This window comes from Dama dama, chromosome 26 (genome assembly GCF_033118175.1).
Source record: "Dama dama isolate Ldn47 chromosome 26, ASM3311817v1, whole genome shotgun sequence".
NCBI classification, from domain to species: domain Eukaryota; kingdom Metazoa; phylum Chordata; class Mammalia; order Artiodactyla; family Cervidae; genus Dama; species Dama dama.
The window spans coordinates 20,537,152-20,661,523 of NC_083706.1; the positions used below are offsets into that span (position 1 = coordinate 20,537,152).

The 124,372-nt window shown below is 39.3% G+C and overlaps 1 protein-coding gene across 4 annotated transcripts; it reads left to right on the forward strand.

Annotated features, from left to right (window-relative positions):
• The first annotated feature begins 10,520 nt into the window (after positions 1 to 10,520).
• CEP162 (centrosomal protein 162) lies at positions 10,521 to 115,837 on the forward strand. Of its 4 annotated transcripts, XM_061130496.1 has the most exons (28): positions 10,522 to 10,782; positions 12,637 to 12,752; positions 21,161 to 21,272; positions 25,025 to 25,171; positions 25,499 to 25,679; positions 29,488 to 29,555; positions 38,920 to 39,032; positions 39,930 to 39,960; positions 42,945 to 43,061; positions 52,631 to 52,822; positions 53,376 to 53,457; positions 60,143 to 60,425; positions 61,273 to 61,528; positions 64,739 to 64,872; positions 65,135 to 65,362; positions 65,901 to 66,041; positions 68,952 to 69,064; positions 70,935 to 71,040; positions 76,075 to 76,201; positions 77,384 to 77,547; positions 78,807 to 78,911; positions 81,683 to 81,895; positions 83,004 to 83,436; positions 83,527 to 83,644; positions 87,487 to 87,628; positions 88,721 to 88,819; positions 101,079 to 101,213; positions 114,294 to 115,837. In XM_061130496.1, the coding sequence occupies exons 2-28, from the start codon at positions 12,696 to 12,698 to the stop codon at positions 114,495 to 114,497; spliced, it is 4,101 nt and encodes a 1,366-aa protein (XP_060986479.1). In that variant the 5' UTR covers positions 10,522 to 10,782; positions 12,637 to 12,695; the 3' UTR covers positions 114,498 to 115,837. The 4 variants fall into 4 exon arrangements, with proteins under 4 accessions (XP_060986477.1, XP_060986479.1, XP_060986475.1 ...); XM_061130494.1 differs by having other exon boundaries at positions 10,521 to 10,782; positions 42,948 to 43,061; positions 83,004 to 83,644; XM_061130492.1 differs by having other exon boundaries at positions 10,523 to 10,782; positions 83,004 to 83,644.
• Positions 115,838 to 124,372: the final 8,535 nt, after the last annotated feature.

The following is a 124,372-nucleotide window of genomic DNA, read 5'->3' on the forward strand; positions in this document are numbered from 1 at the left end:
CTCAATATCGTTGATTACTGAATATGGAATAATGCAGATGGTAGGTTATTCAGCATTTGTCTACCTTTGCCTTTCACCATGAGAACCAATTCATTGCTCATAAAAGCTCCTGCAGAGAGCAAACAAGTGAGGGCATGGAGTTGAAATTCATTTTGGAACTTGTTAGAGGCACTGGTGAAAGGCCTGGTGGAACTGTAGAAACAGTCTCTTTATATGTTTTTTTCTTTCACAGAAACCTTGTTTTCCATCAATGAGATTTATTTGGTGACTAGAAAGTGGTTCAAGTGTTTTGACTTTCAGGATAAAGGAGTTCTTCAAAGAAGGACTTCAAGAAAAAAATCAAAATTTTCCCCCACTTAAAAAATTTTTCCAATTTCATATCAAATATTAAGTTATAGTTTTCCTCTTAAGATTTATTACATAACCAAACCAAAAAAAAAAAAAAACCACTAGATTAAATATTTTTAAACTAACAGAACACATCAGTATTCACACAAGTAGCAGAATCTATATTCATGCTAAAATTCAGTTCAGTTCAGTCGCTCAGTCATGTCTGACTCTCTGTGACCCCATGGACTGAGGAATGCCAGGCCTCCCTGTCCATCACCAACTCCCAGAGTTGACTTAAACTCATGCCCATTGAGTCGGTGATGCTATCCAACCATCTCATCCTCTGTCATCCCCTTCTCCTCCTGCCTTCAATCTTTCCCAGCATCAGGATCTTTTCCAATGGGTCAGCTATTTGCATCAGGTGGCCAAAGTACTGGCGTTTCAGCTTCAACATCAGTCCTTCCAAGGAATATTCAGGTCTGATTTCCTTCAGGATTGACCGGTTGGATCTTCTTACAGTCCAAGGGACTCTCAAGAGTCTTCTCCAACACCACAGTTCAAAAGCATCAGTTCTTCGGCACTCAGCTTTCTTTATAGTCCAACTCTCACATCCATACGTGACTACTGGAAAAACCATAGCCTTGACTAGACAGACCTTTGTTGGCAAAGTAATGTCTCTGCTTTTTAATATGCTATCTAGGTTGGTCATAACTTTTCTTTCAAGGAGTAAGCGTCTTTTAATTTCATGGCTGCAGTCACCATCTGCAGTGATTTTGGAGCCCAAAAAATAAAGTGTGCCACTGTTTCCACTGTTTCTTCATCTATCTATCATGAAGTGATGGGACTGGATGTCATGATCTTAGTTTTCTGAATGTTGAGCTTTAAGCCAAGTTTTTCACTCTCCTCTTTCACTTTCTTCAAGAGGCTTTTCAGTTCTTCCTCGCTTTCTGCCATAAGGGTGGTGTCATCTGCATATCTGATGCAGATATTTCTCCTGACAATCTTGACTCCAGCTTGTGCTTCATTCAGCCCAGTGTTTCTCATGATGTACTCCATATAAGTTAAATAAGCAGGGTGACAATATATAGCCTTGACATACTCCTTTTCCTATTTGGAACTAGTCTGTTGTTCTATGTCCAGTTCTAACTGTTGCTTCCTGACCTGCATACAGATTTCTCAGGAGGCAGGTCAGGTGGTCTGGTATTCCCATCTCTTTCAGAATTTTCCACAGTTTATTATGATCCACACAGTCAAAGGCTTTGGCATAGTCAATAAAGCAGAAATAGATGTTTTCCTGGAACTCTCTTGCTTTTTCGATGATCCAGCAGATGTTGGCAATATGATCTCTGGTTCCTCTGCCTTTTCTAAAATGAGCTTGAACATCTGGAAGTTCATGGCTCACGTACTCCTGAAGCCTGGCTTGGAGAATTTTGAGCAATACTTTACTAGCGTGTGAGATGAGTGCAATTGTGTGGTAGCCTGAGCATTCTTTGGCATTGCCTTTCTTTGAGATTGGAATGAAAACTGACCTTTTCCAGTCCTGTGGTCACTGCTGAGTTTTCCAAATTTGCTGGCATATTGAGTGTGGCACTTTCACAGCATCATCTTTTAGGATTTGAAATAGCTCAACTGGAATTCCATCACCTCCACTAGCTTTGTTCGTAGTGATGCTTCCTAAGGCCCACTTGACTTCACATTCCACAATGTCTGGCTCTAGGTGAGGGATCACACCACTGTGATTATCTGGGTCATGAAGATCTTTTTTGTATAGTTCTTCTATGTATTCTTACCACCTCTTCTTAATATCTTCTGCTTCTATTAGGTCCATACCATTTCTGTCCTTTATTGAGCCCATCTTTGCATGGAATGTTCCCTTGGTATATCTAATTTTCTTGAAGAGATCTCTAGTCTTTCCCATTCTTTGTTTCCCTCTATTTCTTTGCACTGATCACTGAGGAAAGCTTTCTTATCTCACCTTGCTATGCTTTGGAACTCTGCATGTTAAATGTTAAAATTGAAGGGCCCTAAATTTAATAAAGAATCAAGAAAATATGAGCAACAAAAAAAATCTAAAAAAAAAACTTTTTAAAATAGAAAAAATGACCTTAAAACAATTACTTTTATCAAGAACGGAGCATGAATTAAAATAACAAAATCTGTGAAAACTTCTGATGTTTCAGATTCTAATCTACTTCCCTCAAACACCACACACCCATGAACATTGTATGCAAAAAGAATGATTCCAGATAGAAGCAGTATGGAGGTTTCCAGAATTGAGCCACTGGAAGACAAGTGATGAAACCCAGTAAGACAGAACTGACTCAAAAAAGAGGACAGAAACAAGGGGAGGAACAATTGCATGGACATCACTGAAGTCTAAGTTCTGGCTGTTAAAACTACTAATCCATAAAAATTTATTTCTCTGTGAGCCACAGACTTCTGTTTTTATTACTTATTAGACTTTTTAATTGTTGCTAGGCCTCTGGGACTCCAAAAGACAAAAGAAAAATGTCTTTTATACACTATATTGGAAAACTAGAACCAATACTGTGTGCTTAGTCGCTCAGTCATGTCCAACTCTTTGTGACCCCATGGACTGTAGCCTGCTAGGCTCCTCTGTCCATGGGGATTTTCCAGGCAAGAATACTGGAGTGGGTTGCCATGGCCTCCTCCAGGCAATCTTCCCAACTCAGAGATCAAACCCAGGTCTCCCGCATTGTAGGCCAATTCTTTACCATCTGAGCCACCAGGGAAGCCCAAACCAACAATAATAGTGATAATAATAGATAATAAATCACTGTTTACCACATACACCATAGGATGTGCTTCACGAAAAACAACAGGACTGCTAACATACATTGAGCATTATGACATACAATCACTGATGAGAATTTTTACATGCTTTAACTCATGTATTTCTCACAACACTATGGTGTAGACTATGTGTACATGCATTGTTGTGCAACCAATAGAGCTTTTTTCAAATCCTGAAAAATTGAAATCCCATTACCCATTCAATAATCCACAGGCCCACCATTTTACATTCTGTCAGCATGCATCCGTCTATGCTAGATACCTCACAGTTTTTGTCTTTTTGTGATTCATTTCATATGTCACAGAATTTTTTGAAATATACAAAAACTATGCTCATGTGAAAATGTTAACGATCATTTTATAAGGAGGCTTTTTATTATGACTACTCACCAAAAAGAGCAATGACAACTGATAACTTGTGTTTTTACGACACCAGTGAAAATTATTTTAACTTACTGACTTTTTGTATGTCTAATAATTTGCCTAGGGCAATAAAGGCTTTAAATTAACAAATGCTACCTATGACACACATATCGATAGTAGATACTTAAAATTTACTATCAATAAGATATTTGATACATTGTGCATTGTTAGTGTGAAATGAAAATATCTCCTGCATATCAATATACAAGAAATGTCACAGCCATCAGCGATTTCTGGCCTCCAAACGTGAATGAGGGCTCCCACAAGTGCAACCCAGAGGATGCTGCCACACTCGTGGTGACTGCTGAAGAGTTGGAATGGAAGAAGCAAGGTGATCAAGGAAACAGGGCTGGCCCTGGAGAGCCAAGGTGTGTAAGAAGGGAATGAACTCAGTGAGCCCAGAGGCTTGCATCTTCCCACACACAGAATGCTAAATTCCTTAACTTGATACCAGGTCTTTGATGTTGAAGCTGCCGGCTCTTTATGTTGCAAACTTAGTTTCTCAAATGCAAAGTTCATGAGACACACTTTCCTTTGTTTTATGAAGTAGATGCTATGTGCACTAACAAATGTACTTCTAAACATGTCTAAGCTTTAATTTTATTTTCCTCCTTTTTCATAAGTGAGATACTTCTTTTGTCAATTATAGACCCCAGAAACCTAGCTGAAATTAAACATTGTATATTCCCAAGACAAGGAGTCATCAACATTTGCATTAAAATTTTGCATTATTTGATGCAAAATTTAAATTTTCTTAAACTAAAACTTGATAGCACCAGAGGCAAATAAGAGCCTCATGCTCTTGTAACCTATCAGAAAATTTTATTGTTAAGAATTATTTTTCTTTCTGTACAAATAACATTAAGTAGATAGTGGTTTTTCTTTTGTAAAAAGCCTTCTAAGAATGTTACAGTCCTGATTTCAAACAAGATTTTTTTCAGCAAAGCTCAAATTTTCTGTTCAACATTGTTCTTTCATGACCTCTGATGGTGAAAACGTAAACTGACATTACAAATACTAACAGAAAAAATGCCACAAATTCCATTTATCTTGTTAGTGAACCTCCTTTCCTTTCTTTTCACATTTATTTACCTTAAAAATGTAATGGTATCAATTATTCAATAATCTAGAAAGTGTTGCACAAGTTCATACCACTTCAAAGCATAAGAAACCCCTCTTATTCAGTCTATAAATCTCTAAAATGTATGTGTGTATTTTATAAAGCAGAGTGAACATTTTAATGATGCAACAACTTACTACTGTGACAACTAGCTCTCAAATGGAAATGGAATAAAGTTAGGATAAGCTGAAACAATTATTTTAATTTTCAAAGCCATTACTCTTCCTAAATCTGTCTATACATGAATAAGGCAGCATGATTGCATATTAAGACCTGAATTATTTGGATTTGTTTATTTATTACTTCAACTTAGTAAGATTACTGTCTCAACCTGAGTTACTCCTGAAAAGGTACTTTATCTGGGAATATGACCCCAGAGGGCTTCCTCGGTGGGGCTAGTGATAAAGTACCAGCCTGCCAATGCAGACGACTAAAAGACATGGGTTTGATCCCTGGGTTGGGCAGATTCCCTGAAAGAAGGCATGGCAACCCACTTTAGTATTATTGCTTGGAGAATCCCACGTACAGAGGACCCTGGCAGGCTACAGTCCATGGGGTCACAAAGAGTCGGACAAACTGAAGCAACTTACATGCATGCACATGATCCCAGAGCCCAGGAATAATGAATTAGGGAGTAAAAACAGGCGGGAAGGAAGAGCTGAAAAAAGGATGCATTATCAAAATGACTGTGGCCAACCTATGCTGGATTCCACAGGCCTTCTAAGAGACTGCAATGAAACCCATAAAATAAATAGAAGGGGGATTTCCTGGATGCCTAGTGGTTAGGACCTGCACTTCCACTGCCAGGGGCAGAGTTTGACCCATTAGGGGAACTAATCCTGCATGCCTCATGGATCAGCTGGAAAAAAACAAAAAATACAAAAAGAGAGAATGATTTTTCAATGGGCTTTCATCTCTCATAGGGCTTCCCTGGTGGCTCAGATGGTAAAGAATCTGCCTGCAATGCAGGAGACCTGGGTTCAATCCCTGGGTCAGGAAGAACCCCTGGAGAAGGGAATGGCAACCCACTGCAGTAGTCTTGCCTGGAGAATCCCATGGACAGAGAAAAGCCTGTCAGGCTACAGACCATGGGGTTGCAAAGGGTCGGACATGACTGAGCAACTAACACTTTCACACTTTCATCCCTCATAGATTTAGTGGCCCTTAGACTTTGATTACCATATACCACTTGTATGTTGAACATATGTGGCAGTTCAGTGGGCATTCCACACCCGTACTTCTCACCAGAAAATGTTCAGGAAAGGAAGCAAGAGGCTCACACCTTGGCCAGAGGTGAGGCACTTTCCAGTGGCACCGTCATGAAGCTGGTCAAAGTCAATGAGAACTGGCTGTAGAAACAGTGACTTCAGTAGAATGCAGCGCCAAGTGAATTTTAGGTGATGTACAAAGTGGTCGCTGATGGACTAGAACCTCTGCAACACACAGATTCACTTTTTCTCTCTATTGACTCCAAATCTATCACCAAGTCTCCTGCCAGAGACTAGCCAGCCACAATTTCTGAAAGAGGGTTTGTGGAACTAGCTACAGTCCCTGCTGCCGCAGTTGGTCCCCAAAGCTTGAGAGTCAATATCTCTCTTCTTTACCACTGATTCTAAATTTCTCTCAGCATGGCCAGTATCTCAGCTGACCTAAGGTCGCTTGCCTGGAGTGATCCAGACCTGCTTCCTCTAGGTTTGATTTGCTTTGCCTTCATCAGGGCTTCCCTGGGGGCTCAGATGGTAAAGAATCTGCCTGAATACAGGAGACCAGGTTTCGATCCCTGGGTGGGGAAGTTCCTCTGGAGAAGGGAATGGCAAACCACTCCAGTATTCTTGCCTGGATAATTCCATGTACAGAGAAGCCTGGCGGGCTACAGTCCATAGGGTCATAAAGAATAAGACACAACTGAGCAACTAACAGTTTCACTTCACTTTCACTTTTCCTCAGGGCATAGTTGCTGTAAGTGCAATTCATCATGATCACCTGTCACAAAATATGAGGAGATGCATTAGTCAAGCTGTTGGATATTTTTCCCTGCCTCCATCAAATGGCAGTGATTCAAACTCTTTGTGTTAATAAGGGTAGGTTACCCTTGCAAACAGGCTTCCCAGGTGGCACTAGTGGTAAAGAATTTGCCTGCTAATGTAGGAGATGCAAAAGATGCGGGTTTGATCCCTGGGTTGGGAAGATCCCCTGGAGAAGGAAATGGCAATCCATTAGAGTATTCTTGCCTGGAGAATCCCATGGACAGAGAAGCCTGGCGGGCTACAGTCCATGAAGTCGCAAAAAGTCGGACACTGAGCAAAAAATTCTCTTTTGCTTGATGATCCAGGAGTGAGGAGCCAAATTACTCAAATGAGGAGCCCAGAGTGATCAGGTGATAATTTCTGTGGAACTCTTTTACTTTGACCTCTGGTGGCCCTGATAAATAGTCATAAGGCCATTTGTGGAAGTGTAGTGAGAATGCTTATAACCAATCTTATTACATTACACATACTTTCTCAAGGGCACTCACCCTCCCTTTGAACCCTTGGTAACTAGATCTATTAAAATTAAATATATCCAGAAATAGGGTGAAGGATCTGGATTTTCCATTGTGATAGCTGACGTCAGTGTTCTGTTCACAAGATCTCTTTGTTACATACTCACACACACACACACACACACACAAACATACACACACATATCAAGTAATCACTTAATCAGCAGTCCACTTAATCTCAACCCTCAAAACACCATGATTTATTAGCTATCGGCACAGATTTCTGCAGGTCAAGGCAACCTCATTGGTACGGCAGAATTCTGCCCATTTCAGTAATTACAGCCATCTTGCCTTTGATAGTTTTGTATTGCTGCTGCCACTGAGAAATCTCATAACCCCACTGACGATGGGGAAACTAGCTCTACAGCAGCATCTCCTGTTAGAAACTCTGACCTGTGGAGGACAGAAATCACCAAGTTCTTTTACACCAATGAATTTCTTCTTGCCTTACTGAAGGGAATGTCCTATTGAGTCCTCCTAAGGAGCAAAGTCAGGTGCTAGGCTCTAGATATCACATAACAAAACTACCCTAACATTCTCATCTCTGTGAGCCTCCTGACATCTTCAATAATACTCTGCCAGAGCAATTTCAGCATCTCTACTTCATCTGCCTATTGGCCATTATCACAATCAGGCTTCAGGAAAACATCTTAGCAGCAAATGACCAGCACCAGCTGTTCTCACTTGCACGTTGAACTCCAAGGCATGAGTGAGTGTTCCCAAGTCCATAAATCCTTATGCAGCCTTATTTTATCCTCCTTATCAGTTCAACACTCCAAAGATCCTCTCCTTCATGTGTTCCCCTGGTTCCTTTCTAGTATGTATAATGTGGGACCTGCACTTTCTGAAAACCATTTTCTCCCAGAGCAAGGATTATATTTCCATGCCCAGATTTTGAGGCTTGACCTGAGTCACTGGCACAGAGATGGTGAACGGTGGCAGGGCTGGATCCTGAAGAGGACAAGTGTCATGTTGTGAGTTGCCTTTCTCACATGAGGGCTCTAACTCAAGATAGCCAATGAGACTGTGCCTTCATTCTCTATTGCACTTGTGCTGAAGAAAATGAGGATCTCCTCAAATGCCCATAGAGGTCCTTGCCATTTATGATGCGCTTTGAATTGATTTTGGCTGACCTGAACCAGTTATTTTCTTTATTTCAAAGAATTCAAAGAAATCAATAAAAATCCAGCCATCCTTATAATTCCCACTGCCACCATACCATTCAAGTATAACAGTAAGTATATGAGTCAACTCTCATTTTCCACCTGTACCTCTCCCCAACCAACCTCATATGAGAAACGCAGAGCTGTGTTTCAATGGTTATCACCAAACCATTTCCCATTAGCAGTGGAATCTTCAGTGCCATCTGACTGCTGACTTACCCAGCTCCTGAATACCATCCTAATGATCCCCTTTCCAGGGTTAATCGTGATCTATCCATCTTTCCTAATGTTTGCCTGAAAGCAGAACATGAGACACAGCTTTGCACGAGAGTCATCTATTAATATTCAGAAATGGGTTGCCAAGTAACAGTAGCCATGAACAAAAAGTGACACAGAGAAGGATCGAACGCCAATACAAGAGTGTGCTAATAAGTTGGTCTCTGTGGTGAACAACTGGCTCTGGATCACAGAGGACACTCTGGTCAGCCTTACGAAATGAGTATCAATTCTGTCCAGGGTCAATAAGGAAAATCACTTGTTCATCAGCTCCAATCCCCATTGATCAAGCTTAGACCTATAGAGATTAATTTCTGCACACTTCCAAGCTTCAAGTATTGAGTGCTGAGTGGATTCCCTCAAGAGCCAGAGGAGCCCCATGGATCAGAAAGCCAGAGGTCCACACCGCAGGCTCCAGGCAGGCACACAGATGAATTATACCTGTGTGTAGCTAGTGAAAGCCTGACTGGAAGTGGTCCCAGCAGCTGCAGCTAGAGTAAAAAAATGAGGCCAAGAAGATCTGAGGCTAATAGGTATCTGCGAATGATTGTGAAGGAGGCCTAATTTGCAAAATGCTTCCTAATAAGGATGGGTGATGGGGAAGACGTGTAAATCCATGGCTGATTCATATCAATGTATGACAAAACCCACTGAAATGTTGTGAAGTGATTGGCCTCCAACTAATTAAAAAATAAATAAATAAATAAAATATGTAAAAAAAAAAAAAAAAGGATGGGTGAGAAAGGTTCCTAGAAGAAATGAAGGCTAAATTGAAACCTAAACCCCTAAAGGATGAGTAGAGGGCAGCAAGAATTGATAAAGAGGAAACAGGTCATTTTCACAGAGAAAATAGCTTTCTCCATCTCTCAAGGATTGAGGGAGCTTCTAATGTCTTCTAACCACACCCTACTTCTCCTACAAGTTGTGCTTGCAAAGAACTGCAATTGTCCAGTCATAGTCTGTCTGCTCCACTAGATCAAAGACTCCACCAGGGCAGGGATTATGACTGTCTTCACCCACTCAGCACTTGTTAGAAACAAAAATATGGACTTAATTGAATTGTCTTTTAGACTGTAAAGCGGTGAAGTAACCCATGTGCAGCTCCTAGCAACTTAAGTGGTCAATAAAACAACAGCTTCTTAAAATCTCTATCATAATATTATTCAAATCTTTATAATAGGGCACAGTTCCTGGCATGCACACATTTGTATTACAATAAACAATTGTTGAAAGAAAAGTTCAGGCAGGACATGATGAAGTCTTTAGGTCTGCCAGCATCAATGATTTCGATTGATGCTGATTTTTCTTTTTATACCCTAAATACTGTCCTCTGAAACTCCAACGTGCTTTGCTTCTATTTTTTTAGAGGAAGAAATAGAAAAAATAAAGTAAAATTCAGGAAAATAATTGTAAGGTGCCGCAATAGAACAGAGGCAAAGAAATAGTGGGAAACCACAGAGATGCTCTGATAGACTAATAGGTAGGGCTTGGGGGTGTGTCTGTGTATTTTCAATTTCTTGTCCACTAGATGGTGGAACAGAGTCCCTGTCCTGAAAACAGAGCTCTTTCCTGAAAACAGAGTTTCATTCACAACGCGCACGCAGGGCGTTGCACATGAAGGAAATCACTCAATATTTTTCAAGGTTTCCTCTTGGAAGGCAGAAGGCTGAAATAACACGGGAAGAGAACGTTTGGAAGAGATGACAAGCGGCGAGAAACGCTGAAATACTAGGACCGGGGGAGCTAAACTACATTTCCCAGGAAGCCACGGGCGGGCCCGCCACACCGCTCACTTCTGTTCCCGCGCTCACGACCTTGTCGTACATCCACCACCCCCAAGGAGCACACGGAAGGCCGCAGAGTCTCCAATGATGCAGCAGCAGCGGCTCCCACCCGCCAGATCGTCCTGCTGAACCACGACCACTCTAACCTGCGCTCGCGGAGGCGAGAAGACGCAAGCTGCAGTCCCTCCACGCCCGCAAGCCACGTGACCAGCTTGCATCACGTGACTCCGGAGGCTGGCGGCTGAAGTCCGTTACCCTGGCAACTGGCTGCGCCCCCCTCCCCCTCCACCCCTTGGACCTTCCGGGAAAGCGCGGAATTCGGAAGCGAAGGTAGGTGAGGCGTGGATACCTGCTTCCCGCCGGGTTCAGCAGCGTCCAGATTGTGCTCAGACCTGCTTCTTGGGGCCTTGAGTTTCGGGTCAGTCCCCACCTCCGTCCTGACTCCTGCGAGCGCTTTTGTCTTCTCGCGGACGCCAAAGGCGCGTTTCCTGGGGCCGGGTACTCTTAGGGCGGGATCCGCCTTTTGACCTAGAATTTGGGGCCAAGACCTTAACCGCCGCCACCCTGAACTGAACCGAAATGCAGAAGAGGAGGAGGAGGTGTTACCGCGCAGGTTGGCCAAAGTGTTGTCCAAGTCTCCACACCTCCCGCCTCTACAAAAGGAAGCTGGGGTCGGAGCTGCTTCAAAGGAGTTAGAGTCCATAAGTTGGCGCAGACGCGCCGTTGGATTCATGAGGGGAGACTGGAGAGAGTTTAGCGTTGCACGTCACCATTGCATAGTTTTTGTTGACCTTCCCTCCCTCCGAAGGATGCTTAATTTGTTCTGATTTGTATACTCCGCTTTGTTTTAGGTAGATTCTGAGTCTTAATAACTCAGTCCAAAAATTTGCATCTGGAAGCGTCCCCAGTATCAGGAACAGTGTATTTTGCAAAACTTTTAAATATGGATTGATAATTACCTGAATGATAAAATTGCACGATCTCTGCCTTTTCCTTTGCAGAAGGAAAACAGTCTTTTGAATATGCTAGTTTTTAAGTTTTCTTGCGAAGCCCTGGTTTAAGAGTTGTTAATACACACACACACACGCATAGATTTAGGAAATATTGTGGAGACCACTTTCTAATAATTGGATATTAAGAATGAAAATGCAATTCTGAACTCAAGTATAATGCACACTGTAAAAGCTGCTTGTTAAATCAGTTTTATTAATGAATTAGGACTCTCTCACTCGGTTTACTGGTCAGTGATTGTACGTACATGCGAAATCTTAAGAAGTGCCTGCGCAGGAGCGGGATCACTGGGTCATATGGTAGTTGTACGGAAGGAGCAAACCAGCCAAAGTGGCGGCGGTCAGGCGCTCTCGCCGCAGGGCCTCTGACTCTCACCCCACGGTGTGTAAATACATGGTCCTGTGAGAGCTGAGGTCACTTATGGCAGTGGGCACGCATGTAACCTGTAGAAGCCCCACCTGAGAAGCCCTTGCCTCTGCATTGTGGCCGGGGGATGGCTGTGTCTGCGGGCTCAACCACGGCAGAATACCCTGCATCTGCTGTGCCAGTCAGGAGAGACTAAATATGTCTGTAGTTCCTCGGGTTCTCGAGTTTTCTTCCAGCTGATGGCTGGCGACTTGCCTGCCCTGGGTTCAGCAAAGGGAACAGTGAGATATAGCAAGACAGTAGCTAGATTTTTGGTTCCTTATAAAGAACCTCCATACTGTGCTCCGTAGTGGCCACACCGGTTTATGTTACCACCAGTAATGTAAGAGGGTTCTCGATTCTTCACATCTTCTCTAGCATTTAGTGTTCAGAGACTTTCTGATGATGGCCTTTCTGACTAGAGTGAGGTGATATCTCATTATAGTTTTAATTTGCATTTCTCTAATAATTAGTGACGTTGAGCGCCTTTTCATGGGCTTCTTGGCCATCTGTATGTCTTTGGAGAAATGCCTATTTAGGCCTTCTGCCCATCTTTTAAAAATTTTTTTCCTTTTTGTGTTGAACTGTAAGTGAACACCTGAAACTAACACTGTTTTCTGTACCTCTGAAACTAGCATAACATTGTAAATTAACTATGTTTCAATACAATTTTTTTTTTTAAAGAAATGTCTGAAGTTCAAGCCTGCCTGTTTTTTTGACATGATTACTGATTTCCTTAAAGGATGTTTATTATCTCTTGCTATTTAGTGTTTCCAATGTTGTAAATACTTCAGAATGTTTATTTTGGAAAGTGAAAAGTATTGATAATGGCCCGCTATTCCAAAGAAGAGCTGGATGAAGAGTTTGAACAGTTCATGAAAGAAGTAAGTTTCTATTTTTAGAAGCTATATTGTAAATATATATATATTTATAAGTATATGTAAATATAAATACAGCTTTCTCACCAGAAACGCATTTCTTCAATTCTCCGTTTCACCTGTAAGATACAGTCAGTCGGTCATCAGGCTCTGTCACCTGTCTCCAGAGTATATCTATCATCCCTCTAGTTCTCTCCCTTTTCACTGCAGCCATCCTAATCCAGGGCGCCATTATCTCATTAGGCTACTGCAACAGCTCCTACTTCCTGTCCCAGCGTTCCTTCACCACACTGCAGCCAGCATGGTCTGTGACATAAATCAGACTCTGTTCCTCCAATGTAAAACACTATTCCTTCCCATCACGTAGAGAATAAAATCCAGACTGCTTCCCGGGGCTTACAAAGCTCTAGTGCTTTTGGGTATGTCCACCTCACTGAACTTTACACCGTTCCTTCCCATTTTCCAGTCATGCCTTTCTCCTCCAGATATGCCAACTCAATTCATGTTAGGAGCTTTGCACTACCAGCTGTTCCCTCTGCCAATACTAGAAGCTTCCCTGGTGACTGAGACGATAAAGAATTTGCCTGCCATGCAGGAGACGTGGGTTCAGTCCCTGGGTGGGGAAGATCCCCTAGAGAAGGGAACGGCAACCCGCTCCAGTATTCTTGCCTGGAGAATCCCGTGGACAGAGTATCCTGGCATGCTGTATAGTCCATGGGATCACAAGGAGTCGGACATGACTGACTCACTTTCCATGCCAACAATGCTGTCTCTTCCTCCGTTCTTTACCTGGGTGGTGAAGATCTCTTCTTAAAAATCCTACCTGAGAGGTATTTTTCCTATTGACCCAGTAAAAGAAAAAGTAGCCATCAGGTTCCTTCTTAGTATACCATGTACTTAATTATCCATGTTGCACTTAAAACCATTCATTATTTTACTTCTTTAGCTCTGTTTTCTGACTCCCTTAAGAATGGTCTATGACATAATGGCTGTATTTTTTTAATTGAAGTATAGTTGATGTACAACATTATATTAGTTCAAATAGGGATTCTATTTTCATAGATTATATTCCATTTAGAGTTATAAAATACTGGCTATATTCCCTGTGCTGTATGATATATCCTTGTATTTTGTTTTGAACACAGTAGTTTGTACCTTTTAATCCCTACCCCAACCCCTATTTTGCCCCTCCTCCTTTCTCTCTTCCCACTGGTAACACTAGTTTATTCTCTATATCTGAGAGTCTGGTTTCTGCTTTGTTATATTCTTTCATTTTACTTTTTTTTTAGTTTCCACATGGTAGTGATAGCAGTACTTGTTAATTCTGACTTATTCCACTAAGTATAATACCCTCCAGGTCCACTCATCTTGTTTCAAATGACAAAATTTTATTCTTTTTATGGTTGAGTAATATTCCACCATCAGTTCAGTTCAGTCGCTCAGTCGTGTCTGACTCTTTGTGACCCCATGAACCACAGCATGCCAGGCCTCCCTGTCCATCACCAACTCCCGGAGTCCACCCAAACCCATGTCCATTGAGTCGGTGATGCCATCCACCCATCTCATCCTCTGTCGTCCCTTTCTCCTCCTGCCCTCAATCTTTCCCAGCATCAGGGTCTTTTCAAATGAGTCAGCTCTTCGCATCAGGTGGCCAAAGTATTGGAGTTTCAGCTTCAGCATCAGTCCTTCCAATGAACACCCAGGACTGATCTCCTTTATGATGGACATATATATGTATATAGCACACCTTCTTTATCCATTCGTCTTTTGATTAATACTTAGGTTGCTTCCATATCTTTGGTAGTGTAAATAATGCTGCTATGAAAAATTGGGATCCGTTTATCTTTTGAATGAGTGTTTTTGTCGTAGGAGATATATCCAGGAGTGGAATCACTATATCATATACTTCTGTTTTTAGTCTTTTGAGGACCCTGCATACTGTTTCCATGGTGCCTGCACCAGTGTACATTCCCACTAAGAGTATATGTGGATTCTCCTTGCTCTACACCCTCACCAGCATGTGCTATTTGTAGCTATTCTGATAGGCTTCACAAGTGGCTCAGTGATAAAGAATCCACCTGGCAATGCAGGAAACCTGGGTTTGTTTCCTAAGTCAGGAAGATTCCCCTGGAGGAGGAAATGGCAACCCACTCCAGTATTCTTGCCTGGAGAATCCCTTGGACAGAGGAGCCTGACAGGCTCCAGGGGTTGCAAAGAGTCAGACACCTGAGCATGCACAGAGCTGTTCTGACAGGTGTGAGGTGACAGCTCTTGAGAGTTTTGATTTGCGTTTCCCTGATTAGCAACGTTGAGCATCTTTTCATGTGCCTGTTAGCCATGGGTATATCTTGTGCCCGTTTTTTAATCAGATTGAGGGGGGTGCTGCTCTATTTTTGATATTGAGTTACATGAGCTATTGATATATTTTGAATATTTCCCCTTTATTGAGCATATGACATGTGATTGTTTTTTCCTATCCTGTAGGTTCTTTTCATTTTGTCAATGGTTTCCTTTACTGTGCAAAAGCTTTCAAGTTTGATTAGGTCACATTTGTTTATTTTTGCTTCTGATTCCTTTGCCTTAGGAGATAGACCCCCAAAAAATAACTGCTATGATTTATAACAAAGTGTTCTGTCTATGTTTTCTTCTAGGAGCTTTATGGTTTCAGGTTTTACGCTAGGTCTTTAATCCATTTTGAGTTTTTTTGTATATGATGTGAGAACTATTGTTTTACATGGAGCTATTCATTGTTTTACATGGAGCTATTCAGTTTTTCCAGCACCACCTACTTCAGTAAGAGACTTTTTTCCATTGTACATTCTTTTTTCCTTTGTTGTAGATTCATTGACCATAAATGCATGGGTTTATTTCTGGGCTCTCTATTCTGTTCTATTGATGGATGTGTCATTTTTGTGCCAATACCACAGTGTTGTGATTACCGGAGCTTTCTAGTATAGTCTGAGGTCAGAGAGCTTAATACCTCCAGCTTCATTCTTTTTTCTCAAGATTACTTTGGCTATTCAGGGCCTTTAATTGTCCAATATAAATTTTAGGATTATTCTAGTTCTGTGAAAAATGTCATGCATGTTTTGATAGGCATACGTTAAGTCTGTAGCTTGCTTTGGGTGGTATGTACATTTAATAATAATCTTCCAGTCCATGAACATGAGCTAGCTTGCCATTTCATTGTATCACAGTCAGTTTCCTTTATCAGTATTTTATAGTTTTCAGACTGTAGCTTTCATGGACTTGCCAGGTGGCTCAGTAGTAAAGAACCCACCTCTAATGTAAGAGACAGGGGTTTGATCCCTGGTTCAGGAAGATGCCCTGGAGAAGAAAATGGCAACCCCCTTGAGTATTCTCGCCTGGGAAATTCCATAGACAGAGGAGCCCGGTGGGTTACAGTCCAGGGAATGGAGTCAGACACAACTTAGCGACTAAACCACAGGCACGTTTTTCACCTTCTTGGTTAAGTTTACTCCTATGTATTTTTTTCTTTTTGATGTGATTTTTAACACACATAGGGACTATTTTTGTCCATTTATATCTGTTAGCATTTGCTTTATATATTTGTTGTAGTTATGTCATGTCTGACTCTTTTATGACCCTGTGGCCTGTAACGCGCCAGGCTCCTCTGTCCATGGGATTTCCCAGGCAAGAATACTGGAGTGGGTTACCATTTCCCTCTCCAGGGGATCTTCCTGACCAAGGGATCAAACCCAAGTCTCTTGCATTACAGGGGGGTTCTTTACTACTGAGCCACTATATTAGGTGCATATATTTTAATGAACGTTGTATCCTCTTCTTGTGTTGATCCCTTTATCATTATACAATGCCCTGGGTCTTTGTTACAGACTTTGTTATAAAGTCTATTTTGTCTGATATGAGTAATGCTACCCCTGCTTTCTCGTTGTTTCCATTTGTGTGAAATAACTTCTTGCAAGTTCTCACTTTGTTTTTGTGTGTCTTTATTTCTGAAGTGAGTCTCTTCTAAGCAACCTATAGATGGCTTATTTTGGTTGATGTTGTCCAATCAGCCACCCTCTGTCTTTTGGAGCATTTAGTCCATTGACATTTCAAGCAACGGATTTGTTCTTGTTGCCATTTTATTGCTCATTTTGGGTTTTGTACTACTACGTTTTTTTCTCCTTTATGTCTCTTCCTTGTGGTTTGATGATTTTCTTTAGTGATATGCTTGTGTTCCTTTCTCTGTAGTGTTTGTGTGTCCATTGTAAGTTCAAACACATTCTAAAAGACCTGTATTTTTTCCTCCCCTCTCCAGTATTTTGTGTTTTTGTGTTTTGTGCCATATTTTATCCCTTACCTGTTTATTGTAGTTATGCTGATGATACAGTTTTTCTTTTCAGTCTTTGTGATAATTTATAAGTGGTTGGTTCACAGCCTTTACTATGTATTTGTCTTAATTAGATTTTTCATTTCCTATACGTGCTTGCTTCTTATAGCATTTTCTTTTCCACTGAGAGAAGACTCTTCAACATTTCTTTTAGGATCAGTTTAGTATTGATGAACTCTTCTAGTCTTTGCTTGTCTGAGAAGTTCTTCATCTGTTCTTTAGTTCCAAATGATAATCCTGCTGGATAGAGTATCCTAGGTTTTAGTTTTTTCCTTTTTAGCATTTTAAATATATCATGTCTTTCTCTTCTGGCCTGCAGAGGTTCTGCAGAAAAATCATCTGATCGCTGGGTGAGGGGAGGAGTGGTGGTTTGCTTGTATCTGAGCCTTTGTTGTTCTGTTGTTGCCTTTTAGAATAATCTCTTCCACTTCTAACATTTTAATAACTCTTCAGTTACGATATGTCTTGGTGAGGGTCTATCTGGATTCATTTTGTTCAGGACTCTCCACACCTCCTGTACCTGGATATCTGTTTACTTCTTCAGGTTCAGGAAATTTTCAGCCATAATTTCATCAAATAGATTTTCAACTTCTTTATCTCTGACTTCTTCACCTGGGACCCCTATAATATGAATATTGGTATACCTGATGATGTCTCAGGTCCCTTAAATTGTTTTCATTTTTTAAATTTGCTTTTCTTTTTCCTGTTTGATTATTCTGTCCTCTAAATTCTGCTGTTAATTCATTCTAGTGTGTTTTTCATTATAGTTGCATTCTTCAGATCTTATTGGTTCTTTTATATTTTCTACTTTTTTGTCAAAATTCTCACTGTGTTCCTCTATTCTTTCTTCTAATTTAATTAACATTCTTATTACTAATGCTTTGAACTCTTATCTGGTAAATTGTTTATCTCTGTTTGATTAGTTTTTGTTCTTTGGTTTGAAGCAAATGCCTCTGTGTTCTCATTCTGCGTAACCTCCATCTCTCTGAGATTAGGTGAAGCAGTCACCTGTCCCCGTCTTGAAGGGGTGTCCCTTTGTGGGAGCGTCCCCTATACAGTCTGTGTGCCCTGTGGCCTTGATGGGAGGGCTGGGTCTGACATACGCAGGAGTCCTGTCTTTCTCCAGGGTGTGCTGACAGCCATCATTTTTGTAGGCAATGGGACTAGAGATGAGGGTGTTCCAGCCAGAGCCAGCTGTCCGCCAGGGCTGCTTCTCTGCCCAGTGACAGACACCACCCTGTGAGGGTGGGAGCAGGTCCCGAGTTGCTGGGGCAGAAACCCTGGGGGTCGGGTCCCAGCCGGCTCTGTCCCCTGCGTGTACACTTGCCTCTCCAGCGTTGGCGTCTTTCCCCAGAGAGGAGCAGAACTGGAGCAGGTGGGGCTGGACTAGCGCGCTGGCTGGTTCCAGAGTGGTTACAGGACGGCAGCCAGCCTTCCTGCAGTGTCAGTCGGCTTCCTCCACCTTGTTCGGGAGTGAGCAAGTGTGTGCACACTCCTCACGAGCAGAGTTTGGGTTTCTCACAGCCGTGCCTTCACTGGCTCTCTAACCAGCCAAGGAGACTCATGTTCCCAGTGTCAGAGCCCAGGGCTGCTTCCCCAAACGTGTAGTTCTAGGCACTTACTCCCCAGGGTGGGTCTCTGAGCCTTCTAATCCGCTTCCTTTTCTGTATCCCTTCCCTGGAGAACAGGTCCTGACCTGATCTCTTTTCTTCTCTTCCTACCCAGGTTCACATGGCTCTTCTTATAGCTCCTGCCACTTAACACTTTCAGGGCTCATCCACGTTGTCATATCCGTTAGTGCCTCGTTTATAGCTGAATAATACTGCATTGTGTGGATTGACCGCATTTTGTTTACCTACTTATCAACTGATGACATTTGAGTTCTTTATACTTTTTGGCAATTATCAATAATGCTGCTATGACAGTTGTGTATAACTTTTGTGGGTATGTGTTTTCATTTCTCTTGTGTATATACCAGAGGGTGGGAAATGCCGGGTCATGTGGTTTAACCTCAACATTTAACCTTGTGAGGGACTGCGACTGTTTTTTCTAGGTGGCTGCACCATTTTATCTCTCATCAGCACCTTATTAGTAGTTTTAGGCTTCCAGTTTCTCCATATCCTCCTCATCACTGTCGTTAACTGGGGAACCAGCTTCTTTGTTTTGTTTTTTATGATCGTAACCAGAAAGCAATGTGGAAGATTGTCGAAAGTGGGAACACCTTCTGTGGATTAGACAGTGCCTGCCTGGGCATTCTTCATTTCTTTTATGATCTTTGCCACAACCCTGCAAGGTCGGTGGTACCTGGCCCGTTTTCTAGATGTATAAACAAAACTTACTTATTTTGAAGTTAAAATTTGAACTCAGATCTCTCTGGTTCCAAAAACCTGCAGTCTTTTCATGCTCTTCCATAGCCATGAATTTAGGAGGAAAAGACTGAATCTGAGGCAGGTTATCAGAGTTGGGTAAACAGGGAGAGACAGAAAGAAATGGAACATTTCAGGGTGACAGTGAAGTTTTAAGGGTGAGTGGAAAGTGATTCAGTGAAAATTCAGATGGAGTAAAGAATATTCTTTCTTTCCCTCTCCCCCCTCTTCCTCCCTGGTGTTCAGGAAAGAATGAGTTCTTTTTGAACATTTTTAAATGGTGTTCTTACAAGTCTTTGGAGTAGAGTTGTTTGCTTGGCAGGTGGAAATGTGTGTGTAATCATCTCAAAAGATTAGAAAGTCCTTGCATTGCCCTAGTTGGGGGACCATACAGTGTCTTTGAAAGTGGACAGGTGTCAGTCAGGGAAAGCCAGTTTTGAACCCCAGCTCTGTTATCACTTACTGACAGTAGCAACCTGGGAAAGTTGCGTAACTTCTCTGCGTTTACTTCCCTGTCAGCACATCTCTGCTGGATTGTTTGAAGAGTGAGGTAGCCTGGTTATAGGTCCTGACATAGAGCAGGCCAGTCATTAATAAATGTTAGTTTCTTCTCCAGGAAAAGTGTGTTAAAAGTGAGGGTAAAAAGGACCCAGAGCTGAGTTCTGGGTAAGTTTTGTATTAACAAAAAGAGCAGAAGAGCCGAGAGCTAGCAGAGTTGGTTAGGAAAGGTCACAGAGATGAGGTGTAGCCTGGAGGAGATGGTCTGTGAACGCGAAGAGGGTTCCAGGAAGTTGTGGGCACTGTGTCAAGTCCTGTGGTCTGTCAGGGAGACAGCTGACGGCGGCTCTTTATCTGTGGATTTTGGAGGCCTTTTGTGACTGAGGAGAGTTGTTTTGGATGGGTACCAGATTTTAAGGAGTTTAGCAATGACCTTGAGAAGTTAGAATATATATTAAAAAAAAAGTGATGGGTAGAGTGAAAGGGAGATGTAGGACTAAGGACCTCTGCTTCTTTCTTTTGTTTGTTTTGTTTGCTTTTTAATTTGTTGTTTAGTCTGACTCTTTTGTGATCCCATGTACTGTAGCCTGCCAGGCTCCTTTGTCCAGGGAATTTTCCAGGCTTGAATAAAGTGGGTTGCCATTTCCTTCTTCAGGGGATCTTCCCGATCCAAGGATCAAACCCGCGTCTCTTGCATTGGCAGGGGGATTCTTTACTGCCGAACCACCTGGGAAGCCCTTTTCTAATTAGAGGAGACTTGAGTGTTCATTCTTTTATCCTACGATTATGCCAGGTGCTGTGCTTGGCCCCGGGGATGCAGCAGTGAGCAGGTTTAGTGACCTGAGGGAAGGAGGGATGGGAAGTTGGGGAGGGAGTGAGATGGGGATGCAGTAGGATCACCTGGTAGAGTGGAGGGAGTGAGAAGAAGGGTGGTTTTGACCGTAGGGTCTTCATTTTCTCAAATGTAGGGTCTCATTTACTCTCAGCCAGTAAGGGAGGTAGATTGGATTTAGAGTAGGAGTTTATGATTGTAGTAAGATTTGCACCTAAAGGGTAGAAAAGGAGAAATAAAATTTTTTCACTAAAGTTTATTAATCATTGTGACAAGCACTAATTGTCAAGATCTAAGAGAAACATTTTCAGTGATAAATCTGGGATTCTTGAATATAAAATTCAGTAGCTTATATCTGATTTAGCTTTCAGATGATTCTTTTGAAAATTCAAATAAAACACCTAGACAACCTAAAGAAGCAAAGAAGAAAGACACAGTGCCATGGTGGATAACTGAAGATGAATTTGAAAGTGGTGGTAAATACTGCTCATTTTAAATTGTTTGACCACAAGGGGGCAGACAAGACTTTTGATTCTGGATTTTCTTACTGTGCTGTTTAAGTTGGCCAAAAAGTTCATTTGGTTTTTTAAGTAAAACTGAAAGACACATTTTTCATTTTCAACAAGAACTTTATTGAACAACATATTCACCATTTTTTTCCTCTACCTTCTGCCATTTTTCAGAAAACTTTGTAATTCCATCTTCCCCAGACTATCTTTTTGAGCAAAGAATTGTTCCAGGTGCCTTTTACAGCCTTCCAGGGAATTGAAATTTTTTCCATTAAGAGAATTTTGTAAAGACCAAAGTAAATGGGCATCCATTTACTTTGTGTACAGTGTCTGGTAAATACAGCGGATGAATCAAAACTTCCCAGCTAAGCTGTAACAGTTTTTGCCTGGTCATTGAAGAAACTTGTATTATCTTGATGGAAGATCGTGTGGTTTATATTGACTAATTCTGGACGCTTTTTGTCAAGTGCTACCTTTAGTTAGTCTAACTGGGAGCAGTACTTGTTGGAATTAATTGTTTGTTTTTCCAGAAGGAGCTCATAATAGAGGGCTTCCTTCCATCCCTACCATATATACAACATCACCTTCTTTGGATGAAGACCAGTCTTGTGTGGTTGGTGGTAGTTCATTTCACTTGCCCTACAATCTCTTTGGTTCTGCATTATTGCACAGTATCTGCTTTTCATCACCCATCACAATTTATTTTAAAAAGCACCGTTTTTGTTATGTTTCAGTAGAGAATTGCATGTGGAAATACAGTCAAGAAAGTTTTTTTTGCTTAACTTACGTGGCACCCAAAGTGATTAATGTAACCAAACTGGTGCAAAGGATTTTCAGTGCTTGACTTAGATATTTTAGGTATGTCAGCTGTCTCCCGCATGGTATAACATTTATTCTCAATTAATTTCTCAATTTGATCACTGTCAACTTCAGCTGGGCTCCCTGACCATGTAGCATCGTCAAGCGAGAAAACTCCTGCACAGAACTTCACAGACCACTTTTGACAAGTTTGATCAGTCACAACACCTTCCCCATTCACTGCACAAATCTTTATGTTTCAGTAGCATTTTTACCTTTCTTGAAATAATAAAGTATGATACACCGAATATGTTGCTTTTTCTTCCATCTTCAGTATTAAAATGGATATGCAGCAATTCACCAATTTTGGTAAGGTTTTTTTTTTTAAATGCACCCTGGCATGCCAGCTGTCACAATATAATCTAACAAAATTTTTTCTGATGACGTTAAAGACAACTAAGCGCTACTAGAGCCATTTTTTGGAAAAAGTCAAATGAACCTTTTGGCCAACTCAATATATAAGGAAAATAATACTAATAGTGAATTTTAAGCTTGCATTGATTCTCATATAACTTTATATTTGTTATATAATTGAGAATCTGTATTTCTGCATTTTCAGGTTATTTTACATTCAAATAGTTCATGATTACTTAGTTTTAGATGGTGAATAATATAGGTATATTTATATGTTATGTTTAATGGTAAATTGATTTAAGGTAATTTAATAAGATACTCTGACAATGTGTTAATGTCATTGGATTTGGAAGATTTTAATAGACCTGTTGATTTTGGTATCACTGTCTGTTAATAACAGTAAAAAAAAAAAAAAAACCAAATACCATTGTCTTAATGGTAAATAACTCATTGATCCTGTCTACCACATGCATATACCTCTCCCAGAACCTTTCCTAGTCACATTTTTACAATGGAAAAATTACTCTCTTGGCCTGTTTCCTTCATTATAGCTAGTATATGTGATACTGCTGAATTCATAAGGATCCCCAGGCTACCTCTGTTAAGTACCTGTGATAACAGAATCTGTGGATCTTTAAGCACTATTTTATGAACTGATAGGATTTCTATAGTTCTTCTTTTTCCTTGTATTCCTTGACCCTCAACAGTAAATAATAAATGTATTTAATAAGGAAATGTTACAATTTAATAGTCATTTCCCTGTTCTTTTTAACACTTTACAGTAAGGAATTGCCTTATTGAAAAATTCAGTGTATTTTTTCATAAATCTATAAATTATGCACAGTGCTAAAGTTTATATCTGAAGAATTTTTTGTTTTAGAATCTTTCCCCGTATTGGTGCTTGAAGAGGATATTATATGATTAAGTACTATTGAAATAGTTGACAAAAATTTGAGACTAATTTGCTTTAAAATTAGCTTTAAAATCTCTCTCCTAGAAAGTAGTGAATTAGAGTTGGGGTGTGCAAACTTATGCAAATTCACCCTAAAGGGAAAGAATGAGTCCTAGACCAACACTTAGTGTTACCTGATTAAAGAGACTAAATTTTTTTTAAAAGAATGTATCAGTCAGTGGATTTGATTAGTAAGGGATGCAGAGGATACTTAGGAAGGAAACTCTGACAATGTCCATTTAAACACAAGGGAGAAGGTTTCTCTACCCAAGACCATAACCTGGTCCCTCATTAATTCACACGCATTTACTGAGATCGTATTGCCTTCCGAGTATTTGGCACTAGTATACAAAGACAAAATATGATTCCTGCCAGCAAGAATGTAGAAGCTTCTAAGGGAGAACTGAACCACCCCTCTTGAGAGGAATGCATTTCTTAAAGAGACACCATTAAACATCAACATTGAACCAATTCTACCTTATAATTTTTCTTTTTCTTTAAATTGCCATTAAGACAAAATGTTCTGCAGAGAAAGTGAAACTATCTATCTACTGGTTATACTCTTCATTATAAATAGCTGAATCAGATCTTGGTTTTGGTTGTATTAGTCTCTTGTGAGGTGGGTTAGTGTGGGTCACATCCCTGAGTCCAGCTTCAGAGCCCGGCTGAGACCCCTGGACAGATGCCTCGACAGCACTCCAACCTTGGCATGCATATTTTCATGTGAAATCTGATTTTCTCTGTGTTTAAGCTGTTATTAGACCCATTAAAACCATTATTCACACAGAGCCATAAAATTTGATTCTGAACCCTTTCCAGTAGGACACTAAGTAGGAAATTGAAGTCAGAATTTGTTAACTTATTTTGATAAGGCTTTCTTCTAAGCAAAAGTGGTATTTTTCTAATCTCAATCTTTATATCATACATTATAGTTATTTTTTCCATATATCAGTTTTTTACAACAATTATGTACTGCTGGGATAAAGAAAATTTGATATTGTATAACTTTTACAGTGTTTTCTAATGCTTTTAGAATGACGAGCAAAATCCTTTCCCCAGCCTATGAAGATGAGCATGGTCTGACCATTGACTCCTGCCTTAGGGTTACTTCTTCCAGACTACCCTAACTGACCTTTTTGTATTCTTGCGTGTGGCCTGCCCTCCCATTTTTGACCCTTGGACCTCCTTGTTCCCCAGCCTGGAGTTGTCTCCCTTCCTTCCTTCACGTAAGGCAGGAGATATCTTTCAAGTGGCATGGTTTATGTATTAAGTACTTGTGCTTCAGAATAATTAATTTTTAAAGTCTTGATGCAAATTTTTAAAATATTCCATTGGGTAAGATTCACACAATCAAATAGAATTTTAATTTTCCTTTTGTGAATTTTTCGTCTGGTGAATTTTTATTTCATGTAGCAGATTTAGCTACTGTCTCCTAGTATAACTCATATAATAGCATAACAAATCTAAGCTAATTTAACAGTATTACTATGTTGACATAGTGGTCAAAACAATTCTCTTTAATGTAAATATCCAACTATATTGAATCCCATCCCAGGACCGTTTGGGACAAATGTAAGCTATTTGAAAACAAAGAAGACTTCTCATCCTGTTATGGAAACAGAAGAGGAGTCTGCTGAAAGGATTCAGTTTCTTAAGAGCAGTGGAACCTCTATCTTGAGTATTGACAGCTTAGAAGCCAATGGTAAGAATTGTGGGAGATATAAGTTGACAGATTATGATGCTTATAATCAGAATTTTTAGAAAAATTAACTGTTAGCTCTCTTGGAGCCTCCTTAACTGAAGTGTATAGACAGATTTAATATCTTCCCCGAAGGTTTAGAACTACACCTCTGGAGAATCCACATAACCTTATATATTATGAACACAAATCTATGTTTGGTGGTAAGAGAGTAGGTAAAATGTTATAGTTTTTTTTAAGTTTTGCTATATAATTTCAATAAATGCAACATTAAAATTAATTTCTTCAAATTGTATTTGTTAATGAAATATATTTGTGCTTTCTATTTAGAGATAGTTTCTGAGCTTAATCATAGTGTTCTCGGATTGGGACTGGACATGTTAGAAGAACAAGAGGAAAAAGAACAATTTTTTGCCAGGCTTGAGAAAGGCTTAACATCGTCCGTTGATTATTCAAGGTTAAATAAGGAATTGGATTCTAATGACTCCGTACATTTTAAAGCTTTACACAGGTAATGTAAATACAATATAAACAAATCATTAAATAATTTTTGTGTCTTTCTATATTTTTATAAAGCTAGTATATGCGTATAATTAAAGGGGTAAATATAACAGGCAAAATTTAAATCTTATTTTTAATTCTATTTTCTGTTCATTATTTTGATCAGGGTGTGTGTGTTTATGAGTGTGTAGAACATGATTGGTATGTATATCAACTGGAATACATTTGTATTTGAGTCTCTAGATATCTAGAATTTCATGCATGATATACTTTTGAGGTGACCAACATATTGCTAAGTAGACCTGACCAGGAAGGTAATTTATTAAGTCATCTTCTACAGATAAAGTGAGTCCAGGTAGCTATTAGAAGCTCAGGGGACAGACTTCCTTGGTGGTCCAGTAGTTAAGACTCCATGCTTCCAACTGCAGGGGACACAGGTTTGACCCCTGGTTGGGAAGCTAAGATCCTGCATGCTGTGTGGTGCAGCCAAAACTTTTAAAAATACAATAAGATAGGAACAAACAGGGAAAGAGGAACCAGGGAGCAAAGGCAGATCTGGTTTGTGTCCTACCTTTGTGTATGGTTCACCGTAAAGATTATTAGGAAGCCTCATTTATCCTGGAAATTCTACTAGATTACTGAGCTGGTGCCTCGTGCATGCCATAGGCCTTTGGCATTCTCGAGATTTGTGTGACCTGATATCTTTAATATCCTCAGCTTTAAGTGTTCCATTTAATTTTGAAAATTATAAATGGAAGTCAGATTACAAGTTTAAGATTTTAAGAACACCAAACTACAATTAAATTAGGGTTGGGAAACGCATACCCTCTGGTCATCAGAGTGCCTGGTCTCCTCGGGATGCTTGGTTTCTTACAGATAGTGGACAAAGCTGTGACTGTCGTGAACTACGTAGAGTCTGAGATTTTTACCCTACGTGCAAACCAGACTGTGGTTTATGGATGCTGACAATTGACAAGGGTTCTTGGGTCAGAAACAAAATGACTGTCTCTTGACAAAAGCAGGACCCAAGTGCCATGTTGATTTTCCTCAGTTTCGCTTGTCCCACAAGGTTCATGGGGTCCTTGATGGCTGTCCACCCATGTAGTGGGTTGCTTTACAGGACAGGGTCACTGAGCTTGGGGACTCGATTGCTTTTTTCATAGGTAGAAACAAGCCTGCTTTGAGGGCAGAAGCATTGCCTGTCTTTCAGAGTTGATCACTGCAACTCTTGAGAAATGACCTAGGAAGGAGGGTCTGTGCCTTATGTTCTTGGCTTACCCAGCAAGAACTTGCAGGGACCCTAATGGCCCATGGTGATTGCCTGTCTTAACAGTGACAGCACAGAATAAGCATACACAGGTTTGCTGGCCACAAGTTTTTGTCCCTTTGGAGTATTTCTTAATGTTTCCTTGTTTTTAACAATTTTCCTAGAGATCTCTTCAAGTAAATTAGAGATACTAAGGGAACATTTCATGCAAAGATGGGCTCAATAAAGGACAGAAATGGTCTGGACCTAACAGAAGCAGAAGATACTAAGAAGATTTGGCAAGAATACACAGAAGAACTATACAAAAAAATCTTCACGACCCAGATAATCATGATGGTGTGATATCTCACCTAGAGCCAGAATCCTGGAATGCAAAGTCATGTGGGCCTTAGGAAGCATCACTACGAACACAGCTAGTGAAAGTGATGGAATTCCAGTTGAGCTATTTCAAATCCTAAAAGATGATGCTGTGAACGTGCTGCACTCAATATGCCAGTAAATTTGGAAAATGCAGCAGTGGCCATAGAACTGGAAAGGTCAGTTTTCATTCCAGTCCCAAAGAAAGGCAATGCCAAAGATGCTCAAACTATTGCACAGTTGCACTCATCTCACACGCTAGCAAAGTAATGCTCAAAATTCTCCAAACCAGGCTTCAGCAATATGTGAACCGTGAACTTCCAGATGTTCAAGTTAGATTTAGAAAAGGCAGAGGAACCAGAGATCAAATTGCCAACATCTGCTGGATCACCAAAAAAGCAAGAGAGTTCCAGAAAAACATCTATTTCTGCTTTATTGACTGTGCCAAGGCCTTTGACTGTGTGGATCACAACAAACTGTGGAAAATTCTAAAAGAGATGGGAATACCAGACCACCTGACCTGTCTCCTGAGAAATCTGTATGTAGGTCAGGAAGCAACAGTTAGAACTGGACATGGAACAACAGACTGGTTTCAAATAGGAAAAGGAGTACATCGAGGCTGTATATTGTCACCCTGCTTATTTAGCTTATATGCAGAGTACATCATGAGAAACGCTGGGCTGGATGAATCACAAGCTGGAATCAAGATTTCTGGGAGAAATATCAATAACCTCAGATATGCAGATGACACCACCCTTACGGGCAGAAGGTGAAGAAGAACTAAAGAGCCTCTTGATGAAAGTGAAAGAGGAGAGTGATAAAGTTGGCTTAAAGCTCAACATTCAGAAAACTAAGATCAAGGCATCCGGTCCCATCACTTCATGGCAAATAGATGGGGAAACAGTGGCAGACTTCACTTTCTGGGACTCCAAAATGATGCAGATGGTGACTGCAGCCATGAAATTAAAAGGTAGTTGCTCCTTGAAAGAAAAGTTATGACAATCTAGACAGCATATTAAAAACCAAAGACATTACTTTGCCAACAAAGGTCTGTCTAGTCAAGGCTATGGTTTTTCCAGTACACATGTATGAATGTGAGAGTTGGACTATAAAGAAAGCTGAGCGCCGAAGAATCGACGCTTTTGAGCTGTGGTGTTGGAGAAGACTCTTGAGAGTCCCTTGGACTGCAAGGAGATCCAACCAGTCCATCCTAAAGGAAATCCGTCCTGAATATTCACTGGAAGGATTGATGTTGAAGCTGAAACTCCAATACTTTGGCCACCTGATGTGAAGAGCTGACTCATTTGAAAAGACCCTGATGCTGGGAAAGATTGAAGGTGGGAGGAGAAGGGTACGACAGAGGATGAGATGGTTGGATGGCATCACCGACTCAATGGACATGAGTTTGAGTAAACTCCAGGAGTTGGTGATGGACAGGGAGGCCTGGCATGCTGCAGTCCATAGGGTCGGACACTATTGAGCAACTGAACTGAACAATGTTCCTAATTGTGATGCTTCTACTGGAGAACAGCCTAGTTAGAGTACAGTGTAGTATTGAATATATGGTGTTTGCTGCTACTGTTATTAGAGTTTATAGTTTCTTGGGCCTCCTAATGATCTCACTCAAGACTTGGTTGGGGGACTGAAAAAGGTAGAACTGATTCTTTGGTTTGAAAAAAGCACAGTATATGAACTAATATATCCAATACAGTTAAAACACCTTGCTGAGTGTTTATTGGTTTAAGGCTCTCATTCAGCTTCCGTTTTGGGATGAAATTGCTTATTAGCATGGAAATGCTGACTCTGGGAGTTTTTTTTTCTGGCTTCCTCGTATACTTGACTGGTTCTTGCAGCTTGTGGGGCATACCTAATCTGTAGTGTAGAAAGGCTGTCTGGGCCCTGAGAAATATAAGGCACACGTTTATGTATAAAATTGTATATATTTGTGTATTAAGTTAAGAAATATGGCATTTTCTGCCCCTCCTCCCTTATATTTCTTTGGTGGCTACAGTTAGTTTCAGGCTTGGAAGATCCTTCATTTTTAAAACATTGCCTTCATAGTTTCCAGATTTTTAGCTTTTGCTAGAACAAGAGTACATAAGAAGAAATACATGATGTTAAGATTTTTAAAAAAATATTCACAAACGATTTCATGGAAATATATTATTAATGTGTGATATTAAATATTTTCTAGTAATCAAGCTAATATGGAGCTGACTGAAGATAAACATGAGAATGAATCAAAACATGAAGAACTAGCAGGTAATTTCATTGATTTTAAAATTTATACTATTTGAACAGATAATATAACATTTAATAAAGACATTGATAAGAGCAGGCTTCCCTTGTGGCTCAGCTGGTAAAGAATCAGCCTGCAAAGCAGGAGACCTGGGTTCGATCCCTGGGTCGGGAAGATCCCCTGTGATGGAAATGACAACCTACTCCAGTATTCTTGCCTGGAGAATTCCATGGAAGAGGAGCCTTGTGGGCTACAGTCCATGGGGTCGCAAAGAGTCAGAGACAACTGAGCAACTTTCATTTTCACTTGATAATACAATTTTATTTTTAATTATTTTTCTCTTGGAAAGAGCTTGAACAGGTAGAGTGAGTTGCTTGTGTCACAAACGGAGCTACTGAGAAATTGTTATAAGAGCAGGACTGTTTTGTTTGTTGGGAGTGGATTGTGGACCTATTGGGAAGACGGAAAAAGGAATTTTTGTCTTAGGACCTGGGGAATATATACAGCCAAGACAAATACCGCCAAGGCATGGTTAGGGAGATACATCTTTTTCTGCCTTTTGACTTTAAATGTGTCTGTGTTATAATATTTTAAACGGTTTTCTTTTGGTAGTGTATAGCTGAGTTTTGGTTTTATTACCAGTCAGTCTCAGACTTTTAGTTGAAATGTTTCTGCCCTTTGCAGAAAGATATTCATTGGTGTGGTTATTTACTATTGTGCCATTTGTTCCTTTCAATCTTTTTGTTGTTGTTGCTTTTGTGCTACGTTTTATTGATTTGAGTATTTGTAGCATTCCATCTTAACCTTTCTTGTGGCTTGTTAGTTGCACCTCTTAACTGTGTTTTTTACAGTTGCCTTATGATTCACCTGTGCTTGTGCGTCTTTACTTCATTAGAGCCTACTTTGAAATAACCTTACGCCACTTTACATGAATTTTAACAGGAGTAAACTTCCCCCAACCTTTTGGCCGTTTTTGGCATACATTTTTCTTCTACATCACTTAAAAACCCCACAGTACAGCAGTATTAGTTGTTGAGGCAGTCTGAGCGCAGGTTGGAAAAGAATTTCCAGACATAGAGCATTTCAGAAGGGAGTGAATTTATTAAGAGCAAAGCAGAAATAAAGTGGGTACAGCAAGCACAGTGGGCTGACAGATGGGACAGTCGACAGTTTTTCTGGGTTAATAGCCAATTTTTATAGCCTTAAGACAAAATTCTTGCTGGATGGTTGGCGTTAGGTGATGGGTTGGGGTGCTATAGGCTGCTGACTGGAATGGGCATCTTTGCCTAATTGGGAATGAGGAAGCTTGATAGTGATTATCAGGGTCCTCTTGGCAAGGTTACAAAGGGGCTCAGTCAGCTTTGGAGGTGTCCTTCTGTGATGCAAGGCTTCGAACCTGTGGCCTTGGGGAAGGACTCAACATTATTGTTGCTTTGAACAGACTATTATAAATCTTATACATAATATAAAAGTCTATATTTATACTCACATAGTTACCATTCTCAGTGAATTTTTTTACTTTTTATTTTGAAATGAATCTTTAAAATTTATTTTTAAATTAAGTTACAATTAACATATATAACTTATTAGCTTCAGGTGTATATCATAATGATTCAATATCTGTATACATTGTGAAATGTTCACCATAATAAGTCTAGTTAGCATCTGTCACCTTCAGTTCAGTCGCTCAGTTGTGTCTGGCTCTTTGCGACCCCATGGACTAGAGTAGGTCAGGCTTCCCTGTCCATCACCAACTCCTGGAGCTTGCTCAAACTCATGTCCATTGAGTTGGTGATGCCATCCAACCATCTTATCCTCTGTCATCCCCTTCTCCCGCCTTCAATCTTCCCCAGCAACAGGGTCTTTTCCAGTGAGTCAGTTCTTCGAATCAGGTGACCAAAGTATTGGAGTTGCAGCTTCAGCATCAGTCCTTCCAATGAACACCTAGGACTGATCTCCTTTAGGATGGACTGGTTGGATCTCCTTGCAGTCCAAGGGACTCTCAAGAGTCTTCTCCAACACCACAGTTCAAAAGCATCAGTTCTTCGGCAGTCAGCTTTCTTTATAGTCCAACTCTCACATCCATACATGACTACTGGAAAAATTAAAGCTTTGACGAGACAGACCTCTGTTGGCAAAGTAATGTCTGTACTTTTTAATATGCTGTCTAGGTTTGTCATAACTTTTCTTCCAAGGAGCAAGCATCTTTTAATTTAATGGCTGCAGTTACCATCTGCAGTGATTTTGGAACCCAAAAAAATAAAGTCTGTCACTGTTTCCATTGTTTCCTCATCTATTTGCCATGAAGTGATGGGACAGGATGCCATGATCTTTGTTTTCTGAATGTTGGGTTTTAAGTCAACTTTTTCACTCTCCTCTTTCACTTTCATCAAGAAGTTCTTTAGTTTTTCTTTGCTTTGTATCATAAGGGTAGTGTCATCTGCATATCTGAAGTTATTTCTCCCGGCAGTCTTAATTACAGCTTGTGCTTTATCCAGCCCAGCATTTCTCATGATGTACTCTGCATATAAGTTAAATAAGCAGGGTGACAACATACAGCCTTGATATACTCCTTTCCCGATTTAGAACCAGTCTGTTGTTCCGTGTCCACTTCTAACTGTTGCTTCTTGACCTGCATTCAGATTTCTCAGGAGACAGGTCAGGTGGTCTGGTATTCCCATCTCTTTTAGAATTTTCCACAGTTTGTTGTGATCTACACAGTCAAAGGCTTTGGCATAGTCAACAAAGCAGAAATAGATGTTTTTCTGGAACTCTCTTGCTTTTTTGATGATCCAGCAGATGTTGGCAATTTGATCTCTGGTTCCTCTGCCTTTTCTAAATCCAGCTTGAACATCTGGAAGTTCATGGTTCATGTATTGCTGAAGCCTGGCTTGGAGAATTTTGAGCATTACTTTGCTAGCGTTTGAGATGAGTGCAATTGTGCAGTAGTTTGAGCATTTTTTGGCATTGCCTTTTTTGGGACTGGAATGAAAATGGACCTTTTCCAGTCCTGTGGCCACTGCTGTGTTTTCCAAATTTACTGGCATATTGAGTGCAGCACGTTCACAGCATCATCTTTTAGGATTTGAAATAGCTCAACTGGAATTCCATCCCCTCCACTAACTTTGTTCGTAGTAAGGGTTCCTCAGGCCCACTTGACTTTGCATTCTAGGATGTCTGGCTCTAGGTGAGTGATCACACCACTGTGATTATCTGGGTCATGAAGATCTTTTTTGTATAGTTCTTCTGTGTATTCTTGCCAATTCTTATTAATGTCTTCTTCTTCTGTTAGGTCCATACCATTTCTGTCCTATATTGTGCCTATCTTTGCATGAAATGCTCCCTTGGTATTTCTAATTTTCTTGAAGAGCTGTCTGGTCTTTCCCATTCTATTGTTTTTCCCTATTTCTTTGTGTTGATCACTGTGAAAGGCTTTCTTAGCTCTCTATGCTGTTCTTTGGAACTGTGCATTCAAATGGGTATATTTTTCCTTTTCTCCTTTTCCTTTAGCTTCTCTTCTTTTCACAGCTATTTATAAGACCTCATCAGACAACCATTTTGCCTTTTTGCATTTCTTTTTCTTGGGGATGGTCTTGATCACTGCCTCCTGTACAATGTCATGAACCTCCATCCATAGCTCTTCATGTACTCTATCAGATCTAATCCCTTGAATCTTTTGTCACTTCCACTGTATAATTGTAAAGGATTTGATTTAAATCATACCTGAATCATCTCGTGGTTTTCCTTACTTTCTTCAATTTAAGTCTGAATTTGGCAATAAGGAGTTCATGATCTGAGCCACAGCCTGCTCCCGGTCTTGTTTTTGCTGACTGTATAGAGCTTCTTCATCTTTGGCTGCAAAGAATATAATCAATCTGATTTCGGTATTGACCCTCTGGTGATGTCCATGTGTAGAGTCTTCTCTTGTGCTGTTGGAAGAGGGTGTTTGCTGTGACCAGTGCGTTCTCTCGGCAAAACTCTATTAGCCTTTGTCACCTTCTATCACCTTACATAATTGCAAAAAACTATTTTTTCTTGTGATGAGAATGTTTAAAATGTGTTCTCTTAGCAGCTTTCAAATAGTTGGGATCTACTATTATTTTTAGTTTCTGTCTAGTAGTATTTTTCTTCAGCATGTAAAACCTCCCTGTCTTTTCTTATAGTGCAGGTCTACTGGGAATAAATTCTCTCAAGTATTGTTTGTCTGAAAGTATATTTTGCCTTTGTTTTTGAAGAACTTTTGCTTGATATAAAATTGTAGGTAATTTATTTTCATTGAGCACTTTAATGATTTCCTTCTATTGTCCTCTGACATTTCTCATGAGAAGTCCAGTAATAACTTACTGTGATTTTGTGTATACAGTGTCTTTTCCCTCTGTTTGAAAATTTTTCTCTTTAGGCCAGTTTTGTGGCCATTTGGTTAGTATGATCTTCGTATGCTTTTCTTACGTTTATCCTGTTTGCAGCTGGTTGAGCATCAGTTGATCTGTTAATTTATGGTTTCCATCAAAATAAATGTTTTCTGCCATTAATTCTTGAAAATCATGCCTGACTTCCCTTGCTTTCTGATCCTAATTCCAAGTATGTTAGAAAGTTAAATTTTGTCCCATAGGTCAAAAGACTGTCATTTTTTAAAGCTTTTTTCCTCTCAGCTTTAGTTTTATTGTTATGTTTTCAAGTTCATTAATCTTTTTTCTTCTTAAATCTCGTTATTTTTTTTTAACTCTAGAAGTTTCTTTTGCATCTTTTTTTTTTTTTCATTTCTTTTAGTATATTTCCTCATGTTCTTTGTTTTCAAGTCCTCAACACTGAGTGTATTCTGCAATCCCAGTATTTGTTTATTTCTGGGTCTCTTCTAGTTGTGGTGACTTTCTCCTCCTCGTACTTCTAGTAAATTTTTAATGGAGTGTTGAATATTTTGTAGATTTTTACATTGTTAAAATGAATTTTTAATTTTGTTTTCTTCTCTTCAACAGTGTTGAGCTTTGTTCTGGCTGAAAGGTTGATCTTTTCAAGGCTTTTCTTCTGCTTTGTTAGGGGAAGTCCTGAGTAGCCTTACTTTAGCAGAGTTTGACACTGCTACTGAGACATAGCCCTCTTGATATTTTCACTGGATGCTCCTACTGAACAACAAGGATTTTTTACACTCAAGCTTGTTAGAGCTTCAAAACCACTTTTCCCTGTGCAAAATATGGAAATTTTCCAACTTCCAACATCCCACTTGTTCTTTGGTCAAACTAGACTTAAATGATTCATTATGCAGCAGAGACTCAAGGGGGCTCCCTGCAGATTTCTAGCGCTTTGTTTCTGAAAGTTGCTCAGTGAAGTCCAACTCTTTGCAACCCCATGGACTATAGAGTCAATGGAATTCTCCAGGCCAGAATACTGGAGTAGCCATTCCCTTCTCCAGGGGATCTTTGCAACCTGGGGATCAAACTCAGGTCTCCTGCATTGCTGGCAGACTTTACCAGCTCAGCTTCATCCCTTTATCACTTGCCTGCAGCCTACCTTGTCTTTTCAGTACTCTCATCTCTGTTTTCTTAACACGGTAAGACTGTCCTGATCGCCCTGATCCTGCTTAGCCCTCCAGGATGTATGTTCAGTTCAGTTCAGTCACTCAGTCGTGCCCGACTCTTTACGACCCCACGAGTTGCAACACGCCAGGCCTCCCTGTCCAACACCAACTCCCAGAGTCTACCTTCCTTCCAAGGAGTAAGCGTCTTTTAATTTCATGGCCGCAGTCACCATCTGCAGTGATTTTGGAGCCCCAAAAAATAAAGTCTCTCACTGTTTCCACTGTTTCCCCATCTACTTGCCATGAAATGATGGGACCAGATGCCATGATCTTAGTTTTCTAAATGTTGAGCTTTATGTACCTTCTAGTAAATGTAGACTTAGCTCATTTGTTTATCTTTCTTAAGAATCATATTTTTGCACTGCTGATTGTCCAGTATCTGAAAATATTTATTTCATATACTTTATGCATTTTATGCATTATTTTGGAGTAGGAGATAACAACCCTCTCTGGTATTCTTGCCTAGAAAATTACTCAGATAGAAGAGCCCTGGTGGGTTACAGTCCATGGTGCTGCAAAGAGTTGGACACAACTGAGTCTGCATGTACTCATCATTTACAAAGTTCTTGATATCCCACACAGTATGGCTGAAAACCCTCTAAATTCCATCATACTTAAAATTTATCAGCCAAGTATTCTAACAGAGAAGGAAAAATATCTCCAAAATGTATCTTTTAGATCTTTTACATCAAGAATTGTTTGCTTGTTTTCTGTTTATGCAAATTATATTTTGAAAGTTATAGATGCGGAGTATAATAGTAGAAATCCCTAATGTTGAATGCGCAATGTCTTCCAGTCAAACAGATCAGAAGTGTAAAATTGTTGTTCACTCAGTCGTGTCCGACTCTTTGAGACCCCATGGGGTCTTCCCTGTACTTCAGCATCTCCCAGAACTTGCTCAAACTCGTGTCCATTGTGTTGGTGATGCCATGCAATCATCTCGTCCTCTGTTGTCCCCTTCTCCTGCCTTCAGTCTTTCCCAGCTTCAGGGTCTTTTCTCACGAGTTGGCTCTTCACATCAGGTGGCCAAAGTATTGGAGTTTCAGCTTCAGCATCAGTCCTTCCAATGAATATTCAGGACTGATTTCCTTTAGGATGGACCGGTTTCATTTCCATGCAGTACAAGGGCCTCTCAAGAGTCTTCTCCAACACCACAGTTCAAAAGCATCAGTTCTTTGATGCTCAGCCTTGTTTATGGTCCAACTCTCACATCCATACATGACTGCTGGAAAAACCAGAGCTTTGACTATACGGACCTTTGTTGGCAATGTAATGTCTGTACTTTTTAATATGCTGTCAAGGTTTGTCATAGATTTTCTTCCAAGGAGCAAGCGTCTTTTAATTTTATGGCTGCAGTCACCACTTGCAGTGATTTTGGAGCCCAAGAAAATAAAAATTATTTTCATTGTTTTCCAAACAATGTGAAAGAGCTGGTGGAATTTATTATCTCTGATATTTCTCATATGAGAACCACCTTCTCAATTGTGTTTTAGTCTTTCATTTTTATATAAACTTAATTTCCCTTGGTGTTTCTTTCAGAAATTGCTGATTCACTGTTTTCCTCTCTTTTATTTCTTGTCTCTTATTTCTCTCTGTGTCTACCAGTGGCATTTCCTTCTTGCTTCAAACCTAGTTTATTTGTGACACAATTCCTGAGATTGGTCTTTTACATGTTAGTAATAATTGCCTACAGACTATTCCGTTACTAAGTGCCAAGAAAATGTAGTTCTGAAAATTGCATATTAGATTAGTACATTTCTTAAATACTATTTGGCTTTATTAACTTTTAATTCAGATTAAGTATAACACAAGCTATAATACTAACAAAGATAAATTATTACTGCTCAACATAATGGCTAAGACTAACATACAGTGCATATTGTATAAGAGTAACTGGTAATCTTCTCATCAATTCTCTGAAATAAATACTCTTATTGTTCCTACTTTATAGCTGGGAAACATGAGGCAATGAGTTTGTGACTTGCTTTTGGTTCTACAGCTGAAAAATACTAGAATCAGAAGTTGAATCCAAGTCTTCTGGTTCTGGGTCACGCTACAAGCACTGTGCCACAGTATCTGAACTGTTTCTTATGATGAAGTATAATGAAAGTATCTGAACTTTCTGATAATGCTTCTTTGAGGTGACACAAACACCACGTCCTCTTCCACTGATGTTAGAAAGTTCCTGAATCCCAGGTAGTTATTTAAGTCTATGTCATGCTCCCCATAGGGCTTCCCTGTAGCTCAGTGGTGAAGAAGCTGCCTGCAATGCAGGAAACCTGGGCTCAGTCCCTGGATCAGGAAGATCCTCTGGAGAAGGGAAGGGCAGTCCACTCCAGTGTTCTTGCTTGGTGAATCCCATAGACAGAGAGGCCTGCAGGGCTACAGTTCATAGGGTGGCAGAGTTGGACACGACTGAGCGACTGACACTTACTTACTTACTTACTTACGCTTATACCCTCCCACATGTCTTCCCTCCTTGTTCATCATCTTTACTTAAGCACGACTAATTCCTGAGATACTTAAAAATCAGTGATTCCCACTAGAATATGAGAATGTTAATCATCTGATACTGGTTCTAGCATCTAGAATTTAATACAAGGTAATTTTTCTGTAACTGTTATGTGATTATGTCTACTGATACTATAAAATTCCAGGCAGAGTTCTTTTTCAGATAGAAGAAAAATAGAGGTGAGCTTCTCAGCCTCAGAATACAGATACTGTTGTAATTAACCAGCCAATCTAGTTTATCTACCTAAGTCACAATACCCATGTTCTTCCACCCTTGTATACCTGTGAACTGAAATGGAGATATGTCTATAGGTAGGTCTCACTTGGAACATCTCTGTTTAGCTTACCTATTTTCAGACTTCCATTGTTAATCTCCATTCAAAGAGAAGACTGAAAGACGGTCATTCCAGAAGCAGACTCTCAAACCTCATGCAGCCTTTCACCCATCAGGCCATCCTGTCTCTGAATGTGATCTAATTTTTTAAATACAAATAAGATTATGAATGATCAGTTCTCTTCTGAAAAGGCCATTCTTGTTCTGCAGCCCACAAATCTCACTCAGTCCTTCAACTGGAGGGCTATAGACAACCAATTAAAAATTGATGATGAGATCCTGGCCAGACAGTTTCTGCCCATCTTCACCATAAGAAGCCTGATAGCATCATGTTAACTGGACAGAGCTTGCCTTCTGCTGCAGAGTCATTGAGATAATAATTTGGGAGACTTTAGCTGAGAGATGTCTAGGATTGGGAAACAGTGAAGGTCATTAAGGCTAGTATTTTCCTAAGGGAGGTGTCAAAGATAGAGTTTTCATAAGTTTTCATACCCTTTCATACTGCTTAAGGGTAACAGTAGAAATAACTGTAAAGACTAAAAAAATCAACTTAAATAAAATCCAGCCTTTGTTTAAGCATGTCTAGATTTTTCAAAAGTGCTACCTTTTAGAAGTAAGAAATTTGAGATTTTTATCTTTAAAAATCAAGTAACTGCAGTTTGTTTTAAAAGTATATAATATTTTGAACACCTCTGGAAAATTTTAGTTGGAAAATAATTCAAAGTATTAATAATATAAAACTGATAACTACTTGAAAGTACCAAAAAAAAAAGCCTACCCAAGTCTTAATAATTGAATTCTCATCAATCTTTTGCTCAAAATAGTGTGTTCTTAAAGATATCTTTATGTTAACATTTAAGTAACTACTCTTATGCAGACTTCTTTTGGAAATCAATAGTCTTTCCCTGGGAATTTGACTTTTTTGACTATATTATTCTTGTGGTTTTTTAAAAACTATTTTCTTCAGAAAATTATAGTGATGATTTTGAAGATGAGGATATTGATGCACCTTTGACTCCTAAAGGAGAGACTAATCCCAAAGAAAATTCCAAATCAGAAAAAACAAATGTACCTAAACAGGTATGTATCAATTATATGTTTGACAGTTTGGAAACTTATTTCATTACCTTAGCTGACTACTGACTATTGCTCTAAAAAGAGCTTGAAATACAGAGTTCTTTATATTCTTGCTATTGTTGTAAAGTTATGTCTCTTAATACTCAGACACTTTGTTAACTCAGGATGTCAGTTTTAATCTTAATGAAATACATAGCAGTTGATGGTTTTCTGAAAGATTCCTTTTGGGAAATTTCTTTAAGCTTTGAAAATTGAAAATTTCATTAAAATCTCAAATCCTAATTTTTAAACAGGTATATTAAACTGTACTTTTCTTTGCTTGGTCTTGTCCTTGTGAGACAGTCCCTCCCTAGTATTTATGCCCATAGTGATGTTACTGACTGAAACTTAATGGGCTAAGTTTGTTAATAGTATTGTTAATTGTCAATTAAATTATTCAGTTCACATTCAGGGATGTTGTACTCTTAATTCTGTCCTTTCTCAGTTTTTACCAAGACATGCCAGACAGAACTTATCCTTGAAGCTACCTAATAGTAGACAATTGCTGTTTGTCATAAACTAGTGATGTTATCTTGGAGTTCAATTTAAAGAGGGTGATTTCTGAGCAAGATAGATGAACAGATGACATCAGGTACTTTAAACAAGGTGCATAAAGGCCTAAATTAATTGCTGGTGACCACCAAGGTTCAGAAGAGACTTGCAGAAGTTCTCTCACTGCTCCACCGTCTAGTCCTACAGAATGGTCAGTGAATGAGCATGGTGAGAGAAATCCAGGAAGCGTGTTTCTTGGTCTTTTCACAATGGGGTAAGGTGCTGCCTTTCAAGTTCTGTTACTCTTGCAGTGTAGTCATTTCATATGAGTTCAATTTCAAATCATATAATTTTCTTTTTTTAATTTAGGAAGAAGAAAAAACTGGCATGCTGGCTAATGGTAAATATTATGTGTATTCATAAATTTTTGTAGACAAAAATTTGGTCTGTTCAGAATTATATTTAAGTCTGAATAAATTACTGTATCTTGTTTTTAAATAATTTCTGATGAATTAAAATTTATAGATTTTCTCAATATGTTCTTTATGCCTACCTTAAATTCTTCTTATTGTATTTAAGGATATATGTTTTTTAAAAACGCCGGACCAAATGCCTTTATGGATAAATTTTACCAAGCATTCAAAGATGATTAATGTTAATCCTCCTTAAACTCTTCCTAAAAAACAGAAGAAGAGGGAATTTTTTCAAACTCAGTCTGTAAGACCAGCATCACCTTGATACGAAAGCTAGACAAATATTCCTCAAGAAGACTACAAACAAGCAATTCTATTTGCAGTGACATTAAAAAGAATACAAACTTAGGAATAAATTTTATCAAGGAGGTAAATTATGCCTAGAACTATAAAATATCAGAAATTGAACACTAAAATAAATAGAGAAATATTCTGTGCTCATAGATTAAAAGAGTTACTACTGTTAAAATGTCCATACTATCCAAAGTGATCTACAGATTCAGTGAAATTCCTATCAAATTCCAGTGACATTTTCACTGAAATAGAAAAAAAAAAAAATCCTAAAGTTTTTATGAAACCACAAAGGACTTCACATAACCAAAGCAAGCTTGAGAAAGGAGCAAAGTGTGGAGGCATCACACTCCCTAATTTCAGAATGTGTTACAGAGCTCTAGTAACCAAAACAGTGTGTCATTGGTGTAAAAACAGACAGAAAACCAGTGAAACAATACGTCCATGCGTCTGTGGTCACCTGATCTTCAACAAGGGTGCCAAGAATATACAAGGAGGACAGATAGTCTCTTCAATACTTCATGTTTAGAGAACTAGGTATCCACATGCAGAAGAATGAAATTGGATCCTTACCTCACGCTACATACAAAAGTCAACTCAAAATGGATCACAGATTTAAGTATAAGACCATGAACTGCAAAAATGAAAAACATAGGAATACAGCTGCTTGATGTTATACTGGGCAATAATTTTTTGGATATGACCCCCAGATCACAAGCAAGAAAAGCAAAATAGCTAAATGGGATTGAATTAAACTAAAAAAGCTTCTACATACATAGCAAAGGAAAACAGCAGATTGAAAAGGCAGCTTATAAATTAGGGCAAAATATTTATGAACTATGTGTTTGGTAAAGGATTAATAACCACAATAAACAGAAAACTCATGCAACTCAGTAACAATAACAAAAGTTAAAAGTGAGCAGAGGACCCAAATAGACATTTCTCAAGATATGCAGCTGGACAAACAAGTGTATGAAAAATTACTAAACTTTGCTAATCATCAGGGAAATGCAGATCAAAACCATAATGAGATATCACCTCACACTTGTTAGATGACTGTTTCAAAAAGAGGAAAAATAAGTTTTGGCAAGGATATAGAGAAAAGAGAACTTTAGTACACTGTTGGTAGGGATATAAATTAGTATAGCCATTACGGAAAGCAGGATAGAGGTTCCTGAAAAAAAAATTAAAAGTGAAACTACCTTATAATTCAGAATCCCACTTCTGGATATATAACTGGAAGAGATATCTGTACTCCCATATTTGTATGTGTGCTCCGTTGCCAAGTAGTGTACAACTCTTTGTGGCCCTGTGAATCGTAGCCTACCATGCCCCTGTCCATGGGATTTTCCCAAGTAAGAATACTAGAGCCATTACTTCCTCCGAGGGATCTTCCCGACCCAAGGATCGAACCTACGTCTCCTGGGTCTGCTGCATTGGCAAGGCAGATTCTCTACCCTGAGCCACCTGGGAAGCCCCACTCATGTTTATTGCAGGATTATTCACAGTAGCCAAGACATGGCTAGAACGCACATGTCCATCAAAAGGTGAACAGACAAAGAAAACGTATATATAGTTAAAAAAAGGAAATCCTGCCATTTGCAGCAAAATGGATAAATGTGAAGGTATTGCAGTAAGTGAAATAAGCAGATGAAGAAAGATGCATACTGTTTATTCTCACTTATATGTGGAATCTAAAAATGTCAGTATCCTAGAAACAGAGTAGAATTATGGTTACCAGGGGCTGGGTTTGTGGCATATGGAGGTTGGTTAAGGGGTACAAGTAAGTTATGGATATCTGATGTGCAACAGTGTGACTGCAATTCATGTTGTATACTTGAAACTCGCTCAGAAGGGAGATCCTAAGTGTTCTCATCACATACACCAAAAAGGGTACATGGATATGTAAATTAACTTGATTTGGTTGATTATTTTATAGTGTATCACTTCAGTTCAGTCACTCAGTCATGTCCGACTCTTTGTGACCCTATGAACCGCAGCACGCCAGGCCTCCCTATCCATCACCAGCTCCCGGAGTCTACCCAAACTCATGTCCATTGAATTGGTGATGCTATCCAACCATCTCATCCTCTGTCGTCCCTTTCTCCTCCTGCCCTCAATCTTTCCCAGCATCAGGGTCTTTTCGAATGAGTCAACTCTTCGCGTCAGGTGGCCAAAGTATTGGAGTTTCAGCTTCAACATCAGTCCTTCCAATGAACATCTAGGACTGGTGTCCTTTAGGATGGACTGGTTGGATTTTATAGTGTATATGTTTATCAAATCAACAAGCCATAGATCTCAAATATATACAGTTTTTAATCAGCACTATGTGTCAATAAAATTAAGAGAAAAGGGTGGTTTTTTTTTTTGGTTATTTTCCTCAGCCCTTTGCCTTTTACATATAAATATACGTTAGAGCTGTATTTAATCATAGATAAGTTTTGATGTAAGCCTACTGTGTTGTATATAAGAAGAAAATCATTTTTGTTCTAGGTATATAGTTATATATTCTTTATATGTAAACATTTATCTTTGTTTTTATAGATTGCATGTGATTTAAGTATTAATAAAACCATACAAGCTTATTTATATTCCTAATTTTTCTTCTATGTTATTCCAGTAGTGCTGCTTGATTCATTGGACTCTGTTGCAGAAGTCAACCTTGATGAACCGGATAGAACAAAAACTGAGCCAAAGGCTCTGCCGGATATGACCGATAATGAAATGATAGGAACAGGTAAGAATGCGAAACTATAGCTAGTCTCTAAACATGTAATATTTTGTGACTAGTTGACTTCATTTCTGGGGAAAATATGATAGATAACAATATGTATAATTATATCAATAAGATTTTATATTTTGTATTGAAGTATAGTTGATTTATAAAGTGTTAGTTTCAGGAGTGATTCAGTTATGTATGTGTATGTATGTAGACATGGTACTCACATGTGTATATACATATGTTTAGATTCTTTTCTATTACACATTATTACAAGATGTTGACTGTAGCTTCCCTGTGCTGTGCAGCGGGCCCTTGCTGTGTATCTGTCTCGTACATGGTGTGCGTGTCTGTTCATCCCAGACTCCTCGTTCATTCCTCCCTCAGTAGCCAGAGTTTGTTTTCTGTGTCTGTGGGTCTGTTTCTGTTTTGTAAATAAGTTCATTTGTATCATTTTTTTAGATTCTGCATATAAGTGCTAACGTACAGTATTTATCTTTCTCTTTCTGACTGACTTCACTTAGTATGATAATCTCTAAATTCATTTATGTTGCTTCAAATGGCATTACTTCATTATTTTTCATGGCTGAGTAGTATTTCAGCACATGTGCACATGCGTTTGTGTGTGTGGGGGGGTATACATCACATCTTTTTTATCCATTCATCTATTGGTAAACACCTGGGATGCTTTCATGTTTTGAGTCTTGTAAATAGTGGTGCTGTGACTATTGGGGTGCATGTATCTTTTTTGAGTTAGAGTGTTCATCTTTTTTGGATACATGCCCAGGAGTTGGGATTGCTGAATAATATGGTAACTCTGTTTTTAGTTTTGTAGGCAACCTCTGTGCTGATCTCCATAATGGCTGCAGCAGCTCACATTCCCACCAACTGTGTAGGAGGGTTGCCTTTTCTCCACACCATCAGCATTTATTATTTGTAGACTTTTTCATGATGGTCATTCTTCATGGTGGTGTGAGGTGGTGTCACATTCTGGTTTTGATGTGGCGTTTCTCTAATAGCGATATTGGGCATCTCTTCATGTGCCTGTTGGCTGTCTGTGTGGCTGCTTTGCAGAAATGTCTGTTTACGTCTTCTGTTCATTTTTGATTGTTTTTTTTTTCCTATTGACCTGTTTGTATATTGTGGAAATTAAGCCCTTGTCAGTTGCATCGTTTGCAAATATCTTCTCCCATTCTATAGGTTTATGGTTTCATTTTGTTTATGGATTCCTTTTGTGCAAAAAGCTTATAAGTTTGATTTGGTTCCACTTGCTTGTTTTTGCTTTTATTTCTTTTGCCTTATGAGACTTAAGAAAATATTGATACAATTTATATTAGAGAATGTTTTGCCTGCATTCTTTTCCACGTGTTTAATGGTGTCATGTCTTATATTTAAGTCTTAAGCCATTTTGAGTTTATTTTTGTGTGTGGTGTGAGGGTGTGTTCTAATCTCATTGATTTGCATGAGACCAACCAGCTTTCCTAACACCACTTGTTGAGGAGACTATTTTTTTCTCCGTTGTATAGTCTTGCCTTTGTTGAAAATTAATTGACGACAGGTGTGGGAGTTATTTCTGGGCTTTCTGTTCTGTTCCACTTATCCATGGGTCTGTTTTTATGCCAGTACCCGGCTGTTTTGATTACTATAGATTAGTGGTATTGTCTGAAGCCTGGAAGATATGCCTTCAACCTTTCTTTTTTTTCCTCACAGATTTGTTTTAGCAATTTTGTTGTGGTTCCATATAAATTTTAAGATTATTTGTCCTAGTTCTGTGAAAAATGTCATGGGTAATCTGATAGGGATCACATTAAATCTGTAAGTTGCTTTGCGTAGTATGGCTATTTTAACAATATTGTTTCTTCCAATGCAAGAGCATGGAGTAGCTTTCCGTTTCTTTAAATCATTTTTAATTTCCTTCATTGGTATTTTATAGTTCTCAGCATGTAAATCTTTTAGCTCCTTGGTCAGGTTTATTCCTTGGTATTTATTAAATAAGGGCGTCCCTGGTGGCTCAGAGGTTAAAGCACCTGTTTGCAATGCGGGGGACCTGGGTTCCATCCCTGGGTTGGGAAGATCCCCTGGAGAAGGAAATGGCAACCCACTCCAGCATTCTTGCCTGGAGAATCCCATAGACAGAGGAGCCTGGTGGGCTACAGTCCATGGGGTCGCAGAGTCGGACATGACTGAGTGACTTCACTTTCACTTTATTAAATGCATTATTGAAAGGGATTTTTTTTTTCTTTTTCTGATATTTCATGTTAGTGTAAAGAAATGCAACAGTTCTGTAACCTTGTATCCTGCTACCTTGCTGAATTCATTTATTAGTTCTAATAGTTTTTATGTGGAGTCTTTAGCATTTTCTATATAGAGTATCATGTCATCTGCATGTAATGAGATTTACCTCTTTCCTTCCAGTTTGGATCCCTTTTGTTTCTTTTTCTTGTCTCATTGCTGTGGCTCAGACTTCCAAAATATGTCAAATAGGAGAGGTGAGAGAGCATCCTTGTCTTGTTCCATATTTCAGTGGGAAGGCTTCCAGCTTTTCACTATTGAGTACTGTGTTGGCTGTGGGTTTGTCATAAATAGCTTTTATTGTGTTGATTTATGTTCTCTCTGTACCCACTATGGTGAGAGTTTTGATCATGAATTAATGTTCAGTTTTATCAGATGCTTTTTCTGCATCTATTGAGATGGTTATATGGTTTGTCTTTTCTTCTGTTGATGTGGTATATGTATCACATTGATTGATTTGTGTATGTTGAACCATCCTTGTCACCTTGGGCGGAATCGAACTTGATCATGGTGTCTGATCCTTTTTATGTACTGTTGGATTCTGTTTGCTAATATTTTGTCAAGGATTTTTGCATCTGTATTCATCAGAGATATTGGCCTGTAATTCTGTTTCTTGGTAGTGACTCTGTCTGGTTTTGGATCAAGGTAATGGCAGCTTCACAGAATGACTGTGGGCAATCCCCCTCCTCTTTAGACCCTTAGAAGATCTGGAGAAGAGTCGGTACAAATTCTTTCTTGTGTCTTTGTTAGAATTCCCTAGTGAAGGCATCCAACCTGGACTTTTGTTTGTAGGGAGTTTTTTTTTTAATTACAGGTTCTATTTCACTTCTAGTAATTGGTCTGTTACATTATCTGTTTATTCTTGATTCAGTTTTGGTAGGCTGTATCAACAATAAAATTTTCAATCTCACATTTTCTACCTATTTTAACAAGTTAAATAGTCTGAACTTGCTAATGGTGACACTTTATGCCAATAGGCTGAGTAGAGTGTCTTAAAAGAAATACTTGTTATTAAATGCTGTTGATACAAAGTATGGTACTGAGATGAATATTAAATAATTTCCTGTGCTCCCCCCCCCCCCAATTCTGTTAAAGTTGCTATATGTAGGAGAATTGAGACTTTGTTTTTGTGCTTCTTTCTGGGTAGGAAAAAGCTAGATCACATCCTGAAATTCTGAAATGTGTAGGACCATCTAGACTTGACTAAAAGTTTTAGAGACCTTTAAGATAGTGCCTTTTCAAACTTTCTTAAAGCAGTGGAACTGTTACCTACCTCCCAAATGGAATCTTAGGTAGTACTCGCTATATAGATACAAAATGTATTTTATCAGTACAAATATAAATGTTTATATTTGTGACATTTACTTAAAAAGTTAGAACAGTAATGGTCTTTTGAAATTTTTAAAATTAAATGTTACAGATACTTGTTACATTCTCATATCATCAAATTTCCAGTATGTTTATATATATTTTTATTGTATAATACGAAAATATTTTTGGTTTACCACATAAACAAGTGCAAATGGGATCTTTTCAGCTTGCTTTTACAAGTCTTAGGTGACCAATATGGTCAACTAAATCAACTCAGACACTAGTCAAAAAAAGAGCAATAGAAATGGTAAATCACTAGCCAACTCTGAACATCTGCTTGCATTTTAATTTTACTTTTTATTTCTCTATGGCTGTATAATATACTTTTTTATGGCAGTATAATATATTTGTAGTAGAATTCATAGTGCAGTTTGATGAATTTTCAAGTACTGAACACATTCATGTCACTGGCAGCCAGATCAATAAACGAAGCATGATCAAAACCTCAAAGTCCACTCACATCTCTTTTTCTAGTCATTGCCATTCTAAGACTCACCACTGTCTTTTTTCCTTTACCTCCATTTTAAAATATGAATATAACAGTTACAAAGTTAAAACAACAACAAAAAATTGCAACAGAAGTTATCCATCAAAACATTACTCTTTTACTTGTTATTGCCTGACTAAATATTCTGCCATGATGGAAGCGGGTGCTGGGCACATGTTCCTCAGTCATATTACTGTTTTTATTTAAATACTTGTCATATGTGCTCTGGTAGTCTGCTTGCACTGTTTTCGGTAAGTAGATATGGGTTCTTTTAAAAGACAAGTGTAGAGCTACAGCTTTTCTGATCAGTGATACATTATAGGAGGTTCATTTATATACAGGATGGCCAGAGAAACTTTTTTTTGAGATATGCATGATAACAAAGCCAGAGGAAAGAGTTATCACTCTGCTCTTCATATTTTAAAATGAAAATTCAAACGTCTGTGGAACCCATGATTTTCTCTGAATGAAAATCAGAGCAGTTTGAAAACTTCTGCTGTACATTATAAGAAGACTCAGAAATAAAAAACATATTGCTGGAAATAGAAACTCTAATATGATCTGGGAAATTATGTAAAATTAAGAATTTTTGGTCTTATATCTTAAACATTCTTGATTCTGAAATAATTTGGTGAGTCAGTTACTAGAAGAGCAGAGCATGACCTTACTGTCTTTGGTCTTGGACTCATATTTCCAGCCTTGCCAGTTACCAGCTGGGTGGCAATGGACAATTAGTGCGTCAAAGCCTGTTTCCTCTTCTTTAAAATGACATCATTTGATGATCAATTGAGATTGTGTAGTGCCTAGCATACTGTTACAGTTCAACAAGGTGGAGCAGCTCTGTGGTTCTCATCACTTTCTATTTCAGTACTGTTAATGATCAAACTATAATAAAGAACCTGAAGGCATAAATACCTTATGGCTATGAAGTATTAAATTTACCTACTGTTTACAAAAGTACACTGGAAAATTTTCAAATCAGAGTCTGAGCTTGGATTAAGAACCGAACGTATCAGCAGCTTTGTTTGTTTACCATGCGTCTTCCAGCCTTAAGCAGGCTCAGTTTAGGTGATACATTGTCAAAGATTTTTATCTCTTTTTATTTTGATAATACTGTTCCTGAAACTTGTGCTTTACTGTCTTAAAAAGGTTGGAAACTATAAAATGATGGTCAGATCTCGCCTTTTGCTTGTTTTCCTTTGTCTCAAGGGCAGGGGCCACGTTGTGCCGTGGTCGCGTGACTGCAGCAGCCACAGGAGGACAGTGTTGGTTCACAGCCAGACCCCTGCCTCTGCCCAGTAGGATCTGACACTTCTCTGCCTCTTGAAGTAGAAAATATAGTGGGTTTTTGACTTGTGGTAATACATAAAATACATGGAAGAGGTCAGCCCTTTTCTCTCTTTAAAATGCATAAAAAGGTTTTAACATAGAAAGGACCTGAGAAAATATTTGAAGAGATGATAGCTGAGAACTTCCCAAACGTGGGAAAGGAAATAGTCAACCAAGTCCAGGAAGCACAGAGGATTCCCAGGCAGGATACACCCAAGGAGAAACATACCAAGACACATAGTAATCAAACTGATATAAATTAAAGACAGAGGTAAACTGTTAAAAGCAATAAGGGAAAAATGACAAATAACATACAAGGGAACTCCCATTAGGCTATCAACTGATTCCTCAACAGAAACTCTACAAGCCAGAAGGGAATGGCATGATATATTTAAAGTGATGAAAGGGAAGAACCTACAACCGAGAAAACCCAGGAAGACTCCTTAGAGTTTGATGGAGAAATCAAAAGCTTTCCATATAAGCACAAGTTAAGACAATTCAGCACCACCAAACCAGCTTTACAACAAGTGCTAAAGGAACTTCTTTAGGCAAGAAACACAAGAGAAGGAAGAGACCTACAGAAAGTAAACCCAAAACAATTAAGAAAATGGTAATAGGATCATACGTATCAATAACTACCGTAAATGTCAATAGATTAAATACACCAACCAAAAGACATAGACTGACTGGGTGGATGAAAACATGTGCGTGTATGCACCTCCACTTACCACATCACTCTGCTTGACACACCCCCATTGTATGTAATTATTTTATTTTGTTAAGTTAATCATGTTCCCATTGTGGCTTGCAATTGTAATTATCTTTTGTTTTTTGTTTGGCTATTGATTGTGAAAACTGATAAACATCTTTTACCCTTGTGATTATGTAACTATTACTTAATACCATTGTATCATGATTGGTCAACAGAAAAATAATAGAACTCTTTATCACCAAAAATAGGATCTAATAGAAAAACCTGTAATCACTTTTTAAAATCCAGATGCATATCAGAATTATCTTGAAGTTTTTTGAAAAAAATACAAATGCTCAAGTATTGCTCTTTTTCTCCAGAGCTCCAGATATGTTTCTGATGAGCAGTCATGTTTAAAAACAACATGATGATCTTTTACTTTTATCTAGTATGTTTCACTTTTTCTATTTCATATTCAGTGCTCCCATTTCATTCAGTTTATGTTCTCCAATTTCTCCATCTCTTTTTTTTTTTTATGTTCTTTCTCAAGCCTTTATCAAGTATAGTAGAAAAGCTTTTGTATACATATAATGTATATATTTTAAAAAACTTATGAATTTTTGCCTATCTAAAAAAAATGTGACATCTTGATTCCACTTGTTTGACTTAGTATGAATAGAATGGTAGATTTCCAACTAAAGGGTTTCCCTGGTGGCTCAGATGGTAAAGAATCTGCCTGCAGTGTGGAAGACCTGGGTTCAATCCCTGGGTTAGGAAGATCCCCAGTATTCTTGCCTGGAGAATCTCCCAGGACAGAGGAGCCTGGCGGGCTACAGTCCATGGGGTCGTAAAGACAGAGAGACTCGTGGTCTACAGTCCGTCGGGTCACAAAGAGTCTAAAAAATAGATAAAGCAATAAGCAACAAAAGTTTACTGTATAACACAGGGAACTATAGTGAATATCTTGTAATCTATTGATGGAAAATAATTTCAAAAATAATATGTGTGTTTGTATAACTGAATCACCTTGCTGTGCATCTGAAACACTGTAAATCAACTATGCTTCAACAAAATATATATATATTGAAGAAAGGTCAACATCTATGACCCTGAAATTATTTTTAATATCAGTTGGATTAATGATTCAAATTAGGAGACAAGTACCTTTCTCTTGCTCTGTTTTCTGAGCAGCACCTAGTGCTTCTCCATCTTGCGTTTCTAATTTTTAACTTTTAGGTAATTTGCTTTTCCACATGTTTGCTCAGCTGTTACTTTAAGCCAAAACCACTTCTTTCTGGCACCTCATGCCTGTTAAATGAGGTGTGAGCTCTCAGTACTGTGATGCTGTTTCCCTTTGGGATCATTTCTTTCATGCATACTCACCATATACTTAAGCATCCAGGTATTTCTCTAGAGGAGGCAAAATATCTTCTGCCTTTTTCATTTCTTCATAAAAATTAATTCTCTTCTCCTTTTGAGTCTGATAGATGGTTTGGGGGAAAAAATATGCTAACTTTAGCAGGCAAGATTGTTTTCCTCAAGTCGTGCTGGACATCCCTGCCACTTAACTGTTAGTGATTCCAAACTGGTGGTATCCCCCACTTTTTAAATGTGTTTATCTATTTATTTACTTGGCGGCATTGGGTCTTAGCTGCAGCCTGTGGGATCTTCCGTGGTGGCGTACAGATTCTCTGGCTGTGGCGCACAGGCTCTGGAGGACGCAGGCTTCAGTAGTTAGAGCACTCAGGTTCTCTAGTTGTGGCACATGGGCTTGATTGCCCTGCAGCATGTGGGGTCTTAGTTCCCCGACCAGGGATCAAACCTGCACCCCTTGCATTGCAAGGTGGATTCTTAACCACTGGACCTCCAGGGAAGTCTCCTTCACTTTTTTGTTTTTAGTTTATTTAAGCAAATTTATTCCATATTGGGCAGGCTCCAAACAGCAGTGGTGCCCTGAGGACCTACCTGAAGCAGCAGATGCAAAGCTATTCCATTGTGAGGCATTCTTACGTAATAACATGTGGTACTTGGCGCCCTCTTACATTTAGAGTTGAAACTAGTTCCTCAGAATTTTATACTGTGTAATTTACAGATTATATAGACAAAGAGGAAGCTGTATATATATATGCTCTTTTATTTTTAGGCATTAATTAATAGTCACAGTTATCAAGAAAACAAAGAGTCTGATCACCCTGTTTCTCTTGTTCTACTCTTCTATGATGCTTTTATTCTTCTAATTTTGAAAATTCTGTTCATAATGAAAAGTACAAAATGAGTAAGAAAATAGTCATAAAAATCTTAGATCATCATTGTCATTAGATTCTTTGAATTCTTTTCTCCAGAATTTATCAGTTGGTGGGAAGAGAAGGAGGTTAATAGGGACGGAAAAGTGAACTGTGACATGAGGTTCTCTGTTTGGGATAACTGGGTGACTGATCACGCCATAGCCAAAGTAGCAGATACTGGGAGCAGAACAGATTTTGTTGGGGAATGTAATTAATTTACTTGAGGATGTATTAGATGTGATTTGCTTATAGAGCAGTCTACATGTCTGTAAGGAAGTTCAGTGTTCAGAAAAGAGACAGAAGATAGATTAAATGGAAGACAGGTTTGGGAGTCAAATGTTTATGGGCAGTTACTAAGCAAAGGGTATTAGTGAAATTATCCATCACCGCCCCCCCCCCCGACACACCCATAAAAAAGAGAAGTTTGAAAATAGAGAGTTGAAGATGAAGCCCTGAGATGAGCTATTTGCCACAGAAGGTGGAAAAGCAGCCGTCAGAGCAGTGAGAAGAACAGGAAGGTGTCATACAGAAGACACAGTCCCCAGGAAAAGAGCAGGGCCACGCGTCTCACGGGGCAAAGAAAAACTTTCAGGCTGAAGAAAGTTAAAGGCTGAGTTTGTCTACTAGGAAGTTATTTTTTTTTTTACTATAGCAGCTTTAGCAGGGTTTTGGAACACACTGGACTGCAAAGTGAGAGGATTGAATTTCAGTTGAAGAAATGAAGAATACTAGATGGTTGGTGGTTCAGGAAAGCAGAGAGAGAGAAAGGTGGGGGGAGGGCGTGTGGAGCAGAGGAGAGGCAGAATCCTTGAAAACCTTTTGTGTCAGTTTGAGAAATTTAGGAGTAGTTTTCTCCAGCGCAGAGAGGTTGTATAGGGATAGTGGGCAGAGATGGTTTTACAGGTAGCCTGTCAGAACACAGTTCAGCCTGCTGAAAGAGTCCCCGAGCCTGCTGAGATTGCACGCCGGCAGGCTGTGGCTGCCCGCTACTGAGGTCTGTATTTCACTCTGTGTCATATCTGCATTGTCCTACAGCCTTGTCACCGCGCTTAACAGGTCAACGGTGAACTTAGTGTTTTATGTTTCTCATGTACTTGTGCGGTTATACTAGAGATTACATTTATCTCAACAGGTATTTCTTACGGACAAAGCAACAGTGACATTGAAGCTTTACATCAGGCTTATTGTCACATAGCCCGTTCTTTGGGAGATGCAGATGAACAAAGAACTGAGAGTAATGCAGCAGAAAATACCAAGAGCGCAACAAAAGATCATCCTCAAGAAAATGAAGGCTCCTCTAAAAACATCTCTACTACAGAGTCGGGTAAAAGCGTCTTTGTTTGAGCCTCTCTGAGCTGTTTTCAGTATGGTATAATTTAAATACAATTGGCTGTAGTAGTGATTTCTCAAAATCTGAATTTAAAAGTTTGTTTAAATAAATCTGGGAATTACCCTTTTAACTATAAAGTTAGCATCGAAAATAGGTTAAAATTTTAATTCCTCCTCTAATATGCTTTGACCAAATCAAGAAATCTCTTGAATATTTTCACTTTTTTTATACTTTTCCATGAACATATAGTAATGTTATTTTTTTTTAATGGAGAACAGTTTTGGGGAATCAACTAAATACATAATGTTTGTGGATATACCCATACACATATACTTAGAAAGAGGGAAAGAAAGTAGATATATATTTCAAATATAAATACCAAGATTTTTTTGGTACAAATAAGTTTACAGTGGGAACCTGGGATTATTATATGTATCATTTTGTTAACTATGTCAATCAGAGAAAACGTGATTTTGGTGGTATTAGATGTTAAATTAAGCAATTTACATAACATTTTTGGTTGCTGTTTTAACTTTTCTTCCCTCAGATCTGCCCACAGTAGAGGAGCTGATGAAGCCTATCAGAATAGATTCCTTTGGGGTCAGTGGTTTTGATTTACAACCCGTCAGGTATGAGTTTCTTGGAATGGGTTGTGTAGGTTGTTTGTTTGTTTATTGTTTTGTCACTGCAAACTTCTAGAATCATTTGTTCTACCTAACGATTCCTAGTGAATAATTAAAGGTAGCTGGTATGAGTCTACCTGTGAGTGAGTCCTGTTTTCTTTTCCTATTAATCTTTACTCAGTTTATCAAAATTCATTTAGTTCTAAAATAAAAAAATAAACAATTGCTGCTAAAAAGTTGCTGCCCTTAGGTGGGTGGTCCTAAAGATTTTCACTGAAAAATAAAATCCCTTCAGCTCTAAATAGTTCAGGGACAGCTGATTCGAACACTGAGCGTGAACATGAATTTTATTCTTTGTGTGAGTCATCTACTCGCTTCCTTATAAACCAGTAAATTCTGCACTTAGTCACAGACTAGCCGTCATCTCCCAGGGTGAGATCTTGGGTCACAAGAGAAATGGGCTTCACAAAAATCTCCAGCTCCAGTACGCTTTAATGACAGCTTACAGGACCTGGCTGTCATCCACCAGCACAGAGAATCATATCAGTCACCTTGTCGTAGGACAGCTTGGCACCCATGCAGCACCAAGAGTGTCGCATCCGTTATCTCGTGAGATCTTCGTAACAAATAGGTCAGCATCTTTATCCCCACCGTTCAAGTGATGCACGCGAGGTAAGCAGACTTAACTGGTAGAGCTCTCACAGGAACCAGACCATGATGACAATAACAGCGAACATTTTAATCACATGCTTACTGTGGACCAGGTGCTGTGCAAAGCTCTTTACCTATCAGACTTTATTTAATCTTATAGCGATTCCATGAAGTCTATTCCATTATCATCCTCATTTCATAGATTGGAAACTGGGGCTTAAAGAGGTTAAATCAGTTTCTCCAGATCATATGGCCGTGACCCAGAAACACACTCAGATTGTCGGATTTTATCTCCATAAAATATTTCTGTGAAAAGCCTGTCATCTGTTCATGTATTCGCTTGTTCATTTGTGTTTTAACAGACAAGTTTTTGAGCCCCTCTTTGAACTCCCATCTTCATCATGTAAATCCACTTGCAGTGATTTCTTGGTCTTTTTCCTACGTTTGTGCTAGTTGAGACAATTCAGTGTAGTTTATACTAAAACTTGTCTGGTTTTGTTGCTAAGTCCTTTCCAACTCTTGTGGCTCAGTGGACCGTAGCCTGCCAGGCTCCTCTGTCAATGGGAGTTTTCAGACAAGAATATGGAGTGGGTTGCCATTTCCTTCTCCGGGGGATTTTCCCTACCCTGGGTTGAACCCTGGTCTCCTGCAAAGCAGGCAGATTCTTTACCAACTGGGCTATTAGGGAAGCCCATCTACTTGAATACTAAGTCTAGGTTTTTCCACTGATCTGCAGTGCTAGTTAATAGTTTTAAAAGGCAGTTGTGCTCACATAATCGTTGCTATTTTGGGCTATGCTAGTGTTACTGAAGAGTTTTTTTTTGTTTGTTTTTTTACACATCTTGTGTCTTTGTTGGCTTCAGTTCAGTGAAGTTGCCCAGTTGTGTCCAACTCTGTTGTGACTCCATGGACTGCAGCATGCCAGGTCTTCCTCTCCATCATCAACTCCCAGAGTTGACCCAAAATTCATGTCCACTGAGTCAGTGATGCCATCTAACCATTTCATCCTCTGTCGTTCCCTTTTCCTCCCGCCTTCAATCTTTCCCACCATCAGGGTCTTTTCAAATGAGTCAGCTCTTCACATCAGGTGGCCAAAGTATTGGAGTTTCAGCTTCAACATCAGTCCTTCCAATGAACCCCCAGGACTGATCTCCTTTAGGATGGACTGCTTGGATCTCCTTGCAGTCCAAGGGACTCTCAAGAGTCTTCTCCAACACCACAGTTCAGAAGCATCAATTCTTTGGCAGTCAGCTTTCTTTATAGTCCAACTCTCACATTCATACATGTATGCTGGAAAAACCATAGCCTTGACTAGATGGACCTTTGTTGGCAAAGTAATGTCTCTGCTTTTTAATATGCTGTCTAGGTTGGTTATAACTTGCCTTCCAAGGAGTAAGCGTGTTTTAATTTCATGACTGCATTTACCATCTGCAGTGATTTTGGAGCCCCAAAAAATAAAGTCTGCCACTGTTTCCACTAATTCCCCATCTATTTGCCATGAAGTGATGGGACCAGATGCCTCGATCTTAGTTTTCTGAATGTTGAGCTTTAAGCCAACTTTTTCACTCTCCTCTTTCACTTTCATCAAGAGGCTTTTCAGTTCTTCTTCACTTTCTGCTATAAGGGTGGTGCCATCTGCATATCTGAGGTTATTGATATTTCTCCCGGCAATCTTGATTTCAGCTTGTGTTTCATCCAGCCCAGCGTTTCTCATGATGTACTCTGTATACAAAGTAAATAAGAAGGGTGTCAATATACAGCCTTGACATACTCCTTTTCCTATTTGGAACCAGTCTGTTGTTCCATGTGCAGTTCTAACTGTTGCTTCCTGACCTGCATACAGATTTCTCAAGAGGCAGGTCAGGTGGTCTGGTATTCCCATCTCTTTCAGAATTTTCCACAGTTTATTGTGGATCCACAGAGTCAAAGGCTTTGGCGTAGTCGATAAAGCAGAAATAGATGTTTTTCTGGAACTCTCTTTTATTTTTCTTTTTTTTTTAATTTATTTTTATTAGTTGGAGGCTAATTACTTTACAATATTGTAGTGGTTTTTGTCATACATTGACATGAATCAGCCATGGATTTACATGTATTCCCCATCCCGATCCCCCCTCCCACCTCCCTCTCCACCCAATTCCTCTGGGTCTTCCCAGTGCACCAGCCCTGAGCACTTGTCTCATGCATCCAGCCTGGGCTGGTGATCTGTTTCACCCTAGATAATATACATGTTTCAATGCTGTTCTCTTGAAACATCCCACCCTCGCCTTCTCCCACAGAGTCCAAAAGTCTGTTCTGTACCTCTGTGTCTCTTTTTCTGTTTTGCATATAAGGTTATCATTACCATCTTTCTAAATTCCATATATATGCGTTAGTATACTGTATTGGTCTTTATCTTTCTGGCTTACTTCACTCTGTATAATGGGCTCCAGTTTCATCCATCTCATTAGAACTGATTTTTGATGATCCAGCGGATGTCAGCAATTTGATCTTGGCTCCTCTGCCTTTTCTCAATCCAGCTTGAACATCTGGAATTTCATGGTTCATGTATTGCTGAAGCCTGGCTCGGAGAATGTTGAGCATCACGTTCCTAGTGTGTGAGATGAGTGCAATTGTGCGGTAGTTTGAGGATTCTTTGGCATTGCCTTTCTTAGGGATTGGAATGAAAACAGACCTTTTCCAGTCCTGTGGCCACTGCTGAGTTTTCCAAATTTGCTGGCATGTTGAGCACTTTCACAGCATCATCTTTTAGGATTTGAAATAGCTCAACTGGAATTCCATCCCCTCCACTAGCTTTGTTCATAGTGATGATTCCTAAGGCCCACTTGACTTCACATTCCAGGATGTCTGGCTCTAGGTAGCATCATTTTAGTAATGTGGATTCTAGTATGGATTTTTGCATTTGTGTTTAAGAGCTGAAAACAAGTGTACTTATATTAAGGGCATAACAGTAATCATAGAAATGTCAGTAGTATAAACCCTAGTATACTTATCAAAAAACGTTTTATAGTAAACTAGGATAAGTAATTCTACCTGCTGTAACAACAGAAAAAAAATCCCTTGAAATTTTAACAGTTTAGCATCATCAAAAGTGCATTTCTTGCCCACATCATAATTCCATGTATCTCAGTGGAGTTGGGGTGGGACTCTGGTCCACATAGTCTGTTTAGGGACCCAGGCTGTTTCAGTCATCAACACACAGCTTTAAGGTTCTCATGGCTTCATGTAAAGAGTCTATAAGGAGAGAAAAAAGATGGTTTAGCATACTTCCTTTTAACTGCCTCAACAGAAATGTTACATCACTTCAGTCTGTGTTCTATTGGTAAGAACCAGCACCTCTAGCCAACAAGATCCAAAAGGAATGGAAAATGGTTTGCTTTTGTACCCAGAAAGAAAGTCAATGCATTTGGTAGGCATCTAGCCTATCTCCACCAGAATCTCCACTTCTGTCAAATATCCATTCCACTCTTCTTCATACAAAGACCTACTTCACACAAAGACCTACTCAGCTCCTCCCCAAAGCAAACAGCCGAAAGTCCTATTTAAGACTGTATTCATCTGAAAGGCCAGAATTTCTAGGTTAAGCACAGTTCTCTTCATCAGGTTTGAATATAGCTCCTCATTATCCGCTAATCAATGAATTAAAAAGACAAATTCATACTTCTTACACACACCCCTCCCATTCAGAAAGGGAAAGTATGAGAAGAAAGTAATAGCCATCAGTAATGCAACTCTGAAATCCACTGAAAGACCTCATAAGGAATTTTCCTTAATTACTCCGTGATTCTGCTCTTAAGGAGGAACTACCAAGTAACTATTGTTTCATATAGCTCTTGGTTCCAGTCCTTGAAGAATTTGTCTTGTATTTTATCACCATTGGCTTCAACTGAAGTGGTTTTCAGGGGGAAGGTATGCCCTTGGAGGAGGTGATCATTTCTCCATCTGCTTTCTGCCTGCAGGTGGTTTTAAGGCTCCCAAACAAGTCTCTAGCCTTTTTCTTTTTTTGAGAAGAGTTGTGGTTTCTTTGTCATTACAGTTCCTTCAGAAAGTTTATTAGGCTTCTGATATACTTGGTTCCAGTTAGTCCCATGTGCCAATAACTACACTTAACGTTCTTTGCTAGACAAAGGTTTTAAATCTGTCTTATGTCTGCTTCCTTATTTCCTCTGTTTTTTTCTCTCTCAGTTGCAGCTGTCTGAATATATTATTAGGAACAGTAACCTTAAGTTTGAAGATGACACTTAGAATAATATTATATTTGCCAAGGGACTGCATCACTCTTTTCAACAAAAAGTCTCATTGGTATCTTGCTTTTTCATAGCATTTTGTAATGCTGAATCTTACTGTTTGAGTTTAGACACTGAGAGTGAACCTAAGACACCTTAAGTGCCCAGACTTTGTTCCCTCTGATTTCTTCTTAACAAACCAACCCATTCTATCTTGAAATTATTTTTTTCTCTTAATATCTTGTCAAAAGTAGCTAGTGGTAGCTGGCACTTAAAAACTGCCTATTCTCTCCTACTATTTTTTTAGTACCCTAGACTGGGTAGCCATGTGGTCTGCCTTATAAACTGTTGTAGGTGACAGTTTAGCAAATGTTCTGTTACCATAAAGCATGGGTTGTTACCTCTCCAGCCTCTGTATCAATTTCCTTGCCACCTAAAACCCACCTACTAAGCCTCATATTTTAGATTCTTGTCATCGTAGCACTCACATTCTAAAGACAAGAACTACTGTGTGGCCCCATTTAGACTGAAGGCAGTGATGAAATGTAGTTCAGTCGGTTCACAGCAAGAAAGGGGAACGATTATGATAATGATTGGATTCTGCTACCGTTAAGAAGGAAAGAACTGTTACTGACATGCTTTCTGATTATTCCAGCTACTTCAAGTATTTCTAACAATTATTAAGAAGCCAATTTATCTTATGTGAAAATGGTAGCCTCTTAAACTTTCCTTTTATCTTATTTTACAAATGTAAAAATCAAGTAACCTAATGGACCATGATCTAGTAATTCAAAAATGACTATATTCTGGAACTCCCATAATATGCCAATATTTAATCACATTTATAATATTTCTTTAAGGGATAGTTTCCATAGTTTAAAAATCTACTGATCTGAAATGTAACATTGCATTAAAGTGTTTTAAAATAAAGGAATGATTTTATTTTAAAGTCCTAGTGATTTTTCTTGTTTCACTTAAAAAATTTCCTGTACTGTGGATGAAATTATTCGTTTTAATATTTATGTTTTATGCCTTAATTTAAATTATGGTTACTTCTTAATTTCTTCTGCTCTATGTACTTAGTTGCTCAGTCATGTCTGACTCTTTATGACCCCATGGACTGTAGTCCCCCAGGCTCCTCTGTTCATGGGATTCTCCAGGCAAGAATACTGGAGTGGGTTGCCATGCCCTCCTCCAGGGGATCTTCCCAACCCAGGGATCAAACCCAAGTCTCTGGCATTGCAGGCAGATTCTTTACCAGCTGAGCCACCAGGGAACTCCAAGAATACTGGAATGGGAAGCCTATCCCTTCTCCAGGGGATCTTCCTCAATTAAGAATTGAACCAGGGTCTTCTGCATTGCAGGAGGATTCTTTACCAGCTGAGCTACCAGGGAAGCTAGAAATATGTAAAATATTTTTCCTGCCTCAAATGCATGTTGACTTTATGAGCTATATTACAAAAAGGCCATTTAGAAAATCATTTTTAAATTTTTCTTGGACAGAAGCAATCTCAGTCTTGTTTGGTTTGTCTTTCCTTTGAAGTAGGTCTCAGAGTCAACCATGAAGTTCCTTATGCAGCATTGAAATTACTATTTTAAAACAATTATGTGATGCTGTAAGTTTACTGTCTTAAACCAGAATTGTAAATAATATGTTTAACATTAGTAACCTAATTTAAACTTTTACAAATATTAAGTATATTTAATATTATATATTAATGTAAATGTTTTTATCTAATATGTATACACATATTAATAAAACTGATATTCGAGGGCTTACATAGGGTTCATTCTCTGTGTCCTGTTTTGTTTTATAGCTATAAGAAACTGGCTGAGAATAAAGAAACTGAATTTGTTAGCCCTTTACCCCTTAAGATTAACCCAAATGTTGTGTCTCAAGAAGCACAAACTGTGAGCCAATTTCTGGACAAAAATGAAGAGAATGTAGTTTTAGAAAAGGCAACAGATGAAGGTACAGAAAATAACTATCCAAGAGTAAATACTGTGGAGGAACAAATAGATAAAATGTACCTTGATATTTTGAAGAAAAAAATATCTGTTGGTGCTTCATTATTACCTCACGATGACAAAACACATAAGGTAAGTTTTTATAATTTGAATTGATTTGACATACTGATAAATGAAGCTATGTAAATACTGTTGAGAAGTGTGTGTTTCCTAAGGTAGTGGGATCACTCACATACTGACCTCCACATAACTCCTGGACATCTGTGAGCAGCATCTATTATAACACTCTGCGGTCCCCAAATTTAAAAACACCACTGTAGCATTAGCTCTCTTTTAGAAGGCATTCTGTATATTTACACTTTCTAGTAATCACAGTCTAGCGCTTGAACAGCAGACTCAGTGCGCTCACCATCCTAGTGCTTTGCGGTCCCCTCGTAGTCTGTGTGGTACAACAGTGGGCACATTGGCGTTTCCTACACATGCTGCTCACAGCCCTTGAGAAACTTACATTTCACTGTTCCTTTTTTCTCTGCTCTTGATTTATTCTGATTATATATAATCAGGCCATGACCACAGTATTCCATTTTTATTTTACAGTTTTGAGTTCTGTGTTTACCATAAACTATCACCTTATAGAATAAGGCAGGGTGCTAATAAATTTTTACATTGAGAGCTCTGAAGAAAAAAGATTTTTGTCATTTCACAACTTGTTCTTCTCTGCTTTCCTCAATGTTCATTCATTGCTTTCTGGCAAGCTTATTTTGTTTTATTATTTTGCTTTGTCTTACTCTTGATTTTGAAAATGTTGGTTCCAAATATTAAAATTCTGATGAATTTAATTTAGAGGACTTTAATATAATGGTTTGCCTTCTATGAATTATGTTCTTTAGTTATCAATATGATTTTACTACCTGTTAGTCTTATTTGCAACTGTAGTTGAAGTTTATTTAAGTACTAAAGAGTTTGTACTTGTATGCAGACTTTAAGATCTCAGCTTGATTCTGGAGAAGGGACTGTAACTAGTAAACAGCTACCGTACAAGAAAGCCAGAAGTGCACCTCCTTTATTTAAAAGAAAACCCCAGAGTGGATTATATGCATCAGTTAGGAGTTCAGGGTATGGCAAACCCAGTTCACCATTCAAGACATCTAATCTTGAAAAGAAAACTTCAAAGGACATCATGAAGAGCAAAAACTTGAGATCTATTCCTGCCTCAAATCAAAGTAGGAAAAAAGGTAATCATTCTATACATATAGTATATTATTTTCCTTGTTCTCTGCTTTCCTTGTTTCCTTTCTCCTTCTATGAACTTTACTTATTAATAGAAAAAAAATGAGTTGTAAGTCATTGCATTCCTTTTCTGAAAGATTCAATTCTGTTGAGTTCAGGAGGTTTTTCATCATTAGTTCTAGGTCTTTCTGAAAGAAACCCAGGAAGTATAGGAAGTGAATATAAGATAGGAGAGTCCAACTCCTCCTCATCTGGCTGGCTTTATAATATCCAAAATGGCTGGCTTTATAATATCCAAAATGTTTGCAAGAGCAGAGCCATCAATTCAGAATCAAGTGGCAATGTACAGGTGAAGGTTGATCCGGAAAGAAATACCTGGGTATTAGTTCAGTATAGACTTTGGAGAGTTAAGATGTTTTCTGGATCACAGAATGCCTGCTTCTATATGTCACAGTTCAGGTCGGTTCAGTTCAGTCTCTCTGTCATGTCCGACTCTCTGCGACCCTATGGACTGCAGCACACCAGGCTTTCCTGTCCATCACCAACTCCCGGAGGTTGTTCAGACTCATGTCCATTGAATCGGTAATGCCATCCAACCATGTCATCCTCTGTCGTCCCCTTCTCCTCCCTCTTGTCACAGTGCCTCCTAATCTAGTTATTTCCTTATTTAGTCATTTGTTAATATGTTGGCAGTAGGCAAGGATAATTTTCCACTTAGAAGCCCATGCTGCTAGTAAAAGAAATAGAGATGTTTGACTTAGACCCACATTTCTGTTGCCTTTGGACTTCATTGGGGAAGGGAGAGCAATAGAGCCAGAAGCATTTTGTCCTTTTCTGTATGATTAAATCAAATAGGTGACCAGTTCCATCATTGCTACCTGATAACAATAGTTGTCAGAGGAGAAATAACCTCATTGGAAAATTTCCTTCTGCCTTAGAGTGTTTTCCCTTGCCTTTCCCTGCAACTGTCAATTTCAGAACCACTTTGACTGTATTTAAAATTCTTTCACATCAAAGATTCTTTTCTTCTGTCTATGCTTGTGCATATTCGCTGCAGAAACTCCTGCGTGTAAGCTGGAAAGGCTGGGGCTGACCCGTGTGAGCAGGGTAACAGCAGTCAGGGGTGGGTCTTCTGGAGACACAGAATTGTAATTGCTGGCTTAATGCAAGCATCCTTTCCTCCTGTTCTCAACCTGTGGACCTCTAATCCCTTCCTCTAAGAAGTCTCCTGTGGTTTCGTTTTCTCTCACTTTTCTGTGAAACAACTAGAGGGAAGGAGAAAGGCAAGCATGTAAACGAACAGACAAAACATTTTATAATAGAGCACACTTTGTAAGTTCTTTCAAAATAAATATTAGATTTAGTTTTACTTAAATCCTTAAGAAAAAGAAACTTCCTCCTAAGAAATATTATATCCCAAAAGATTGTTTTAATAAAATAGACCATGAAAACCCCTGAAAGGTTGCCAAAACCATGTTGTTGTTTTTACCTACATTTTTCAATTCTATACATTATCAGTTTCCCTTCTATGAAATATGAAGTAGTAAAACCCCCACTCACATGCCTGCTGCTCATTTTTGTTGGTTTTATTTTTACTTGTTCAAGATATATCTATTATATTCTCTCCAGCAACTGTAATTCCCCACAGCTTTTGAATGTGGGTCTTGGTTCTGGCTGTTACAGGACCAGAATGCTTTTCACTAGTCCCTTAACCATCACTTTCTAGAATTATTTTGGTTGGTTTCTTATTTGACTAAATTTTCTTAATCCATTGTTTTTTCAAGAAGGGCTCATGAGTTCCAAACACTGCACTTTTCACATTTGAATTTTATATCCAAGCGAATTTTCTTTCATGTATAAAGAGAAAAGATATTGTCCGTGTACTGTTACTGAAAATAATTACCTAGGGAGACCAAAATTAAGAACTCAGGAAGGAAGAATTCTGGCATAAAAGCCCTGGCCGACTGCAGCTTGAGCAAGAACCACTCGTCACTCTTGGCTGCCATGTGCTTGGAAGAATCACAATGCTTGCAGATCACACCCCGTTCATTGGCCATGTTAATGGACCTCCAGTGACTTGGAAGGTTTAATGCCTGCTTTTACAGTGACTCAAACTGTTCCTTTATGAACAGTGTAAGAAGTTTTCTCCAGAAAAGCCTTCCACATCACAAGTCCAATTAAATATGATTACTACTATATGAGGAAACACTGGCATGGCAGGAAGAGAATAGAAGGAAATCTCAGGGTGAGGTCGTGTTGGGGACTTGCTGTTTCTTTTGACGTTTTTATATTTTCTAAATCTTTAATGACCGTGTGTTTTAACTTCAATGAAAAAGCCAACCTTGCATTTAAAAAGTTGGCATCTTGAAGAAACTATATTAAAAATATAAGTTTCGAATGTTTCATTTACATCTAAGGCAATCAAGTACATGTTTATGCAATATTCAGTTCAGAATCTGTAATATTAGAATATGGGCCTGAGGATCTCTTCTCAGTATTTCTGTTAATTTTTTTTTTATTATAAACTGAGCAACTTATTGGTCTTAGAATTATTTCTTCTTTTTGTAAGATTTACAAGGTACCTTAAAAACAAAATTTGACTGGAATATGTGTGTGTGTGTGTATGTATAAACCACATTTTTTTCTAATTTAATAAACAGGGTATTATAGCAGTTTTATCATTTTATTTTTAATCAGATTTTAAACTACTTGTTATGAGGTTTGCGTGAAATTTATATTATTCCAGTGATACTATATCTTCATATACATTATTTATAAAAACTGTGCTTTAAAAACATACTTTAATCTGAACCGAAATATTTCATTATCAGCTGCTCTTTGATTCATCATTTAAATACTTCTGTTTGCTATTGCTATGAACATTTAAAATGATGACTTATTGAAAAATAATAAAACCTGAAATTACCCTGATCCACATTCTCCTCACATTTATTGAGCTCCATCTGTCGTTTAATATGAATCTTGGGTCAAGGAGCCTTCTGTGTCAAATCGAGTAGAATGTTGATTGTGGGCTGGCGTTCCGAGTGCAGTGAAACAGATGCCTTGCAGTGTTTGTTAGGCATTGGCCTCCTTTGAGATGCTCATTTGTCTTAGTGTCCTCACTGGATTAGTACTTACTGTTAAATAATTGCCTGAATACACACTCAATATGGTTTGTATTTGTGGTGCTTTTATCCATTGTTCACAATATTTAGAAATCTTACCTGCAACAAAGCTGATCAAGCCTGCATCTTTGGGTAAACCAGCTCCCCAGACTGAAAGTTGGCTGGCTACTCCTAAGTCGTCTGAGGGCCCCACAGAAGTTGACTCCTGTGTTCAGTTTCAGAATGTAGGTATTAGATTTAAAAATAATATTCATACTGTTTTATGTTCTATATATACTAAAGCAATTATAAAAAATGAAATATTTGAAATTTCTTTTGTGTTGACGGATGCTCATCACTTTTATTGAACAAGTATTGATCTTCTTGATTAGTAGAATATTGTTAAACATGTCATTTTTATTCTTTGTGGGTTTTTTGCCCCCTAACCACCTATGTTTGAATCTATTATGTAACTCTACATAATGAAGTAATGCTTTTCATTAAAAGGATTCTTCAGGATACCATGATGGGAACAAGGAGACAGAATTGCTTATGTTTAAAAGAGTTCAGGAAGCAGAGGAAAAATGGAAGGGTGCCCAAGCTCTGATTGAGCAAATTAAAGTCACTTTCTCAGAAAAGGAGAAAGAGCTGGAAAATAAGATGGAGGAACTAAAGAGACAACAGGAAAAGGAACTCTTCAGACTGAATCAAGACAATTATATTCTTCAAGCCAAGGTACTAGACACATTGTCCTATTTCTCCTTTTATTTATTAAAAAGAACTTGTACTCTCTGCTAAATGCATTGTTATTTTCTTGTCCCTGGGGCCTCTTGACTTGATATATTTGCTGCATAAAACATGAACATGGTTCCTGACAGTGCCTCCTTATGAAAGGCCTACTTGGAATCCTTGGGGGGGAAATCAAAAATGAAATTGGTTCATTTTTATAGTTTTCTTGTTAGCAGTCTTTTTTGAAAACTCATCACTTGGTTCACTGTGACCTTCAGGGAAGCCAACAGTTTCAGAAAGAAAGCTGTAGAAGTTCTAGAATCAGGAAAGTGACACTGTAGCATTTCTTGAGTTACTTCCGCCCTCAGAACCGTCAGTACAAAGCATCACTGTAGTGACTTAACTGTAGTTGGTGTTACGATAATTCTGGTGTGCTTATAAGACAGTCTTGGGTCTATATACCGGGAGTTTTCTGATGTTTTTCCTCACTTCTCACTGTATCATTTTCTTCCCCAAATGAAACAATACCTGCATTTTCTCAAAGTTGAGTAGCTTTGAAGAAGCAAGCAAAAAACACAGGTGGTTGCATTTGGGAGAAACAACTGATCCTGTCACTGAAGAAAAATTGAAGCAAATCCAAAAAGAAATACAAGAACAAGAGGTGCTTCTTCAAGGATATCAGCAGGTATGGCTCTTCAACACAAAGTTAGTCTTGAGATTCTTTGGTTATAAAAATAAGGCATTTAAAAATATTTCTGTGTCCATTTAACAGGTGATGGCAGTGTAAGAAAGTAATAATTTGACTAGTCTGTGTATTTTTTATGGGGAGAATTAAAGCAGTTAAGAGCATGGGTTCTGGATTCAAAAAAATCTGATTTTTAGATTTTGCTTCACTACCTGCTCTATAGCCTTAGGCAAATCACATTACCTCTCTCCGGCAGTTTCCTCATCTGTGAAATGAGGATAATAATACCTGTCTCAACGCATATATATGGAATTTAGAGAGATGGTAACGATAACCCTATTTGCAAAACAAAAAGAGACACAGATGTATGGAACAGACTTTTGGACTCTGGGAGAAGGCGAGGGTGGGATGTTTCGAGAGAACAGCATTGAAACATGTATATTATCAAGGGTGAAACAGATCACCAGCCCAGGTTGGATGCATGAGACAAGTGCTCGGGGCTGGTGCACTGGGAAGACCCAAAATGGTTGGGTGGAGAGAGAGGTGGGAGGGGGGATTGGGATGGGGAATACATGTAAATCCATGGCTGATTCATGTCAATGTATGGCAGAAACCACTACAATATTGTAAAGTAATTAGCCTCCAACTAATAAAAATAAATGGAAAAAAAAAAAAAATACCTGTCTCACAATGGTTGTGAAATTGAAATAAGACTGCAGATCAACCTCTTCCTGCGTTCCGCACAGTAACCAGTTAGTGCATGTTGGCCTGTTAGTAATTCTAATAGTCAGATTTCCTTAGAAACTGTCTTTTTTTTTGCTTTGAAAGTGTTAGTCACTCAGTCATGTCTAACTCTTTCCAGCCCCAGGGACTGTAGCCTGTCAGACTCCTCTGTCCTTGGGATTCTTCAGGCAAGAATACGGGAGTGGGTTGCCATTCCCTTCTCCAGGGGATCTTTTTTTTTTTCCCGTAGTAATATTGACTAGTTTTGATACTATATTGAGAACTATAAATTTGAAATCAATTGCCAATGCCTTGAGAGTAAAAATAAAAAATGAATTAAATGGGAGAAACTGTGTGTGTTCTGCGGAAGCCTTACGTTGGTTCTCTGTGATAACGGAGTCTTGGTGGTGTTGACCATCCGCTGGGGCAGGTCTGGCAGTCTTCCAGCATGAGGCTTGTCTTAGTTTAACTTCTCTATTCTTTTCCTCTGTCTCATTCCTTTTTTCTCTTGACAACTATAACCTAAGCATCCAGCCTCACAGTAACAAGTGTTTTCATTCTGGGGATATCCAGAGAAAACATTAGCACATCAGAAATTACAGCTTTTCTTTTTACTGTTTGTTTATTTTTTCACTGGTCTCAGTTGGGGCACTCGGGACCTTGACTTCTTTGCAGCATGTGTGATCTTTAGTCGTGGCATGTGAACTCGTCATTGAGGCACATGGGATCTAGTTCCCTGACCAGGGATTGAACCCAAGGCCCCTGCGTTGGGGACACAGGCCGAGTCTTAACCACTGGACCACCTGAGAAGTCCCCAGATAGTCCTGCTGTAGATCAGATAGTATGGATTTTGCAAGATACCCGGCCCTGGAGTGAGTTAGCACCTTCCAAACCCTCCCTGCCATTCTGAGCTTGCTATATACAGAGCATGGGTTTTGTGTTTTGTTTTTTTTTTGTATAAGTCAATTTTTCTTTTTTTTTTTTAAATTAATTAATTTATTTTATTTATTTTTATTAGTTGGAGGCTAATTACAATATTGTAGTGGTTTTTGTCATACATTGACATGAACCAGCCATGGATTTACACGTATTCCCCATCCCGATCTCCCCTCCCACCTCCCTCTCCACCCGATCCCTCTGGGTCTTCCCAGTGCACCAGGCCCGAGCACTTGTCTCATGCATCCCACCTGGGCTGGTGATGTGTTTCACCCTAGATAATATACATGTTTCGATGCTGTTCTCTCGAAACATCCCACCCTCGCCTTCTCCCACAGAGTCCAAAAGTCTGTTCTGTATTTCTGTGTCTCTTTTTCTGTTTTGCATATAGGGTTATCATTACCATCTTTCTAAATTCCATATATATGTGTTAGTATACTGTAATGGTCTTTATCTTTCTGGCTTACTTCACTTTGTAAAAGGGGCTCCAGTTTCATCCATCTCATTAGAACTGATTCAAATGAATTCTGTTTAATGGCTGAGTAATATTCCATGGTGTATATGTACCACAGCTTCCTTATCCATTCGTCTGCTGATGGGCATCTAGGTTGCTTCCACGAGCATGGGTTTTAAAGCAGGATTTCATAGACCTGTGATTTTGCCAACCACCCACTCCCATAAAGATAACATGAAATTGATGTGTCTATGTATGTATGTGTTTTTCTGAGTTTCATTAATTCTGCCGAAAATCACCCACAAACTGTGTCAGGCACTGGGCCAGACATGGTGAGACAGTTCATGGTTTTCATGAGATCCTCAGTGGTCCTTGGTTTTCATCAGTTTCTTGATTTTAAAGAGGTTAACAAGCCAGAGCAACTGAGCACAGATGGGTACTTTCTCCCCTATCCTCATTGTTTGAGTCCCTTTCGCTCAAGCCAGATGCTGTACTGGGTCTAGTCTATATACTCAACTGCCCTGATCTCCCATGAAATGCAGTACATTACTCTGACGGGCTGTTTGGTTTGGGGAATTTTTTTTCAACTAATCATTTTGAACATTTTAGAAAGAACTGTTCTTGGATTATAGATTTTCTTCTGAGACAAAAAGTTTGAAAAAGATGTTGCTTACTCAAAAACTGAAGAAATTGAAAAACCTTTAAAATTGCTTGAAGGATATATCTTTTATAAGCAAATAAACTTACATAAGTACTACTGGTTTTTAACTAAAATGTAATTTTTTGTTTATAAAAAGGAAAATGAAAAATTGTATAATCAAGTGAAAGATCTCCAAGAACAAAACAAGAAAAATGAGGAGCGAATGTTCAAGGAAAACCAGAGTTTATTCAGTGAATTAGCTGCCTTAAAGTAAGTCCTTTTTAAATTCTTAAGATCAAACATACTTGGACTATTTCTAAGCATTTTATTATTGTATTAATAATACATTTAGTTATACTTAGAAATTATAGAAGTTGTACGCTGATTTACAGTTCTGTAACTTTTATATTTTTCATATTCAGTGATTCTCTTTGGTGTTCAATGATCAGTACATACTTTAATATTTTCAATATATTGTTATTGCAGCTTCACATCAATTTCAGGAAACTGAATTATTCCTTTTAAACCTGAGATACTTAGGTAATATAATAATAAATAATAAACTACAATATTATTTACTGTGTTAGGTCAGATTGCATACAAGTAGAGCCTGAGATGGGGATCTTTGTGGAGGTGATTTCCTGGAAGATAACTCTTAGGAGAAGGGGCAGGAGAAGCAAGATGAGGTGGGGGTGGGTGGTGAGAGGGAAAATCAGTGAGACTGAGTCTCAGCTGGAGGCTGGCTTCATTCCACTCTCACCAGGACATGCAGGAGAATAGATTTCATTGCATAGCTGGTTCCTACTTGAGGCAAGTGGAGAGCGGCCCTTTGAACCCCTCAAGGCAGTCTGTCACTGGATGAAGTGGGTCCCAGGAAGCAGGTAGCAGGTGTCCTCTGGGGCAGAGGGCAGGAGCTGCTGTTTGGCAAGGAAATTTCTCCAGAGAGGGAGAACCTGGGAGTTATTACAACAAACACACCATGGCAGGCTGACAGAGCGCTAACACCAACTTATGAACCAATCATGCTTCAGACTGTAAGGTCTTTGGGATGTTACTATGTCCCTCTTTAATATACCAAGTGAAAGAGCTGAACCACTAAACATGGGCAGGCCAGAGTTCTGTCTTCTTTTAGGAAATGACTGCCACCAGTGCATCATTTCACCCCAACACCTGAAATCTCAGATAGAACTACTGTCCGAAGAAACATCTTGGACTGTGAGTGTCATGTACATTATGTTTCTCTACATACTACTTCCATTTTTTTGTAAGATAATGTAGGGCATAAGAGTCACGGCTGCTGTTAGCTCACACTAGTCTTTCATGCACAGGAGAAAAAGGCACGCCTTGTAGCAGACAGAGCTGGAAAGTACACAGGTTGGCAAGCTGAGGGCACTTTTGTATAAATTGGGGGGTCACCCCTTTCTCCTGGTAAGTGTGACCCCCGTGCCAAGGCTAATAATCTGCAAAGTTTGATGCCTCAGGGCTTCTACATCTGCTTTCTTCTCAGATGCTTCAATAAAATATTTTAAAATTTTATAATCTTATACTGCCTAGCTTTTAAAAGAGAAGATCTATTCCTGGCTCCAAACCTGAAGCTCTAAATGAATTTCCACAATGGAATAAATGGTGTCTTTAGACTTAGATGATCATATACAGATTCCTAAACTCCTTGTACAATGTCCTCTGGAAAAATAAAAGAAAACCTGACTTGAAGTTACCAGTAGTAGACTGTGTTTGGTTTTGTTAGTTTCCATGGGTATGATTGGCAATTTGTGTGTCTCAGAAAGGAGTCTAGAGTGATATGACAGGGAGTTCAGAACACCACAGGGGAAATGCAGTAAGTCTTTCCCAGACATTGATTTTCTTTTTACTGAAAATTGGCAAGAAATATTTTTATATTACAAATACACCAATACTCTTAGAGTTTCAATTCTTTTAGATTATACATAAATGTTCCCCTTAAAGTATACTTCTCTTGTAACATTTCAGTATTGTATTATTTAATGCAAATGAACTGTTTATCTTCAGTGACTCAGTTTTGATGTGCAAAGAGTTTAGTTTTTAATAATTGAATATTTTGTACTTAAAGGAGGACATTGTAAACATATATATATATGTATTTATTTTCCAAATAAATCAGAGAACAGATGCACAGAAGTCGTTTCCTGTCTCAAGCAGTTGAAGATTCAGAGCCCACCAGAAATCAAAATTTTACAGATCTGTTAGCAGAACTACGGGCAGCACAGGTAAGGTACATGAGGATTTTAACCATTAGCAATAAAAGTGTGTTACAAAAATCCTTATGTGTGTAAAAAAGAAAAATTTGTTTTTGTAACTTATGAATAAATCTGCTTATAAATTCCATACCAATTAAAAACTAGGAAATACCTAAGATTAGCATTGAAATACCTGTGACCTCAGTATAGAGGAAACAATGTGATATTGGTTGTAGATGGCATCTTTTACTATCCAGCCTCTTATCAAGCATTTATCATGTGGAACCATGTTGGAGGCATAACCTTATTTAGGGAAGATCCCTTGGAGGAGGGCATGGCAACCCACTCCAGTATCCTTGCCTCCATGGACAGGAGCTTGAGGGGCTACAGTCCATAGCGTTGCCAAGAGTTGGACATGACTGAAGTGACTGAGTATGCGTGCGTGTACATACCTAACTTCAAACAAACTCCTCTTTGAAAATGGAGGGCTGAAATAGGAAGACAATTTGAAAGTGATCATTCACCTTAAAAAGTGAGTTGACTTTTCCTCAGTCTTTAGGAAGACTAAGTGGACTGTGCACTTATGAGGGGCTGAGGCTATATCTGCAGGTATTTGTATATGATATGCCTGACAGAGCAGTGAAATGGAGTATCTGCTACATAATTTTTTTCTTTATTTTTACTGAATTGTACTAAAGCAGTGTTTACCAATGGGAAAAGTTTGGGAATTTAGGGCAGATTAGTTTTGTCTTAAGCAGAACAGTTATAGGCATTGCTTGATTTTTATCACTCCTGTCCCCAAGAACTATGCTTATAGCACCCACCAGTCACTGTAACACTCAAAACCACTGCCACAGACAGCTCCTGTGGAAGGGCAGTTAGCTTTTCCCACTCCCTCCTATTAAATACTTCCAATCTATTTCAACGATTATGCACATTAGAAAAATTCCAATTGCATATCACATTCTAAGTAGAAATTTATTATATAAAGTTAGGCTACACAGAAATATAAACATACCATAGTTCAGTAGTTGATGTTTGACAGGTTTTTGTAATATATAAAGTGCAGCTTCAAATATGAACCCATTAGAGAACTTCCTTAAGATGCATGTGGGTACAGATGATTAGATAGGTAAGCAGATAAATAGAAAGAATAAATGATTGGACACCTTCACTTATCAGTGGGCCCCAAAAACTAGCAAGTTAAGAGAGAAATTGCTGTGGCTTATGAAGGCTTGGGGAGACATGATAGGGTTTCAGCCACAGCATTAACTTCATTTGAAGGCTGTTATTAGTGACCTTTTAAAAGTGTGGTTTTGGACACATTTTCAAACAAATGGTAAACCAAAACTGCCACTGAAATCACCAGAACATGCTGGCTAAAATATAATTAACATCTTGTAAATTACATAACCCTATTCTCAAGAAAGTAAAGTGAACTTCTGGGGTCAGAATAGAACAGGGATACAGAGCTAGCAGTAAGCATTGCTCCTAGGCTGTCAGCCCAGTAACCACGAGCCTTGAGCTTGAACAACAAAGTAGAGATAGGACCTCAGGACTTCACAGGGCCACATCCTTCAGTAAAACAGTGTTTTAGGGGAAAAAAATGCACCCAGTTTCAGAAGGGACTGAAATGTCAAGAAAGCTTCTTTTTGTTAACTTGGTATCTATAGAAAGAGAGGGGGGAAAAGATCTTGTCTTCTCAGTGCTTTATTGATTATTCAGTATAGATGTCATCCCTTCTCCTCTTATTTGTGTTTTAGTATTTGAATTGACACCACCTTCAAGGGTAGTGGGGCTTCCCTCATAGCTCAGTTGGTAAAAAATCCACCTGCAGTGCAGAGATCCCAGTTCGATTCCTGGGTCAGGAAGATCTGCTGGAGAAGGGATAGGCTACCCACTTATTCTTGGGCTTCCCTTGTGGCTTAGCTGGTAAAGAATCTCCCTACAGTGCAGGAGACCTGGGTTTGATCCCTGGGTTGGAAATATCGCCTGGAGAAGGGAAAGGCTACCCACTCTAGTATTGTGGCCTAGAGAATTCCATGGACTACACAGTCCATGGGGTCGCAAAGAGTAGGACATGACTAGGGGACTTTCACTTTCAAGGGTGGGTCATGCTCAATCTGGAAAAAAAAAAAAAACATAAAATGTGATCTTCAGTCAGTGGTTATCTTAAGTGTATCTGAAGAAACACGTGCAAAACACTTTTAAGGGTGTCTTCTCTTAACTCAGTTCACACAGTATTCCTTCAGATTAAATCCTGTTGACAGCACACTTGCAATGCAGAATTACAAAATCCAGGGAAATAGCCCACCATGAGTAAGCATGGGGTGACTTAATAAACAGGGTTAAAACCCAGTAGAATTATTGAGTAGACTATAAATTAAATAGATTTAAAATGATTAAATATATAGAATAAGGGAGAAATTCAATGTGAGGAAGGAACAAAACAGACCAGGGAAATTCAGAGAAAAATAAAGAGAATAAATAGAAAAGTTAAATAGATGATCAGATATAACTAAGAAGAAATTAGTCAACTGGAAGATAGATCTAAGAAAACTTAGAGTGAAACACACAAAATAGAGAAATAGAAAATAACAGAAATAGGAGATGCTATAGTATGTAATTAAATATTTTTATAAAGTAATGGCAAAGAATTTTCTAGAAATTATGAAAGATGAATTCTCAAATTCAGGAAATATAGTGAGTCCTACTCAGGATACATAAGTAAAAATCTACATCTAAGTCCATCGTGGTGAAAGTATCACAGGCAGGAACACCTTAAAAGAAATGTGTTAGTTGAAGATAAAAGTTATTTGGGGATGTAGTTAGATGTGCAAATACCAAAAGATGGAATACCATTATGTGTTTATTTTCATTCACTCTGGTTTTCTGAGTTTGAATAGTTTTAGAGCAAAAATTCATACTGGGATAAATCTGTAGTATAATGTTCATGTCAAACCTACTTAAAAATTAATTCTCATTAGTGTAGTTGTAAAATATGAGCCGGTTCTTTGTAACCTATGAATGGGCACATAATGAAAACAAAGGTCTTGAGCCCTTTGCTTCTAGTTTCCCAGGAGGAGGAGGAGGAGGCTGACTGCAGCTCAGCCGTCCCTTAGGAACTCTTCTTGGCTGTGGAAAAACGGCAGGTAAAGAAGACAGGCCTGTACCTTGCTCACTAGAAGCAGGTATTCAACCAGGGAAGACAGATAATAAGTGAATAAGAAATCGGTGCTCCTGGAGGTTAAGTTCTTTGAGAAAAACAAGAGCAGAGACTAGTGGTAGGCAGGGCAGGGGTGAGGCAGCTCTCAGCAGTGTGGGTCAGCAAGCGAGGAGGCGCTCCTGAGAAAGTAGTGTCTGCGTCAGGAGCTGAGGAGCAGCGGCCGCTCACTGTGCAAGACCGAGCCTTCCGGACAGCGGGACACGGTGCCTCGGAAGCCTGTGAGGAACGGGTGGGTGAGTGGGACAGGTGATGGGAAAGAGGGTCCGAGAGACAGGCAGAGGCCTCCGAGTGTCCCACAGTACGTTCTTGAAGAAACTCAGCGCTCTCCTGAAAAGACATCCACAGAAGATCCCACAAGAGGTTAAACAGTGAAATGATGCCGCTAAAAGCACGGTTATATTAATACAAGGCCTTGTGGGTGGATTTATTTTCTTCATGAGACTGGATTTTAAATTGTAAGGTAGCGTGATACAGAGTTTCTAAGGATTTTCCTCTCGACACTGAACTATGAAGTGTATCGCCTTGAGCACGGGAGTTTCTCCAGCAGTTGTCAGCTGAGTGTGCGCTTACTGAGTGCCTGCCGTGCGCTTACTGCCAAAGGTAAGCGAGCAGTAAAATCAGCCTTGATGTCCCCAGAGAGTTGCAGCCTAAAAAGAGAAAAGGCAGGTGATACAGATGAGTGTCACGTGAAACAGTAGTAGATGCTGTACTTCCAGGTACACGGGAGGTTTGTGGGGATGCAGGGCTGGGGTTTCCCAGGAAGAGCCGCGTTTGAGCTACACTTTGAAAGATAAATATGACTGTCAGGCTAGGAGCAAGGGCTGTTGAGTATGGCACGTACAGCACATTGAGAATTTAACTTGTTGTGTCAAGCATAGTTTTTGCCTTTGTGATACAAGGAAGAGAAATATAAAGTTCTGCTTTCAAGTAAATATGTAATATGTCAGGGGGTGATGAGTATGTGAGAGGAAAGTAAAGCTATACACCCGGGGCCAGGGTGGGGGTTGCTAGTTTAGAGTGACCAGACAAGGCCTTCCTGGGGCCTCATGCGAGCAGAAATCCTGATAAAGTGAAGGACGAGCCACTTGGCTATCTGGTGGCAGAGGGAGCACTAAGCGCCAATACCTTGGGGCAGGAATGTGCCGGGCGGGTTCAGAGAACAGCGGGGAGGTCTCTGGGCGTACAGTGGGAGGGGGGGATTTGCAGCCCATGCATCCGAGGAGTGGGCAAGGCTGGGTTCTGTGAGGCTGAAGGTCATGGGAAGAGCTGTAGGTTTCCCCTCAAAGAGGTGGGAGCCACAGAGAGTTTCAGACCAAGGAATGATAGTAACTGACTCCTGAAGACAGTTCCTCTGGCTCCTGGGAGAACAGATTGTAGATGCTGAGGTTGGAAGAGGCAGCCTGGTTAGGAGGGTGGAGAAACCCGGGAGCAGTAAGAAAAGAGGTTGGAAGGGGCCTGGAAGCTGTATTAAGTGATGAGAACTGATTCTCAGAGGCTCTGAGGAGCTTGTATCACTGGAAGGGGAATGGTGATAAAATCAAGCTGAAATTTAAGAAAAATAATTAGCAGTCTTTATGATGAATTGGGGACAGGAGGAGAACGGGACAACAGAGGATGAGATGGCTGGATGGCATCACCGACATGAGTTTGAGTGGATTCCGGGAGTTGGTGATGGACAGGGAGGCCTGGCGTGCTGCGATTCATGGGGTCGCAAAGAGTTGGACGCGACTGAGCAACTGAACTGAACTGAACTGATGATGAATTGGGTGAAAGAGACACTATTCTACAGTTGATTGTGGTTGGAAATAATTTGTTTTTGTATTTTTATGAATATCAAGAAAGAAAAGAACAGTTCGTTGGAAGACATCAAAAGACTGAAGCAGGACAAACAAGCTCTTGAAGTAGACTTGGAAAAAGTGAAGAAAGAGAGAGACCAAGCCAAAGACCAGATTGCTTATGCTACAGGTAAAAGTCTGAGCTGAAGTGGTTTACCTTTATACTCCTAACTGTTCTCATCTTGGGTTAAGTAATAGCAGTTGGATAGTATAATCAAAATGCTATTCCTTGAATTGTATTATAATTTTAGAAGCTTTTAAAATATTAGCTATTAATAGGTATTTGCAAACACATCACTGATTACAAGATCAAAGAAAATCATGGATTATTTTGAATTTGTGGCATCACATACTTAGTTGTTTATAGTCATCTTAGGTAGTAGACTGTGAATTTTCAGGGTATAGTCCCTCTTTTTATCTCTGAGTCTGAAACACATGCTCTCAGTTCAGTTCAGTCGCTCAGTCCTGTCTGACTCTTTGCGACCCCATGAATCACAGCACGCCAGGCCTCCCTGTCCATCACCAACTCCCAGAGTTTACTCAAACTCATGCCTATCGAGTTGGTGATGCCATCCAGCCATCTCATCCTCTGTCATCCCCTTCTCCTCCTGCCCCCAATTCCCCCCAGCATCAGGGTCTTTTCAAATGAGTCAGCTCTTAACATGAGGTGGCCAAAGTATTGGAGTTTCAGCTACAGCATCAGTCCTTCCGATGAACACCCAGGACTGATCTCCTTTAGTATGGACTGGTTGGATCTCCTTGCCGTCCGACAAGTATTTGCCAAATGAACAAATAACATTGTACTATGTTGTAGAAAACACAAAGATGGATACGGCATACCTCACCAGGGAAAACAAAGGAGAGTAAAATAAGAAAGTAGAAAAGTTTAATATTAAAAAAATTAGAAATAAACATGAGGACGCTAATGAGGATTTCAGAGAAGAGTGGCATTTGAGCTGGGTCCTGACAGAAGAGATTCATAGGTAAAGAAACGGAGAGGCCCAGAATCTGACATTTATTTTCATAGAAATGACTTTACTTTTATAATGAAAGTCATTGGAAAAACTATTAATCAAGAATTTCTAGATGCCAGCTTTGCTGCAAGTTTGATGATGTGGACTATGAGCACAGTCTTCATCCTGCTTCACTAATACACTAAAGTGGATATAACCTTACAAAAAAACCAAGTTTTTTGCCTCTTAATAGCACTTTCCTTAGAGAGGCATTGGTTTTCATTCAGAATGTTTTAATTTAGTTTATTTCCACATTTTGAAAAATTATTATCGAGTTATTGAATTACTTGATCTTATAGGTGAAAAATTATATGAAATAAAAATTATAGAAGAAACCCATAAACAAGAAATCAGTCGTCTGCAAAAAAGATTACAGTGGTATGCCGAAAATCAGGAACTTCTAGATAAAGATGCAGTTCGGCTTAAAGAAGCAAATGAAGAAATTGAGAAGCTGAAACTTGAGGTAACAGATCAGTTCAGAATGTGTTTCTATAGATGAACCCTGTTATCCTCAATGCTCCTTCATAGGCCTGTGTCATTGAGTCAATATACCTGAAATTCTGTTAATTACAGTGGTCGGGTTGACTTTGGTTTGTGTTTATTTGTGTAGTCTATTTTTAGATTAAACTGAGAATACAGGCAGCTCTCTGTATCCACAGGTTCCCTATCTAGCAGATTAAACCAACCATGGATTAAAAATAATGAGAAAAAACAGAATGTCAAAAAGCAGAATTTGCTATGCAATGGCAGCTATTTTCATAGCATTTACATTGTTTTAGGTATAATAAATAATCTAGAGATGATTTAAAGTATACAGGAAAAAAGTGAAAGTTGCTCAGTCATGTCTGACTCTTTGTGACCCCATGGACTGTATGTGGCTCGCCAGGCTCCTCTGTCCATGGACTTCTCCAGGCAAAAATACTGGAGTTTGCCATTTCCTTCTCCAAGGGACCTTCCCGACCCAGGGATCGAACCCGAGTCTCCTGCATTGTGGGTGGATTCTTTACTATCTGAGCCACCAGGGAATCCCAGTGTAGAGATGATTTAAAGTATGCAGGAGTTACATGCAAATTCTACACCATTTTATACAAGGGGCTTGAGCATCCTTGGATGTTAGTATCTGTGGAGATTGGGAACCAGTGCCCGGTCCATCCCCTCCCGTTACCAAGGCATGGTTATAAATCCAAGCTCCTTACCACAGCCTGTGAGGTTCCCACGTGGTCTGAATGCGCCCGCCTCTCCAGCCCCGTCGGTAGTGCCCTTCCCCAGTCACGCTCCTCCAAGCACAGCAGACCTCCCTCTGGTTCCTGAGCATGCTGAGCCCAGGCCACTGGTCACTTTGGCCTGAAGCGGCCTGGCCTGTGTCCTTCCCATGTCTCTTCGTTTGTTTCAGCTCTGATTTCTCCTCCCCAGAAGGGTCTTCCTCGCCTCTTTATCTGAGGTAGCTACCAGTCCTGCTCCCCTCTGTTTCTTTCTCACTCTTTCACTTTATTTCCTCTGTGGTACTTGTCATGCTCAGAAGTTGTTTATTTACTTGATCAGCTCATCAGAGCTCTCCTTCCATTAGGACATGAGCCCCATGAAAGCAGGGGTCTGGCTTGTCTTACTTGCTCTCTGCGTCTCCAGCACAGCGCCCTAAAATGAACTCCCATCATGCTTCCCTCTTGAGGTCTGCTGTGTTTCAAGTGTATGTTTCTTAACATCGTCTTTCCTTATTGGTAGGTTGAGAAGCTGAAAGCTGAATCTGGAAATCCATCCATCCAGCAGAAGATACGTTTAAAAGAAAAAGCAGCTGATACCAAAAAAATTCAGGATCTAGAGCGACAGGTATGTGTTCAGGGTAAATTTTCATTAAGATATTTTATATACAGTGCATTTTTGTTTTTTGTTTTAGAAGTTCCTATACGATGTAGTCAACTGGCAAGCTTTTGGTGTTATTCATTCATTTTAATATAGAACTGCCTCTTTCAACTTTGAATACAGTATTCAAAGTAACAATGAAAGCAGGAAACAAAATCATTTTATATAATCTGTGATTCTATGAATAAAGAAATTTTTAGAGTCACGTGTCTCATTAGGTGGTAGACCTGCCGATGGAAGGTTGTTTGCATCCCAACTCTATTTGACATCCAGGAAGAAAGAAACAGAACTTTGACACTCTGGGTGTAGAGCTAGGATCTTTTCTCCTGAAGAAGGACACGTGAGAGAGGAGGCAGGGTAGGAGACCCTCCAGCTGGGAGTGTGTTAGTAGCACTTGGGAAGTCTTGTGGGATGCTCTGAAAACCGGACATCCAACCTCCCAGAGAGCTGGCCACAGTTTTGAGCTCTTGCTCACACTATTTGTGTGTGTGCACACTCAGTTGTGTCCAACTCTTTGCAACCCTGTGGACTGTAGCCCGCCAGGCTCCTCTGCCAATGTTTAGACTTAGAAATACTCATGTCATGGTCAATGTGGCTGGGAGACTTCTTTCAAAAACTGTATAGTGACACTTATTAGGATAAAGTTTTTTCTTTTTCATTGAAGTAGTTATTTTGTAAGCAGGAATACTAATAAACTTTTTCCTTATGTTTTTAAAACCTTCTGTAATGTAGTGTTTGTATTCATAACTAAATATTAAAACAAAATTAGAATTTCCAGCCCTGTTCATAAGGGCACATGATTCTATAGTTGTGACACTTAGAGGTACAGCTATTATTCCATCACAGACCTGAAACTGTGAGGTCATCACTAGGCTGAATATTATCCCCATTTTAGAACAAGAAGGAAAACTGGGCAAAAAATGAACTTCGTTAGTTTTACAGGACCTGTTAGATTAAAAGGTATGATTTGATAGTTTGGTTCAGTGGCCACAGAAGGAAGAGGAAAGAGGTGGTTTGAAGAGCTAGAAATATTCTGAAATAACTATAGTCCAGGATTGTTTGACTTTTTTTTCCCCCAGTGCTTAAGAAGTAGATTAGCCCATGTAGAAGAAGCCATCCAGAATTGCAACAAAAGACCAAACGAACCACTTCAGCGCTAGATGACTTAATTTTAAGAGAATACTGTGGAACCAAACGTATAAGAGTAAAAAAATAAAACATGCTTAAAAACAAAATTAAGGTTTGAAATGGTGACCTATATTGACCAGAAATATGTTATAAAAGTAACCTCCCTCTTTTAGTAGCACTTTCTTTAAAAATTTATTGGTTTATTGGATTAGAGCTTTCTAAAATATTATTCATTAATATTTTGTATAGTTTGCTACATGTGCATTTCAAATCCTATTCTCTTTCCATGAGCAGACGTTTCTATCCTAGTGATTGTAAGTCTTAATATATATTTTATAATCAAGGTATATCAATATATTCAGAATCATTTTGAGCTGTATTCTAAAATTATAGAATAAAACATCCTTTTTTCTAAATAGTACATGAGGGAAAGTGGGGCTAATTGTATGCATGTTAATAGTGAAAATTTCAAGTTATGTTCATTCATTCATGCTCTTATTTAATGATATATTCAATAGTTTAATTTCCAGTGAGATTAAAAAAAAAAAATTGTATGATAGAGCCACACTGATAACAGTGACCAAAGAAAAATATTAAAAAGCCAGATAAGAGAAGATAAAAATTAGTTTTCCACCAAAAATGTAGTATACATTTTAAAATATCAAAATCAGATTGAAAACACTACTTAAAATTTAAATGAATATATTAATTATAGACATGTTAAATCCATTTTTAAAAACTAGTTTCTTTTTTAATTTATTTTTTAGTTGAAGGATAATTGCTTTATAGAATGTTGTTATTTTCTGCCAAATATGGTCTCTTTTTAATATACATGGAATGTATGTGTGTATGTGTATATATATATATACCTTTATATGCTTACATCTGATCTAGATTTTTAATACCAGAGGAAGCAAAACTGAAAATTTTGCAGATGAAATTACCAGTATTTGTATCTGGATATATTCCACTTGACATCTGTATATGTTTATGTCCATATTGATGTACATATCTGTGTACATTTATGAATGTGGAAGCAGTCTTCAGGAATGGAAATATTTGCTGTTAACTTTGCAAATGGTGTTACCTTTAAGTACCTACTAGGACTAATAGTCTAGAAACAGGATTTTGAGCAATCCATTTTGCCTTAGGAAAGGTGGTTTTTGAGACCAGATCATGATAAAACCATAATCAGGCCCTCATCACATGCTGGCCACTCTGCTAATCACTTCACTGAGATAAATGTCATCTTATCCTCACTTAATTGCATGAACATCATGAAATAAGTATTGTTTTCTTCCTGTTTTACCAGTGAGGCAGAGATTTAGATGAGTGTAATAGGAAGTCACACAATCTATTTCAAATAAATATAAGAGGGTTTCTGTAAACTAATCAGTTAAATTAGATGTTATACTCTAGTGTTTTTTAATCAGATAATCTAGATTAGAAAATTTGAAATTTGTGCTACTGTACATTTGGTTTAGTCTTGAGATGGGATATAAACATCTCTTTGAAATCTAAACATGGCTAATATAATCTAAATGTGTACATCAAACTGCTTAATTTTAATATATCTGTGACTTTAAATGCCTACTACAATATTTCACTAGGTTAAGGAAATGGAAGGAATTCTAAAGAGACGATACCCCAATTCTTTGCCAGCTTTAATACTGGCTGCTTCAGCAGCTGGTGATATAGCAGATAGAAATACAGTGGAGTTTATGGAAAAAAGGATAAAAAAACTGGAAGCTGATCTGGAGGGCAGAGATGAAGAAGCAAAGAAAAGCCTTCGTACCATGGAACAGCAGTTTCAGAAAATGAAGGTAAGTGCCGGATTAGCCATGGAGGTGGGGCTCTGAGGTGTGCCACGGGAGCTGAGAGCTTCTTAGAATGAGACAGAAGAGAATGTCTTGGGATGGGGCAGTGGGGAGCGGTGCAGAGACCAAAGAGAGGAATGAATTCCAAGCCCTCCGTTTTGATCTGTCTAAATTTTCCCGACTTTTTCCTTTTTCTAGGCCCTATCTCATCCCACTTTTGCCCCCGCTCATATTTTGGCCACTTCTTCGTTTCTGATTCCCAGTGCACATCAAGTGTTCATTTGCCTCTGCCTGTGCTCTTCCTTCTTCTGATAGCCCTGTTCCCACTTATCCCCAGTTTACACACACCCCTCAAGGCTGATTGAGTGTGCTCTCTCGCCGCCGTCTTCTCCCCTTCCCTCGAGGCCTCCAGACACGCTTGGGTGCTTCATCCCCTCTGCCATGTGTTCACAGGCCCGTTACCACCGTTACCGCAGGACACTGAAACCTGCCGTGTCCCTCTCCTCACCAGGCTGTGAACTGTTGGAACGCAGGACTGGATTTATCTGTAGGGTCTGATGCAGTGCCGGAGGTCGTAGCTCAATAAAGGCTCACTAATGAATGAGCGAAGCTCTCCTCCCTGCTTGGCCTGGACTGTTAGGTTATGTTTGTTAATTTAGCTGCAGTGTGCAGATTCTAGTCTGACTTTGGTGAAATTTCTAAATTGATGTTAAGCCGTTGGAAATGTGCTATTTCTTATAGACGTCAGTATCCCCAGCTGCTTTCCCTATTTATCCTCAGGGAGAATAGTTTGTCAGTTTGCATAGAGAAGGGTACACAGTAATGGTGAGGCTTAAAATAAGTTTTAGTATACAAAAAACATAATTTAATGTTATGAAACAACATACAGCATTATGAAATTATATAACATATATTGAGAATATGTAATGGAATGCCCATCAAAGATTAGGACTTCAACATACTTGACTGACTCATGGAGCATGGCCTTGGAGGCATCAGAATATATGGTGGGTCCCTGATTGAAGGAAGAGGCAGGGCCTGGGAGAGTTCAGGGCTTCAGTAACTAATGAAGCATCTAGCAGTGGTCTGTTGTTGCATGGATTCTTTTCTGCAGATTCAGTATGAGCAGAGACTGGAGGAACAGGAGCAGTTACTTGCTTGCAAATTGAAGGAGGCAGCCCAGAACCAACAGGACAACTCCTCAAGGGCTAAAGCCCTGGAGAAGGAACTGGATGATGTTAAGGAAGCCCATCAAATCACCGTAAGAAACCTTGAAGCTGAAATAGATGTCCTTAAACATCAGAATGCTGAATTGGAACTCAAGAAGACTGAGAAGGATGATAAAGATTTCCTAGAGTTCCAGGTGGAACAGGCTCACTCTAAAGCTAAACTGGTCAGGCTCAATGAGGAGCTGGCTGCAAAGGGGAGAGAGATACAGGACCTTTCCAAAACTGTGGAGCGGCTTCAAAAGGAGAGGAGAAAGATGCTCTCTAACCAGCACCCTAGGACTCGAGAGGAGATGACAGCCAAAAGGGTGAAGAAAGATGGTCTGCACCCTGGCAAAGGAAATGCGGACTCCTCCGGAACTCTGGAGGGCAAGCTTTACCAACCACATACTTTTACTGATTCCGTTTCAGAGATTTTACAAGAAAACTGCAGATTGAAAAATGAAGTGGCAAGATTAACTGTGGAGGGGAATGAGCTGAAGATGAAATCTGAAGCTACAGTGAATCAATTTGAAAACACCATGAAAAGGTAAAAATAAGTGAATTTGTCAGTATGTAGAGACATAGAAAATTAAAAAATCTTAAGATGTATTTCCCCTGGGTAATTAGTTTGACCCTGAACTAAATTCACAAACCAAAATTTAAGAACCTGTATAGCATGGCATTTCCTTCTCCAGGAGATCTTCTCCAACCCCATGGATCAAACCTGGTTCTCCTGCATTGCAGGCAGATTCTTTACCATCTGAGCCACCAGGGAAGCCCCCTGAACCAAATACACAAACCAAATTTTAAGAACCTGTATAACATGGCTAAGTGTAGATCTGTTTGAGGGTTGGATCTCCTACCTGTTGCAAGCCGAGAATCTGGTGAACTGGGATCTTCGTGTGAACCCCGTCCTTCCTGCCCAGTCCTGTTTCTCTGCAGATACCCAAGTGGTGTTAGTAAGCTGACCCATCTCTACAGATTTATGGTTGTGGTAGGCAGATGGCTGTCAGAAAACAGCTCTTGTTAAAACCAGTTGATATCCTAAGAGGAAACGGTGCTCTTTTCCAAAATAACTCTTCAAATTAATCTTGTGATCACATCTGTCCATGCCTTGAAGAACTTCTGTATCTTTCTTTCTCAGACTCTCCAAGACCTCCTCTGAGCCTTCTCACAGGCGTACATCTTTTTCACCCAATCAAACCAAGCTCTGGTCCTCTTTCTGCCTTTCGGACCAGGTTTCCCACCGGCCACCTCTCCTTGCGTTTCCCCGACTTCCTCTCAGCATGGTCCGTGCCCACACTGCTGGCCCTGGTCTCTGGAGAAGGACAGTCCTGTCAGTATAGACTTTTCTGCATGGACACTGTGGATACAGTGTCGCCTGCACGGCCTTTCCTGAAAGGCTTTCCTCCCTTCATCTCCATGACGTGCCAGCTCTCACTAAAGCTCCTCTACTGCTTTTAAGTGACTCCTGATTCCTGTTCATTCTACTGCCTCAAAAATCTGACTTTGTTACAAAGTTTTTGGCTTTTGACTGTCTATTCTCTGATCCTTCTTCTTTGCTAAACTCATCCATTCTTTATGGCTTCTATGAACCTGACTCCTAGATTTTACTTTTCAAGTCTTATTTTATTCCCTGAGTTCAGGTGTTAAATCTGAAAATTTGTTGGATTGTTCCTCTTGGAATCAGTAGTATTTCCATTTTTTTCCCTCTTTTTAACATGTAAAGTAATCCCCCCTTCCAGCATCCCCGTCTCTCTCTGTGACCATACTTTTTCAATTTCCAGGCCCAGCTTTACCACCTTTATTCCTTGGATTGACAGTCTGTGGGGTGCTTCCTTATAAGTACTTATTTTGCTTTCTTCCTCCATTTATTAGTGTGGCCCGCTTGGTTTACGAGGCAGTTGGCCCACCCTGATCTCCCTGATTTCGCTTCTTTCTCCCCTGATCATCTTGCTTGAAAATCATTAATATTCTTTAGTATTCCTATGTCTGAGTCACTGTCCTCCAGTGACTCCCAACTTTCCTCAAACATCAGGACTAAATTTCTGTCCCTAGCATCTCAAGTCCCATCACTATTCTAATCCTGCTCTATCAGAGTTGTGTTACTTGCCAAGCTTCTTCCTGCCTTTTGCTCATTCACGTTTCATTTTCTAGGACAAATATTACCCAGAGCTTCTTAGAAATTTCCTGCTCCCACCTCCAGCTCTTGTATAACTTATGTACCAAGAAAGCCCTGTCATACACCACCTCACAGCTTCTTGAGAACTGATGTCAGATTATACTTCTGCAACTGTAGGCAATAATAGGTCTGAATATGAAGTTCAACATAAGGTTTAAGAGTGTATAAAACATGTGTAATTTAATGTTTGTGAAGCAGCATGTTAATTATGAAGTTATATAACATATTGAGAATATATAATATTATGACCTTCAGAGATTAGAATTTCAGTACACTTGACTAGGGCTTCCCAGATGGCGCAATAGTAAAGAATTCCCCTGCCACTCCAGGAGACACAGGTTCCATCCCTGGGTTGGGATATGCCCTGGAGAAGGGAATGGCAACTGACTCCAGTGTTCTTGCCTGGGAAATCCCACGGACAGAGGAGCCTGGCCAGCTGTAATCCATGGGGTTGCAAAGAGTTGGACATGAATGAACACACAGACACACTTGACTAAATTAGGGAACCCAGAGTTGGAAGCATTAGAATGAGTAGTGAGTGCCTGAATGAAGGAAGAGATAGGACCTGGCAGAGTGGGAGAGGTAGAAGCAGCACCTAGCAAATGCTTATTGATTGATAGGCAGCCACGTCAGATTGAGCCATCACGGCAGTTATATCACTTCCAAATTGAAACCTTGATTCTTTGTCCTGAGTATGATAGTAGTAATGAAGCCAGTTGAAAAGAATCGTGGTTATTCAGTCACGTCTGACTCTTCGTGACCCCATGGACTGCAGCACCCCAGGCTTCCCTGTCCTTCACTATCTCCTGGAGTTTGCTCAGATTCATGTCCATTGAGTCAGTGATGCCATCCAACCATCTCATCCTCTGTCGTCCCCTTCTCCTCCTGCCCTCCATCTTTCCCAGTATCAGGGTCTTTTCTAATGAGTCAGCTCTTCACATCAGGTGGCCAAAATATTGGAACTTCAGCATCAGTCCTTCCAATGCATATTCAGGGTTCATTTCTTTTAGGATTGACTGGTTTGATTTCCTTGCTGTCCAAGAGACTGAAGAGTCTTCTCCAGCACCACGGTTTGAAAGCATCAGTTCTTTGGCGCTCAACCTTCTTTATGGTCCAACTCTCACATCTATACAGTACTACTGGAAAAACCATAGCTTTGACTTCTGGACCTTTGTCAGCAAAGTGACGTCTCCAAAAATAGTTTAAAATTCAGATTTTCCTGTGAATTTTCCCAGACACAATTTTTTAGTGTTGTTAGTCTATTTCTGAGACAGCTCTGAACCGGAGATGTGAAAACTAACCTTTCTTCTTTTGGCTGTTTTTTACTATAGTTCAGTTATATCATGGGTACTTTAGACTTTTATGCTTGTCCTAGGGCCCTAATAACACTGTTTCAGTGAAGAAGTATTCATATAGTCAAATAAGCAACTGATATGTTTGTTTATAGTTTGGGAATTGCCATATTATCAACAGTGATTGCTAAATATCTGCTTTCAATAAAATTGTGTCATTTTAAAATAATTTTTCCAACAAGAGAGGAAACGTTTATCTGTAAGAAATGTCCCGCTTTTTAGTCATAACTTTACCATTTACTGAACTGCTGCTGAATGCATAAATTTTGTCACAGAGACAAATGAGCAGTCCCTCACGTTTAATGGTCCAATTAGGTTCAGACTACCTTACGTCCTGAGAATTACCATAAAGATCATTTTATTCGCACAACCTGAAGCTATCCCTGAAGTTATTCATGGGCCGAAAACTGGTGAGTGTTGCCTAGAGACAAAGCATTTGAGGATCTAAAGAATTGGGGCAATAAATATGAGTTTATCTTAAAAGGTAAAATAACAAGCTCTTTACCTTAAATCCAGACAACATTTACAGCCTTTATTTCTCTCAAAGTGCCCCAGCTGGTGGTGTCCAGCTCTGCTGGGCTCAAACCCCAGCTCTACAATTTACTGACCTAGGACCCCAGATATATCACTCAAGTTTGCCTTTATAAAATTGAGTAAATAAGAGCAAGCTCATGGAGTGGCTGTAAGAATTCCTAGGCAGTAATGTCTAAAGCACTGAGCACAGCGCAGTAGATACTGGTGCCTTCTCTCTGTCTGCTTCTTGAATCTCCTGGCTTCTTATACTATTTATAAGCTAACTGAATTACAGGTTGAAGAACCACTTTTGTGTGTGGTTTTCTTTAATTTGCTCTAAAGGTTCAAGGAAGAAACTGCAGCACACATCACATCTCTCAAAGCATCTCATCAGAGGGAAGTAGAGAAACTCCTTTGCCAAAATGCAGTTGAAAATTCTTCTTCCAAAGTAGCTGCACTAAATCGTAAAATAGCAACTCAGGAGGTAGGTGACTTTAATAAACTTTGACTGTAATGTGATTTTTTTTTCCCCCAAGATCGTTGCCCAAGTATCTGGAAGTACTTAATTTCACTGCTTAAGGTTGGTGATAGAAATGAGAAATTATCGTTGCTTTTTTTTTTTTTAATAGGAGTTGACACCTTTACCATACATGTGTTTAACTATTCAGCTTTACTGTTATACATCTTAATAAGTGTTTTTGCAATTTTGTCCCTATATTTCTCAAATAGTCCTCCTCCTAAGTAGGTTGTAATAGGTAGTTCAGGGATAAATTGAATATGATTAGGACCTTAGCACTTGAACCTGTGTTGAACCGTCTCCCTTCACCCCAAGTCCAAACTGACAAGTCACTCTTCTTTCCTGTTTTTCACTAAATAATGTTTCCTAGCCATTCAGGCACGGGGGATAAAGTAGTGAACAGAGACATGTACACACTTCTAGTCAATACGAAGTCTGAGAATCATGGCGAGGCGTGTTGGCAGCTCATCTGCATTTCCTCAAATGTGTCATCCTTCTTGGGTAGCATATATGTCAGCTTGTAACATTTACCAGTGTCAGCTGTGTGGCCTGTCTTCTGTGGCTTTTGCAAGTTGAAAAAAAATCATTAAAAGAGAACTTTCGACTTACTCTCAAATGACGTATCTAAGAAAAAAGAAAAGAAAGCAAATATGGCAAAACATTAGCAGTGAGTAATTCAAGTTGAAGAATATATGAATGTTCCATGTGCTCTTCATCTTTTTTGTAGGTTTTAATTTTAAAAACCAAACTGGGTAGAGGGGGGACCTTCAAGAAATAATTCTCTCATGACCACCTCTCCCACCCATAATAATTTAACAGCATCTTAATTAAAAAGAAATCCATCAGTTGTGGAACTTTGAGCATGGACAAGATATGAGATATGAAATTATTGTAAATTTTCTTATATGTAAAAACATTATTGTTAGATTCAGGCAATTTTAAAATAGGATCCTTTTAATTTTTTTAATACATACAAAGGTCATTAGTTCACTTTCCTATGTTTTTCAAATGTTCATGGAAAAACTTGACTAACTCAGCACTGCTAACATAATTCCGTAGGTACTTATAAAACATTTTCAAAATCAAGTCAACGAGCTGCAGAGTGAACAGGAGTCTCTTGTCGTTTCTCGAGTTCGAGAGGAAATCCTACAGAAAGAGGTAAGAAGTAACCAGAATGTTGGGCTGACGTGAGCTTCTTAGCCATTTCAGTCATATAGTCCCGCATAGTTGTTTAAGTGTACAAATGGAGATAACTCAGAAATGACTATCATGTCAAGAGAATATTACTGTTTCCCCAGATGAAGCTCAAATAGCAATTAAATTACTTATGTTTGTATTTGTTAAGATTTTCTGGGGAGTGGGGAAATGGGGCAGGTTTGGTTTGGTTGTTTTGATTTTTTAGGAGGTAAAATTGTATAATTAAGGCCATTTCTGCAATAAGTAGTAAGATTATTTAGTTAAGAAAAAGGTAAGTAAATTATTATGACAGTATTGCTGGATCATCAGGAACAATACCATTACAGGAAATAGATCTTTCTGGAAGTTTACCATTTTGATTACTCTGAGATCCTTTTGATTCTAAAAAGTGTGAAAAATCAAATAAACTGTTCATTCTATTCTTTGAAGCTTATACATCATTTTTTTTTTTATTATTCAAGGTCTTATTAAATCACATGATAAAAGTGAAACATACAACTAAATTGCATCATGGAAAGATTAATGTAAAATACTCCACAGTCACACAACTATCCACTTAAACATCTTGTTCTTGGAGTTGAAGGACCGTAGTTGGACACTGTGCATACTTTTCACTGTCGAAAATATACATAAACTTTGTTGTATAAATAATAAACTTACAGAACCTCACAGACCTGAAGTAAAATTTTTAGGAAAACAGTGAAAAGAAATACATGCTCATGTTTGCCGAGTGAAGATCAGTTCTGGTCAAGTTCCTGTGTTCTTGGTTTGGGAATAGCTCAATATTTTGAAAATAGAAAAGCTGTAACACATGGTTCCCAAGCCTGTGTAACTAGAAGACTAAGGAAATCACTTCATTTCTTGAATAAAGCTAATGACAATCCGCCTTTTGATATGGACTGTACTTAACAATAGCTGTTTTAACAGGGCTTATTTATTCCCACCACTGATAACCCTCTAAAGGTCCTCTCTGGTGGCGTGTGTGTTATGAACGATTTCTTCTCAGGCCAGTGGGAATATGAACCGTTCCTAGCCTGTATCAGCTCCAGGAATTATTCAGATTACTGTTTCTAGTGACTCCAAAATTGCTTTCAGCCAACACACTAGGTCGCCATAGAGCGCATCTTGTTTGTTTCCCTTCTCTCATGAGTTATAGTCCTGTAATACTATTAACCAGTGCTTGAAAATAGTTGTGTCTTATATTGACTGGTTTCTCTGGTTGTTTAAATAATGTGTTGCTGACGCTTACTACAGCATGGCCTCAAGTGAAAGCACACTGTGTATGGTATCAAAAATGGTGAATTCTGTTTTTTGACTGCTTGTTTTTTTTTTAATGTTTTCTTCCCTTTTTTTTTTTTTCTTTATTTTTTATTAGTTGGAGGCTAATTACTTTACAATATTGTAGTGGTTTATGCATACGTTGACATGAATCAGCCATGGATTTACATGTATTCCCCACCCTGATCCCCACTCCCGCCTCCCTCCCCATCCCATCCCTCTGGGTCACCCCAGTGCACCAGCCCTGAGCACTTGTCTCATGCATCCAACCTGGGCTGCTGATCTGTTTCACACTTGATAATATACGTTTCGATGCTGTTCTCTCAGATCATCCCACCCTCACCTCCTCCCACAGAGTCTAAAAGTTTGTTCTAAACATCTGTGTCTCTTTTTCTGTCTTGCATGTAGGGTTATCGTTACCATCTTTCTAAATTCCATATATATGCCTTAGTATACTGTATTGGTGTTTATCTTTCTGGCTTACTTCACTCTGTATAATGGGCTCCAGTTTCATCCATCTCATTAGAACTGATTCAAATGTATTCTTTTTAATGGCTGAGTAATATTCCAGGGTGTATATGTACCATAGCTTTCTTATCCATTTGTCTGCTGATGGGCATCTAGGTTGCTTCCATGTCCTGGCTATTATAAACAGTGCTGTGATGAACATTGGGGTGCACATGTCTCTTTCGGATCTGGTTTCCTCAGTGTGTATGCCCAGAAGTGGTATTGCTGGGTCATATGGCAGTTCTATTTCCAGTTTCTTAAGAAATCTCCACACTGTTCTCCATAGTGGCTGTACTAGTTTGCATTCCCACCAACAGTGTAAGAGGGTTCCCTTTTCTCCACACCCTCTCCAGCATTTATTGCTTGTAGACTTTTGGATAGCAGCCATCCTGACTGGCGTGTAATGGTACCTCATTGTGGTTTTGATTTGCATTTCTCTGATAATGAGTGAATGTGGAGCATCTTTTCATGTGTCTGTTAGCCATCTGTATGTCTTCTTTGGAGAAATGTCTGTTTAGTTCTTTGGCCCATTTTTTGATTGGGTCATTTATTTTTCTGGAATTGAGCTGCAGGAGTTGCTTGTATATTTTTGAGATGAATCCTTTGTCTGTTGCTTCATTTTGCTATTATTTTCTCCCATTCTGAAGGCTGCCTTTTCACCTTGCTTATAGTTTCCTTTGTTGTGCAAAAGCTTTTAAGTTTCATTAGGTCCCATTTGTTTATTTTTGCTTTTATTTCCAATATTCTGGGAGGTGGGTCATAGAGGATCTTGCTGTGATTTATGTCAGAGAGTGTTTTGCCTATGTTCTTCTCTGGGAGTCTTATAGTTTCTGGTCTTACATTTAGATCTTTAATCCATTTTGAGTTTATTTTTGTGTATGGTGTTAGAAAGTGTTCTAGTTTCATTCTTTTACAAGTGGTTGACCAGTTTTCCCAGCACCACTTGTTAAAGAGGTTGTCTTTTTTCCATTGTATATTCTTGACTCCTTTGTCGAAGATAAGGTGTCCATAGGTACATGGATTTATCTCTGGGCTTTCTATTCTGTTCCATTGATCTATATTTCTGTCTTTATGCCAGTACCATACTGTCTTGATGACTGTGGCTTTGTAGTAGAGCCTGAAGTCAGGCAGGTTGATTCCTCCAGTTCCATTCTTCTTTCTCAAGATTGCTTTGGCTATTTGAGGTTTTTTGTATTTCCATACAAATTGTGAAATTATTTGTTCTAGTTCTGTGAAGAACTGTAGCTTGATAGGGATTGCATTGAATCTATAGATTGCTTTGGGTAGTATAGTCATTTTGACAATCTTGATTCTTCCAATCCATGAACACGGTATATTTCTCCATCTATTTGTGTCCTCTTTGATTTCTTTCATCAGTGTCTTATAGTTTTCTGTGTATAGGTCTTTTGTTTCTTTAGGTAGATGTACTCCTAAGTATTTTATTCTTTTTGTTGCACTGGTGAATGGTATTGTTTCCTTAATTTCTCTTTCTGTTTTCTCATTGTTAGTATATAGGAATGCAAGGGATTTCTGTGTGTTAATTTTATATCCTGCAACTTTACTATATTCATTGATTGGCTCTAGTAATTTTCTGGTAGAGTCTTTAGGGTTTTTATGTAGAGGATCATGTCATCTGCAAACAGAGTTTCACTTCTTCTTTTCCTATCTGGATTCCTTTTATTTCTTTTTCTGCTCTGATTGCTGTAGCCAAAACTTCCAAAACTATGTTGAATAGTAGTGGTGAGAGTGGGCACCCTTGTCTTGTTCCTGACTTTAGGGGAAATGCTTTCAATTTTTCTACATTGAGGATAATGTTTGTTGTGGGTTTGTCATATATAGCTTTTATTGTGTTGAGGTATGTTCCTTCTATTCCTGCTTTCTGGAGAGTTTTTATCATAAATGGATGTTGAATTTTGTCAAAGGCTTTTTCTGTATCTATTGAGAAAGTCATACAGTGTTTATCTTTAAGTTTGTTAATGTGAGGTATTACATTGATTGATTTGCGGATATTAAAGAATCCTTGCATTCCTGGGATAAAGCCCACTTGGTTATGATGTATGATCTTTTTAATATGTTTTTGCATTCTGTTTGCTAGAATTTTGTTAAGGATTTTTGCATCTATGTTCATCAGTGATATTGGCCTGTAGTTTTCTTTTTTTGTGGCATCTTTGTCTGGTTTTGGAATTAGGGTGATGGTGGCCTCATAGAATGAGTTTGGAAGTTTACCTTCTTCTGCAATTTTCTGGAAGAGTTTGCGTGAGATAGATGTTAACTCTTCTCTAAATTTTTGGTAGAATTCAGCTGTGAAGCCATCTGGTTCTGGGCTTTTGTTTGCTGGAAGATTTCTGATTACAGTTTCGATTTCCATGCTTGATGAGAGTCTGTTAATATCTTCTATTTCTTCCTGGTTCAGTTTTGGAAAGTTATACTTTTCTAAGAATTTGTCCATTTCTTCCAAGTTGTCCATTTGATTGGCATATAGCTGCTGGTAGTAGTCTCTTATGATCCTTTGTATTTCAGTGTTGTCTGTTGTGATCTCTCCATTTTCATTTCTGATTTTGTTGATTTGGTTTTTCTCCCTTTGTTTCTTGATGAGTCTGGCTAACGGTTTGTCAATTTTATTTATCTTTTCAAAAAACCAGCTTTTAGCTTTGTTGATTTTTGCTATGGTCTCTTTTGTTTCCTGTGCATTTATTTCTGCCCTAATTTTTAAGATTTCTTTCCTTCTACTAACCCTGGGGTTCTTCATTTCTTCCTTCTCTAGTTGCTTTAGGTGTAGAGTTAGGTTATTTATTTGTCTTTTTTCTTGTTTCTTGAGGTAAGCCTGTAATGCTATGAACCTTCCCCTTAGCACTGCTTTTACAGTGTCCCATAGGTTTTGGGTTGTTGTGTTTTCATTTTCATTTGTTTCTATGCATATTTTGATTTCTTTTTTGATTTCTTCATGATTTGTTGGTTATTCAGAAGCGTGTTATTTAGCCTCCATATGTTTTAATTTTTAATAGTTTTTTTCCTGTAATCGAGATCTAATCTTACTGCATTGTGGTCAGAAAAGATGACTGGAATGATTTCAGTTTTTTTGAATTTGCAAGGCTTGATTTATGGCCCAGGATGTGATCTATTCTGGAGAAGGTTCCGTGTGCACTTGAGAAAAAGGTGAAATTGATTGTTTTGGGGGTGAAATGTCCTATCAATTAGGGCTAGCAGGTCTATTGCGTCATTTAAAGTTTGGGTTTCCTTGTTAATTTTCTGTTTAGTTGATCTATCCGAAGGTGTGAGTGGGGTATTAAAGTCTCCCACTATTATTGTGTTATTGTTAATTTCCCCTTTCATTCTTGTTAGCATTTGCCTTACATATTGCGATGCTCCTATATTGGGAGCATATATATTTATAATTGTCATATCTTCTTCTTGGAATTATCCTTTGATCATTATGTCGTGTCCTTTGTCTCTTTTCACAGCCTTTATTTTAAAGTCTATTTTATCTGATATGAGTATTGCAACTCCTGCTTTCTTTTGGTCTCCGTTTGCGTGAAGTATTTTTTTCCAGCCCTTCACTTTCAGTCTCTATGTGTCCCTTGTTTTGAGGCGGGTCTCTTGTAGACAGCATATATAGGGGTCTTGTTTTTGTATCCATTCAGCCAGCCTTTGTCTTTTGGTTGGGGTATTCAGCCCATTTACATTTAAGGTAATTATTGATAGGTATTGTCCCGTTGCCATTTGCTTTGTTTTTTGGGTTCGCGTTTATACAACCTTTCTCTGTTTCCTGTCTAGAGAAGATCCTTCAGCATTTGTTGAAGAGCTGGTTTGGTGGTGCTGAATTCTCTCAGCTTTTGCTTGTCTGTAAAGCTTTTGATATCTCCTTCATATGTGAATGAGATCCTTGCTGGGTACAGTAATCTGGGTTGTAGGTTATTCTCTTTCATTACTTTAAGTATGTCCTGCCATTCCCTTCTGGCCTGAAGAGTTTCTATTGATAGATCAGCTGTTATCCTTATGGGAATCCCCTTGTGTGTTATTCGTTGTCTCTCCCTTGCTGCTTTTAATATTTGTTCTTTGTGTTTGATCTTTGTTAATTTGATTAATACATGTCTTGGGGGTGTTTCACCTTGGGTTTATCCTGTTTGGGACTCTCTGGGTTTCTTGGACTTTTGTGACTACTTCCTTCCCCATTTTAGGGAAGTTTTCAGCTCTTACCTCCTCGAGTATTTTCTCATGGCCTTTCTTTTTTATCTTCTTCTTCTAGGACTCCTATGATTTGAATATTGGGGAATTTCACATTGTCCCAGAGGTCCCTGAGGTTGTCCTCATTTCTTTTGATTCTTTTTTCTTTTTTCCTCTCTCCTTCATTTATTTCCACCATTTGATCTTCTACCTCACTTATCCTATCTTCTGCCTCCTTCATTCTACTCTTGGTTCCCTCCAGAGTGTTTTTGATCTCATTTATTGCATTATTCATTTTTAATTGACTCTTTTTTATTTCTTCTAGGTCCTTGTTAAACATTTCTTGCATCTTCTCAATCCTTGTCTCCAGGCTATTTATCTGTAACTCCATTTTGTTTTCAAGATTTTGGATCATTTTTATCATCATTATTCTAAATTCTTTTTCAGGTAGATTGCCTATCTCCTCCTCTTTTGTTTGACTTGCTGGGCATTTTTCATGTTCCTTTACCTGTTGGGTATTTCTCTGCCTTTTCATCTTGTTTAGATTGCTGTGTCTGGAGTGGGCTTTCTGTATTCTGGAGGTCTGTGGTTCCTTTTTATTGTGGAGGTTTCACCCAGTGGGTGGGGTTGGATGATTGGCTTGTCAAGGTTTCCTGGTTAGGGAAGCTTGTGTCTGTGTCTGGTGCATGGGACTGGATTTCTTCTCTCTGGAGTGCAATGGAGTATCCAGTAATGAGTTTTGAGATGGGTCTGTGTGTTTGGTGTGACTTTGGGCAGCCTATATGTTGACACTCAGGGCTATGTTCCTGCATTGCTGGAGAATTTGCGTGGTATGTCTTGCTCTGGAACTTATTGGCTCTTGGGTGGTGGTTGGTTTCAGTGTAGGTATGGAGGCTTTTGGACGATCTCTTATTACTTAATGTTCCCTGTAGTTAGGACTTCTCTGGTGTTCTCAGGTTTTGGGCTTAAGCCTCCTGCTTCTGGATTTCAGTCTTATTCTTCCATTAGCCTCAAGACTTCTCCATCCATACAACACTGATATTAAAACTTCTAGGTTAATGGTGAAAAGATTCTCCACAGTGAGGGACACCCAGAGAGGTTCACAGCGTTACATGAAGAAGAGGAGAGGGAGGAGGGAGATAGAGATGGGCAGCAGGAGAAAAAGGGGGACTCAAGAGGAGAGAGACCGATCTAGGCAGTACTCTGTTCCCTAAGTGTTCTCTGCGGTCCAGAACACCCACAGAGATTCACAGAATTGGATTGAGAAGAGAAGAGGGAGGGGGGAAGTAGAGTGATCTGAGGGAGAAAAAGGAGAGTCAAAAGGGGGAGCGAGTAATCATCACACTCCTGAGTAAAAATGGGTACTGAATATTAGATTCTTAAATGTCCAAAATTGACATCAAATACTGAAAAACAAAGGTTAAAAATCTAGAGTAGAGGTTAGACTCTTAAAAATACAATATTAAAAAAAAAGCACAAAAAGTTTAAGAAATACGTATGAAGTTTGCTTTAAAAATAGGATCCTTTTTTTTTTTTTTTGCAAGGTTATAGTGGGTTATAAAAATGAAAATTAGGGAGTAATAGAGGAGTAATAGAGGACTTTTAAAAAAAAGATAGGAAAAAAATTTTTAATTAAAAAATAATAATAATAGTAAAATTATATCTAGGAGTTTCTCTGGAGCTGTTGTGGTCAGTGTGGGTTCGGCTCAGTTTCAGATAGCTCCTCGTTCCAGCTTACACTTCTCGCTATCTACAGGCCCCTTCCGGTGTAGTCGGTGTTAACTACAGGGGTTTTAATCTGTTGCAGCGGTCACTTCTGAAGCGGTTCCCTTTGTTTGTTTGGCTTCTGTTTGCCGGTCTCTTCAGTGTCTAATTTCCGCCCTGACACAGGCGGGCGGAGGTGGTCTCTCGTTCAGGTTCGCTGGTTCAGTCCTGCTGCGGGGAGGGCGGGGCGCTGCAGACAAATGTCACCGGCGTGTGTGGGGAGCACTCGCAGTGTTCCGGCCACACTGGGTTTGCCCCGCTCACGGGCGTGTGCTTTCCCCGTCTACACTGCTCAGGCTCCAGGCTGCTGTCCAGGGAGCAGGCCCTGAGTTGCGTGCACTTCCCAGGCCTAAGCCGCTCAGGATCAAGTTCTCGGGTACTCCACAAAGGTCCAGACTCGGTTGGGCCTGCGTTTTGTGCCTTCCCCGCCCGAGCAGCTCAGGCAGCCAGGAGCTTGACAAGCGCACTCTCTTCGGGTGCAGCACGACTTCTCCCCTCCCTGGTCCCAGCCTCAGTGTCCGGGCGCACTGGTACGGTGCATCTTGTGTCTCTTCTGGGGAGCTGATCTCTGGATGCGACCCTCCCAGCCGATGTCAACCATCCAGAATCTCAGGAAGTCTTTGGTTAGAAACTGGAAGCCTGTTTGCAGTTTGGTAGGGGATGCCATCTCTGGGGCCGCGTTTGTCCCTTTCCGGCTCTGGCTGGCGCCCACCTCCTGCCTCCGGTGGAGGATAGGCCAGTCCGCAGCCAGCTAGCACTTCTCTAGTATTGCTCAGTTCTTTTGTTCTGGGAACGGGCCAGCTGTGCCTTAGGTTAGGGCTTTTCGCAGGTTAATTCTCTCTCTCACTATCCCACAGTTTAAGTTGCTATCTCACGTTAGCTCCCTCCGATTGCCCTCAGGGCATTCGGCTCCAGTCCTTACCCTAAGCAATGCTGCCTGCTCCTCTCTGTTCAGCCCCCACTTGCTGGTGACGGATGCCAGTGTCTGGGGTACTTTTCTGCTGGGAGTTGCTTTTAGGCATGTAATCTGTGGGTTTTATTTATTTTTCCTCCCAGTTAGGATGCCCTCTGAGATTCGAAAACTTCCCCCAGACCCGCCAGTGAGAGGGTTTCCTGTTGTTTGGAAACTTCCTCTACTAAATAGTCTCCCTTCCTGGACGGATCTCCATCCCTAACTCTTTTGTCTCTCTTTTTATCTTTAATATTTTGTCCTACCTCCTTTTGAAGACAATGGGCTGCTTTTCTGGGTGCCTGATGTCCTCTGCTAGCGATCAGAAGTTGTTTTGTGGAGTTTGCTCAGCGTTCAAATGTTCTTTGGATGAATTTGTGGGGGACAAAGTGGTCTCCCCGCCCTACTCCTGACTGCTGGTTTTTAAAGCGGTTTCATAGAGCCATAAGAAAAAAATGAGTAACTTCAATTCTTTCAACATAGTTCAAAGGACCTTTTTAGGTTCCTTTGATGGTGTCATATTTACCCTCATTTTTTTGTGATCCTTGACTCCCTCATTGATTATCTGTGCATTTGAGTCAGGTTTTCTCTGGCAGAGATGGTTCTTCACTGGTCAGCTCAGCTTGGGTTTCTGGGTGTGCCTGCTGGTCGTGTCCTTGGCTGCGTGGGGCTTGCTTTCAGGGTGTATTTTTGGGCAGGGCCAGTGCCTGAGCTCTGAAGTTGGGGCAAGAGGGATGTCATTGACTGAACACAGTTGGGCAGGATTTTGGGTTTGATTTCCATACCTAAGTGAAGCTATTTCCTAGCCTGTATCCACAGTACCAGGGGTGGCTCATGATCAGTGTATGGCTAAATATTTACTTAAATCTACACTTTATAATAGGAGACAAAATTGTAATAATGATAGTTACTGCTTATTAAGGGTTTCCTATATACTAGGCACTGTATTAAGTGTTCTGTGTGGTTCTCACAATAACCCAGAAGAGTAGGTATGATTATTCCCACATTATATACAAAGAAACTGATGGTGAGAAAAGTGAAATAACTTACCTGAGGTGGTGGTGGTTCAGTCCCTCAGTCACAGCAGACTCTTGGTGACCCACAGACAGCAGCACGCCAGGCCTCCCTGTCCTTCACCATCTTCCTCAGCTTGCTCAAGGTCACATCCATTGAGTCTGTGATGCCCTCCAGCCATCTCATCCTCTGTTGTCCCCTTCTCCTCTTGCCCTCAGTCTTTCCCAGCATCAGGGTCTTTTCCAATGAGTTGGTTCTCTCATCAGGTGGCTAAAGTAACCTGAGGTTACCAGGCCATAACCGAAGTACCAGCATAGGACTCAGGGCCTCTGGCTCCAGGTTCAAGGTTACTTTACTTTTTTACCAGTCCCCTATCATTGGACATTCAGGTTGTTGCCAGGTTTTTCTATAGTATTCAAGTAGCAGGAAGCATTTTTTTTTAACCTCACTCCTTTCTTTTTTTTTGAGGTGTTTGGATTATTTATCATATCAATTTGCTAAGAACTTTAGACAATATACATTTTGGACGTTGTTTGGTCCCAGCAATATTGAGATTTGTGTGTGTGGTGTGTGTTTTTTAAAGCCGGAAACACTTTTGATCGTGCATCTTTCCTTATGCATCCAATTGCCTCCAATGGCCATACTCACTAAAATAAAAGAATTTTTTTAAAGGCTTTAATTATACTCTTAAAGGTGCTTTTTAAGAGGTAACAAATGAAGGAAAGTATCTTTACTCTTTGTCTAGAACCAAATCTCTGAATTTATGTAATTTACAAATGAATGTTTAATCTTTGAAAGGTGACTCCATTGATTGATTCACGGGTCATTGCTAAGCACCTACTCTCTGCTAGGCACAGCTGTAGGAGCTAGGAAAACTGAAGAATAAAGACAAAATCCCAGTTATCATGGAGCTTATGTTTTGTTTGGTAATGAGACCATAAACAAATATAAGTGTTGATAAAAAAGATCAACCGAGTTAACATTTGTCCTTAGCATAACACCTAGGCCACGATACTGCCGTAACTCATTACTGCTTATCCTTTAAGACTCAGTTCAGACACAGCTGCCTCCGGTTGAGAGTCCTGCGGCCACCTCTCCTTCAGGTTACAAGTCCCTCACTCACCACCTTACTACGCACGCAACTCTCCACTGCAGCATATCATGTTAGAATTGTCATTCACTCAACTGCTCCTTCCTCTAGACTAGAACTCTCCTGTGGGTCACCTGTGGTCACAAGATGATGGTGACTGGAAAGGTGATCTGAAAACAAACTCAGTCATTTTTCAATCATTAAAATGTTGGTAGAGGATGAAGTGATATTTGACTAATACATGTATGACAGTGCTTCTGACAAGTTTCTTAGTTCAATAATCATTGCTTGTTTTATTTTGGGCGTAGTTTTTTGTTTGTAGGGGTTTGTTTTTTACAATTTTGTTTTCAGACATGATTTTTTTGCCCACCACTCATCACCATGGCATGGTCTGTACAGCATCTCCCCCATCTTTCTGTAAGTCATCCCCATTAAAGTCTGTTTATTCTTTTGGTCACTGGTGATATCCAGGATGTCCTGCATTTAAACTGTTTAGATTTGCCACTGATTTAATTTGCTTATATTTTCACATTTTTTAAACTAACTTCAGAAGAGTATATTGGTTCTTTTTTTTTTTTAAGTATTATTGGTGTTTTTAGGTACTAGGTGGTTCCTTGTAAAACATGACTGCTAACTTTATCTATTTTCATTTGTTTGTTAATTATTTTGCCTTTTGATAACAGTTTGCAGGTTATCATAATTATATGGTATAAAGAGTGCTATTAATTGTTTTATGAAGTCCAATATAGAGATCCTTCATATCACCTCCATTTCACTCCCTGGTGCCGTAAAAATTTTACCATTTTTTTCTCTGGGCCGTGACATGAGAAAGGAGGTACTGTGCTAGACTGTCCTCTCCGTGAGGACAGGGACCGTGCCCTCTGGAACCGGAGACATGACCAGCACAGAGAGAGCCCAGCGCTTACTCATCTCTGTTTTATATGTGCATGTCACATGTGGAGTGAGTTATTACAAGTTAAAGATGATAAGAACTGGAAGAGAATTACAAATAGAATTACAGGGAGTTGACAAAAAAGGGTTCATATTTATTGAACCCTCTGTGTGCTTTAAATGTATTATTTAATCCAAAAAGTAGTCACACTATTAACATATACTTTGTAGCAAGGCTGAATACATCAAAGAAAGTGCCCAACTTAATTTTGAGCACTACAGCCAGCCTGCATACCTGGGAGAGAGAAATTGGTCCACTCATCTGGAACCTTTTCAAATGTGAGGTCAGTTCAGAGCTAGGATGAGTCTTTACTTTCTGGACCGAAGAAGTGAAAGCTATTACTCTTAACAACTCCAGATACCTTTGATGTTAACAAAAAGTCTCTGGTCTAAAGAAATTTTATACAAAGAATATACAGTGAATGTTCTTACTTCTAATGATTGCCAGTGAAAAATGAATTATTTCCTTATAATTTGCCATTTATTTCATATCTCAACTTCAGATTACAAAACTCTTGGAAGAATTAAGAGAAGCCAAAGAAAATCATACACCAGAGATGAAACATTTCATGGTCTTAGAAAAGAAAATCAAGCAGATGGAAATGAGACATGAGCAGAGAGAGCAGGAGCTTCAGCAGGTAAATTAGTAAATTATACTTTTACACGTTTGTGCAGGTCTTCACGTTTAAGTCCTCCAGTTTACTATGTTTTTGTCATCCCTAACAGATTACTTCTTTCAGAGTGTTTTCATTATATATTGATTTTATTATAGATAAATGTATAGCTTTTAAGAGAAAATAGGATTAATTCTCAAATACCTAAAGATTGGTTTACCTTATACCTAGAAAAATAGAGAAACAGCTTTTGTATTATGTCCTTAATTATTGATGGATGCCTAAAAGATAGGCATTTTACCCTGGGAATAGGACTCTTGGAAAACATGTTACATATTTAAGTCATTTCAGTAAATGTTAGTAAGGTACAGGCTTATATTGAAATGGGATCATTTAAAATATCGTTTGCCTAGCACTGTTAACATTATGATTACTACAAAGAACTACACACAGATAAATTAATGGAAATTAAAGACAGCAGAAGGGTTTGATGTGTGTTTAAGCACTAGCCTTGGTCCTGATGCTTAGGTTTGCTTGAACAGTGTATTTTAGTCTGCTTTGGCTACCACAGCAAAATATCATAAACCAAGTAGCTTCAAAAACAGAAAACAGCATCTGGAGGCTAAAAGTTTACGATCAAGCTTCCAGCTGATTCAGTTTCTGTGGGAGCTCCTTCTGGCTTATAGATGACCTTTCCTCTGGGTGTGCTCTGTGGGGTGGGGAAGGGCGAATAGATGCCTCTTTTTTTTTTTTTAGAATTCTTTTTTTTTTTTTTTTAATTGGAGGCTAATTACTTCACAACATTTCAGTGGGTTTTGTCATACATTGATATGAATCAGCCATAGAGTTACACGTATTCCCCATCCCGATCCCCCCTCCCACCTCCCTCTCCACCCGATCCCTCTGGGTCTTCCCAGTGCACCAGGCCGGAGCACTTGTCTCGTGCATCCCACCTGGACTGGTGACCTGTTTCACCCTAGATAGTATACATGCTGTTCTTTCGCAACATCCCACCCTCACCTTCTCCCACAGAGTTCAAAAGTCTGTTCTGTACTTCTGTGTCTCTTTTTCTGTTTTGCATATAGGGTTATCGTTACCATCTTTCTAAATTCCATATACATGTGTCAGTATGCTGTAATGTTCTTTATCTTTCTGGCTTACTTCACTCTGTATAATGGGCTCCAGTTTCATCCATCTCATTAGAACTGATTCAAATGAATTCTTTTTAATGGCTGAGTAATATTCCATGGTGTATATGTACCACAGCTTCCTTATCCATTCATCTGCTGATGGGCATCTAGGTTGCTTCCATGTCCTGGCTATTATAAACAGTGCTGCGATGAACATTGGGGTGCATGTGTCTCTTTCAGATCTGGTTTCCTCAGTGTGTATGCCCAGAAGTGGTATTGCTGGGTCATATGGCAGTTCTATTTCCAGTTTCTTAAGAAATCTCCACACTATTCTCCATAGTGGCTGTACTAGTTTGCATTCCCACCAACAGTGTAAGAGAGTTCCCTTTTCTCCACACCCTCTCCAGCATTTATTGCTTGTAGACTTTTGGATAGCAGCCATCCTGACTGGCGTGTAATGGTACCTCACTGTGGTTTTGATTTGCATTTCTCTGATAATGAGTGAATGTGGAGCATCTTTTCATGTGTTTGTTAGCCATCTGTATGTCTTCTTTGGAGAAATGTCTATTTAGTTCTTTGGCCCATTTTTTGATTGGGTCATTTATTTTTCTGGAATTGAGCTTCAGGAGTGCACCCAACATAGGAACACCACAATATGTACGGCAAACGCTAATGAGTATGAAAGAGAAAATTAATAGTAACACAATAATAGTGGGAGACTTTAATACCCCACTCAAAACTATGGATAGATCAACTAAACAGAAAATTAACAAGGAAACACAAACTTTAAAGGACACAATGGGCCAGCTAGAATTAATTGATATCTATAGGACATTTCACCCCAAAACAATCAACTTCACCTTTTTCTCAAGTGCACACGGAACCTTCTCCAGAATAGATCACATCCTGGGCCATAAATCTGGTCTTGGAAAATTCAAAAAAATTGAAATCATTCCAGTCATCTTTTCTGACCATAGTGCAGTAAGATTAGATCTCAATTACAGGAAAAAAATTGTTAAAAATTCAAACATATGGAGGCTAAATAACACGCTTCTGAATAACCAACAAATCATGAAGAAATCAAAAAAGAAATCAAAATATGTATAGAAATGAATGAAAATGAAAACACAACAACCCAAACCTATGGGACACTGTAAAAGCAGTGCTAAGGGGAAGGTTCATAGCATTACAGGCTTACCTCAGGAAACAAGAAAAAAGACAAATAAATAACCTAACTCTACACCTAAAGCAACTAGAGAAGGAAGAAATGAAGAACCCCAGGGTTAGTAGAAGGAAAGAAATCTTAAAAATTAGGGCAGAAATAAATGCACAGGAAACTAAAGAGACCATAGCAAAAATCAACAAAGCTAAAGCTGGTTTTTTGAAAAAATAAACAAAATTGACAAACCATTAGCAAGACTCATTAAGAAACAGAGAAGAACCAAATAACAAAATTAGAAATGAAAATGGAGAGATCACAACAGACAACACTTAAATACAAAGGATCATAAGAGACTACTATCAGCAGCTCTATGCCAATAAAATGGACAACTTGGATGAAATGGACAAATTCTTAGAAAAGTATAACTTTCCAAAACTGAACCAGGAAGAAATAGAAGATCTTAACAGACCCATCACAAGCAAGGAAATCGAAACTGTAATCAAAAATCTTCCAGCAAACAAAAGCCCCAGGACCAGATGGCTTCACAGCTGAATTCTACCAAAAATTTAGAGAAGAGCTAACACCTATCTTACTCAAACTCTTCCAGAAAATTTCAGATGAAGGTAAACTTCCAAACTCATTCTATGAGGCCACCATCACCCTAATTCCAAAACCAGCCATAGATGCCTCTTCTTATGAGGACACTAATCCAGTCTGACTAGGGCTCCACCCTTGTAACTTCATTTTACTTGAATTAGTTTCTTACTCCAAATACAGCAAAACTGTGTATTGGAGCTTTAACATATGAATGAGAGGGTGGGGCACATACAAACAGTATATAAATTTATATACTCTTTGAAAACAACAATTATCATATACATGCAAAGCTTTATGGATAGCCCAAGTTCCACAGAGAAACCCTAGCTCTACTTAATCATACCAAGATTCTAGCTCTTTATCATACAGAAACTAATAAATGTGAAATGGAACACAAAGAGAATAATGTACTTGGTTTCTTAGGCTTTTTTTGGTGCACTTCTCTTAAAAACATTATATTCTAAGAAACCACCAGTCATAGTAGAAATAAGGCACCATGGTGTGTCACCAGATTACCAGAGCCTACCCATATTATATAATTCCTGTTGTAGAAAATGGTTGTAAGGAAATGGTTGTAATATTTAACATTAGCTTTCTTACTTGTTTAACATTAGCTTTCTTACTTGTTATAAGCACATACTATATTATAGCCTTAGGACATATTTTGTAGTCTTATTATAAACAAATGTGATATATAAACATATATATAAGTTCTCTATATATTATTTCAATATGGTTTATAAAATTTATTTCACTTGCTTAAGCAAAAATATAGTAGGGTTTTTAGGACATCCTTGATATATAGAAAGATGATAGATATCAGTTTGATGTATAGCATGGTAAAAAATTAAGACGTCATCAAAATGGTGAAATAGTTCATTCCTGACTTCAGTATCCCTTAGAAGAAGACCACCTAGCAACTATCTATAAATAAGACGCAGTTTGAAAGTCTGGGAACACAGGTGAAGTGAAGCACACTTTTACACCAGAGAGACCAAGAAGGACCACATTAGAAGTGTAAGATGAACAACCAAACTGATAGCATTTTTCCTCCCTTAGAAGAGAATCCAAGGTGAACATCCAGCTCTCCCACCATTGTGGATTGCTTCCTAGGAGACCCATTCGAGTTTTCCTTCATGGGTATTTCAGGGGTAATCTATAGGGCTTGGCCATTGGGGATGAAACAGAAAAAGGGGACAGGATTTACAGTAACCAGCACTTGACTCGTGGTAGACCAAGTTCCTGCTCAGAGTAGTGCCCAAGTAGATGCCAACCAGTGGCTGTTCACATTTGCTGACCCTGTATGGCCAGGGATATCCGGGTACAGCTCTGCCTGATACAGTACCCCAGACAATGAGCCTTGCCAGCCTTGGAACCTTTTCCACCACCTGCCTGTGTAGGAAAGCTAATTCATATCCCCATCTAATGCTGAATACAGCTTCCAGCTCCCCCAGCAAGGAAACCTAACCAGGTTCCTAGAAGCTGTGTAGCCCATCCTGCAGCCTCACTTACAATGGCACTTGAGCCCAGAGAACCTAGACAGCAACACTGTCTATCTGCAAAGCTAAGCCACTGGCTTAGTAGTCTTATCTAATGTGGAAGCTCAGTCACAATTCTGCCTGATTTAGGTCCCCAAAAAGTCTATCCCATCTTGGACTTTTTCTGCCACCCCAATAATTCATGGCACCATCTACTGGTAAGTGTAGTACTCAGTAGAGTCTGAATAAAAAGCATGACCAGAAGATCTAGGTAACTGCAGAACTCATCCTATAGACACACTTGGCTTCCAGTCCTGTCCAGTCCCAGCCAGCAGCAGCCTCTTGACCTCAGAGCTCAGGCAGTATCCTTACCCAAAAAAGAGACCCTGATAGCAAGTTCCACCTGCCCAAGAACACTACCAGCTGACCTGTCCAAAACCCCAAGCTGAGCTAATAGACAACAGACTGTCTCTGCCAAGGCCAACATATAAAGTCTAGAAAAGAAGTCCATTTACTCGAATGCACAGATACCAACACAAAAATCAAAGATCATGAAAATCAGTTAAATATAATACTACCAAAGGAAACTAATAAAGCTCCAATACTGCTTATAACAAAATGGAGATGTGTGAACTGTCCTAACACAGAATTCATAAAAGTCCTTTTTAAGTTAACTACAAAAGGACACAGAAAGACAACTGTATAGAAGTCAGAAAACAGACATGACCAAAACAAATTCAGCAAAGAAATATAAACCATTAAAAGAAAAAAGAAGAATCATAGAACTGAAGAATTCAATAGACAACTGCAGCAGCAGACTTGACCATACAGAAGAATCAGTAAGCTAGAAAACAGGTCATTTGAAATTATCCAGTCAGAGAAATTATCCAGCAAAAAGAAATTATCCAGCAAAAAGAAAAAGAATGAAAAAGTGAAGAAATCCTGTGGAATTTATGGGACACCATCAGAAAAAATATTATCCCCACTATGGAAATCCCAGAAGGATAAGTCAAGGAAAAAGGGACAGAAAGTTTATTAAAGGCAGTAATGGCTAAAACTCCTCGGGAGAGATATGGACATAGATTCCTGCTTTGCAGGTGGATTCTTTACCTGCTGAGCTATCAGGGAAGACCCCATGAAGGGCTACACTAAAACACATAATTAAGTTTTCAAAGGTCAGAGACAGGTTCCAGTTCAAGTGGGCAATGTAGAAAGACCCTGAACTCACCTCCTCCCCTGGGCACACTGATCTACAGCATACAGAATGATTTTTTCAGGACAGAACCCCCAAAATAACTGAGCACCTCCTACACATTGGATAAATGAGAAAAAAGAAAACCACATCAAAGTAGGTAGGAAAGGATAAGACACAATCTCACCATAAACCTCTCCCCTAGCACAGTGATTCACATTTAATAGGGAACTGAAAACCCAAGCTTCTCCCTGAAGGAAAAAGTGTTTGAACCCCATTGGACACTCCAACTTTTAATTCCTGAACCTGAGAGATGAGCCCTGGCAAAAGTCCAACTTTGAAAGCTAACAGGGCTTGTGTCCACGAGACGCACAAGGCTATAGCAAACTTGAGAAATAGTTTTAATGGGCTTGCACACAAAGACCACCCACCCAAAGGCCCAATGCAGGGACAGATGCCTGAAAAGGCCTACATAGACATTTCTCCAAAGAAGACATGCAGATAGCCAATAAACACATGAAACATTGCTCATTATCAGAGAAATGCAAATCAAAACTGCAATGAGATATCACCTCACACCAGTCAGAATGGCCATCATCAAAAAATCTACAAACAATAAATGCTGGAGAGGATGTGAAGAAAAGTGAGCCCTCCTGCACAGCTGGTAGGAATGCAAATTGATGCAGCCACTATGGAGAACAGTATGGAGATTCTGTGAAAAACTAGGAATAAAACTACTGTATGATCAGCAATCCCACTCTTGGGTCTATATCTGGGGAAAAACCATGGTTTGAAAGAATACATTCACCCCAGTGTTCATTGCAGCACTATTTACAATAGCAAGGACATGGAAGCAACCTAGATGGCCTTTGATGATTGGATAAAGAAGTTGTAGTACACATATACAATTGAATATTACTCAGCCATAAAAAGAACAAGTATGAGTCAGTTGATCTGAAATGGTGAATGTATAGCCTCTTATACAGAGTGAAAGTTGCTTAGTTGTGTCTGACTCTTTGTGACCCCATGGACTATACAGTCCATGGAATCCTCCAGGCCAGAATACTAGACTGGGTAGCCTTTCCCTTTTCCAGGGGGGATCTTCCCAACCCAGGGATCGAACCCAGGTCTCCTGCATTCCAGGTAGATTCTTTACCAGCTGAGCCACAAGGGAAGCCCAAGAATACTGGGGTGGGTAGCCTATCCCTTCTCCAGCAGATCTTCCCAACCCAGGAATCAAACCGCGGTCTCCTGCATTGCAGGCAGATTTTTTACCAACTGAACTATCAGGGAAGACCTACAGAGTGAAGTAAGTCAAAAAGAGAAAAGCAAATATTGTGTATTAGTTCATCTATGTGAAACTTAGAAAATGGTACTGATGAACCTACCTGCAGGGAAGGAATGGAGACATAGACGCAAAGAACAAACTTGCAGACACAGCAGGGGACGGAGATGGTGGGATGAAGGAAGAAAGTAGCACTGATGTGTATACTCACTGCCATGTGTAAAATAGCTAGCTAGTGGGAAGCCGTGGTATAACACAGGAAGCTCAGCCTGGTGCTCTGCAACAGCCTGGGTGGGATCGGTGGGGAATGGGAGGGAGGCCCACGAGGGAGGGGTTTTTACATACATGTATATATGTGTATACATATATGTAAATACACACATACGTAGTACAGCAGAACCAACACAACATTATAAAGCAATTATCCTTCAGTTTTAAAAAAAAAATGAAATTTGAACATTTTCTAACATCATACACAAAAATAAAATGGATAAAGACCTAAATGTAAGATTAGATATGACAAATCTCTTAGAAGAAGACATGGGCAGAACACTGACATAAATTGCAGCAATATCTTTTTTTAATTCATCTCCTAGAATAATGGCAATAGAAACAGGACCTCACTAAACTTAAAAGCTCTTGTACAGCAAAGGAGGCCATAAACAAAGAAAAGGGCAGTCCACAGAACATGAGAAAATATCTGCAAAGGAAGTGACCAACACAGGATTAATCTCCAAAATAAACAGCTCATGCAGCTCTGTTATCAAAAAAGCAAAACAGTCAAACACTGGCAGAAGATCTAAATAGATACTTCTTCAAAGAACATATACAGATGGCCAAAAAGGAAAGAAAAGATGCTCAAGATCACTAACTACGAAAGAAATGCAAATCAAATCTACAGTGAGATAGCGCCTCATACCAGAATGGCCATCATGAGAAAGTGTACAAACGGTGAGTGCCGGAAAGGCGACTCTCATGTACTGTTAGTGGAAATGTAAATTGGAACAACCTCTCTGGAGAACAGTGTGGAGGTTCCTTAAAAAACTAAACATCAAAATACCTTATGACCCAGCAATCCCACTCCTGGGCATATATCTGAAGAAAATCATAATTTGAAAAGGTACATGCACCCTGTTCATTGCAGCACTATTTACAATAGCCACGATATGGAAGCAACCTAAATGTCCATCAACAGAGGAATGGATAAAGAAGATATAGTACATACATACAATGGAATATTACTCAGCCATAGAAGGAACAAAGTAATACCATTTGCAGCAACATGGATGGTCCTAGAGATGATCGTACTAAGTGAAGCAAGTCAGAGAAGGATATCTTACAATATTGCTTTTATGTGGAATCTAAAAAATATGGCACAAGTGAATGTATTTACAAAACAGACTTTCAAAAACTTATGGTTATCAAAGGGGAAATGTGATGTAAGGGAGGGATAAATTAGGAGTTTGGGATTACCGTATACACACCACTACACATAAAATATATACCCAATAGGGACCTACTGTATAGCACAGAGAATTCTGCTCAGTATTCTGTAGTAAACCTATATAGGAAAAAAATCTGAAAAAGAAGGAATATTTGTATATGTATAAGTGAATCACTTTGCGGTCCACCTGAAACTAACACAACATTGTAGATCAACTACTCCAATAAAATTACAAACTCAGAACTGAGAGCAGCTTCCAAATAGCAAGGAAAGCCATAGTTTCAAAAGGTCCCTTTCACACCTGACTAAAAATACTAAATTTCTTCCATAATTTCAATTCTGGGGGAAAAAAAAACACAAGACCTAAAAAATACACTACCTATAGCTTCTTACAGACATCTCTGCTGTTAATCTAGGAAACATGTCACCACTAGAAAATGCAAAGGTTCCACTCTGTGTGGTGCTAGAGCAATCTTTTGACTTCATTGTTCTGTTGGTTTTTTTTTTTTCTGGTGGAGTAGTTGATTTACAATGTGTCAGTTTCTGGTGTACGGCAAAGTGGTTCATTTATACATATACACATACTATTTCAGACTCTGACTGAAGATACAGATCATATCATCATCATAAGCAGGGCTTCCAAGGTGGCACTTACGGTGAAGAATCTTTCTGCCAGTGCAGGAGACACAAGAGACACAGGGTCAATCCCTGGGTGAAAAGATCTCCTGGAGTAGGAAATAGCACCCCACTCCAGTATTCTTGCCTGGAAAATTTCATGGGCAGAGGAGCCTGGTGGGCTGTAGTCCGCGGGACATGACTAAGCACACACATGCACACATTTCAATCAATGTAGGAAAAAACCTTTAACACGAACGCCCGTTCTTGATAAAAACTCAACAAATTAGGTATAAAAATAACATGCCTCAACATGATAAAGGCCACATATAACAGGACCACATGTGTATGCATTGGTCTCTCAGTCGTGTCCGACTCTTTGTGACCCCAGGGACTGTCGCCCACCAGGCTCCTCTGTCCATGGAATTCTCCACGCAGGACTACTGGAGTGAGTTGCCTTTCATTTAACATCAAAATCTATAGTGACAGGTTGGAAGCTTTTCTGCTAAGATCAGAAACAAGAGAAGAGTGCTCATTCTCACCACTCTTATTCAACATAGTATTAGAAGCCTTAGCCAGAGCAGTCAGGCAAAGGATGAAACTGCCTCTATTTGTAAATGACATTATTTTATATAGAGAAAATCCTAAAGACTCTACCTAAAAACTGCTGGTGAATTCAGTGAATTCGGTAAAGTTCTTTGATACCAAAATCAGTATACAAAATTCAGTAATGTTCCTATATACTAACAACAAATTATCTGAAGAATAAAATAATTCCATTTATAATAATATCAAAAAGAATAAAATACTTGGAAATAAATCTATCCAAGGAGGTAAAAGATCCATATGTTGATAACTATAAGGCATTGATGAAAGAAATTAAAGACAAAGGTATTCCATGTTCATGATTTATAAGTATTGATACTGTTAAAATGTCCAAAGCCATCTATAGATTCACTGCGATCTCTGTCAAGATTCCAATGGCATTTTTCATACTGATAAAAAAACCATTCTGAAATTTGTATGGAACCACAAAGACCATGCAGAGTCAAAGCAATCCTAAGGGAGAACAATAAAGCAGGAGGTGTCTTCATTTCCTTATTTCATATTATATTACAAAGCTGTAGTAATCAAAACAGTGTGGTCCTGGCATTAAAAACAAGCACACAGCCCAATGGAATGGACTCTAGAACCCAGAAATAAATCCAGGTGTACATATTTGATAAGGGAGCCAAGAATACCCAGTGGAGAAAAGATACTTTTCTTTATAAATGGTTCTGGGGAAATGTAATATTTACATGCAAAAGACAAACTAGATCCCTGTCTTATATCATTCACAAAAATTACTCTAAATGGATTAAAGACCAGAAACCATAAAATTCTTAGAATAAAACACAGGGTAAAAGTTCACTGATATGTGTCTTGTCATAGATCCCTTTTGGATGTGATACCTAAAGCACAAACAACAAAATAAACAAATGGGCCCACATCAAACTAAAAAAGCATCTGCACAATCAAGGAAATAATCAAAATGATGTAAAAGCAAGCTCTGACTCATACAACCCAGTAGCAAAAAAAGAAAAAAACTAATTTAAAAAATGGGCAAAGGACCTGAATAGACGTTGTTCCAAACAAGGTATTTAAATGCCCCACAGCTGTATGAAAAGATGCTCGACACCACTAATTATGAGGAAATGCACGTCAAACCCACCCGGAGGCGTATCAAAAGAGCGTTTGTCTGCTCGGCTGTGTCCGACTCTCTGTGACCCCATGGACTGCAGCCCGCCAGGCTCCCTGTCCATGGAATTTCCCAGGCAGGAATACTCGAGTGGGTTGCCATTTCCTACTGCAGGGGATCTTCTTGACTCGGATCAAACCCGCGTCTCCTGCTTGGCAGGTGGATTCTTTACCAAGGCACCATCTGGAGAATGGCTATTATTGAAAAGGCAAAAGTATTGACAAGGATGTGGAGGAAAAAGAACTCTTGTGCACTGTTGGTGGCAGTGTAAATTGGTGCAGCCAGTGTTATTTACAGTATTTGCAGTATTATTTACATCAGCCAAGACATGTCCATCAGTGGGTGAATGGGTAAAGAAAATGTGATATATATATTTACACACACACACAATGGGATAGTATGGAATGGTATTCACCCATTAAAAAAAAGGAAATCCTACCACTTGCAAAAACATGGATGGATCCTTAAGGGCTTTTGCAAAGTTAGACAGAGAAAAGCAGACACTATGATCTGATATGTGTATTCTTTAAAAAAAAACAAAACAAAACATTAAAGATGAGATTGGTAGTTCCCAGAGGCAGGGCGTAGATGTGGGGGAATTGGATAAAATGGTCAAAGGTTAAAACTTGTAGTACAATAGAAGTTCTGGGTGTATAATGCACTGCATGCTGACTGTAGTCAACACTTACATTGTATATTTGAAAGTTGCTAAGAAAGAAATCTTTTGATCACAAAAAAATTTTGAATCTTATGTGGTGACACATTAATTTATTGTGGTAATCATTTCACAGTATTTATATACATCGTGTCATTTCTTTGCATAACTTCAGTTCAGTTCAGTTGCTCAGTTGTGTCCGACTCTTTGCGACCCCACGGACTGCAGCTTGCCAGGCCTCCCTGCCCATCACCAACTCCCGGAGTTTACCCAGACTCATGTCCATTGAGTCGGTGATTCCATCTAACCATCTCATCCTCTGTCATCCCCTTCTCCTCCTGCCTTCAATCTTTCCCAGCATCAGGGTCTTTTCAAATGAGTCAGCTCTTTGCATCAGGTGGCCAAAACATTTGGAGTTTCAGCTTCAACATCAGTCCTTCCAATGAACACTCAGGACTGATCTTTAGGATGGACTGGTTGGATCTCCTTGCAGTCCAAGGGACTCTCAAGAGTCTTCTCCAACACCACAGTTCAAAAGCATCAATTCTTCGGCACTCAGCTTTCTTCACAGTCCAACTCTCACATCCATACATGACTACTGGAAAAACCATAGCCTTGACTAGACGGACCTTTGTTGGCAAAGTAACGTCTCTGCTTTTTAATATGCTGTCTAGGTTGGTCATAACTTTCCTTCCAAGGAGTTAACGTCTTTTAACTGTATACCTTAAACTTATACAATGTTATGTCAATTATGTCTGAATATGATTGACAAGTCATTAAATGCCAAGTTTTAATATATGAGACATCAAAATAATGAACTGAAAATTCATACAGCGTTTTGTATTCCCCATAACTCAAGCACCTATTTATACAATGTCTGAAATTCTTTTATTTCACTGATAAATTATGAAGTAATTATTCAATAGCCAGGCAGAATTATAAATATAAATTTTCTTGCAGAGGTTCAGCATGTATAATGTCTGGAAATATTATTGGTTTTGTTGCCTTAACCAGTTATTTTTTTATGGCTAGCTTTGTGTGGTTTGTAATGTCTGTGATTAACATTTCCCTTCTGGTAAGGTATTTTATTAATAAAATTATAAGAACAGTATTGTAAGTTACTGGAGAAGGTACTTACTTCACAGCTGAAAAAAACTGATCTAGTATGGGTAGTTAAGAGCAGGGGCCCTGGGGCCAGCCCATTGTGTGTGAATTCTAACTCTGCCTCCAGTGGCCTCTGTGTGAATCTAGGGCAAGTTAATTGTTTTATTTATCTGTGACTCTTTTTCCCCACCTGTTAAATGGAGATGGATATGTAGAATATCTCCTGGCATGTTACAAGATTAAATGTTAACATATATGAGACTTGAAGCCAAGCCTGGCACGTGATAGGTGTCATTGTATGGTTCATGAGTGACATGTTGCATTAAAACTGTCTTGATTGCATCTCAAGTGCAGTTCTTAAGAACAGCATTTTAGGGATGTTTGAATTCATTCCAAGGTATTAAATGCTTTAAATGGTATCCTGCCCTGCCCCCAACCCAGGCTTAAAATAAAAAACTTTAAACTTCTTAACTCCCTATCAGAATTAGATACTAAAATTCCCACTTACTCTTTGCTTATAAGCCTTTCCTGACCTAATGGGGCCTGTTGGGTAAGGTTCCTCTCCCGCTGCCCCATCCCCTCTGACACATAGGTCGCCAGGTTACCCTTGTCAGCGCTGGCCCCATTGAGCTCCTAGAAGCTGTTGGAGGCTCGTTATCCCCATGATAAACTCTTAACCGTAATGTGGTGTTTTTAATTTGCAGATGATACAGCAGACACACCAGGTAGTAGAAACCGAGCAAAACAAAGAAATTGAGAAATGGAGAAGACTTGCACAGCTGAAGAATCGGGAGCTGGACAAGTTCCGAACGGAGTTGGACTCGATCTTGGACGTTCTCCGAGAGCTGCATCGGCAGGGCGTGGTTGTGCCAGCTACTCTGGCAGAAGTGAACGCACCAGAGTATTAGTAGAAACTCACATGTCACGTGACCTCACAGAGAGGCCTGCAGATGGCTGGGGTCCCTGTCAGAAGGAGGCTTTTGAAAAAAGTGATCCAGTATGTTGCTGGAACACAAGAACAACATTTCAAAATAAATTATATTTTACCAGTTAGGGGAAAATAAAAGCAGCATTAATGGTGTATTTTACTGGAAAAAATTAGTTATCAACATTTTAAATAATTTACTGACAGTCCCTTTATGGCAGATGATTAGAACTGGTGTTATTTATTGCAAAAGGCCTCACTTACACACTAGATATGGGAGGACAACAAAATTGCAGATACTTGGCCATTATTGACTCGGTGTGTATTTTTAATTCTTGCCCAGAAGAACAGCTCCTCTTTCTCACAGAAATGGGGCAATGTGAGCACTGTGGCTCAGACAGTCACCGGTGTAATAGTGCTTCATGTTCATTCTGACGAGTAGGTAGATAGTGAACTATCGTGTTCTCCCAGATTTCCACCTCTAGGTGCCTCATTTTGCACCTGATGCAAGGTGAAAGGTATACATCACAAGTAATAGGGGAATTTGATTTATTCAGTTTTGTTTATGCTATGTGTCTCAAATGCCAGTCCCTCTTTTGTAACTCTAAACAGAATGCAACATATTTACTTCATTTAAGAAGTAAATATATGTTCACTAAAGAAATTAAAAGCATGCCAGATTATAAAATAATTAAAAGTAGCCAGATTATTCTCCTACTTCACAGTTCCGTTTCGGAAAGCAGACAATAAGCACGGGAGATACTGGCAAGTGAGAGCTGTCGCTGGGGCGCCCCTTGGTGGCCGCTTTGTTTTCAGCTGTTCTGGCTCACTGCTGTCCGATAGGAGGGTCCTGTGAGCCACGTGTCATTTAAAAATTTTTATAGCCACATTTAAAAAGGTAAAAAGAAACAAATGAAATTAATTTTGGTAATTTATGTGATATAGCTAAAATAATATAAAAATTGGGATTTTACATTCTGTTTTTCATCCCAAGTTTCCAAAATCAGGTAAGTTTTCCATTTACAGCACATCTCAGTTTGAACCAGCCACATTCTAAGTGCTCAATAACCACATGCCAGCAAGTGGAATTCTAGAATAATCATTACAAAGTGAAGTACTTTATAAAGGACATGTGAAGTAGAACTTGGTAAACTTATAGGTAGTAAATGTGAAATGTGGAAATCAAATATAAGGAATACAATTAATGTATGTATTAATGTCCAGCATTTTTAATGTCCTTTTCCTAAGGATAGAAAGCATTAATTATAGTTTGCTATTTTTTTATGTGAAAGAGTTATAAGTTATAAACTATTTTGGTTATTATTTGAGTGTGTTTTGTATACTTTTTATCTGCAAACCTGTTCATTTATAACTGTACCTTCCCTTTGTCTTTTTGACTGACCCTCCATGGGCCATTCATTCTAAGCACAAGCATGGCTGATTCTGAAACACAGATAGTACAGACATCAAACAGATTATCAGTTCCAGAAAAGGGACATCCTGTGTTGATGAGGACTCCGTATTTTGGAATAAGCCGCACATGTGACACAGCTTCAATTTCATTTACAGAGTAAAGGTCCATATCCGCTATCAGAACTGCTAGTTACAGCCACAAACCTCAGAGACCGTATCTCAGCCCTTCGTTTTTGCACTGAGGGTCTAGGATGAGAACACAGATCAACACGTTTAGACCATCTTGAAAAAAAGAAAGGCTTTTATGAAAATTCAAACTCCAGAGACTATCAGTCCTCTTCCACCAGTTCTATCCCCTCACAATGTCATAAGACACCTGCATCCACAGGCTTGCCGGCCCTGGGAAGGGCAAAATTCAAGATTCTGCTCAAGATTCAAGGTTGCTGCTCACACCATTGCTTTTGTGTGAGCAGAGAGGTTACGATCAAATCTATTACTTGTGAGCCCACAGCATTCCATAACTAGCTCTACCCATCAACCCTCAGAAATCCAGGCTTTAATATTAGGGTTCCATTCCATACTGGAAAAATTCTAAATCAGTGACTAAATACCAAGAAGATGGTAGCCAAACCTAAGGGTGCTGATTGGGGAGGTCCAAAATCTACAGGTACCTTATTTAACAAGTCATTTTAATTTTACCCGAGATTAAACACTTAGTAGTTATGCAGTGGCTATCCTACTTTGAAGAACCCCTTAGCAGTGAATGGGCTTCCCTAATAGCTCAGTTGGTAAAGAATCCGCCTGCAATGCAGGGGACCCTAGTTCGATTCCTTGGTCAGGAAGATCCACTGGAGAAGGGATAGTTTACCCACTCCAGTATTCTTGGGCTTCCCTTATGGCTCAGCTGGTAAAGAATTGGCCTGCAGTGCAGGAGACCTGGGTTCGATCCCTGGGTTGGGAAGATCCCCTGGAGAAGGGAAAGGCTACCCACTCCAGTATTGTAGCCTGGAGAATTCCATGGACTGTAAAACCATGGGGTTGCAAAGAGTCGGACGTGACTGAGCGACTTTCTCTTTACTTTAGCAGTGAATGGTTGGTTAGAAGAGTGAAGTTTGAAAGTTTTCTAATCCCTGTGCTGTATGCTAAGTCACTTGAGTTGTGTCCGACTCTGTGACCCTATGGACTGTAGCCCTCCAGGCTCCTGTGTCCATGGGGATTCTCCAGGCAAGAATACTGGAGTGGGTTGCTATGCCCTCCTCCAGGGGATCTTCCCGACCTAGGGATCAAACCGAGTCTGATGTCTTCTGCATTGGTAGGCGGGTTCTTTACCACTAGAGCCAAATCCCTGCTACTGATCATTCTGCTCTAGTATTTGAACCCATTAATTACAGCCTTTTCCAGTTTCTATTGAAGGGTCCTTTAATGAAAAGCACATGTAATCCTTCTCAGCACCTGTTCAGCTAGCTAGTTCCTAGCCCAAACTAACCTGTTTCCTTCTCTCTAAAGCAAAGTATTGGAAGGACTGATGCTGAAGCTGAAACTCCAATACTTTGGACAGCTGATGTGAAGAACTGACTCATTGGAAAAGACCCTGATGCTGGAAAGATTGAAGGCAGGAGAAGGGGACAACAGAGGATGAGATGGTTGGATGGCATCACTGACTCGATGGACGTGAGTTTGAGCAAGCTTCGGGAATTGGTGATGGGCAGGGAAGCCTGGCGTGTTGCATTCCATGGGATTGCAGAGTCGGCACGACTGAGCGACTGAACTGAAAGCAAAGTAGGTCTGGGTTGGTTGAAAGCTTCGATCACAATCACCTAAATAGTGCAAATAGGAGGACTCTTTCCCACCAATGCCTACTTTATAGGACTGTCGTAAGAAAAGTTTGAAGAGCAGCAGCGTCAGGGGATCTATGGAGGAAAGAGGCACCACGTTCCATCCGTGGAATAAAATGGGTTGTTAGTAAATTCAGTGGCAAGATGCTGGACTTCGTGGAAAAGCAGACAAAAAAGGGAGCGTGGCGGTAATTGTACCAGGTAAGCCCCCTTGGAGCACAGAAGAGAAGAGGCGAGAACAGGGCAGGAGTCTGACCCAGTGAGCTAGTCTTAGGAAGCCTGCCCTGAACGTAAACCCTTTCTGTGGCCTTCCGGTGTCCCCGCCATAGGGTATTGATAGTACAGTGAGAAAGACCTGATGCAGAGGGCCTGTGCAACTCCTTGGAGAAAGGTCTGGAAGGAACTTGGATTTGTGAGGCATGGAAAAGTGAAGTCATTAGAGAAGAACTGTTTACAAAAGGGTTAAGTTGACCTCATTGGAGCAGCCTGAGTGGACTGAAGATCCAGGTTGGTTTTCTCCCACCAGTGTCAGGAAGTGTAAATGACCAAAGATATTTGCCTGCCCACGTCTTACCTGTTTTGTGCATCATCCTGGCCATGTGCAAGGAGCACTCATGAGATCAAGCAGGTGCTTACTCCCCTGACTTGGGGTCAGAACCTTCATAGGAACCAAGTTCCTCACACATAATAGGGGCTTAGTAAATTTATCACGTTCTGTTGTCCTTGGACTTGCATCTACATGCAACCCTTTGCTCCCATCAATCCCCAAAGATCATATCTACTCTCATACTCACAGCACAGTTGTGCTGCTTCCAGCAGGATAACCTTGGGTCTGCATCTCTACTGTTCCTTTCTCCTGAGTGCCAGCCCCTATTCCCAGTTCCTGCCAGAATTACCCAGTGTCCTCATAAAAGTCAAATGTGTTTGAAACCAACTCCTTTACTTTTCTCCCTGAAACCAGCTGCCCACTCCCCTGGGTTTCAACATTCTCCAGTCAGTTCCAAACTCTAAGGCATCCTTGACCGTCTTTGTCAACCTGGGATGCTGTAACATCATAGATTACCATAGATTGGGTAGCTTAAACAGCATATTCCTCAAGTTCTGGAGGCTGAGAAGTCTGAGGTCAGGGTGTCGGTGCTTCCTTGCTTGAAGACAGCAGACTTATTGTGTCCTCACATGACCGAGGGCAGAGAGACACAAGGTAGACCCTTATAAGAGCACTGATTCTATTATTCCTGAGGGGTCCACTCTCGGAACCTCATTTAATCCTATTTACCTCCCAAAGGCCCTGCCTCCTAACACTGGGAGACAGGGTTTCAACACGAGAATTTTGAGAGGACACACATACTCAGTTTATACATCGACTAACTCTCCCCAACGTGGAGTCGTTAAACCTGTAGCCAATTTCTCCAAAATAAAGCTTATATCAATCTGTCCTTTTCAACTCCCATATCCACCACCACAGAAGCCCTGTCACCGTTTTACTTATTTTTCTGGTAGAGGTTTAATCTATTTCTCTACTCCAATGTTCTCACTCCAAATAGTCTGCGAGACAGCACTGCCAGCTCTGCTTCAGCACCCCATGTTCCCCCTTCACCCTGTTGCTTTTTAGGTGCAGATGTCAGAATCCTCACGCCAGCCTCCCTCTCCATCAGACCGTCTCCACCTCCTACACACATCCTCCCTCTGTTAGTTTTCTATTACTACTGTATGTAGCACCTCACTGTTCTAGAGTAGCGGTCCAACACAAGTCTCATCTGGCTAAAATCCAGGTATCAGCAGGGTGTGCTCCTCCTGGAGGCTCCAGGAGAGAATATTTCCTTGCTTTTTCTGGTTACCGGAGGCCACCCACATCCCTTGGCTTGTGGCCTCACTTCCTCCACCTTCACTGCCAGCATGCTTGCATCCTCTCGGGACATTCTTCCAAGATTACGTCCCCCTCTGACTCTTTTTTTTTTTTTTTTTAATTTTTTTATTAGTTGGAGGCTAATTACTTCACAACATTTCAGTGGGTTTTGTCATACATTGATATGAATCAGCCATGGATTTACACGTCTTCCCCATCCCAATCCCCGCTCCCACCTCCCTCTCCACCCGATTCCTCTCGAAACATCCCACCCTCGCCTTCTCCCACAGAGTTCAAAAGTCTGTTCTGTATTTCTGTGTCTCTTAAGCTCAGCTGGGATGTGTTCTCCTCTTTTAAGGATCCAGGTGATTAGATTAGGCCCCCCTGCAGGGTAATCCAGGCTACTCTTCCCACTGTCTCCTCTCAGGATCCTCTTTTCCCATCCCACTCAGGCTTTATGTGGCTTTGACACTCACCTTGGGTAATGATTCCTCTTGTGAGCAATGTAAGGCTCAAGACACTTAAGAATGGCATTTTTGTTTTTTCTTCCTTAGTCTTTCCACATTTGTTACATGTGGTGAGTCTATGAACCCTGTTTATTTGCAGCCCAGCACTAATCTTTAACAAAGCATCATGCGTTTAAAAGGCAATTTATTAGAAGATAGAAATCCTCTTGGATTTTTTCCCTAAAATATCTGTAGTCCCCTTTGCCATGTACAGTAACATTTTCACAGCTGGCTACCTTGGGGGAAGGGATGGACATTATTCTGCTCGCCACAATCCCATCATTCATACCAACCTGCTGATCTTCAAGCATGTTTGCCCCCTTCCTCCTTGATCATCTCATTCCCACCACTTCCTTTGTTTGCCGTGCCTACCTCAAATGTCTGATCGTTGTTCTCACTGTATATACACACACATCCCCTACCCATTTCTTTATTTTCCTAGAATCTTCTAGAGGAATCAAATCCATAATGGTAATGATGATATTGACAATGACTGCAGGAGCCTCTCACGGATTCTGATCAAGAGGGAATCATTGCAAGGCTGCTGCAGAAACAGGCTTAACTGCTATAGTGTTTAATGGAATCAACTAAGTTCATCATTTTTTAAGATGTTATATCGTTGTATTTAAGATTTTAATATGAATTTTCTTTAACCACTAACCAAGTTTTTACTCTAGGAAAAAACTCTTAAGAGGATTTCTTTCTTCCAATGAATTGGCTACTAGCCTTTCAAACATGTGATTCCTTTAAAAAATAGTGCTGGGCTACAAATAAACAGGGTTCATAAGATCTCACCAAATGCAATGAATGTGGAAAGACTAAGGAAGAAAACAAAAAGCCTTTCTTAAGTGTCTTAAACCTTACATTGCTTACAGAGAAAACATTACCCAAGATCACTGTCACACCAACATAATGCCCACATGGAATAGGAAAGCTAATTTTCCCAAGCATATGGTTATGTTGCTAATTTGTTAGGTGCTAAAACAATTTCCTCATTGTATATATTCCTAATAAGTACGGAAGAGTTTAGGCTCTACAAAGAAAGGTAAACATATTCCCCTGCTGCCAAATCTGTAGACTGAACGTCCCCATAAAAAGGACATGATTATACTTCCTACAGAAACTCCTCCTGAGAAATAACAGGCTTTTGACTGCAGTCCCCCCAGTGGAGGGCTAGAGTAGGACTGGAGGGAACCACTAGAAACAGTAGGTCTGAGGTGAGGTACTGCTGCCCTTGGCAGCCAAAGATACCATTGATGTCTTTAAGGATGAACATTTTCCCAAAAGTTCAATGAACAGGGAGAATGTGAACAATAAGTAGATTGTTAAGACAATTGTTAAGCTGCATGTAACTAGCACCACAAGTCAAATATAGTATATTTTGATACTTAGAAAATAATTATCTATTTTTCTTTAAAAGTGCATTAGTATCAATAGAAATAATAAAGAATGAGCCATCTTGGAGATAACAATAGAAAAAACAATTCCAAATCTGTCAGATTACTTGACAACAGGCAGGAAATGGGCTAGATGTCTTCCACAGACATCTCTTAGTGTCAGACTCACTCCTGCAAAGTATAAAACTAGTTTTTCAGTAGACAGAACAAAGTCAAGATTCCTGGATCTTGAGAGGTTTACTACATGGCAGGGGAGATCAGACAAATACATGTAGCCAAATATGAATAAATGCAATAAAAGTATGATGAAGTATGCATGGAGCACAGAAGAAAGAGAAACTCCTTTCACCTGGGATCTGGAAAGCCTTTTTTGGAAAATATGGCTTTGGAGATGGCCAAAGAAATGGGTGAAATTTTGGTAGAGTCATATGTAAGGAAGGGAATTTAAAACCTTATCCTAAATTCAAATAAAGATGCAAAGGATCCCAAGTAACCATAACAACTTTGAATAAGTAAAACAAAGTTGGAGGACTTAAACAATCTGATTTTAAGACTTTTTAAAGCTACAGTAATCAAGAAGTGTGGTCCAGAACTAAACCAATACATAAATGGACAACTGATTTTCAGTATCAGTGCAAAGGCAATTGTGGACAAAGGATTTTTTTCAACAAATAATGCTGCAACAATTAGGTATCCACATGCCAAAAAAATGAATTTCAATCCATACTTTTCTATGTACATGAAAATTAACTCAAAATGGATTACAGATCTAAATAGAAAATCTAAAACTATAAAACTTCTAGAAAAAAAAAAGCATAGGATTAAACTTTTATGACTTGGGTTTGGCAAATATTTCTTTGCTACAACACCAGAAGTATGATCCATTTAAAGGAGAAATGAAGTCACTCTGAAAAAGAATTTATATCACGAATAAAGAACTCTCAAAACTCAATAATAAAGCAGACACCCTAGTACGACAATGAGGAGACTTGAAAACACCCCTCACAAAGATATCCAGGTGGATAATAAGCACATGAAAAGATGCTGAATGGGACTTTTCAGGCAAGAAACTGGAGTGGACTGCCATTTCCTCCTCCAGGAAATCCCTTCCCAACCCAGGGATTGAGCCAGAATCTCCAGCATTGCAGGTTAGATTCTTTACCATCTGAGCCACCAGGGGGGCTCATTTAGTGAAATGCAACTAAAAACCACAGTGAGATACTACTACACACACATACTAGAATTAATAAAATTAAAAAGACTGACCTTGCAAAATGTTGGCAATGAAGTAAATCATTAAGAATTCATATACACCATGAGGAATTCACAGTAATATTTAAACAATTATTTTAGAAAACCGATAAGCAGTTTCTTTCAAAAGATAAACATCTAAGATATGACCCAGATATTCCTCTTCTAGGTGCTTTAGAAAATAAAAGCACATGTCCATAGAAAGACTTGTAACCAAATAGTCACTCAGTTTTCTTTATAGTAACCAAAATTGTAAATAACCCAAATATCCATCAACAAAAGAATGAATAAACAAATTATGGTCTATCCAAACACTACTCAAAATAAACTACTCAGCAATAAACACTACTCAGCAAATAATAATAAACTACTAATACAACAGGGATGAATCTCAAAATAATTATGCTGAATGAAAGCAGTCAGACAAAATAGAGTAGATACTGCTTGAATCCATTCATACAAGTATCTTGAAAATGCAAACCAATATACAGTGATAGAAAGCAGATCAGTGGTTTCCAGGGCAAGGGATGGGAAGGGAGGGATTAAAAAAGGGCAGAAAACTTTTGGGGGTGATGGGTGTGTTCATTGTCTTGAATGTGGTAATGTTTTCTTAGGGATATACTTATGTCAAATGAATTAAATTGTATGTTTTAAATATGTGAAAATTATTTTGCCAAATATACCCCAAAGCTGTTTTAAGAAAAAACAGTTCAGTCCTGACTCGCCTCAACTGGAGTAAGGTGATAGCCCCTCACTCTGTCTGGCTCTTAGGAAGAAAGGGGAGAAATTTCTCTCACAGAAGATAACATATGACACATCAAGGGATTTTTCACTCATGATGTCTGCCATGTAATAAAAATTTCTAGATGTGAAAAGTGTCAAGACTATATGATTGATAATACAAGAATAAGAAACATTAAACAATTAATGCAAACACAGATGATGCAAAGAGATAAGAAAAACTATAAAGTAATTCCCATTAATATATTCAAGAAAATAGAGGAACTTGTGGGTAAATAGATGACAACATAAAGTTGTTCACCAGAGAAACATGCTGGCATGTGCTTTTAAGAAAAATCAAGCTCACATTCTAGAGCTGAGGCTTTCAGTTCTGGACACATGGTGAACTAAACTAATTTGAATCCCTTTTAAGTAAAATTTTTATCAATAGTTATGCTGGATAAAATACAACAAAAATAATATAGAGCTAAATATGAAGGAGAGAGAAGTTCCCAGGTGACATATATTAATAAAAAGGACACTTAACCAGAAAAGTAAGCTTGTAAGTTGATGCCACAGTACCCTGGAGGAAAGAGGCTTTAATCTGCATAGTGAATAGGGCTATACTGTCCATTTAGAAATGAAAAGAGGAGTTCATACCAGATGTGCAGACTTCCTTTATAGAACCCCCCAGATTTGCATGCCCAGTCACTCAGTTGTGGCTGACACTTTGAGACCCTATGAACTGTAGCCCACTAGGCTTCCTCCTCCTATGGGATTTTCCAAGCAAGAATACTGGAGTGGGTTGCCATTTCCTCCTCCAGGGGATCTTCCTGATCCAAGGATCGAACTTAAGTCTCCTGCGTCTCCTGCATTGGCAGTAGATTCTT

Coding starts and splice junctions, on each gene's coding strand:
- CEP162 (XM_061130492.1), top strand. CDS start 12,696: ATGGCCCGCTATTCCAAAGAAGAGCTGGATGAAGAGTTTGAACAGTTC. Junction 78,912..81,682: donor TTCAGGATCTAGAGCGACAG/GTATGTGTTCAG, acceptor ATATTTCACTAG/GTTAAGGAAATGGAAGGAAT. Junction 87,629..88,720: donor GTAAAATAGCAACTCAGGAG/GTAGGTGACTTT, acceptor ATAATTCCGTAG/GTACTTATAAAACATTTTCA.